General features: G+C 41.0%; 1 protein-coding gene across 1 annotated transcript; it reads left to right on the top strand.

The window, feature by feature from the left end:
- The first annotated feature begins 43,335 nt into the window (after positions 1–43,335).
- On the top strand, positions 43,336–118,400 carry SLC7A10 (solute carrier family 7 member 10). The gene is given in 12 exon segments (XM_030581938.1): positions 43,336–43,780; positions 43,783–43,962; positions 96,040–96,244; positions 103,468–103,619; positions 104,805–104,930; positions 106,370–106,523; positions 108,653–108,776; positions 108,872–108,975; positions 110,128–110,224; positions 115,134–115,283; positions 115,727–115,904; positions 117,540–118,400. Coding segments are annotated over 12 exon segments (1,647 nt in total). The 5' UTR covers positions 43,336–43,731; the 3' UTR covers positions 117,668–118,400.
- The last annotated feature ends 13,426 nt before the right edge of the window (positions 118,401–131,826 follow it).

Raw genomic sequence — 131,826 nt, 5'->3', positions numbered from 1 at the left:
GACTACAGTGGAAAACTAAGAGATGAGACAAAAGGAAGATGAATGTGTTCTGAAACAGAATAACAAACAGAACTGTTGGACTTATTGACTATTCTGTTAGGTTCTACAGAGGCTATTTCTCTCATATCCCGGCTCCTCATCTCACACTCAAACACATGCAGTATGAGCACATATAAACCTGCACTGTGAGGACAGGAATCAACAGTGGAAACCGAGGCCAAGCTCATCCCCACATGATATATTTTCTTAATCCAGTAAGGATTTAAAGATCTCTGTCACAGCAAAAAAATAAATTTTTTCCAACAGAAATAATTAATTTTTAATTTATGTATGTTTTAAATAACTGGATTTTAATCTGAATAAGCTCAATTGTTTAGTTTTTAAAACTTAGCACTAGAGGCTGAAAAAAGAAGAAGAAAGAGAGCTACTAGAGGAGGGTGGAAAAGAGGGAAGGTACAGATCAGGTAACTAGAGGCTGAAGCCAAGCTTTTTTTTAAAAAAATTGCAAGAAAGAAAAAAATTCCTCTTCTTTCTCTTAGTTTGTTAAAGCATTCTTACATCTAAAAGTCTTTTTTCCCCAGCTCGTGACACTTATACTCACATCTATCTATTCTAAAATAATTAAGAAACATAATTTTACTGTAATTATTTGTTATACATGAAGACTAATGCATTGTGTATATGAGCTGGGAATACTAAGTGTAAAAAAAGCCAGGTTTCAGCTCCTCTTCAAATTGATGGAAAGATTATTCAAAATGTCACTGTCCCTAAATTTGCATTAAGGTACTGGATTTGATCTGTGAACTCAGTCTCATCTACATATAGGCAATGTAGAGGCAAGTATATGTTTTGGGATGGGACCAGAGGTGAAAGTAAGCCAGCACGGAATGGTTAGAGTGACCAGACAGCAAGTGTGAACAATCGAGACGGGAGTGGAAGGTAATAGCCTTCTATATAAGAAAAAGCCTCAAATATCGGAACTGTCCTTATAAAATCAGCAAAGAATCCTGTGGCACCTTATAGACTAACAGACGTTTTGGAGCATGAGCTTTCGTGGGTGAATACCCACTTCCTCAGATGCATGTAATGGAAATATCCAGGGGCAGGTATATATATGTGTGCTAGCAAGCAAGCTAGAGATAACGAGGTCAGTTCAATCAGGGAGGATGAGGCCCTGTTCTAGCAGTTGAGGTGTGAAAACCAAGAGAGGAGAAACTGGTTCTGTAATTGGCTTTGATTTGTATTCTTTTTGAATAAGGCTGTTTATTCAATATTCTTTTAAGCAATTGACCCTGTATTCGTCATCTTAATACAGAGAGACCATTTGTATTTTTTCTTTCTTTTTTTATATAAAGCTTTCTTTTAAGACCTGTTGGAGTTTTTCTTTACTTCAGGGAAATTGAGTCTGTACTCACCAGGGAATTGGTGGGAGGAAGAAATCAGGGGAGATCTGTGTGTGTTGAAGTGGCTAGCCTGATTTTGCATTCCCTCTGGGTGAAGAGGAAAGTACTTTTTGTTCCAGGACTGGGAACAGAGAGGGGGAGTCACTCTGTTTGGATTCACAGAGCTTGTGTCTGTGTATCTCTCCAGGAGCACCTGGAGGGGGGAAGGGAAAAAGGATTATTTCCCTTTGTTGTGAGACTCAAGGGATTTGGGTCTTGGGGTCCCCAGGGAAGGTTTTTCAGGGGGACCAGAGTGCCCCAAAACACTTTAATTTTTTGGGTGGTGGCAGCAAGTACCAGGTCCAAGCTGGTAGCTAAGCTTGGAGGTTTTCATGCTAACCCCCATATTTTGGACGCTAAGGTCCAGATCTGGGACTAAGGTTATGACATCAGGACATCTGGTCATCCTAGGTACAGTACAGCGTACTGCTAAGAGCTGGTACACAGCTGACCGTACCAGCAGGGCTGCTGCTAAGGAGGGCCAAAGGGGGCAGCTTCCCTGGGGCCCAGCAATTTAAAAGGGCCCGGGGCTCCTGGCAGTGGCTGAAGTCCCTGGCCCTTTAAATCACCACCAGAGCCCCAGGGCTCCCGGCCGCTGCTGCCCCCATGGGGCTCTGGTGATGACTTAAAGGGCCCAAGCCTCCTGGCTGCCAGTACCACAGTCCTGGCCCTTTAAATCACTGCCAGAGCCCTGGTGTAGCACTGGCAGTGGTGGCTGGGAGCCCCAGGCCCTTTAAATCGCTGCCGGGCAATGCTGAAGGGCTGGTTGGGGGAGTCTGGCCCCAGTTCTGCCCCTTCCGCCCAAGGGCTGGGTTGAGCCGCCCTCCCCCCCACGCACACATACCTTGCTCAGGACCCCAGCTGCCCTGTGTACCAGTAAGTCCCTTAAGTTACTTTCATCCCCTGGGTGGGACGGTTGTATGTTTCCTAGAATATTACTAATTACAAAGAAAAGTCAAATTTCTACAGACCTTTGTATACAAAATCCCCCTTGAGCCAGCTGACACTATGAAACTCACAGTGTTTAAACTCAGTTGCTTAACACAGTTTGGACCTGCCTATATGGAGGGAATTAAACCATGATGTAACCAGAATAAAAATGTGATTATCCATACACAGACAAGATCAATCAGTGGTTCCCCACGCATGATAACTAATAGTGCTTAAAGAAGGGAATTGCAATGTGTAAAAAGTGCAGGATTGAGTCCTTAGTAGAATTCATACATTTCTATTGTAATTTATTTATGTTGAACGTGCCCATTTTTGACTGGGGAGATGCCTTAGTAAGTAGAATAATGCATCTCTAATTTTCATATTGTACTAATGAGTGAAACTGCCTCACAGTCACTCAGGCATTGGACTAAGGACCATATTTCAAAGTATGCAAAGGTATTGGAATCCATGTTGACTTCCCTTTTCCACTGAGTAACTTTCATTTTGAATGTCACTGTCTGAATTGATGCATCTCTCACATACAGTACACAAGCAATAGAAGGTTTGATTTGTTGTTTTAAAGAAGAATCTCTTTGGGACTGGATATCAGCAATTCAATATGGTTTATGGACTTTTAAAAGCCGGTAATTTGAATGGTTCAAAAAAGAGACCAAACGTATATCTCAGAACAGACATGATAACAGTTCAAAATGTCCAAAAAGTAGAATAAAAATTAACAGGACATTAGACTGTTAGATTTGGGAGTAAATGTACAAGTGTTGGTTTTCACTGTGTTTTTAAAAGGCTACTATATTTTGGGAAATGTTAAAGAATTAGAGGAGCATCGAATCTGAATTGATAAAAGTGCCTGTCATAACTCAGGTACCTCCCCTAAATGCTTTATGAATAAACATTAAGGCATTTATAATAACCCTGGCTTCGTTCAGCTCATATGCTTAAAAATGAATCATTATTATCTACACTGAACACAACATAGGTGCAACATTTGATTCAGATTCCTGTATATTCCTCTCTGCACCCTAGAGAACAAACAGACCTAAAATAGCTGGTAGGCTTTAAAAGCAACTATACCAAATACACTACTGATGTGGAACACCCACGGAATGCCCAGACTAGAGTCCATAATCTCAACATTATGTATTTATCATTTGGTTATAGAGACATTCCATATATAGATAAAGGTGATAGCTGAAATAATGTTGCATTTTACATGACATGTACTGTATACTGATATATTGCAATAGCATTTCTAGAAGAACTTCTTGCTTCATATTTACCAGTCTTCTTCCTCAGGAAAACTGTCTTTCACATGACCTCCCAGTTCCTAATTTAGCAATAAACCTTCCTCCTTTTTTAATCTAGCACCAGTTTTCCTGTTTAAAATGTTTTGCAATTTTGTCCAGTCTCCACACAGGGATACTGTTGAAAATGAATAGCTGAAAGTATATTATGCTACTATAGAAAACCGAAGTGAGAAGGATAAGATACCTTTCTCTAAAGATGAGAAAGAATACTTGCTTGCTGTCTGAGCTTGTAACACATGAACAACTGTATGACAGAGATAATCCTGCATAATAAGCAGACACATTTTATTAGAGTCATGCTTTTATAATCTTTGAGTTCTCAAAGAGTCTCTAATTTTAGGTTTTATTCACTTCCTTCTAAAAACTGACAAAATAACTTCAATTTCTGTGCACTGATGCCGCTAAAAGAAAAGAATAGAACAGTCTTCTTAATCACCCACATTAACATCGCAGGAAACATTAACTTTCAAGCTCCCTTCTGTAAACAGAAAATCTTCCTTTTCACTTCATTTAGACAATCTGAGTTTCTCTGACAAATGCAGCTCAGTGAAATCAAAGACTATAGGGTGTTTTCTTTATGCAGAACAGTTTTCAAAACTGAAGGGAATGGACATGAAATAGGTGAAGAGTTATAGAGGAGTGGCTCTCAACCTTTCCAGACTACTGTACCCCTTTCAGGAGTCCGATTTGTCTTGCGTACCCCACGTTTCACTTACTTACAAAATCAACCATAAAATACAAAAGTATCACAGCACATTGTTACTGAAAAAATGCTTACTTTCTTGTTCTTACCATGTTATTATAAAATAAATAAATTGGAATATAAATATTGTACTTACATTTCAGTGTATAGTATTCAGAGCAGTATAAACAAGTCACTGTCTGTATGAAATTTTAGTTTGTACTGACTTCACTGGTGCTTTTTATGCATCCTGCTATAAAACTAGGCAAATGTCTAGATGAGTTGATGTACTCAGTGGAAGACCTTTGTGTACCCTCAGGGATATGCGTATCCCTGGTTGAGAACTACTGTTACAGACTTGCTGCTTCACCCCATAGAATTGCTTTCAATATAGCTATTCACCTTTGAAGTAATGGCATGACATTTCACCCTTTCAATCAAGTGACATGAGGGAAGCATGGCCTTGTGTTTAAGACACAGAACTGAGAGTCAGAATACTTTGGTTGTATTCCTGGCTCTCATGTTGATGTCCTGTAAAAAATGGTTCAAACTTTTGACCGGTGTGACATGGGCCTCCATTTTCAAGTGTTTGCTAGTTTTGAGTATCCAGTTTGAGACACCTAGTTTCTGATTTTCAGAGGCACTAAGCACCAACAGCTGCCATCAACTCCAACTGGAGTTGTGGGTGTCCAACACTTATGAAAATCAGATCTAGGTATCTAAAGCTGGGCACCCAGACTTGGTGGATACTTCTGGAAACATAGGCCTCAATCTCTGTGATTCAGTTGTTCCACCTGTAACTCAGGGGTAAAAGCTGTTACATAGCTCATAGGGCTGTTGTGGGGCCTAATTCGTTTCAAATTATTTAATTATTTAATATTGTATTGTGGTAGCAGCTATAGCCAGTACATCCTTTGGCCAGCGCCACTTCCAGCAGCTCTCATTGGCCCAGAGCAGCAATCCGCGGCCAGTGGGAGCCTCAATCGGCCGGACCTGCGGACGGGGCAGGTAAACACATCGGCCCAGCCTGCCAGGGCCTTTCCCTACAGAAGCAGTGACACCTGTTTGAGAAACCCTGGTGTAAACAGAAGTAGGCACAGCCTCTGCAGGAAAATGCTTAAAACTTAAGAAAATCCTTGGACAAATTGTTCTATTAAAAAGCAAACCATTTTATCAAATCAAATTTGTCAAAGGCTTCAGACAGTAACCTTGTGGACTCTAGTTATGAAAGGATACAATAGCCCAGACGTAGGGATATTTATTTTAATGGGTATTAATGTATTTACTACAAACATACTAAACATTAATGGAGCTTATTGTATTCTGCAGAACACACAGTAAAGAAGTGTCTATTTTTTCTTTCACTCTTCCTTTACCTAGTGTTCTAACTTTTTTGCACAGCTGAACATCCATACCTGATCTGCAAGTGATTATACCACGGAACATTGTCTATTGTGTATTATATCCATAACAGTTTTTCTTTTTGCTGGAGCATAATGGAACAATTCTATCGTTATTTCTTACTTGTATAGATTCCAGATTCCTACCTGTTTCAACAAGGTACTCAAGTACATTCATAACTTTGAACTCTAAGTAGTCCCTTTGATTTCAAATTTACCTAAGTGCTTATGTACATCGCTGAATCGGGGCCAAAGTGCTGCAGTTCCATTTGGCATCGTACAAAAGACAAGCTCTGTCGTCAAGCAACAAGTCTCTGTCTCCGCAACACTTTCAATCTAAATGTGTGAATGGGTACAATACAGTCTAATCCCGTACAGAAGAAATATAGCATGACATATTTCATGGAATAGTTGGACCTTAGGATTTTTCTGAAGGAAAAGAAGGAGGATGGAAGTCAAACATTAATAAGGAAGTTGTTCCAAGCTTAAGGGCAGGGTCGGCTCCAGGCACCAGCAAAGGAAGCAGGTGCCTGGGGCAGCCAATAGAAAGGGGCAGCAGTCCATCCGTTGTTGGGGTGGCATGTCCAGGTCTGCGGCAGCAATTCAGCAGCGGGTCCTTTGACGGCACTTCGGTGGCAGCTCAATCACTCCTCTTCTGTCTTCAGTGGCACTTCGGCGGTGGGCCCTTCATTCAGGTTTTTTCTTTTTTTTTTCTTCGTTGCTTGGGGCGGCAAAAAAGCTGCTGGAGCTGGCCCTTCTTAGGAGGGCAGTGTGAAAAAAGGTATAAATTGGGCATGGGCAAAAGAGACAAAGGGAGCAGCCAGGAGAAAAGCTTGGATGGAGGACAAGGACCATGAGGGTATGTAGGAGAAGATGAGGGTAAAGATATAGGCAGCAGCACACTCAAAGAGTGCTTTGGAAGTGAAGAACCTCACAGTCCACTGCTTGGACACTTGCACTGTAGCACTTTGGCTATTATTATATCTTTGAAAAAAATCCAGTGAATATGCGGAAGACTCTTTTTTTGGCAATAAATGTAGTATGCCTCATTTATAGGACTACACTGCCACCCATACAGTTATCCACTGTTTATTTTGAAGATTATAGCATATACAGAAAATTTTTTTAACTTTGCCTGTAAACACATATCAACAAGTTTTACGGCATAACTGCTTATCGTGATCAGTGAAATTGTTAATACTGCATCACCAAAACCCGCTCTGTTGTTTGTACAGGCCCTAGCACAATGGGGTCCTGGTCCGTGACTACAGCTCTTAGGCATTATGGCCATATTAATAAATAATATAACAAGGTCAGGAAGCATTAGCTGTCCACCAAGCATTAACTTTCCAACCAGTTTATAGCTTTCAAATGACTGCAGGCTCTTTGGCTGATAGACTTTTGCCCACAATCACCCAAACCAGGTAGACCTTTCTTTTGAACACTCCAAGTTATTTCGCCCTTCCTATTAATTTCTCAGTTCTGCCTTTCATGCAATCTCACCAGTCTCCTCTCCATTTCCCTCAATTTTACTAACCACTTTATTTTACCTGATGGTGAAAATTGCTCTGTCTTGCAACTCCCAAAAGATTTTGTGCTTTCAAGAGAAGTCAGCCCCAGAAGCATGACTTGATTACACAAGTCTTTTTAGACCTAATTCTGCACTTGCATCCTTGCAAACTTTTCCAACACCTATAGGGCTAGAGGAGTATAGGAAGTAAGTCATATGCAGTGGTTGCCAATAACATGCATCTGACGAAGTGGGTATTCACCCACGAAAGCTCATGCTCCAATACGTCTGTTAGTCTATAAGGTGCCACAGGACTCTTTGCTGCTATTTCAATATTTAGATCCCAATCTGCCCATGGGAGTTTGACTGCATGATCTGGGCCTTAATGCGCCTTCAGTAATTTGCCAGAAATACCTAATCTCTAAAGCAAGACTAGTGTCCAGGTCTTGTTCCCAAAAACGCTACTGTGTGCAGCTGAGCCAAGATACCTCACTAAGTAGAATATCTAGGGGGAATGGATCCCTTGACTGAGATTCTGACTTCCTGAAGCATGCCTCCAATCCAATTCAGTTCTGCTGTGTTTATACCAGGAGAGCCACAGGTAGGATTTTAGCATAAGAGAATTCAAGAACATCCAAGGAGAGCACAATCACAATTCTACCATGCATATGTTTAAAAGAACCACAGTTACTTTCATTATCCCAGCAAGTGAAAGAAAATGGAGTTTGCATGTTTTGTAAGTGCATCTATCCAAGATTTAAGTAACCTTTTCGCTTCTGTCTACACAGTCACTCTTGCAAGGAGCGGGCAAGCAGCAATGACACAACTGAGCACAAACCAGGGGAGTGCACTGTTTTACAACAGGATGCTATAGACAGTCTTAAAAATGGAAAAGCTAACAAAAAGAGGATGTATAAGGGTATGTGTAATTTTACCTTCATAATTATCCTACTATTTAAAATTAATGAATAATTACTACAGCCACCTTGCTATCACACAGCATACACCTATTCACACATAGCTCACGCTGAAACCAAAGAATGCTATTTGGGGCCTGATTCTGCAAGTGCTTACTACCAAGGCTAGTGCTTCATCCCTCTAACTTTCCATGGCAGTAAGCACTATGTTTGCACGACCAGGCTCTTAATCAGCATTTTTTGCTCTTCAAGCAATTTCAAGTTAATCATTGTCTAAAGTTAAAAGAAATTCAAAATACTTTTAGCCAAATCAAATTCTAAAATCCCAGACAATTATTGTTCTTTAATGGAATGTTTCTGAGCATTTAAAACCGTTTTATACACACAATATTCCATCTGAAGTGTTGCTGTCATGCAAAAAGGAATCATTCCCTATTATCAATAGGTGTGGTCCACAAGGGGCGAGATAGCCCAAACATTAAAATAGTGAATTCAAACAAACATGATGAGTTTAAAATCTTTAGAACATTTTACAGTATGAACAACTTTGAAATACTTTTGAGCATAGGTTGTGAAACTCCGCAGTGTTACATTTCTTCAGAAATCCTCAGGTCACGGCAGCACTAAAGGTGCAAAAATAACTTTCCTATAAGCTTTTATCTGCTTATGTGAGGCAACTGGAGGTACATCTACACTACAGGATTATTCCGATTTTACATAAACCGGTTTTATAAAACAGATTGTATAAAGTCGAGTGCATGCGGCCACACTAAGCACATTAATTCGGCGGTGTGCGTCCATGGTCCGAGGCTAGCGTCGATTTCCAGAGCGTTGCACTGTGGGTAGCTATTCCGTAGCTATCCCATAGTTCCCGCAGTCTCCCCTGCCCCTTAGAATTCTGGGTGAAGAGCCCAGTGGCTGATGGGGCAAAAATCATTGTCGCGAGTGGTTCTGGGTAAATGTTGTCAGTCATTCCTTCCTCCAGGAAAGCAACGGCATACAATCATTTCGCGCCCTTTTTCCCTGGATTGCCCTGGCAGACGCCATAGCACGGCAACCATGGAGCCCGTTCAGCTTTTTTTTTTACAGTCACCGTATGTGTACTGGATGCCGCGGACAGAGGCGATACTCCAGCGCTACATAGCAGCATTCATTTGCTTTTACATGATAGCAGAGATGGTTACCAGTCATTCTGTACCATCTGCTGCCAGTGTAATTTGGCAATGAGATGACGGTTATCTGTCCTTCTGTGCTGTTTGCTGCTATCATGGGTGCCCCTGGCTGAGATCCGCCGTGGGCGCAAAAGCAAAACTGGAAATGACTCCCCGAGTCAATCCCTCCTTTATGGTTTCTAAAAATAGAGTCAGTCCTGCCTAGAATATGGGGCAAATGTACTAGAGAAGCAGTGTATCAGAGAGTACAGCTGCTCTGTCAGATCCCGCAGAAATGATGAGCTACATGCCATTCACGGGGGGTGCCCCTGCAACAACCCCACCCATTGCTTCCCTTCTCCCCCAACCTTCCTGGGCTACCGTGGCAGTGTCCCCCCCATTTGTGTCATGAAGTAATAAAGAATGCAGGAATAAGAAACACTGAGTTTTTAGTGACATAAAATGAGGGGGAGGCAGCCTCCCGGTGCCATGATAGTCCAGGCAGGACATTAAGCAGTGTGGGGGAGAGGAGCCCAGCATCCCACTGCTATGATAGTCCAGGCAGTACAGAATCTTTTCTTTTCACATGAAAGGGAGGGGGCTGATTGAAGCTCAGCCCCCAGTTGCTATGATGAAGACGTTCTGAGCTTCTACTGGGAATGACCGGGAGTCATTCCTATTTTCACCCAGGCGCCCCCAGCCAGCCTCACCTGAAGCCAGCCAGGAGCACTCATGGGTTGATAAGAAGGACGGTTACCAGTCCTACTGCACCGTCTGCCACCGGGGAGGGGAGAGGAGCGGACACTTCTCTTCACTGCTGCAGCATCGCGTCTACCAGCAGCATTCAGTAGACATAGGGTGACATTGAAAGAAGTCAAGAAATGATTTCTTTCCCTTTTCTTTCATGTGGGGGGGGGAGTAAATTGATGAGCTATTCCCTGAACCACGCTGGACAATGTGTTTGAACCTACAGGCACTGGGAGCTCAGCCAAGAATGCAAATACTTTTCAGAGACTGCTGGGGACTGTGGGATAGCTGGAGTCCTCAGTAACCCCTCCCTCCCTCCATGAGCGTCCCTTTGAGTCTCTGGCTTCCCATTACACTTGTCACGCAGCACTGTGTAGCCTGTAGATTTTTTTTTTCAAATGCTTTGGCATTTCGTCTTCTGTAACGGAGCTTTGATAGAACAGATTTGTCTCCCCATACAGCAATCAGATTCAGTATCTCCTGTACGGTCCATGCTGGAGCTCTTTTTGGATTTGGGACTGCATGGCCACCCGTGCTGATCAGAGCTCCACGCTGGGCAAACAGGAAATGAAAATCAAAATTTCGCGGGGCTTTTCCTGTGTACCTGGACACTGCATCCGAGCTGAGATTGCTGTCCAGAGCGGTCACAGTGGTGCACTGTGGGATACCGCCCGGAGGCCAATACCATCGATTTGCGGCCACACTAACCCTAATCCGATATGGCAATACCAATTTTAGTGCTACTCCTCTAGTCGGGGAGGAGTACAGAAACCAATTTAAAGAGCCCTTTATATCGATATAAAGGGCCTCGTAGTGTGGACGGGTACAGCGTTAAATCGGTTTAACACTGCTAAAATCGGTTTAAACGCGTAGTGTAGACCAGGCCTGGGTGTATATAAAAGACAGGCTTTCCCACTACCGTGTGCTAATGTACACTTGCCAAATGATGTCATGTTGACAGAGGTAAACAAGTGGAAATTACTTTTTAAAACACATTTGCAGAATTATGGTCTAAACCAGAACGGGTCAAATTACAGGTCTGAGACAGGAAGTTTGAAGGAAAAAAATTAACATATTGGGCCCAATTCTACATACCTTCTATGCCCAAATATCCCAGGGAAGTCAATGAGCAAAGAATATTGGAATGGGCCCTGTTTTCTGAGGTAGGATTTTTTTTTGTTGGTTTGTTTTAAAGAATCCTTTAACAAGACCTAGAAAGATTGAGCAATTGAACTCACAGGGCCAGACTGTGACCCCCCCTCTGCCCTGAGGCAACCCCCGCACGGCAGCTCCCCCCAGTCCAGGGAGCCGTGTGGCAGCTCCCCGCCCCAGCTCACCACTGCTCTGCCTCCTCCCCAAGCACGCCATCACCGCTCCACTTCTCCCGCCTCCCAGGCTTGTGGCACCAATCAGCTGTTTGGTGTCGCAAGGCTGGGAGGGAGAGAAGCAGAGCGGGGTGGCGTGCTCAGGGGAGAAGGTGGAGCAGAGGCGAGCTGGGGCAGGGAGTTTCCCTGCATGCTGCCCCCCCTCACTTGCTACAGGTGGCCCTCCACACACCCTTCTGCCCCAGCTCCCTCTGCCTAAATGCCGACTACCACCAGGGTGACCGAAGATCTGGCTGCCGCGGTAGGACCTGAAATGCCACCCCCCAAATGCTAGCGCCCTAGGCAACCACCTAGATCGCCTAATGGGTTGCACCAGCCCTGGTTCTTATACAGCCCATCATCCTAGTAACAGAGTTCCTGGTAAAACTCCCATCAGTGCAGTATCAAGTCCTTTTTATATTTATCATATCATTAATGAACTGCTCAGCTAGAGAAACTTTAAAAATAAAAGCTTCTTTGCCATGTTGAACTGAGCAAACTAATGTGCAGGGGAGAAGAGAGGCACCATCATGGAGACCCCATTCTAAAACTGTCTCCACTGGGACGCCAAAGACTGAGGCATTATCATACAGACTCCACCACCTAGCAGAGGATCTCTGGATATCCCACAGTAAATATACAACAAATTGCCATGAGCCAGCTAAATAGGTTTGCAAGTAGCAAATCCACGCTGAGCAATCTCACTTTGTGGCAGTGCATGATGCAGAACTCCCAAGCAGTCAATGAATACTATGAAACTCCACTGTTACTGTTTAGCAGAACAGAGTAATACTTTTTGGAATACAACATCATATAAGCCATTAATGAATGCAAAGGAGGAACTGAGGTTCCTTTGAAATGCCAAACATGAAATTCTCTCTAAAAAGGGGCCCCATCATTTACCCAAAGAATTTAGTACTGTACAAGAGTGTTCGCCGTTCATACTGCAAACACTGGAAAAGTATAAGGCCATTACATTTCTATCTGCCATTCAATTTGCAGTCTCCTCCTAGCAATGCTCAGCAATAGTTTTCCTAGTTCCCAAGGCAGGTTGGACTACTGCTTCCTCTAGGCCTGCAGACAGGCACCAGGCCCCGATTGGAGCCTACTGCACAGGAAGGCTTTTCTCTACTGGGGAAAGGGGAGCATTTCCCCCAGTCACTGCTGCTGCCACCACCCGTTTCAAAGGGGAGGAAGAAAAGAAAGGCAGCCAGGGCTCCCCTTCTTTTGGCCACTTCCAGTGTTATCAGTCTGTCCAGGGGAAGGTGCTTCTGCTCCACAGGAAAGGGGTGGGGAAGGGACTCCAAGACTCACCCTTCCTCCTGTCCCCCTCCCACTTTTGTGCAGACACAGCAACAGCCAGGGAAAGGGAATGTGGGATGGAGTAGGAAAGAGAAAAGAGAAGGTGAGTGCAAAGAGGAGATCATAATGCAAGTAGGGTGCGGAATGAATGAGGAGAGTTAGTCAACAGAGAGGGAGGAAAGAAAGACAAGGTGGATTGGAGGAGGGAGGGACTAGAGTAAGAGGGGAAAGGAATAGGAGAAAAGAGTCTGTGCTCATTCACCTTAAACTTGAGCTCTGGTTCTCAGAAAAAATAAGAGGATAAGCATTTCGGAATTTTTCATGTTAAATGGAACCAACTCTCATTATTCTTGCACCTTCCTTGTAATTGTGAAGAGTAGGGTAAATGCAAATGCCACTCTTTTTAATTTTAGTTTTCTGAAACCATATAAAAATGAAGCAAAATTTGGATTTGGACTATTACCCTGTTGAAACAAAGCTCATAACACCCTCCGAGACAGCCATAAAACCACTGCTGCATATCAAAACAATGAGAAGACAGCACAGTGCGCGTTAATGTGGCAGCTTTATTGTGCATTACGCCTCTCAGCTATTTTTATAGATTTAAAGAAACAGAAATTCCTACTTGTTCTACCTCCACAAGTAATTCACTCACCCAGAGCATGCAAAATGTTACCAGCTGGGTGCTCAGGATCAAGACTAAGTACCTGCAAAACCAAGAACCATGGGCAGCCACACTGTGGGAAATAATGATTCAAAGTTCCCTTCAAAATATGCTTCTTTTCAGAAATGCAGAAGCAGACAAACCACAGAAACAAAGAGCATAAGAGCCTCTCTCAAGCTTGCAGGCAGCAACTTGGGCTTAATATCACATCTCAGTACAATAATACTTTATTCCCAGGAAGGTCGAAGTGAGAATAATGGGCTACTAAAAGTTATCCATTTCTTTCAGTTCTTCACAGTTAGTTAAGTGTACCTGCAACTAAATAACTTTGTGCTGGTACATTGCAAATCCATTGTTCAAGAACCTTCAGAACATATGCTAAATATGGAGGAGTGGGAACCTTTTTAAAGTTTTGTAACATGTACAGGCATGTTTTTCCTCCCACCTCCTCCCCATCTTCACCTACCACTCACTGCTTTTCATTTCCATGGGAATTCTGTGGGCATTAGGCTTGGAAGGTAGTGTGCATTCCAGGAAATAGTGAGTAAAATGCCTGCAGGAACTGCACAGCTGGTCTCAGAGGTATCCACCATTGCATATATTGTTTTTCAGAAAAGTCATGATTTTCCATTCATTTGCTCCACATGGGGCTATCCTGTTGATCTATTGTATCTTTCAAGAGCCAGCTTTTTTGGTCTGTTGGTCTTTTCATTACACTGACAGGAGCTCCTATTTATTTCCTAGCAGTGATGCAGAAAATGGATGATGATTTAATGACTCTACAGGTAAAAATCATTTAAAAATATGAGCCATCCTCAGAGATCAAATGGACTAGCCATATTTTTGAGCCTATATGCTTCATTGAACAGAGAATAATACATGTCATACAGGACATTCCATAAACTATAAGAATGCAATTTAAATGATTTGTGAAGGAATAGGCAGGGAACATTTAGCCTATTTCTGATGCAGAAGAATTATTGAACACATGCTGCAGAAACTGATACAGGTATCTCTTTCTTATCAAAAGGATTTATGGTAAAAAAGATGATGTTTCTGGAGGTTGACAGTGGCCTAAAATGGAGCCTGTCATCTCTAGGTCACCACTTCAAATCTATCCCAGGTTCCTAATGACTGGAAGTCACTATCAAAATGTTTACGGATGGCGTAAGCAAAATGAATGTGGTGGTTGCAGAGTTCTAGAAGGAGGTCCTTGTCACAAACATAGTTAGAATTGGCACCTTTACTTGCAGTTTCAGCAGGGAGACCAAGGACTGGCATGGAACGGAGACTGTGATCCCCACACCCTCAAAGTCCTCTCTCCTTCCTCGTTTGACTCTCCCCGTGGGCCTCTCAAGTCACCTGCCGCACTCTCTACCATAACTATCTCCCCTAGGGGCAAAAAAGAGAGAGAAAGAGGACAAAGCAATACCACCCTGAGGTGCAGTTCCCACCCACTCTTCCACCCTCAATCCATAGACGCTGTCACTCACTCACACCAATCTCTCTTTTGGTCTCTCCAGCACCAGAACCTGTAAAGGAGAGGCCGCTAGAGCCCTCCCTTGCTCCTTTGGCCCACCAAAGTACCGAGGTGAGACCGCACCAGCCTCTCCCTTCTTATTGCTGCACTGCCACACACCCCTCTAGCTTCAGGACCATGAAATGGGAGTCCCAAAGAAGAGAGCACCCTACTATTCCCCTACAAGAGAGCTTGTTTCGCCTGGCCTATGCTAGAAGCAGAGGCATCCTCCCCTTATTAACACCTCCCCACCTCGTGCTTGGGACAGTGGCTCTGCTACCCCAAGTGGCTAATGCTGTATCCTCTCTCTGTTTTGAACTGTCTCTCTGTTGCTGCCAGCAGTACATACTACTAGCGTGTCTGCTGGACCAGTTGTGGGACTCATCTCTCCTCCTCCTCCTGGGATACATCCAACTGAAAGATATAGCTGCCCACCTCCCACCCCGCTGCCACAACCAGCACCAGGAGGAGAATCACCTTCCCAGCTGCACATGCCACAGCCCCCTGTGCACACTCCAGCTTTGCCCACTAGTTCTCCACTTGTCTTCCACTTGGCAGTCTAATATCTGGATTACTTGCAGTCACCAGTCCTATATGGTTGCAGGCAGAGCTGCAGCCCGTGTGGCTGCTGCTGACCCACTTGACCCAGCTGCTCCCATTTCTCTCTCACTCGCAGTCACTACTGGAGCTCCCTTTGGCTGTTCAGCACCCTCCACTAGTTCTACCCTGGGGGCATTCTAAACCCCCCTGCCATGCTCAACTCCAGCCACCCCCACTCTAGCAGCCTCCTCTTTTCCACTCACCAGACCATTCCACCACAGCTGCATCCCCTGTTCAGGGTCCCCCAAAACCACCAGACACTCCGGGGCTCCAACTGTGCCCTCCTGTTCCAAACCACAGTGTGACCCCAAAAGCAGCAAGCCACTCCATCCTCCTCCTCCAATTCTCTTGGACTTCCTCCAGCCCCAGTTCTCACTGGATTTTCTCAGCTCTCTATGGGAAGCACCTGGGCCATGCCAACGCACAGCCCTTAGCTGAAGAGCAGGAGGTGCAACCAAAACAGCACAGGCAGCCAAGTACAGACTCCTCTGCCATCAACTTCCTCTCAGCTGAGGCTGTAGGGCTAGAGATCAGGTGACAGCCTGATGAGCACTGGTCCTTATAAAGGCCAGCACGAGTTCAGTGTGAGCTGGACAGAGAGAGTAGATCTGAGTCCAGGGTCTGAAACAAACTCTGCTATGGCATCAGTCCTTCCTTGGTGGTGAGCTGGCCAACAAATTTACACCTCCAGTTGAGGTTCGTGGTGTATGGTGGAACAGCATGGTGAAGTTTGCACAGCTGCTAGCTTGTTCAGTAGATAAGTTCAGGCACTGGAGCTGCCTTTTCACTTTTCACAAGCACTTTAAAGAAAAAAGGGCATTTATCAAACATGAACCTACATGTAAAACCTTTACTTCACGGACTCCCAGTGAAAAACAATGTTCCTCCACACTGTTAGCTGATTACAGATTATTTTGTCATCCTGACCTATAGGCAAATTCATCCTTTAGAGTGATCTGTGTCTTTAAAAACTAAGCTCTTGTTTTCCACCTCTCTCTCATTTTCACACACTTTTTACTTCTAACATAGACTCATAGTTTAAGGCTAGAAGGGCCATCCTGATCATGTAGTCTGACCTCTTGCACACTGCAGGCCACAGATCCTCACCCACCCACTCCTTAATAGACCCCCAACCTCTGGCTGAGTTATTGAAGTCCTCAAAAGCATAGTTTAAAGATTTCAAGTTACAGAGAATCCACCATTTACACCAGTTTAAACTTGCAAGTGACTCCCCAGCTGCAGAGGAAGGCAAAAAAACCCCAGGGTCTGACCCCAAATATGGCAATCAGTTAGACCCTGAGCATGTAGGCAAGACCCATCAGCCAGACACCTGGGAAAGAAATCTCTGTAGTAACTCAGAGTTATATGATTATTCTTCCTTGAGAGGAAGTATGTATATGGAAGATATACAGTATGAACATTATTTACAAGTTTGTATAAAGAAAGCTCTCTGGTGTTATCTCACTCCTGGATTACTGGAGAGGAAGGATTTCCCAGTGGTTAGGGCAGTATCTTAGGACACTGGTTCAATTCCCTACTCTGCCAAGCTTCCTATATGAACTTGGAGAGCTGCTTAGCCTCTCTGGCCCAGGACCTCAGGTATTCATACTTTTGAGGATCTGTGCCTCAGTTCCCCATCGGTAAAATGGGGATAATGATACTGCCCTATCTCACAGGGCTGTTGCAAGGACAAGTACATTAAAGAGTGTGATGCACTCTGGCACTACATTAATCAGAGCGATATAAGTTCCATAGACAGTGCTGTCTAGCCTCCATGAAGATGTGTAAAGTGAGCTAACTGGGGAAGATTCCTTTCACTTTACATAAAGGTGTTTGGGACAAAACAAAACAAAATTTTTTTTTAAATTAACGAACAAGTGCTGATGACTTGGTCCGCAAGCTGTAATAAATCAAGTCTTTAAGAACTCTCCTAATAAAATACCATATCCATATAATTGAGTTTTATTATATCCCACAGTTTCATTTCAAAGTGACTCAGGGTGTGGATTCAAAAGTCTGAGTCATAAGAATAATGAGTATTTTACAGTAAATAAGTTTGAGTCATTGGAATGGGCCAGATCCTAACATCTTTTCTCAGATTTTACTAACCCCTTAATCAAGCAATACTGCAATTGATATCAATGAAAATTTTGTCCAAGGAAAGGCAAATCAGAAAGTGAGTAAGGACTTCAGGATTTGGTCCAATGGCAAGGAATAGGCAATGCACATTTATATGTAGAAGGAAACAAAGTATTGTAACTACAGGGAAGCTGGAGAGAAATGCTTACTACTTAGTAGCTGTAAGCAGCCACAATAAATATTTCTCAGCCCACAGAGTGGGGTTTGGGTGCTAGGAGGCTGGATTTCCTGAAAAGGATAGGCTGAGATTGGTTCATGTATCAAAAGGCCCTATCAGCAACGAGTGACAGAATCTAAATGGGACAGGCAGGCATTAAAGGTAGATTCAGCAGTGTCAAAGATACTTATCCAGCATGCAACGGTTTGATTCTGTTTGGCTAGCACACTTTTTTAAATCCCTCTTTCCCTGTGCACACACACACCCAGTTGTTCTACTGAGAGAGTACCCAATTTTTAACTCCATTATCTTTTCTATCTTTCCAGTTCAGACTCCTCCATCAACATATAGGTTAGAGGAGCAGATGCTGTCTGTAAATCAGTGGAGTCATTCTGATTCTCCCCGGAAAGTGAGGCCCATAGCAGTGGCCAAACTAAACAGGTTCTTTGATTAGCCTTGCAGATTTACTTTGCGTCTGGTTTGAATGGTCCACAACTCAGGTAGAAAAAATAAGTTTGTCTGAGCTGCCAACACTTTGCTATTCCTGGTACAAGACAGGATCTTATTCGGTACCTAGATACTTTTCAACATGAAAACGTTCTTACAAGAAAACAGATTGACTGTGGCCTCAAGCCAGCAAAGCACTAAAGAACATGCTTAACTTAAGGCACATGAGTAGCGAGGATAAGGCTGCTCCAGAGTATGGAGATGATGCAAGCCCTAAGTTGTCACTATGTTCGACTCAGCATACACACTGTGCTGGCCTGCCTTGCTCCAGAGCTGTTACTGCTACTAGAGTTGGTGTCCTGGCTCATTTTGTTCTTCTCTTTTGCACTCCGAGTCCAAGACGAAACTCTTTCGGAGTGCAGGACAGGAGAGGAGGAAGTACTACATAGCCTGAGGCACTTGCTTTGTTTAGGAAAACACCCTTTCCAATCATCTGTATTTGCATAGGGTTAAACAAAACTGCAATTCTTACCATGAGCTTGTTTCCCCAACATGTATTCTTCCTTGTCAAATATTGCATTAGTTCTGACATTTATGGGCAGTTTATCTCTTAGAACATTGTGCAACTGGCTGTATAACACTGGCAGGTCTGACAGACCTACTGTCTGGCAGGTATGCAACACGGGGGCGCTTTAACCCAGGGTAAGGAAGGATTTCCGGCAGTTGGGGCAAAATGACAGGCTGAGGCTCTTGTCTGGAGTGAAAGCCAGTCTGCTCCTCTTCCAGCCACTCTCATGCCCTGCTGGAAATGCACCCTGATCCCCTAAATACGAGTTTCTTTCCTCAATGATCCACCTTCCAACTTGAGTGTCAGATCAGGAGCTGGCAAACACAAGTTGGGTTGGGTTTAAGCATATGTACAAAGACAGTCAAGGAAGACGATTCATCTACGGTGGAGTGGCAGCAGACACTGCTCACATCAGAGGCAGAAATCAGAAACAAGCACTAGGGAAAGGGTATCCAGGGAGAGGCCTTTTCAGGGATATGTAGGAGGCTAAAACATCTTGAAGCAGGATGTGTCTTGTGTGGAGACTTGGGGTATATCTACATGGTAATTAAAAAACCGCAACTGGCCTGTGCCTATTGGTTCGGGCTCAGGGGGCTTAGGCTTAGAGGCTGGTTTAACTGTAATGGAGATGTTCAGGCTTGTGCTGGAGCCCAGGCACTAGAACCCTGCAAGATGGGAGGATCCCAGAGAACTACAGGAAGGCCAGTGAGATAAAGAGAAAGAAGAGGCTGAGGATGTCAGTGAAGTTTATTGAGGGTTAGCTCTAAAAAATAGTCCTTGTGTCACAGTTATAGCAGTGGAGATTCATTTAGCTTACAAATTCTCTTTGCATTTCCTTAATCATGAAGCACAGGTAGCAAACGAATGCTAGTACCGGCTTCCAACTGCATCTTTTTGAGACGCTGTGAGTGATGCTTCCAAACAGATGAAGAAGATTAGCCCAAATGGAGGGGAGTCCATTCACCTTGCTCTGTTTATACTTTCCAACACATTCACATTGTATATTTGAAGGTTGTTCCAAAAACTCCACAGGAGTCAAGCTGGTTTACAGCATCTCCTCCTTGCACTCGTATTTGTGTAAGTTGCTCTCTTGCTACATTTGGGCCTTCTAAGCTCTTGCACTCTTGTTAACCTCACAGATAGACGCACCCAGAAAACCTAACCATGCCCACCTACATCCTGAATTTAGTCAGCAAACACCTCAAGAACCCAACCCTTTCTACCAAAAAGGCAATATGCAAGTAGAAGCTTGGGATGATGTGGCAAACAACTAACTCCCTGCCAAGTTGTTTGTTGTCTGTAAGTAGGTGACCACGTATGATACAAATAGGCAGATAGAGATTTTCACCCACAGATCTCAAGGCACTTTACAGAGGAAAGCAAGTATCATTATCTTGAGGCACAAAGAGGTAATGTGACTTGCCTGAGATCACAAAGGTCAAAGGGTGAGCATCTGCCACTGAGTCCCAGGCCAGTGCACTATCCACTGGACCACGTTGCCCTTCTATAGTGACCCTGTTCCGGTGTAACTTTTTCCTAAAAAAAATTGGATTGTTAAAGGATCAGTCAAGGTTAGCACGTTTTAAATGTCCATCTGATTCTGAAAGAAAACTAGCAGCTCTATAAAGGGGCTTCAAGACTTTTAAAATTCCAGGTGACCAGGTCCTTAGCCAGCTGAGGACGAGGAAGTGTTCTGTGAAGCTGGGCGGATACACACGTGTCTGACTGTGCACGTATCACTATACTCCATCTCTCTCTGTCTTGTGAGCAGGCTGAGTACTGAAAGTAACAAAACGCTGCTGAGTGTTCCAGGGATCAGGACTCCTGTACCCTGGAGCAGTGAGAGAGAGGAAGTGGAGGAATGATCTGAGGTGCTTGCAGGAGCTTGCAATTCCAACAAACTCTGTGCCCTGGAATTGTCATTGATGGGATGCCACACCAGAATTTTAGTCATGTTTCAGCCCTCACTGTAGAAGTCTGAGAGTTTTCCTGTTTATCGGGAGTATGTTGTTTACAAAAAACATTTTAATGAGCTTTTCAGTTTAGTTTTTGTCAAATTTGATAGGATTCTTTTAATAGGCATACACCATAAAGAGCTGTACGTGAAATCTGTGAATGATCTACAAAAGAAGATCATGTTTATTTATTTAGAAAATTATGTTTGGGGCTATCACCTTGGCATCTGTACATCTCACACACAGATATGATACCAGGCTGGGAGTCAGGTGATCTAAGTTTTATTTCTGACTCGGCCACTGAAACTCTGCAACACGTATGACTAGTCATTTAACCACGGCATGCCTCAGTTTGCCCACCTGAAATGTGGGAATAATAGTGTATATGACACCTTTTTAATGCACTTTAAAAAGCGACAAAGGAGAAAGTTGATATAAGTGATGATTAATTACAGATCCAAAATATAACAGAAACCCTGACTTATTCATAGATTCATAGACTCTAGGACTGGAAGGGACCTCGAGAGGTCATCGAATCCAGTCCCCTGCCCTCATGGCAGGACCAAATACTGTCTAGACCATCCCTGATAGACATTTATCTAACTTACTCTTAAATATCTCCAGAGATGGAGATTCCACAACCTCCCTAGGCAATTTATTCCAGTGTTTAACTACCCTGACAGTTAGGAACTTTTTCCTAATGTCCAACCTAAATCTCCCTTGCTGCAGTTTAAGCCCATTGCTTCTTGTTCTATCATTGGAGGCTAAGGTGAACAAGTTTTCTCCCTCCTCCTGATGACACCCTTTTAGATACCTGAAAACTGCTATCATGTCCCCTCTCAGTCTTCTCTTTTCCAAACTAAATAAACCCAATTCTTTCAGCCTTCCTTCATAGGTCATGTTCTCAAGACCTTTAATCATTCTTGTTGCTCTTTTCTGGACCCTCTCCAATTTCTCCACATCTTTCTTGAAATGCGGTTAGTAAGGAAAAAAAAGTCTTTTGTATTGCAAAGGTTATTCAAGAAGCTGGCCACAAAAATTTGTTTCATTATGCCCTAATGTTTGAACCCAGTGCAGGCGGTAATGGACAAATCAGTTTCCAGAGAGGTGAGCCTCCTACCACCTGTTGCTGAGGTGTATCCCTCGGAGCGGTCATTGAGAGCACTGCCATCAGCTTAAGTGCAGCTATGATCCAAAAGATTTTGCACCATCAAAATGAAATCATATGTACTTAGTACCATCAGCAGCCTAACCACAAATGGAAACAGTGCAGAAAACAGCATTCCACAGCTAATATAATTAGCTAGATTAATAAATGAGAATGCTTTGTAAACAACCTAAAGAATTTTTACACATGAACCTGATACTGTGACACAAGATCTGAGAACAATCTATGCATAAAATATATTTCAACCAATATTTGCATTGTTAAAACACAGAAGAGGATCTCCCCAAATAGTGACAGTGTCATCCTGCTTATTCGCAACTTGTTTCTTCAAGTATTGTAAAGCAGAGATATAGCATAACTGACATTATGTAGCCATATCTGTAGCACTGATTCCAGTCACTATCACAAAATAAGATCCTCTTTCCCATCACATAGTACATGTATACAGCCTTCACAGAAATACATAGAAGGATTTTTAGATTTTTTTAAATCCATAAGAATATAAGCCCTGCAATTCAATTTTCTTTCCCTAAACGTTGCATTGAATTCAACAAGCCTCCACTGTCTTCACAATGAAAACGTTTACTGCTATAATAATTTTTTTTTCCATCTAAGACGCTGAACTCCAAGAAAATTATTATTTAAAATGATCGGAGTACAACTGTGACAATTTCAACTCAAAAATGCAGCTCAGTTATAGAATGAGAGTGCCATCTACTGGTGTTCCCAAAGAATGATAAGTGTACCTATAGAGATGGTGCTTTGGTTGAAATTGATTTGGTTTTCACATTTTTTTATTTTTAAACAGAGCTAGACCATCTATACATATATATAGATATAGGTTTCAATGGCCAACATTTGTTTGGAATCTGATAAACAAATAAATCATATTTATTTTATGATCTAGAGTGAGCACCTAATTTGAAAAAAATCTTTTGATGTTATTCTAATTAAAAATGCAAATTTTAGTTAAATGTATCTAGGGTGCAGGGACAGGGAAATGCTGGAGAGAGTATAATGAAATGGATGGATGTCTTCACATAAGCCAGACTCATCCAAAAACAAAGACATTTTGGAAAGATATTGGGGATACTATTAAGGAGATGGCGGGTTGCCAGTTGTCAGATAAACTAGTGTTCCTGGGTTAGTGTTTCTGTTGAATTTTACCCAAAAATCTATGCTATAGAAGGGTTAAAAAGAATGGATTATCCAGTTGTTAACTGCAGTAAGAATCACAATCACAAGTTGTTGGAAGTGATGTAACTCCCCTAAATCAATTGACTGAGCCCCCAAACTTTTGGAAATGCTAGAATTAGAAAAGCTGACCCATCGAGTCAGAATTCTGAAGGGAATAGGGAGGGGGGGAAAGCTGATGGAACTTCCTGGAATTAACTGGGACAGAAAACCTGAGAAATGGAGGACTTTTTTTTTTTAAACCAAGGAAGGGAGAAGTTGTTCAACGGCTACCTTCCTAGTCAGGCACCACCATAGTTTTGCAGATTCTGGAAGACCAGCCTTCATATCAAAACTTGCACATACATCAAACCTATTCATTGTAGAATTGTAAAGTTAGCACTGCAAAAATATTTCCGTAACAATTTATTAGCGCTGTTAATAATTTTAAAAATGTAAATTGAACATTTTAAAATTCACATTGTTCACTAATTGTTCTGGAATAAAGTGACTTATTCCAAATAGAGTCCACACGAATAGCTACAGGGAACTATTATAGAATATCTACTGCAGAACAGCTCATTCAGTAATGTTCGTTCTAGTCAATTTCCTGCTGCATACAAGCCTTCTTTACATGCAGTCAAACAATGGTTAACATGGGTTTATCCCTCATTTGTGCCCACCCAGTTCTGGGCTTCTGATGGCTCTAAAAACTAGCACTGATTCATCTAGGCAGCCCTGGGGATCCATAATTATGATTGCTCAAGATGAGCTGTCTCTGTGGGCACCAGTGCCACCCAGAATTGCCATTCACTATAGCCCTGTCCTCTCCTTGCCCTAGCATATATCCTTGGATGGAGTCGAGGATGGGAGTAATAGAAATGGGATGAAATTTAATAGTACAAAGCATAGAGTCATGCACATAGAGACTAATAATAAGAATTTCTGCTATAATATAGAAATTGAACAGTTGGCTATGACAGAGGAAGAGAAAGCCCTTGGTGTATTAGTTGAGCATAGGATGTCTGAGCCACCATTGTGAAGTTGTTGTGAAAAAGGTAAATGTGGTCGTAGCATGTATCAGGCGAGGTATTTCCAGTAGAGGTAGGGAAGTATTAATGCCATTGTACAAGGCACTGGTAAGACCTAATCTGGAATATTGTGTATAATTCTGGTCACCCATGCTCAAGAAAAATGATCTCCTACTGGTACAGAGAGGGCAACTTGGATGATTATGGGAAAGGAGGGCCTGTCTGACTAAAGAAAAACTAAAGGAGCTTTGCTTATTTAGCCTAGCAAAAGAAAGGCTGAGAGGAAATATGGTTGCTCCCTATAAAAACTTGGTTGGGTGGGGGAGAGGGGTAAACACCAGAAAAGGAAAAGAGCTATTTAAGATAAAGGACAACATTGGCACAAGCACAAATGTGTATAAAGTGGTAACAGATGCATTTGGGCTAGAAATTAGAAAGTTTCTAACTATCAGAGGAGCGAGGTTCTGGAACAACCTATCAGTAGGAGTAGTGGGGGCCAATAACCTACCTAGTTTTAAACGAGAGCTTGAATAATGTATGAATGGGATTATATGACAGGACTCCCTGTGACAGCTGAGGAGTGAGCTCAGTGAGCCAGAAGGTCCCTTCCAGCACGCATGCCCTGCACTGGGGTGTTAGAGGGGGCCTCACATGATATCCTGTGGCTGTATTACTCAGTTCTTGTACAAAGGAAATTCTCCCCCACTGGATTTGGGACCTTTCTAGCCCCTTTACTCTGCCACAGCAGCATACAGGGACAGTAGCGAGAGGAAAAGTTCCTCCCAAGGTTCCTTAGCTAGGTCACAGGTGTTACGCCAGTGGTGGTTAGCAAATAGATTCAGTCACATTCCCTTCTCTTCTAACAGTGAAAACAGAATTTGATTTTCCTTACTACTAGAGGGTTGCTTCTGTAGGCTAAACTCATTGAACACACCGGTGGCTCCTTGCATGCCTCCATTCCCTTTACTGCCTGTTAGCCATCCTCCCCAGCCAGCTCTATTTCAAGAACTCCCTGCAGCCCCCGACCTCCTCCATGTCAGAAGCACAGTGCATCCCCCTCACCCCATTCAAGTGGCTCTATATATCCCTCTGTTTCCCCGTTTTCCCCATGACAGGGTCTTTGTGTGGCTCCCATTCCCCCCTTCACTATAACCATGTCCCCCTCCCCAGTATTGTTGTCCCTCATTCTCCCACCTCAGTGCCAGGGGATCTGTGTGGTCCCCCATTGCCACCACGACAGAAGCACTTTATGGCCCCCGTTCCCTCAAGCCACACTCTTCCCACTACCTCCACCAGGGCTTCACTGTGCACACACACACACACACACACTATTCCCTGCCATCCCCGCTCTCCCCCTATGTTTGGGGCTTTGAGTGCCCCTCATTCCACCTTCCTTCCATACTAGGACCCCCCCAGGCTGCTATATAGCCAAAGCCTCTGTGTGCACGCATCCCCATTCCCCCCACCATTCTGATTTCTCTTTGTTTTGTCTGGGAGATAAGTCAGTCAGGGTGTCACAATTTTAAACTGCAGTGGGAGGATAGGCTGAGATGGGGGTGTTTATGCTGGAAGGTGTGAATGGCTGCCATCAACTGGTTCTTTGACCTATAGACCATGGCAAAGGTGGTTGAAGTGGATGGCTCTGCTAAGCAGATGCAAGGGGCTATGTGTGTCCCTCATTTGCCACATCTAATCTTCTATTTTTCATGAAAATTAGTAGGATTCTGCCCCTTGACTCCTACAACAGTCCCTGAAATTTTGGAATTGATCAGATGTGGTGGTCAAATGTTATTGCATTACAAACAGAGGAATTCTGTCAGATGGAGTGTAGGGCCTCACGGCACCAAGTCACTTATTATAACTCATGAGCATCTTGGGATCTATACTTCTTACTGATATTTGGTGACACTCTCTCACATTTATATGCTTATTTCACACTATCTCCGTAATGAAAATAGTCAGGCCCAAGAGGAGATCAAGAAGGATGAATAGTAGAAAATGAAAGTTAGAATGAGAAGAGAACAAATGAGTGATTTCCCCTTCGATATCATCTGAAAATTTTGCCACCTCACTGTTTACCCCTTTTTCCAGATCATTTATGAATATGTTGAATAGGACTGTCCCAGTACAGATCCTTGGGGGACACCACTATTTACCTCTCCCCATTCTGAAAACTGGACATTTATTCCTACCTTTTGTTTCCTATCTTTTAGCCAGTTACCAATCCATAAGAAGACATTCCCTCTTATCCCATGACAGCTTACTTTACTTAAGAGCCTTTGGTGAGGGACCTTGTCAAAGGCTTTCTGAAAATCTAAGTACAGTATATCCACTGGATCCCCCTTGTCCACATGCATATTGATCTGCTCAAAGAGTCCTAGTAGATCAGTGAGACATGGTTTCCCTTTACAAAAACCATGTTGACTTTTCCCCAAGAAATTATGTTCATCTATGTATTTGACAATTTTGTTCTTTACTATAGTTTCAACCAGTTTGCCTGGTACTGAAGTTAGGCTTACCGGCCTGTAATTGTTGGGCTCACCTTTGGAGCCCTTTTTAAAAATTGGCACCACATTAGCTATCCTCTAGTCATTTGGTACAGCAGCTGATTTAAATAATAGGTTACAAACTACAGACTTATTACTGTTTAATTTATAAATTTGTTCCATAACCTCCTCTTCTAATGACACATCAATCTCAGACAGTTCCTCAGATTTGACACCTAAAAAGAATGGCTCAGGTTTGGGAATCTCTCTCACATCCTCAGCTGTGAAGACTTATGCAAAGAATTATGGTAATTTAGTTTCTCCACAATGGCCTTATCATCTTTGAGTATTCCTTTAGCATTTCTATCGTCCAGTGACACCATTGGTTGATTAGCAGACTTCCTGCTTCTGATGTACTTTTAAAAATTGCTATTACTTTTTGAGATTTTGGCTAGGTGTTAATCAAATTCTTTTTTGGTCTTCCTAATTATATTTTTACACTTCATTTGCTAGAGTTTATGTTCCTTTGTATTTTCCTCACTAGGATTTAATTTCCACTTTTTAAAGGATGCTTTTTTGTCTCTCACTGCTTCTTTGACTTTGCTGTTTAGCCACGGGGCACGTTTTTTGTTCTCTTACTATGTTTTTTAATTTGGGGTATACATTTAAGTTGAGCCTCTATTGTGATGTCTTTAAAAAGTTTCTATTCCATTCAGGGATTCCATTTTACCTTTTAATTGCCACTTTGGCACTTTACCTTTTAATTTCTGTGTCACTAACTTCTTCATTTTACGTAGTGTTGGACTGCTGTGGTGTTTTCCCCACCACAGGAATGTTAAATTTAATTACATTGTGGTCACCATCACCAAGTGGTCCAGCTATATTCACCTCTTAGACCAGATCCTGTGCTCCTCTTAGGACTAAACCAGGAATTGCCTCTCCTTTTGTGGGTTCCAGACTAGCTGCTCCAAGAAACAGTCATTTAAGGTCTCAAGAAACTTTATCTCTGCATCCCGTCCTGAGCTGACACATATCCAGAGTTTTCATCTCCTCTTTCTTCAGAGATTGAGGTTTAAATTTGGTCCCAAAGATTATATTTAATGAAATTAAAATGTCTATATCTGTATCATTGGCCCAAATCAACTCAGGTAAAACTCTCCCTTGAGCCAATGGGAATCATACTTGATTAGGAGGGCAGGATTATGCCCCATTAAATTTAGACTGCAGTCTAGTACTAGTTTTATTTATGGTTACAAAGCCCATTGCTAGCCTGGATTATGGGAGGGAAAAATTGTATGATGCTGTTTAAACTGCAAATATCCTATGTTAAGATAAGACTTGACATGCAACATTTTTGCCTTGATTTAAAAAAAAAACTAGATATTTCACACACAATTGATCACCTTTCTTAAATGTTTATATTCTTGGAAGAAAAAACAAAGAACCATTACAATTACAGTGAAATGAGAACACAAAATACAGTGTCAGTGCCAATAAGGCTTCTACAAATCACAGTCCTTGTGAAGCATTAAGGCTTGCCATTTACCTAACTGCACTTTAACACAGATTAATATGAAAGTTATTCAGTTTCACATTATCTATATGAAGCCCAAAAAATATGAGATTTCTTTAGTATACTAAGATCACATTAATGATAAATAACAGTAAGTTATGCTACTGTGGAGAACTTTAAAATGAAAAGTCAAAAAACATTAGTTTGTCAACTTTAATATTCACATAAATCACAGCTTTTTTCCATCTCTGTTTCCTATTGGGTCATCTAGCCCAACTCCACGCTAATGGGAGATTGTTCCTGACAACTTATTTAGAGCCTGTAGAAACATTTTACCTGTCTTTTTTGTATATTTGTGTTACTATAGTCACTGTGATCCATAGGCATAGTACTAGGCACTCCACAAACACAGAACAAAAGGATGGACAGAGGGGGGAGCATAGGAAACAAAAAGACACTATTGCTCAGCATGGCAGGCTGTGGTCTCAGCACATCTGAGGCCTACCCATTATCAAGTTTTTTTAAGCATTGTGGCAAAATAAAGTTTTAAGGAGGAATTTGAAGGAGGATAATGAGGTAGCTTGGCAGATATTTACTGGAAACTCCTCCCAAGCATGAGGGATAGTATGGGAGAAAATATGAAGGTGCCTTGTTTGAAAATTTAACAATTTTCAAATGGAGGCAGGAATCAGCATCATGAAGAGCCTTGAAAATGGAAATAAGTAGCTTATATTTGACACGATAAAGGAGGAGCCAGTGGAGGGATGTAAAGAGAGGTGTGACATGGTCAAAGCAACAAGCCAGGAAAATGATCTTTCCAACGGCATTCTGAATGGATATGAGTGAGGCAAGATTAGATTTGTCAAGGCTGGAGAAAAGGATGTTGCAGTAATTGAGATGGGAGATTATACAAGCCTGTATGAGAATTTTAGCTGTGTGGATGGATAGGAGACAATCTGCAAAATTTACACATAGCCTGGATGTGAAGACCAAAAAGGGTCCAAGTTGAAGATGATGCCCAGGTGACATGTGTGAATGACAGGCAAGATTATGATGTTGTCCACAATGATAAAAAAGGAAGGTAAGGGGAGGGCTTGGAAAGTTGGAGGAGGGATACATTTTTATTTTTTTAATCACAATAAAGATATAGAACAAAGCAGAAGATGGTATAGAGTAAATCTCACAGAACCTTCTCAATTAGAAGAAAAGGACTTGGGTGTGGTAAACAGAGAGAAGATTCTTGATTCAGGCTGCTAGATACACACACAAACTCCCTAGCTCCCTGAGTCTGTAGTTTGCAGACCGAGGTACCAAGCTGGTGCTACAGTGTTACCAAACAGGTTTTGCCTAAATTCTGGTCCACATTATGCAGTCATAGAATTGCAACAACACCCCATGCAATTCCAGTCACAGAATGCAAAAGATATCGGTTATAAGTGGCCTATAATAAAACACTCATTACAATTAAAGCAAGGGCTACTCGGTGTTATGCAGAAAAACAAACAGGGCAGTTTAACTGCTGTATTTTTAAATAGCACATTTTTTAAAAGGGAGCCAGATACCAGAACAGGTCTCTGTGATTCAAATTAGTCAGTTTTTACATAACAAAAGTATCCGACACTTTGCCAAACCAGTTACTCAAATGATGGGTAGTGAAGTTCCACCACTGGTCTCTGATAAGGAGTCTGACAGCCATCACTAAGGGGGCCTGGGTCTGAACTTGCAAAGGCTGGCGGCTCCTGCAATACTCTGAGAAACCACAAATCCTACAGCAACTTGTAGGATCAGGCCTAAAATGTACCAAAGAGAGTTTATTTTGCTATCTAGCACAATGAAAGCAACAGATGTCAATATTTTCATTAATGACCTGGATGACAGAGCACAGAGTATGTTTATAAAACTTGCAGATGGCATCACTCACTTAGGGGATTACAGCGGATCACAAATTGAATGAGTCAACAATTTGATGCAGTTGCAAAAGAGGCTAATATAATTCTGGGTGTATTGGACAGAATCCACAGGACAGCAATAAAAACAAAGGAAAAAACATAATTTATGAGGAAAGATTAAAAAACCTGGGCACGTTTAGCCCTGAAAGGAGAAGAAGAAAAGAAGAAGAAGAAGAAGAAGAAGAAGGACCTGACGACAATTTTCAAATATGTTAAGGGTTGTTATAAAGAGGACAGTGATCAATTTTTTTCCATGTCCACTGAAGACAGGGCAAGAAGTAATGGGCTTAATCTGCTGCAAGGGAGACTTAGGTTAGATATTAGGAAAACTTTCTAATGTTAAGGATAGTTAAATACTGGAATAGGTTACCGAGGGAGGTTATGGAATCACTGAAGGTTTTTAACAACAGGTTGGACAAATACTTGTCAGGGATGGTCTCAGCTTACTTGGTCCTGCCTCAGCATAGGGAGCTGTACTTCATGACTTCCCAAAGTCCCTTCAAGCCCTACATTTTGATGATACTATGGTTCTATGAATTCATACAGGGATACCCAAACTCAGCTTAGTTAGTTTCATTAACAGCTCCCAAGACAGTTCCACTCAACATTTTTTAAAACGCCAGCTATAGAGCTCCTCTTCCTCCAGCATTCATTAGTTTTAATATTTCCCATTTTATGTAGTTTTTTGAAGTATTAATTAAGAGCTATGAAGTGTTTGACATTTGAGTATAAGATTAGTACTAGGAGATATCTTAGAGGTTCATTTCCAGCCTCTATTCCAAAACAGCTTTCAGCTGCATTCAGTTCTAAAATCAGCTTTCTGGGTACCAAAATCTATTTTAATATGTGGATCTAGCCCTTTGAGTCATCTGGTATGTGTTTCAGAGCTACCAATTTTTTAAATCCAAAATTCAAATTTCCTTAGCTGTCTCTAAACTTGCATATACAAATAACATATCCACATGTGCATTAGTGTAAGTTGTTTGCAAGAGGATTCACACAAGTAGGTATTTGCATGTGCATATAATTGCAGTGCCTAGAAAATATAAATGTAGGCACATTAGGAATACAAAAGGAGAGTGAGAAGAGGGGCAGACAGGTGAGAATCATACATGAAATTATATGTGCAAACCTCAGTTTGCATACGTGTATTCAGCTATTTGCATATTTAAGCAGGACATATGTACATGTTCATATGTGCTTTAATGATAGTTGATGGCCTGTATTTGCATTAGTACAGGCTTTTGCATTCACTTCTGTTAACAATTTAAGATCTTAAATTGTAAATGTTACATTTCCTCTTTCAGAGCTATTGTTTAGAAATGTTGCCCACTATCTTTAATGTGTTTCCTGAGGTTAATGATGCCCCTGAGCTGGTCCTGAACTGGATCTTTGTATATTTGATGCTGTCTCTGTTGGTTGCTGCCACCAGGAAGGGAAAATAAACTTTATCCTATAACTGCATTTTGCCTCCAACCCAAACTGACCTGAGATGGAGCAGGGACCCTGCCAGACCAAGAAAAATCCACTACAGAAGGCCAGCACAGTGCCTAAAATGAAGGGCTTTTGTGGCTTGGATGGTATTTAATGCCCCATGGTTAGTGCTCAGGATTGTTTTTATAATCTCAAGTTTAGTTCCTCAGTTATCAAATACTTGCTGTAAACATCCTATTTTTATCAAAATGTGCAAGGGAGTTTCAAATTACTAAACCATCTTTTCCCTCTGTCTTTAACCCTTTCTTTAAATGATTGAAATATTTCCTGGGTTTCAACAAAATACTTCCCTACAAAACTGATAGTCTAGTCACTTTCCCCACCAAACACAGACAAAGCTCCCTGAAAAAGGAAAAATAATTGTTGCTTCTATATTTCAGTCAAGGTTTGGTAAGTGCCAGTTGTTTTCAGCTTTCGGCTGAAACTATAGCTGCTTTGAATTTAACCCCATGTGACCCAGGGCAAGCCATTTAACTGTAAATTGTGTGTAACCAGCACACTGCAGTGGCCCGCAATAAGCAGTGAAGATCTTTAAGGGGACATACCAACTTTTCAGACAATTTCACTACGCTGACTGGCCAGTGGTGGAGCAGGATTTTACCCCATACGGGGGGTGAGTGTTAATTATGAACATCAGCATCTGAGCATTTGCCAGCAGACACCACACAATTATTTCCTAAACACAGAGGAAAGCTAGAGTGTGCTCCGATACCATGTGTGATAACTGTTGGCAAATGCTGACATTTTAGTGGCATCGCTGCGTGGTCTAAGTGTAAATATGTTGTTTTTCCAAACATTAAAAGATATTCGTCTACTCTAGGGAAGCTGTGGTTGCAAATCAATTTTTTTTCAATCTACTTTTACTCAGTATTATCAACATCAAGCATTCAAAAATGAGTTTGGCTTAAAAATCATGATTTTAAAATAAAATTGTGAGTCCTTTTTATTTGCTTTCTGCTATTTTGAGCCATTGGGTTCATGTGTTCAATTTTTCTCCGCCACCACAAAGGCTAATTTTTTTTAAATGATTGCTGAGATTCTCATGTAAAAACGTGACTCCAGGAGCTGAGGATGGACAGAAAAAACCAAAAGTGTTGTGATACTTATAAGTATATTGTGAAAGTTGGCAATGCTATTTACTCTAAGTCTACCTGAATTTTATTTTAAGGGAAAAGGCTTCATATTGTCCCTCTCCTGGATGCTGAAATTCACCTCTCAATCTAAGAGCTTTAGACAAGCTTTCTCAGCCATAGCTGCTTGTACTATGCACCGATTACACAAAATAAGGCCATTGGGATTTGTACAGTCATGGAATCCCACAGTCCCTCTTGTGGCTCACCTCCAAACATCCTCTATCTGTTGGCCTCTCTGGGTATGCTTATACTGCAGTTAGACCCCTGTGACTGAGCTGACTCAGGCATGCAGGCTCAGGCTATGGGCTGTTTAATTGTGGTGTATACATTCAGGCTTGCACTGGAGCATGGACTCTAGGACCCTGCGAGATGGGAGGGTCCCAGAGCTTGGGCTTCAGCCAGAGCCCAACCAAGCAATTAAACAGCCCCTTAGCCAAAGCCCCAGCCTGCTGGCACAGGCCAGACGAGGGTGTCTAAATGCAACATAGACATGCGCTCTGGTGCCAGCCAATCCAACGTACATGTTGTGCAGGGTTGGCAGAGGGCATGCCTGCACAGCTAATTCTAGCCATGCCCGTCCAAGTGGCTTAACTGTTGGACAATCCTTACACACATCCTCCTCACCATGGTAAATTTCACTCTCAACAATTATTCAAGATAAAACATTATCAGTTAAGAATGACTTCATGGACATGAATCACATGGGCTCTCAACATGCCTGCTTGTTTTGCTTAAAAGTATACTGCTAGGATATTTTTCATCATTCCAAAACAATTATTTCCTCACTTTTGTATACAATGTCCCTTGAAGTTTGAAACTGAATTATGTTTCCTTATCAAATATTTTTCCTCCATCAGGCATATTCTAATCTGTTTTTGTAGGATTGCTCATGGATACTGGTATCAAAACAAAATATTAAGAAAACAGCAGTGAAGCATTTGTTTTGAGAGGAAAAAAGAGAGAGAAAGAACTATAGGGAGTTTGGAAATAAATGTTACATTTGGGGCCTACTGACCTTGACAAATATCCCTCTATATATCTTAACTCTGCCCTTGCAGACATCTCAAACGTATTTTTTACATTTTGTGTTCATATCTAAGTTCAAACTTTATGGCACAATTCCATCACTTGTGACAAGTTTAATTCAATCTAAATATTCTTCTTAAAGTACAATAATTAAACTGATTTGTTTGCTTTTAATATCAGAAGTACCAATGAATGAAAGAATGAAATAACTGTTAACAACATCTTTAATATTTTCTGTACATATCAAAGCATTGATAAAATCAGGACAAAAATAGCAAGAAAAGAGAACACATGCAAGCTTGATTGCATCCTCTCTGTGCAGTTGCTATGCAGCAATTGCCTTCCTACAAAGAACTTTGGCTTTTTTGCTTACTAACGTTTCATCATTCAAGTAGATACAGTATGTTCAGAACCAAGGCAGTCTAAAAGAAGTCTTTACTCCTGAGAATTGTCTTAGACAACTATGAATTAGAAATATACATGCCTTTGAATTACACATTTTTCATAGTTATGTTAACCACTAGATAAGATTCAACCTAAATAAAAAAGCAACCAAAAACCACTTCAACCTAATGCTGAAAACGCAGTGAAACAGACAGGCTCTCAGCCTAAAAAAAAAGAACATTTTTTTGGCAGTTAGCGTGGGTAATCCTTTGTCACTGCTGCCTTTTACAACAGGTTTTCTGGCTCACTACTGTTTCAACTCTTATGTTTCACTATGGATCTGTACATATCAAAAGCTCGTGTCATGATCTGCCACCTGCCTGCTCCTTCAGAGCTGATGAAAATGTTCCTAAAATTTAAAAAGGGAAATTACTGTTTATGAACACACAGGCAAAAGACACAATGAATGAATGTTCTAAAACAGATTTAGACGAAAAACATGATTGTTTCCTATTGTAGTTGGCAGAATAAAATAGGTTCAAAATACAAGTTTAAGTTCTAAAACTAGCCTTTCATAGAGTAATAGTAACTCTTAGCTCAGCCTTCTAAAACAAGCGTGTGATACTCCACTTTAGCTCTGATAGAATTGCCTGCCCTATTATAATACTGACACTACTTAGTAATTAAGCCAAACTTAGAAGTTTATTGCCTACAATCATGGACTAAGTTCTGTCCTGTACTGCACATAAATACCCACCAGAAAGCTTTGTGCCCAGCAGCAGGAGAGCAGAATATCCCTATTGTGATTCCCCAAAGCAGGGTGCCAGCTTCGCTCAAAGGAGCAGTCGTTGGACCCTTCCTCAAAAACCTCTCTCTCAGAGCTGCCAGTCTTCACAATTACTGTCCCATATCTAGCTTTCTCTTTTAGGGAAAAGGGATTGAGATGGTCTGAGCAAAACAGGTCCATCTGGGATCTCTGATCCTTGTCTGTCTGGTTTTCAGATAGGGTATGATATGGAAACTCTGCAGGTGTCATTGGAATGAGATCTTCTCATGGTGATGGTGAGAGACCAGGTGTCCATGCTGATTCTTTTAGATTTTAGCAGCCTTTAATACCACTGATTATCAGGCTTTGTTGATATATCTGGTGTATAAACCATGTATTTATAACTTTGTGCTTAGTGGAGAAGTGGTGTTACCACCCAAGGAAGGCAAAGTACTCTGATGGGCCAATCTGCATTCCACTCGGGCCACACAGCCCACCAGGGATATGAGTTGGTGGTACTTTCATGGAGTTGTGAGCACAGGCATGCACGTTATGTGGTCCATAAACTCCCCTGACTCCTGTCCTTTCTGCAGCAAGACGGAGACAATGGCACATATTCTGGATATGCCTCCTCCTGAGGTTCTGGCTCTACATTTCCCCACACCTCCTGATCTATACACATCCTCTGTGGCTCCGCAAAGTTGTGAAACCTCCTCATAAACCTCCTCCAAAGTGGGAATTCACATACCCGGAGGAGGAAACTGGATGGGGTGCAGGGAGAACTCTGACTATGGGGCCTACTTCTGGTCCCTCTTGAAATCACATCTCTGGGCAGGGTTCCTTTGGGCTGTGACAACTGCCTCCCTGGATGCCTTTGAGGTGCAGTGGGAGCTGTCCGGGGTTCTTTGCTCAGTGTCCCCCTGTGGATCCTTGATTCTATCCATCTGACCTTCACTCCCATCCCTGATTTTTCATTTGTTGTTCCCTCAAATTAGTTAATGCCCAGGTCTGGTGGCTCCTCCCCTTAAACCGAGGGAGGGTGTCATGGGGTTCACTCACTGATAGGGTGCCTCCGCCTGGTGGCTTTGGAGATTAGCTTCCTCCAGGTGTTGCAGCCTCCTCTGGTGGTCTCTCCGTTCATCATCTTCTCTCATTCTGTGGCCCCTCTTGCTCGAGGAGCTGCATCTTTCTGTTCATGGCTTAGTCCTCCAGCCAGGTCACTATGGTCTTCCCCTTTCAGGATATCAAAGTCTTCCAAGGCCAACTGTCCCAGGCAGTCTGCTTTCTGCTGTGTGATCTGCACCACTTCCCCAGTAGCTAGTAGGGGAACCCAAGCTCACCCTCTACTCCACTTCCAGTTCCGGGGTCCTCTCATCAGCAGGTCTGTCCTACCCCATCCCTTGCTACCTTTCTCCTGAGCCTTTCCTACCTTTCTAGCTCTCCTCCTTCTCTGGGTTTGCCAGCCCTCCTTCCAGGGAGTAACTGTAGGCCCAAACACACCTTCCTTCACCCTGGGAGTGACAGCAGACTACTTCCCTGCAGCCGTCAGATGCTCTCAGCTCCTGGGCTTTACATAGGCCTCTCCTGTTCCTGTCCCGCTGAGTCTCATTTAATCAATCCCTGCTCCCTGGCTCCTCCCCCAGGTGTAGGATAGGGAGTTAGTTGGCCCACCTGGCCACCTTAACCCCTTCAAGTCTTGTGAGCGGTGGACATTCCACCAGAGTGGCAGCCTTTAGTAATGCGCAGGCCCATTCCAGGGCTTCAATAGATAGTGTGACCTAAGGGCTCTCTCGTGCAGGGTTCCATCTGTCGTCCTTCTGGTTTCACTTATGGTACATACAGAACTGCTAGGGGAGCTAGTAAAGAAGTTTAGACTGCTGTTGGGGTCCTCCTCCTGTTGCTTATTGATCATCTAACAAGTCCTCCTCGGGCAGTGCTTTTTTTTTCTTTTTCTTTACTTTGGTTTCTTATTACTAATAAAATACCTGAGCACAAAAAAAAATCCATACAGTGTGATGAAAACCATCAAGAGGGATTCTGGGGCAGGACCTATAAATCAGAGAGTGAGGTTCACACACTTCTCAATATAAATCTGGTAAAGACCAGCCTGAACTGGCCAGAATACAGAACACACATTCGTGCTGCTTTCGCTAACCAACTCTGGAGAAGCTTAGCTGATTCCATGGAGTTTAAAATATTCAGTTTTTAACATGGCAGTGCACTGTGTTCCACAGCAATCAGCCCAAGTGTGCTGAACAAGATTTTTATCCACTACACAAAACCACAAAGAACATTATAAATATGTCTCAAACCCAAAATTCTACTGCAGCAAAAGCAGAAACTCAATGTAATGTATTTTTCTTTTTTTGTTGTTTTGTTATTTATTTATTTGTGTGTGTGCCTGTGCTTCTTTGTTTCTTTAGGAAGTTTGAACAGGTTTACAAATACGGACCATGTAAATATGAGAAACAAAACAATAATCATTACAACAATGAAATTTTATGTAAGAAAACATTATACAATAAAATACTCGTTAGATCTCTCCATTTAACAAGGTGTTATCATATTACAAAGTAAGCATCATTACAACATCCCGTGACACGTCATTTCTATTGATTTTACCAAATTGAGTGAAATCTCTGATTACGCATATTTAACAGACCAATTATGTCTATCAAATGTTAATATTTAAAAAACAGACCGTTGTGCTGGTTTGGGTTTTGGTGGGGGGGGTTTGGCCTGTTTGTTTGTTGGTTTGCAGGTGAATGCTCTTTGTCTGAGTAATGAATAAAATACTGAACCACACATCCAAGTATCTATTTGTCCTCCTCTTTTGCTGGCTACATAACAGGTGTGTTAAATTTTTCCATAATAACACCCTCCCATAGTTGGACTATTTTTGCTTTTCCAGTGACAGGCTATTAGTAGCCTAGCAGCTACTAGCAGATGATAGATTAATTCTTAATTTCCTTTTGTGTGGCCAAAAGGAAAGCCCCAGAAGGATTACCAAAGGATAATCTGATAATAAACACCCAACAATTTATTATATTTGGGTACAAATTGCATCTCAATATTCTGTCATGACTGGACATGTCCACCACATATATATAAAATCTCCTCTTTCAGCACAATTTCTCCAATATATATCCCCAAGCAACCTATCTATCAAGCTGACTGATGTGAGGTACCATTAAAACAGTATCTTAAAGAAATTTTCTTTTATCGTGCTATAGGCTGAGCAACATATCTTTCTAAACAATTATGCATTTAATGAACTTTTTGGTTGTTCTTCAAAGTTAATTGATCTTACATTTCAATAGGTTCTTGGAATACCTTAACTCCATGAAAAATGGTTTATTAGAGAGAGCTATTAGTCAGATGAGCGGACCCACTGAACACAAAAAGAATTATGGGCAAAATTTCAAAAAGTCTTTTAGAAACTTTTGAAACTATCACCCTACATTATTTTTATTCTTTGCTGGCAATATATCCAATTACTCAAAATTAGTTTTATAATTAGCAAACTGTCATGTCTATCAATTCCCATGGTGCCAGGACAGCTTCATTTATTTCAGTCAAAATACAGATGGCACAAAATCATGTAAATGCCTTATGGCTTTGTGTGATGTGAAGTAACATGAACTATTCCAAATACCCTGGAAATGTTAAGGTAAAGAGTAAATTTTTCAAAAGAGCCTAAGGATATGTCGACACTGCAGAAAAAGACCCATGGCAGAGAGTCTCAGAGCCCTGGTCAATTGACGTGGGCTTGTGGGGCTCATGCTAAAGGGCTGAAAATAGCAGTGTAGAGATTTGGGCTTGGGCTCCAGCCTCTGAACGCCAGTGAGACAGATAGGTCTCAGAGTCCAGGCTATATCCAAACCCAAATGTCTACACTACTAAATTTAGCCCCATAGCATGAGCCCAGTCTGTTGACCCAGGCTCTGAGCCTTGCTCCCAGGGGTCTCTTTTTTTTTTTTGGGGGGGGGGGGGGCAATGCACACATACACAAAGTGAGTTAGGAGCCCAAATCCCTTTGAAAGTTATTTAACAGTGGTCTATTTAACAATCAATATTGGTCTAATGTGACTGACTTGAAATAGGCACTGAAATATGTTTTAAAATACAATTATACTGAAAATATTTTTAAAAGCAAGAAGGTTCAGTAATTTACTAGCCTTAAATTTGTTTTTTATTCCCTTCAAACAGTGAGTGTGCCTTGACTTCAGAGGACGGTATGTCCTTGCTGTTCTGTGAAATATCTTCCATAACTCAGTGCCATCCCTTAACCTCCTCCCCCAGTTTGTTTTACATTACACCTCTACCCCGATATAACGCTTTTCTCAGGAGCCAAAAAATCTTACCGCGTTATAGGTGAAACCATGTTATATCAAACTTGCTTTGATCTGCCAGAGTGCACATCCCCGCCCCCTTCCCCAGGAGCACTGCTTTACTGTGTTATATCTGAATTCGTGTTATATTGGGTCACGTTATACGGGCTAGAGGTGTACTTTGTTCAACTTGGTTCCAGTGAGTTTAGACATTTTTTTTCCCTTCTTAGCTCTATGATTCTCAGTCTTTTTTAAACACTCTCCTCACTTTGGAAGGGATAGACTGTGGTGGAGAAGACGATAAATTTATCACTTAGGGCCTTGAGCAAGTCACTTAAGCCAAAATATTCAAAAAGTGCCCTCTAATGTTGGGCCCAACTGTAGATACTTAAGCCCTGATATTCAGAGTGCTGAGCACTCACCTCTTCAACTGCAATCAATGGGAGGTGCAGGTAGTCAGCACCTCTGAATACCATAACGTAGGTTAGGCAACCAAAATAAGAGGCTACTTTTGAATATTTCAGAGCTTCATCGCTATTTTTCAGTTCTCCCATCTGTAAAGTAAGGATAGTACTGCTTACCTACATACTTCACTGGGAAATTGTGTTTGTAAAAATCTTGGTTATTATAATATACCTTAATAATTCAGTAAACAGAGATACTCAAGGTACATTTTAACAGTCTTTACTGTAGCAATTCATTCAGAAACAGCTCTACAGAGTGATAGATCAATTTGAGAATAAAACATGACCTTTCAAAACCAATACGATGTCTTCCATGTATGATAGCAGCAGAATAAAACTGCTTTAAAAAGTAAAATAATTTACAATTACTCTATTGCCTTCAGTGGGAATAGTCCACTGACTGCCTGAAGTGATTTCTCATTTGTCAGATCAACCTTACAGTGCAAATTTCAAGAAAAATTAGATTGAGTTGAACACAAAAAGTTCCCATCACACTCCACAGCTGTTACAGTCTGAGATCTTTGTTTCTTCTGCCACTGATGCCCACCTGGAATTTTTGGACTATGCCATTTCTTCTTTCATACATAAATCTAAGATGCCAGCATGGTTTATTGTAAAGAACTGTCCACCTACTTCACAGAGTAGATCACTCATATCACTCATCTCAAGCCAACAGCATCGATTCACCAAGCTCAGGACGGTTAATATAATGGCCACCATCTTGGCCAGAAACCTAGGACTGAATTAGGGACCCTCAGAACTAAAAACAGCTTGAGCTAAAGAGCTAAGATTCCATAGCTTGGCTGTTACAGACTTATATCCTCTGTGGATCAGGCACAGAGGGACAGCTGTAATACACACTCACCAGTGAGTCCACTAATGCTCAGCAAATTCAGTCCATTCACACAGCAAGAGATACTTGAAGTATTACAGGAAATTTAAGTCACCATATCTGTCTGGGTAGCACCAGACCCCAATACCAGGCATTAATGTATGTATCATCCTTTGGGAGGTCAGAAAATACTATGTCCACCATTTTACAGTTGGGAAATTGGGGCAAAGAGAACTAAGTAACTTGACCAAGGTCACATAGGAAGTCTGTGGCAGAAGTAAAAATTGAATCCAGGCCTCCTGTGTCAAAGCCATCTTTCTTCATCGGCCAATCTTTCTGGTTAGTGAAAGATGCTCAGTATTAATTTGGGCTCTTATTCCCTGAGATTGTCAATGCCACATTTGAGGAAGGATACCTACTAATCACTTTAAAGGACACAATAGTCCAACCAGTACTAAAGAAGCAATCTCTGGGCCTGTTGGGTAGGAAAGGTTCAATTTATTAAGTGTACATAGTCACCATTTTAGATTGGTAAAAGGACAACCTCTCCTCCATCTTGGCACCCCTTCTCCTTAAGCTTTTTGGTGATTTTTTCAAGTCTGGAGCCAAAGCAAGGAAAAGGCAGGAAAGATGGTGTCTTGTGGCAGTAGAATCTGCCTAGCAAAAGAGAATGCATATAAGGGAGTGTTTACCCTCCGAGGGGTGCTCTTTGTCTCTGGATGCTGTGAAAGCAGATCATCCCCGTGAGGCATAGAAGTCCTCCCACAGAGTACCAGCCTTGCTATTAGCTAGAGCCCTGAGGGACTAGGACTTGAGGTGAACCAGCAACACGTACCAAGGTTCCCTTGTCTTACCTCCACTCACCTGTTCCATCATCATGTGAGATAGTGTCTGCATTCAGCACGCAGAACAACGAGATCAAGACTAGAAGACAGAAGGCACCATACTGAAGATCTACTTATCTGGCACCAAAGATCCTGAGGTCCAATTCCTGTTGTGTTCCCATTCCAGACACCTGTCCCTGAAGTCCTGGTTCCTGTCTGTGTTCCTGTTCTTCCGTCCAGTGTCTGCAAGACATGGTATATTCCTTCTCTGTTATTTCTGTAAAACCCCACTGTATAAGGGTTTGGGCTCTGGGGTTCATGCTCATTTCCAGCATCTGTGTTTACAACCGAACAGTTATTCTTTGTGTTATCTTAGTTGCAGAGAGTCCTAGTTTGTTGTTGTGTATCTCAATAAACACCATTTTGTTTGCAACCTGTGATGCAGTAGGGAGCGGGGTGAGTTGACCTGGGAATGTCATTTACTTTTACGAGGATGAGAGAGCAGGGGATGACTTTAGGTGAGGGACAGTACCTGAGCCTGTACCCTGAGCCAGGAAGGTGGGTGGGGCGAGTCGACATCTTTTCCCAGGAAACTGGACAAAGGGAGAGGGGGAGAGAATTAGGGGGAGAGAGCCTGCTGGAGGGTTTTTTTGTTTCAGTTTTGGGCGGACTGGGAAGAGGCAGGGAACTCCAAGTCTGGGGTCTAAGATCCTTGTCCCCCAAAGGGACCTGGCTGAGGGGTCCTGGTTGTACCTACAAGTCCTACTTGGGACCGTGTTTCTGTCACCAAATAAACCTTCTGTTTTACTAACTGGCTGAGAGTCTCGGTGAATCGCAGGAAGTGGGTGGTACAGGACCCTGACTCCCCCACACTCTGTGACACAACCTTAACCTGCCTGTGTCTTAACTACACTAAAACACCATTGACAGATGCAGAGGGCAGGTAGGATACTGCACATAGCCTATCTTCTGTGAAGCAAAACCTAATCTTAACAGTCACAGGCTACCAAGACCTAGGAACCTTACCAACTAACTCAGTGTATTATAATAGCTAAGATTTTTACAAAACACAATTTCTTAAACAAGATAATGTAAAAACAAAGAAAGCAGCATTTTGAACTATACTCTGCTAACGTACCAGACCCCCTCCCAATCAGGCTTCATGTCAGGACATGGCATCGCTCCCAGTGATGGATAACCTCCTCCTGGCCATGGATGGGAGAGGACGGTCACCCATCATCATATTACTAGACCTCTTCTGGGACTTAACATCATCTGCCATAGTTTACTAATCTCCTGCATCAAACAAGTAGCTGAAGTTAACAGAAAAGCACCGACTTCTCCAATCCTCCCTTTCAAGCCAGCCTCAGAGAATGTTGATGGAAAATTATTCCATCACCAGACTACTCATTTATACTCACAACATTTATTAAGATAAGATTGTGGCTAAAGACAATTATTCAGAAATAAACCTAAAATCATGTTGTTATATTGCACATTAGAAGAATAAACTATGTTTATTGTTTTTTGCAACAGCTTTGAATGAACTGGCAAAGCATTTCTATAGCTATTAACATTAATAAGAAAATTGTTGACATTAGTAAGTTCTGTTGGAGAAAAAAATAAGCCTAAAACAACCAGCCAACAAACAAAAATGGTTTAAAGAAAAATTTGAATCAAAATCTGATTTGAAAGACACTCAGAAGTGAGAGATTTATTACATGTCTCGGGCAATTTGTTGATCCAAGAAAAAGGCCCTGCGCTATGAAACCTTCCTGGGAACATACCAGGGTACCACCAGCATCAGGAACATGACAAATCCCAACGGGAGGAGGTTCCTTGCAGATCCAGCACCCCCCAGCTTGTCCAGCTACATAACAATTAATCACAGTCCTGGGGCGGGGAAGCTGCCGGCGCACACAGACAGTCGGGGGTGGTTTTGACAACCTGGGTGTTTTCTGTTCCACTAGTTTAAATCCAAGATCCGAATTTTAAAGCCATTCCGTAATTTTTACAGCCCTGCCATTGGCTGTCGCACACCCTGCACCCCTGCTCGGCTTCTCAAGCTCCCCCACTCCCGTCTTGGGGCGGCTCCCCGAGCACTCCCAGGCAGAACTAGGCTGAAGCTCCGAGCAAAGGGCGGGTAGGGGCATGTGCGCACCCGTCCCGCCGGGGCAGCCCCCGGAGGGGGTTGCGGTTCGCAGCATGGGCAGAAGCGAAAGGGGCAGATTCTCTCCCGGGAGGCTCCGCAGCCCCCCAATGGCCCCGCTAGCCAGAGCAGCGCACCCTGCAGCCGCGGCCCAGGTCCTCATTAGTGCCGCGCGGGCAGCAGCGCATGCGCCTGCCATTGGGGCGCTCTCCAGCGGCTCTGCGGCTGAGCGGGGCAGAGGGAAGGGAGTCCCCGGGGGAGAGATGGCTGGGGAGAATCCGCACCCGACTGCCAGGAAGAGCATCGCAGCCCCGCCGCCCGCAGCGCCGCCCCGGCCGCTCAGCAGCAGCAGCAGCTCCGAGCGAGTGACTCTGAAGAAGGAGATCGGGCTCCTCAGCGCCTGTGCCATCATTATAGGTAAGAGATCTCCGCCCCGGCCGGGCACCGAGCGAGAAACTTTTCTGCGAAAGCGAAAAGTAGCAGCATCAGCTGGCGCGGCCCCGGCTGTGACCCCAGGTTAGTGTGCGCGCGTTGGGAGAAGGGTTTATCATTAAGCCGGGGCGCTCTCCGTTACTCCTGAAAGCATTATTCTGCGGGGCGGTAAATGGTAACACGCAGGCTGGTGGTGAGCAGAGATCAGGGCTGTGAGTGCCTCTGATAAGCTCCCTGCAGAGTGCATGCAGCAGCAACAACAACAACGAAGGGGTTGTATTTCATTTCTTCATCATTGTACCCTGGAGAGGCAGATAAATATTAGAGCTAAATTCATTAATCGAGCACTATTGTATATAGATAGAAGAGAGAATAATAAGTAAAATGCATTTCATGGACACTCATTTGTTAATATGAAACACTTGTCCTTCCCCTGCAATGAAAATTCCTAGGTACAATAACTTTATGATGTGCTGCCTGTATTTCAAAGCAATAGATACAACCCCTAGAATTATGTCATTTCATTTACAAAGGTGTTCTTGTGGGTGGTGCAATAAGCTATAGCACTGATTAATATGGCAGAGCATAGATTGATGCCAAAGTCTACAATTCCTGACAATTCTGATTGAAAAACCAATATACAGAGAGTGTCACCCTAATCAAGGGGGGCTTCAGATATAAGTTGCTGAACTACAGGTGATTCAGAACCTTCCACACTGCATTTTACAGTATGTACCAAACCCAAGTTCTCTGCTATCTTAAAGAAAGGCACCAGTAGAAGTCCACATAAAGACCTAAAAGTGTCAGCCAAAGCATCCAGCATTGTAACCCAAAATAGATTTTAACCACTTTTGATTTAAAGCCTATTACAGATCATTGTCTAAATCCGAAATGCCAAAATATAATTGGTTTACAAATAAAACTCCATTCACAAGACTCAAGTCAATAGATAAGAACCCCAACATAGTGACCGTCATCTATTGTATTACAGTTGTCTTCCATCTACTAATATAACTATATTAAGTGACGAGATGAAATCAGATTTTTCCAATGCCAGTAAACTGTCCACAAAGAAATAACATTGTTTCATTACAGAGATGATTTCTTACAATGTATTTATGAAAAGTGATAACTGGTACCTATTTCCAGAGCTCTGGCATCTTACACTTTACAATTAGGAGATTAAAAATATGCACAAATGTACAGGATAGTGAGTCTGCTCCAAATGTCGAAAGTCTACAATCCATTCCGGTCATCTTTCTTGATGATTAACACTATGCTTGAAAAGGAATCCGTTCATTTTATTTCTACAGGCAAAACCAACTATTAGAATTAACAACAACATAGCTAAAAGTTAAATAAGTACTGTATTAACATTTCCTTTTGAATTATAAACTGTCAAAACCAATCTGGTCTGAACCTGAACTATTTGCATTGCCTTTCATATCTTAGTGATCTCATCTTGCTGAACACAATGAGTATTGTAGTTGTACTAAGATTAAGAATATATCATCTGCAACTTTTCCAGTTGCTCATTATCATTATATGGATTTTGTGTTCTTTTGATTACACATTTTAGAAATTTGAGCTGACTATATTGATTTCTTGAGTATCTGTACAACACTCAATCATCCCTTTTTACACCTCTCTATGTGTGTGTAATCCCAATTGATATTGCGTGCTCGTATCAATGCAAAATTCCATAGAATCCTAGCACCTGGTCCTGAGACATTTACTTACATCAGTAAGTCACTGAGACTGCTTATGTTATGGCTTTAAGATTTGGCCCTTTCTGAACATAATAGTTTTTCTGAACATAATCTGTGCAGTGTTACATTAAACTAACCATCCTGACTCAGGAGTGACTTAAGGAACACACCAAGACCTGTTATTTTACCTGTTTTAACTATAGTGCCCAAAGTATCCCAAACTTTTAACAATCCGATTTAAAGTCTCTTCAGATGCAGCATCAAAGTACCAATGCCAACAAATGGAAATGAATTTATAACAAATGTTACATTGTAACATGTAAAATTGTAAAATTTATGTACTAACCATCTATAGTCATTAAAGGCCTTGTGGCAAAATCTCAAAGGGTGTTAGAGATCTTTTTGCAGGAGCTGGGACATTTAACCTGGTGTGCTGGCCATATGCGGTTTGGGTAATTATAATCTTCTGAGTTAAATTCTTGATTCATTTTCATTTGGATATGCTATTCTTATTCACTTAATGCCTTAAACTGTTATGTAGTGTTTCTGTGCAGTGTTAAACCACTGCTACGTTCACCTCATAGGTGGTTGTATGTCAGCGGTGAGTGACATGATCACTATGGGCCATACTCAACAAGGAGTCTCATTAAGGGCTGTAACTATCTAGTCTAATTACCCACATGGACATAAGCTCCACCCTCAACCTTGATCCCTTGTTTGGCCTTGCTCAGATTTTGTCTTGGCCATGTGAGAGGTGGGGGCATTTGGCCATGCACAGACTACTTACCCAATATTTTTCACTAGGAGCAAATGGATGGGAGGAGGCTGGAGAGGCAAGTGAGAAGAGCCCTGGATCCATCCCCAATTTGTCAAAGAATGTAGACATCCAGGTGCACAGACTCACACACATGCCTCCCAGAACCCAGGTGAAGTATGGAAGGAATTGTGACAGAGTCACAGCTCATTCTCCAATCTGCTTCTGGGGTGATGCAGCTACACACCATCAGGGCAGATTGTAAGGTTACAATCTGGTCCTTTTGTACATCCCTTGTTAACCTTGGTAAAGTGTTTGGGGCCCCTTTCAGGTGAAAGGTGATATATACATGCAAGTTATTATTGGGGCAGCTGTACTCAGCTGTATGGGGAATGTAGCTCCCTGAAAACTACATGAATTTCTTGCTGACCAGCTCAAACTGTGCTGGGAACAATTAGTCTGGTGTGTAAGTGGGGAGCAGATAAACTAGGCCACAAGTGTGAGCTGTGGAGCTGCACAGACAGAGAACCATGAGGGCTAGAAACGTTCCTTTTATAACTGAAAGCTGGGATTCTCAAATAGTCACATGGATCTGGCAGTTGTGGCTTTAAAAAAACTACCAAATACTGGAAAACTCACACTCAGACTGAGCAATTCTGTAACTGGGTGTGTTGGCTCCTGCCCTTCATGTCCTCTCCCCAATTAATTACCTTAGGGGTGTGGTGATTCTAATAGGTTCCCAATCCCTTCCTGTCACCTTCTCTGACTTGTGTTTCGGAGCTGTCAGAGATGTATTTGGGCTGTGTCACCCCATCTACAGCAGGGGAGGAATCTGCCCCGTGCTAAGAGGCCATGGAGGTGCTATACATACTCAGTACCTTCCTCGACCTCATCCACAAGCACCCAACTGTCAGACTGGCAATTGAACTCAGTAGAGTCTAGCACAGCCTCTGGGAGGGGAAGGTGTCCCCCTATGAGGACACAAAGTAGGCACTATGACTGCACAACCTGGGTGGGTCACAGAGCGCCGACAGGTTCTGCTCTTTGGCAAGACAGGGCCTATAATTTATTTAATTCACTTGAGATAATAACTGCTATATAACTGATTGATGGAACTGCTACAATATAATTAAGAAAATTGTTTAAAAGACAGAGGGGAGTTGTCATGTTGCAAAGAGTTCTGCTTGCAATGGCATAATTACTGGGGAGAGTATGGGCTTTTCTACATTAAAAAAATGACACTAATATAACTACATATGTGTAATTACACCAGTGCAACTCCTAATGCTGACGTACTGCATTGGTGCAGAGTAGGAATAACACTGATGTAACTTAATTCAGTAATGAGCAGGGGAAATGAACAGCTCCCAACACCCACAGATCCCCTGAAATCTTCCCTGGATTTCAAGAGATTTGCTAGAGTCTCTGTGGTCTCTCCTGATCCCCTGTGCCCTGCCTCTCCACTATCCCTAACCCCCACCCTCCTTAAAGAGGTTTCCACTGCATTGGGCAGCTCCACAGCCTAACGCTTTCCTGATTTTTACAGTGGAATTCCTACTGATTGCTATGGCATGGTAAGATGGTCTTAGTCCACCAGTCTCCTTCCGCTTCCTGTCTCCCTCTGGATATCTCAAGGAGATCTCAGGATTATGGGATGGTTGTAGGATGATGGTGGGAGAGACAGAGCCAGGAAGATGACACCCCTACTTCCACATGGGGAAAAAAAAGGGACATCTTCACACAAATCTTGGCAGGTAACCATCCAGCATTACATTAACTGAAATGAAGAAAATATTATCTCTGCACCTGCAGAATAGGCTACTGCTGTCACAAACAGGTTTAAGCACTTTAACAAACTCTGGTTCCAGGTGCTTAGCCAGTGACTTTCACCAGTTCAGTGGTCTGACTTTCTTTAAAACTTGGCAGTAAACATGTACTGCTTAATACTGTCTTTTGTTTTATTTTAAATTATTTGAATTGACTATAATAACTTTAGGCCTTAACGTAGGTTATCAATTTCAAATTTAATTTTAAATAAGTTTTAATTTAAAAAAACTGTATTCAAATAAAAATACGATTTTTTTAAATCAATTTTTTAATCCATCCTGGGTTAGATGGCCTTTACTACCAGAAAGATCCTGAGAATTCTGCTGAATTTTATTCCATGCTTTGGTAAAAACACCAGAAAATCCTAGAATCCCATGTGCTAGACTTGATTTGAATATCATACATATGGGTAGCATTGCCACATATCTTGAAATCTCTACTAATGCACAGCTATGAGTAATAACAGTAGTGGCTTTCTACATGGGATGTGCCAGTGCATGCCTGTGCATATAACATTTCAATCAGTCCTTTACATTCCACAGTCTGTTGGCACTTGAAATCATAAAACTTTCCAAAGTCATCTCCAAAGGTATTATTAAGTGACTTAAGCATCTCAATAGAATATCTATTTTAAGACTCTTAACAGAGCAACCAATTTGTCCATAGCCCTGAAGTGGCATTATCAACCTCTCCTGCACATTTGCTGTGAAACAGAATTAGTGAATGCTGGGAACAAATAACTGCAACCATAGCCAAACTTTTGAAGTGATGGCAAACCCCACTCTGCCCATTATCTTGGATTTGCACCATCTGAAAAAGTGAGTCTCTGTAACATTTTTCAAGTGTTTAAATGTCAGCGGTGAAATCCCACCCCCTTTGAAGTCAAAATCTTACTGATTTCAATAGGGCAAGATTTCACAGCAGGAACATATCTCCACTCATTTGCATCTGAGTCAAGGGGTAAGCAAGTATATTCCTTATTTTGCATACAACATACTTGGTTATTGCCTCTGTGTCATATTATAGTAAATATACAATATTTAACTAATAAAAGTACATTTTAGACTCAGAAAATGCATAGAAAATAATTTTGCCCTAAATTTATTAAGTAATTTACTATATACGGTTAACTTGTACACATTACACCAAAACGTAAGCCAATAAAATTTAAAACTGATAAATTAGAAGTCCTAGTAAAGTCGGGCTTTCAGTGGGAAATCTTACAAGCACCTAATTATGGATCACTACCCTAAAAGATCATGTCTTTCCAATAATTCAAACCGAAAATTTACAATATGGGGTGAAGATGAATGGGTGTTATTTGAAAAATAACATGACCAAGACAATATACATATGTGATGAACAATTCTGCGATTGCTACTTCTATTTGTTTCAAATAAAGCATGACTACTATATTTGTAATTGAAAATAAAAATAGTTTCTTAGTTTTTCTTTTGCTTTCCAAGTGTTCCTTAGCACAGTGAATTGATGGTAGAGTGCCAATTTGGTGACAGTACTTTGTCCTGTTGGATGATCTTTCTTTCATGTCTGTAAGTGTCATTATCTGGTGTACTGGAGGATACTGTAGTAAATCCATGGCCTCTCAAGATTTTGCATTTGTCATTATGTAACACAGCATGGCCACTTGAAACTTCACAGCTGCAGCTGAGGGAGAACTCATTTCCTCCTGCTCCAAAAGTACAGCCTTCTGCCACTTGAGCTAAAGGAAAACCTCTATTTGCTATTATTAATAGGTGGTCTATGCCCTAGAGTTGATCAATTCCAGTTCCATCCCATAGAAGGCAGTGATATATATATATATATATATATATATATATATATACTCTACTCAGAAGTTTTTGCCTCTTCACAGGGCCCACTCTAGCTATAGGCAAACTTGGCAGCTTCCTAGGGCAACATATTCTGCCTAGGGCAGCAGGACCAAACCTGTGTTGCACTGCAATCTGGTGTGGCAGGTCACACTACCACTCATTCAAATTTGGCATAGCCAGCAGAGGGACAGCTAGGCCAAACCTGATTGAGTGGCGATGTAACCTGTCGTTTGCCCCACATACATTTCTACCACAACCACAGAGCCATCAGAGGGCTCAGTGAATCCCCCTCGAAAGTCCAGTGCCAACCCAAGGGCGCCCGCCCCCCAGTTGAGAAGCTGTGTTCTAAGGAGTAGGATGGGGTGAGAGGCGAGAAATGCTATTTCAGTGTAGCATAAATAAATATGAAGAAACCCCAACAAATAGTTGCTTATATGAATAATAATATACAATGTTCAGGCAAGAATATAAAGGCCTACACCCCCACTGCTCCATCCCAGTGGACAGTCTTCTGTCTTCCCTCATCGGCATAACTTTCTGATGTGAAGCAGGAACAGTCTTTGTAACATTTGTAACTTGTTAAAAGTATTTGCATTCAGACAAACTAATACTTGAAGAATACAGCCCAAAAGGTTGAGGTAAAGAATTATGGGATACCCTGTTGTAAATACAAAACTAAATACAAAAACCTTCTGTTCCAATTCAAAAAGAGACCATTTCTTAATGTCTACAGAGCTGGATGCTGTGTTTGGTAGTGGTAACAAACCTCTCTGACAATTCATCTCTACTGCAGAGTTTTGTAATGTGCCTGAGAGCTTCTGTAGGAGACGCTACCTGGTCTCTCCGTTTTAAACACAGCCACATACAAGAAAAGAAGACCTATTCTGGGTTTCAGCTATTAATTGCCTGTGAATAGATTCAGCAATACTGTAAATGAAGGTTCACCAGTACTCACCTAGATTAAATTAATGCAGTTTTAAAAGTAATTACTCATGTGCTTCTATCATTTATTAAATAATTTTTTTAACTATTGCATAATTGTTCAAACACCAAGTTTGCAAACAGACATCTAAATCCAAAAGTGTTAATTCATTGATATTTTATGCATGCTTTACGTAGAATCATAGAAATATAAGGCTTGAAAGGACCTCAAGAAGTCATCCCTCCATGTATACCTAGACCATCCCTAACAGGTGTTTATCTAACCTAGTCTTAAAAACTTCCAATGATGGGAATTCCACAGCCTCCCTCAGTAACCTATTCCAGTATTTAACTATCCTTTTAATTAGAAAGTTTTTCCTAATATCTAACCTAAATATCCCTTTCTGCAGATTAAGTCCATTACTTCTTGTCCAAATTTCAGTGGACATGCAGAGCAATTGATCCACCATCCTCTTTATATGTAACAGCCCAAATATTTGAAAAATGTTATCAGGTCTCCCTTTGTCTTCTCTTCTGAAGCCTAAACATGCCTAGCTTTTTAATCTTTCCTCACAGTTTTTCTAAACATTGTATCTTTTTTCTTTTCTTTTTTTGCGTCTCATCTGGACACGCTCATCTCCACGTCTTTCTTAAAGTGTGGTGACCAAAACTGGACACAGTACTCCAGTGCCAAGTAGAGTGAAACAATTACCTCCTGTGACTTACCTCTCATGTCCCCAAACTCCTGTTAACGCACTCCAGCATATGTGCCTTTTTCATAACACATTGTTTCCTTACATTTAATCTGTGATCTGGTATAACCTCCCATATCCTTTTCTGTAGTTCAACTCTCTAGCCAGTTATTTCCCATTTTGTAATTGTGTGTTTGATTTTCCCTAAGTGTCATACTTTGCACTTGTCTTTATTAAATTTCATCTTGTTGATTTCAGACCAGTTCTCCAATTTATCAAGGTCTTTTTGAATTCTAATCCTGTCCTCCAAAGTACTTGCAACCCCTCCCAGCTCAGTGTCAGCTGCAAATTTGATAAGTGTATTCTCCACTTCATCATCCAGGTCATCAATAAAAATTCTAAACAGTACCAGATCCGGAACAGAGCCCTGTGGGACCTCACTACATATATCCTCCAAGTTTGATAGCAAACCACTGGTAACTACTCTGAGCATGTTTTTTCAACCAGTTGTGCTCCCACCTTATAGTAATTTCATCTAGACCATGTTTACCCATATTTGACTGTAATGGGACTTTTGCCTGAGCACAGATTGAGTAAAAGCAAACAAAGTAAGGAACTTCAGGACTTGACCTTATGTAATTTTGACCATATGCCATTGTTAGAAAAAAACAGAAACTGAGAACAATTAAAAACTACAACATAATTAATGTGACACAGGATATGTCTACAGAGGAATCTCAGTGTGTGATTCCACTTGCATAGACATTCCTGACCTAGTTTAATCTAGTTAGCTCAGGTAAGGAAGCAGTCACACCACAGCAGCATGGGCTGTACAAGCATGCCAGGAATCCTGGATAACTCCTTGGGTGATTAGCTTATGCTGAAGCCCAGACTGTTGTGGTTCTGTTACCTGAGCTAGCTAGATGAAAGTTAAAATGATTATGTCTACACAAATTGTAATTACATCTCGTGATTGCAGCATAAACACAACCTTTCAGACTAAAATTCACCATTATCCGTTATATTTTCAAAACATACCTGCAAATGTACGTGTCCTTTGCAATGTAAATTGGCTAATTGTGTACAAAAGGTAGCAAGCATCTAATGTGCCATGCTCTCATGTAGTTAACCTAATTGTGTTACTTGCACAAACAAATTTGGTACAGAGCTGCATGCACATTTTTACACTGTCAGTTGCATGTAGCTAATTTTGTAAATCAGTCTCTTTATATTACACTCTTTAGAAAAACAAGAAATAGGACCATGAAGTCAGATCTAGCTAAAACTCAACATATTTCCTATTTTACTGATGATCGCGGTTTATCAATGTACCTGGTTCAAGAGACATTGGGTACCTCCAGATATGTTCAGAAGAACCTATTAATCTACAGGTACATTCATCTAAGACAATTTTTTTAAATAAAATATTTTGTTTACCTGACTTTGCCCTCCCAAATGGCAACCCACTGTCTGAATGCTGTGACTTCACTCCCAGAAGTATCACTTTTAAGGGTGCAGTGAGATTTTTGATTCATGATACTTCTTTCTTGCTAGCAAATGGCCATAGACTGCTACTGATTTATCAGGTTTTTGCAAAAAAAAAATTTCAGTGAAATCCTGAGTCCTAGCCCAGACTCAGAGTCATAATTACTTACCCTAATTATCCAGACTTACTAAAAGAATAGCTGGGAAGCAGCCATGATTTGGAATTATATAATATACAGCATGATGAGTTTCTGTCTTAAAATCAGTGGGGAAAATTGGAGGTTACTCTGAGGGAGAAAAGGAAACCTAGAGGAGCCCACCCAAAGTTTGGAGTGATTCTGAGTGATTTGTATTTTTGTACCACCACTCTGCTGAATAAACTGTGGTGGTGAAATCTTGCCATAGAGATATTTACGGCCATACTAGCATGTAGTTATCTATTAGGATCATTGAAGGCAGATATCTGGGAGTGGAAAATATGTTTCAACTCCAGCAGCAAGTTAAAACATAGCACGATTCAACTTAAGCGTGATAATGTGCCAAGGAAATCCTGCAAGTTCTGAGCTTAAAGCTCACCTCTGCAATCTAAAGTGGGTTACATGGAGAGAGAAGATGAAAAAAAAGTTCTAATTAGAGATTCCTGGCAGCAAGAAGAGAAAAAACAAAACAATTTAACATTCAATTTTCCTAACTGAGTCTAGCTGTACACAGAAACAATTTTGTTTGTCTTTCCTTCTCCCTTCCTGCCACAGTTGATTTCCATCCAGAAGAATGCGACATGCAGAGTGACCCCTGTACTGTACAAAGAGCAAGAACCAAAAACAATAAAAAAAAATAATAATGTTACATGAGCAGATCATTTTCATATGCTTCTGTGGGAGAGGAACAGGATACAATGGAAATCAGTCTTGTGATCTTAATTATGAACTTTTTAGAGATTCAAAAAGTTGTTTGTACTATTCTTGATGCTTAAGGGAAAGCCTTCAGCATTTCTACTACAACTCTGTTTCCAGTTTATTAGTTGGCAGAGGTTATGTACAGAATGACTTTTTGTCTATCCTTCCCTACAAGTGACAACTTCTTGCTGTGCAGAATGCAACCACTAGGATGAGAGAGCTAAAATGTTGGGTTTTCTATTATGGATGTCCCAAAATCTACTGGAAATCTCCATACTTAAGGTGTCTTGCATGGATTATCAGAAATTTGAATACTTTAGAACAGTGGCTTTCACCACTTCTTAGATAGACAAGAAAACAAAGGTAGCATCCTTCGGTAATGTGTTACTTCTCGTCTGGCAGTACAGTGCCAGCTTTCAGCAATTCCATAAATCTCCTTTTCCTGTGCCTTTTGATTCATTTCCTTCTAATACAATGTAGCCTTTTCTGTTTGGCAGCCTCACAACCTGCAGAGCTGGTTTGGTAGAGGCAGCCTTTTATTTTAATTTCCCTCCCCAAACTTTTCATTTGAAGCCTCCATTGTTTTTGTTTTGTTTTGCTTTTTTCTCCTAGCTGCTGTGCTCTCTTTCCTACCCTGGTGGCAGGCATCATAAAATTACAGAGTATTTGTCAAAGCTGAAATGCCCAAAATGTAATCTATCCTAACAATATTATTTTTTCTGTCTGTTCCCAAAACAATTCCATCAGTCCTCCAAAGAAAGAGTTGCAGCTTTTCTACTGCATTCCCCACCACCAAGAAAACAGAGTCAAGTACACATCTCAACATCCCTCTTCCATGCCTGCCTGCTGCTTCCATTATTGTATGTGGCAGAATATTGAAAATATACAAATCTTGCTCTCCTGCAAATCTGAAGGAAACTAGTAAATGTGTTTTTTAGCTTACCAGCCTCTCTCTTTATTCATTATTGACTCAGTCCACAGGTGCCCCAGGCATTGACCTCCATTGGAGTTTTGCCTGAAAGTATTACAGGACTGAACCTTGTACTGAAATTAGGCAAGTGGTTATCTACAACATTGTTCCCAGTGCAATTTGTTAATCTGGCTAGGAGGAAATTTATAGAGAGAGTGAGCACCCTCTCTTCCTTCCATCAAAGGCCAAACACATCAGCATGATAATTCACTCAGCATCCACCAGACTAAAAGTCAAAATGCCTCCAGTTTCACCCAGACACAGATTTCCTGCATGGTTTGACATATTATTCAGTATTAATGCTGTATACATAAAAATAGTCAGCAATATCACTGCATAAAGTTGTGTTCCAGTTTAGGTTCTCCAAAACCAAAGGAGTGATCTTTGGTGGGGCACAGGGCATGGCTATCCCATTTTATTGCATGTGGTCACTGACTTGGTCATTTCACATCTTCCATTGATTATTTCTGCACAAGGAAATAATAATTTGCATGGTGGCTTTCCAGTGAGGCTGCACTTAGGTCAGAATTTGGGACCAAATTAACTCTACTTAGAATTAATAGGTCTATGCCTCAGTGAATGGGACCTGAATTTGGCTCACACTTTTGAAAAATCTATAGGTCACAAAGTTCCACTTTAGGGCTAGTATCCAATGTTCTGATTCCTAGATTCAGTCATTTAAAAAAATTCCACCAGTAAGAAATTCTCATGTTTCAAAGATCAGAGCAAAACATTTTTGGGAGATTGTCAAAGACATAAAAAGAAGTAAAGCCCCCTATTCCCATTGACTTTCAATAGCAACTAGGTACCTTACTGCCCTTTCTAGCTTTGAAAATTTCCCCTTTATTATTGTTGTTGAACATCAAAAGCAAGTTATTCAAGATTACTACAGATATGTGATGGTGAACAAGGTTGAAAATAAAGTACAAGAGCAGAAAAGATAAATGGGGTGGAGAGTTCTATATTTAGATGAATATAGAAATTCATGGAGTCTCATCACTGCTCTATAGGTCATTGATCAGGAGTACTTCGTAAAGTTTCCAATGAGTACCTTGGAAAGTTTCATTTTTGAGCATTGAGAGAGGATATGGACTAATCAACCAGATGACAAAACACCTCAACTATTTAAACCACTGTGAAAATAAAGAAAGTAGAATTATTTGCAGTGGCAAAGAAAGGTGAGATTGTAGTGACCAGACTGAATCTTTTACAGTTCTAAAAAATCAGCGATCAGATGAATTTGTGCAAGGGCAAAATTCTGTTTTCGTTTTGAGGTGGCTTTATTCATTTTTAAAACTAATTTAGTGTTTTAAAGGTCTAGGAGACTCAGGCCTTTGGCCACTCACAGAAAGATACTGTAAAGACAAAAAAAAAACAAAAAACTTTCCAACCCTGACCGGTCCCATATACTTCACCTCTAAACTGAAGAAGATAATTCTAGGGGTAAGAAGCTCCTACTCATTCAGTTCTTGCTCCCACTCTGCTGAGATTTCCACTTAATACCAACTGTGGTAACTATTATGTGATTGGACACCTGTCCAGTACGGCTGTGATTCAGGAAAGCATTTCCCTTCAAGACAGCATGTAAACACACAGTTATCTGTAAGCACATACTTAAGTGCTGTCCTGAATAGGCATAGATTTAAGCATGTGATTAAGGGCCTAGACAATGTGCAGACACAAAAATAACCATCAGATGGCACAACCCTTTATTCCCTATTATTCTGGATTGGTTTTAGGCTAGCAGGTAGTGGTTAAAGTCATGCAATGGCAACGTTGATGAAAACATTAACAATAGGAGGATACAATCAAAACAGTTGCTAAATTGAGACCCAAAACCAAAAATTTAGTTGAAATTAATTTGGACATATGATAATAAAGCAGTAGACTCAGTTGATGAAATCATCATCATGGCAGGAGTTAAAGAAAGAGATGAATAAGTTCCTAAATAAAATAAATATTGAGATTCACAATATGAAGGAAATAGGAAAATGAAAAGAAGAAAATCAAATATACTCCAAAGTTATATAAACAACACTGATTTGACCATGTAGTTCATTAGAATATCAGTGCAAAGTTAGGGAGGGCAAAGTCCTGCTAATAAGGGACAGGAGCCAAACAAATCTAGACTATCAAAGTATATCAGCTCTCTTTCGTATTCTAAGAAGATCTGGAAACTTACATTTACTATGGAACTTTTCTGTCACTAGAGGTCATTCACCATTATTGAATCCACATGCTAATCACTCAATTTAATAAACAAATCTATTTGTCTTTCATATCTATTTTGTGTAACATCGGCTGCTGAAGATGGGTATTTCACTGTGTTGTGGTTACAGGGAAAGATTCACCTTAGACCCCTTTTTGCTCATCTCAGGTGCACCTCTCAGATGACATTCCTGGCTTCCTCCATCTCTCTCTCAAAGGTGGACCCATTTTATTCAACCACTCTGGAAATGGATCTCTGGGTGGTAGCCCTCATTTCCCAGCTGTAAATATGACAGGTCCAACTGTGTTTGGCACCTGTAAGCCCTTTCCTCCAGGAGCTGTGGCTGACTGTGGCTGCTTAAAGGGACTTTAAAAAACAGCTTCTTCAAAACAAAGCTTTATTAATTCACCCAAAGATACATAGCATGTAGAGCAAAGGGTAAAAACCATAATACTTTGCCTTTCATTGCAATCTTTGGTAAATTCCATTCAGCCCAGTTACCTCAATCTTGGGCTGAAAGATGCAGATTGCCCTGCTGCAGCATTCACTCTGTGGGTCTCTTTATCAGAGGTTGCCCCAGGGCAGCTGCTGACGATCCACGCAACCCCCTTGTCTTCCCTGTGTCAGCATCTTTAAGGTTTTGGCATCCTCTTAGTATCACAGCCCTGGGAAGAGAAACCTTGCCAGCCTGGCTGGAGTCAGGCAGGGACATTCTCCCATAATTCCCCAATTAATAGCTCCCTTCATTGTTCCCTTATGTGTGTTATTGTGATGTTCTGCTCAGGACATTCAGAGCCGTTAGTCATTGTTTTACCTCACTGCCTCAGCTAGAGTGAGCTTTGCTGGCAATTAGATTGTGTGTCAGCTCCACCAACAAACTCCTCAAGACTCTCCAGGCTAAACCTTGCCTTGCAGGTAGCATACACCCAATTCCCAAGTTCCCCCAGAGACATCTCTCTACAGTGTCCAGTGCCTGTCACTGTGACACAGAAATTATTAAGTTCACTGCCTCAAAAGAGACAGCATACACACCAGCCTAAGTTAGCAGAAAACTCACACTTCACTTTAATACACAGCACTAAGTTGGTTTTATAATAAAACAAGAGTAAGTTTATTATTAAAGAACAGAAATATAAGTGATATTAAATAAGATAAAAAGAGACAGATATGGGTACAAACAAAATAAAACACACTTTCTAGTGATTAAAGTTTAATTTTAGCAAGCTACAAGCTTTGCCTAAGCAGTTTTCTTATTTACATCAAGTTACCAGCATTTCTAACCCTTTAAGGCAAGAGATCCAACTTTCACAGGGGAAGGGGTGGAATGAACCTTCTTCCATCAGCACAGACAACTTGGTCCTCACAGGTTGGCTGAAGAGCCAGTAGAAAGGGGTTTCTCCCGTACTTCCATGAGGTACACCGAATATCATATAAACCATGACTCAATGCAATAGGGAAGGGTGTATCTCGACATTCCTCCAGTAAATGCTTCTTCAGAGTCCCACGCAGACTCCCCACTATCCCATTTCCTTAGAGATGGTACACTGCAGATTTATAATGTATTATACCAGTACTTGTCAGAAAGCGTTCAAACTCTCTTGATACAAAAGGTGTCCCATCATCTGAATCAAGGCTATCTGGTAGGCCCCAAACATTGCAAATAAAGTGTTTAGGCAAGTGTTTGAGGTGCCTTGTGAAATTATGAATGCAAATGGGTAACGTCAATAATCATCTACAACAGTCAAAAACCAGTGTGTAGCCATCATGAAATGCAGTTGAGGGGCCAGTAATAGCCACTGCAATTCTCTGCTATGGTCTGTCTATGACTACCAATTTCAAAGGGGCCAGAGGAGCAGCAATTCTATACATTGTGCAGATTGAGCCTGCTTCATACACTGCTCAATGTCTGAGTACAGCCCCGGCCAGCAAGCATAACTATGCAGAAGTTCCTTCATCTTCTTAACACCCAAATGTCCTTCATGAGACACATCCAGGACTGTTGCAACACTGCTGGGATGACCACTTGGGCTCCAATGCATCAGAAATGTCACGTAGCACATGGATTCACCATAAGCTTGGCGTGGATTTTGTAGAATGTAGACAAAGTACTCTGCCATTTCTGCATACAGGGGTACCAACACAGCAGAATTTCTCAAAAGAGCACTGGCAAGTAAATTACATCTTCCTTTGAGATGTACCAAATTTAAGTTATACTGCTGTAACTGAACAACCCACTGCTACAGCCTCACACTCACAGAGGCCCAGAAATAGGCAAACGATTAGTTTATAATGTAAAATGTCTTCCCACTAAATAGACTTTGAAGTGTACAATAGCAAAAATTCTAGCTCAGTCTGGGAATACTTACCTTCGTTGGGGTGAGAGTATGGGATGCAAATATTACTAGCCCATCCCTCCTGGAGCAGAACTGCACCTACACCCCAATTGCATGCATCAGCCTAAATCACTACTGGGTTGCTTGGATCAAGATAAGCATGGGCAGGGATCCGACAGAGGCTTGACAAAACCCTGCTTTAGTCCAAACCAACTGCCTCTGGCCCTGGGTTAAATCCCACAGTGCTTTGACAAGAGTACTAAAATGGGGCAGAGCACGGCCAAGGAATGAACTAAAATGGGGCAGAGGTTGGCCAAGGAATGAACATAAACTGCTACCATCAGTGGGTAACAGTAGCAAAGGAACAGCATGTAGCCATTCAGGTGTCAGTTTCACACCATTGACCAACAAAGAATGCTCTAGAAACTCTACAGCATCTTTTGCAAAACTGTACTTTTTGCCAGCTTGTTAGTCAGATTAGCACCTGCTCCAGAATAGCATTGTGCTCAGGAAGGTCTCAGCAAAGATGATAATGTCATCCAGATGGTAAGAGGCACCCTGGATATTGTCAAGGAGCTGAGAGACCACTCTCTGAAATCCCTCAGGAGCAGAAACTAAACAAAATGGGAGTCACTGATAGCACTCCCTCCCAAATCGCGTGCTGAAAGTCAATAAGAACTGCAATTTTTTAGCCACAGGTATTTTCTAATAACCATATTGGTAAGTCAACAAAGAGAAAATCCAGGATCCACCTCCCCAGCATGTCACCTCTTTGAAGGTCGGGAATTGAAACTGCTCATGTTTCACATATTCATTAAGTGCCCTAAAATCTGTGTACAGTTGAATGCCACCATTCTTCTTGTTTACAGTCATCCTGGGTGAGCTCCAATCCATAGATCCTTCCATCTCCCAAACGATACCATTATCTTTCATGTGATACAGTTCTAAATGGATGTTGTCCACAAGAGGTACACAGCATGCAGTGATGCAAAGGCTTGATGTCTGAATCCAACTGCAGAGAGTAAACATATCCTGTGGACAGAACACCATCGCCGTTAAATAAATCAGTTTCACTAAACAACATGTTGGGTATCCCCTTCTATTGTAGCCAGTATAACTACACCGGAGGAGTACTGTGTGAGTTCTCTTGTAGCCAGCATGACTATATCTGAGGAGTATTGTGCGCGTTCGTGTATGCACAGCTCGTAGGACAATAATGGAACTGCATTTGCAGCAGTGCCTGCCCTTAATGTAAAACTTTGCAGTCAAGGCTATGCCTTTGTAGAGCAGAGCGTACAGCTCCACCCACTGTCTGCAAAGCAAACAAATCCCAGGCTTTTATAACCGCTATAGTTGGGCAAATGTCCAGATTATGAACTAACCCAGAGGGGAGACGGTTAACTTCAGCACCCATATCCACCATGCATTTCAGTGGTGTACCATTAATTTCTGTGATATGGGATACCTGTGCCTTGCCACATGCCTACTAAAGGAAACATCAGCATCCCTGGTAAAGGTGGACTCATGCAGCTTCACATTTACAGTGTGCACTTCAAGCCTCCCATCACTGTGAACCAGTGGCATGCTGACTTAAAGTGTCCTTCCTTCCAGCAAGCCCAGCGTGTAGCAGTTCTAGCCAGCCAGGCAGGGAAATCGGCCAAGTGACCTGTACACCACAGCAGAAACAGTGAAGAGCTGGCAACTTTTGCTGCCGAGGCTGTGGAGTGGGAGTCAGTAGCATCATAAAACTCTGGGCAATGGAAGCAGGAGGAGCAGCTGACAGTTTAAATGTAGACGCAAGAGGAGCAGCAGTCCAAGACATAGAACTCCTTCCAGCCTGAGCCCTCTCAAATGCCTCACTCTTACCAACCATGGCATCAAAAGTTAGAGTTCTAGCATCTTCATCCAGTAACTGTTCGCCCAGGTGGTCACAATAATATCGCTGAGCATGATCACCATAACATTCCCAAATTCACAGTCCTGGCCTTGCAAATGACATGCACATTCACATATGGTTTCACTGGGCTGCTGATGACCTTCAAAAATGTTTTCCTCTTTAGCAGAATAGAATCTCCAAAATATCCATTGAGATGCTACACATATTCTATGATTCTATGATAAAGGAGCCCCATGAGTCCATCATAGATATCAGTGCCATCACAGCCTAGGCAGTTCTGCAGCAAGTATAACCTAGCAGCACTGAGAGTTGCAGGATCTACACATAGCCCCAAAAATCTCCTCTTTTCCAAACTGAACATACCCAGTTCCTTCAGCCTTTGCTTATATGGCTGATCATTTTTGTCATAGATTCATAGATTCTAGGGTCAGAAGGGACCAATGTGATCATCTAGTCCGACCCCCTGCACAAAGCAGGCCACAGAACCCTACCCATCCACTTCTATAACAAACCCCTAACCTATGCCTGAGTTATTGAAGTCTTCAAATTGTGGTTTGAAGACCTCAAGCTGCAGAGAATCCACCAGCAAGTGACCCATGCCCCACGCTGCAGGGGAAGGCGAAAAGCCTCCAGGGCCTTTGCCAATCTGCCCCCGAGGAAAATTCCTTCCCGACCCCAAATATGGCGATCAGCTAAACCCTGAGCATGTGGGCAAGACTCACCAGCCAGCACTCAGAAAAGAATTCTCTGCAGTAACTCAGATCCCATCCCATCCAACATCCCATCACCAACCACTGGGCATACTCATCTGGCAATAATCAAAGATCAGTTGCCAAAATTAGGCTCTCCTGTCATACCATCCCTTCCATAAATTTATCAAGCTTAATCTTAAAGCCAGATATGTCTTTTGCCCCCACTACTCCCCTTGGAAGGCTGTTCCAGAACTTCACTCCTCTAATGGTTAGAAACCTTCGTCTAATTTCAAGTCTAAAGTTCCTAGTGTCCAGTTTATACCCATTCGTTCTTGTATCTACATTGGTACTAAGCTTAAATAATTCCTCTCCCTCTCTAATATTAATCCCTCTGATATATTTATAAAGAGCAAGCATATCCCCCCTCAGCCTTCTTTTGGATAGGCTAAACAAGCCAAGGTCTCTGAGTCTCCTTTCATAAGGCAGGTTTTTCATTCCTCGGATCATCCTAGCAGCCCGTCTCTGAACCTGTTCCAGTTTGAATTCATCCTTCTTAAACATGGGAGACCAGAACTGCACACAGTATTCCAGGTGGGGTCTCACCAGCGCCTTATATAAAGGTACTAACACCTCCTTATCTTTGCTGATGCATTCTAAAACCGCATTAGCTTTTTTAACGGCTATATCACATTGGCGGCTCATAGTCATCCTGTGATCTACCAATACCCCAAGGTCCTTCTCCTCCTCTGTTGCTTCCAACTGATGTGTCCCCAATCTATATCTAAAGTTCTTATTATTAATCCCTAAGTGCATGACCTTGCACTTTTCACTATTAAATTTCATCCTATTACTATTACTCCAGTTTACAAGGTCATCCAGATCTTCCTGTATGATATTCCAGTCCCTCTCCATGTTAGCAATACCCCCCAGCTTCGTGTCATCCGGGAACTTTATTAGCACATTCCCGCTTTTTGTGCCAAGGTCAGTAATAAAAAGGTTAAATAAGATTGGTCCCAGAACTGATCCTTGAGGAACTCCATTAGTAACCTCCTTCCAGCCTGACAGTTCACCCTTCAGTACGACCCGTTGTAGTCTCCCCTTTAACCAGTTCCTTATCCACCTTTCAATTTTCATATTGATCCCCATCTTTTCCAATTTGACTAATAATTCTGCATATGGAACTATGTCAAATGCCTTACTGAAATCGAGGTAAATATTACAGATGTCAAACTAACAGGCCTATAGTTACTTGGATCACTCTTTCTCCCTTTCTTAAAGATAGGAACTACGTTAGCAATTCTCCAGTCGTACGGTACAACCCCTGAGTTTACTGATTCATTAAAAATTTTTGCTAACAGGCTTGCAATTTCATGCGCCAGTTCCTTTAATATTCTCAGATGAAGATTGTCCAGGCCCTCCGATTTTGTCCCATTAAGCTGTTCAAGTATGGCTTCTACCTCAGATGTGGTAATATCCACCTCCATATCCTCATTCCCGTTTGTCATTCTTCCATTACCCCTAAGCTCCCCATTAGCCTTATTAAAGACTGAGGCAAAGTACTTATTTAGATATTGGGCCATTCCTAGGTTATCCTTAACCTCTTTTCCATCCTCAGTGTGTAGCGGTCCCACTTCTTCTTTCTTTGTTTTCTTCTTACTTATATGGCTATAGAACCTTTTACTATTGGTTTTAATTCCCTTTGCAAGGTTCAACTCTACTTGGCTTTTAGCCTTTCTCACTTTATCCCTACATGTTCTGACCTCACTAAGATAGCTTTCCTTGCTAATCCCACCCTTCTTCCATTCCTTGTAGGCTTTCTGCTTTTTCTTAATCACCTCCCTGATATGCTTGCTCAGCTTGGTCTACGACTCCTGCCTATGGTTTTTTTCCCCTTTCTTGGGATGCAGGCTTCTGATAGTTTCTGCAGCTGCGACTTAAAGTAATTCCAGGCCTCTTCCGCATTTAGATCCACAAGTTCTTCAGTCCAATCCACTTCCCTAACTAATTTCCTTAATTCTTTAAAGTTAGCCCTTTTGAAATCAAAAACCCTAGTCCCAGATTATTTTTGTTTATCCTTCCATCTAGTTTGAACTGAATTAGCTCATGATCACTCGAACCAAGGCTGTCCCCTTTTTTTATTTTTTTAAAAGCATACAGCCAGTTCCCAAACACTGTTGTCACTCACCTCTGGATCCTTTCCAGTTTTTCTACATCCTTTCTATACAGCAGTGACCAAAATTGGACACAGTACTCCAGCTGAGGCCAGAGTAGAGTGGTACTATCATCTCCCACGACTTGCATGCTATACCTCTGTTAATGGAACCCAAAATTGCATTTGTTGCTGCTGGTTTTTTTTGTTTTTTTTTTTGGCAACAGAATTGCATTGTTGACTCATGTTGAGGTTGCAATCCACCACAACTCCCAGATCCTTCTCAGCAGTGCTGCTGCCAACCCAGTTATCCCCTATTCTGAATTTGTGCATTTGGTTTTTCTTTCCTAAGTGCAGCACCTTATGTTTGCCTTTGTTGAATTTCATTTTGTCATCTGTAGCCCAGTTCTCCAGTTTATCAAGTTCTCTTTGAATTTTAGCTCCATCCTCCAAAGTGCTGGCAATCCCCTCCTAGTTTTGTGTCAGAATGGAGTTACACTAGGGCTGAATTAGTCCTTATTAATTTAAGCTTGTGTACAATCCTAAATAAAGTATTACTGAAAAAGAAGCCCTTAGGCATCTGAAAACTGAGTTCACAGTCACTTTTTAAAAAACTTTCACATATTTTTCAATCGCTCCTTATAATCTTTTAAAAATTACATGTCAAACAAAGCTGTTTCAAAATAGTGGTGTACAACACAGCATTGTAAAGCATTACTGAAGGCAACAGAACTTCAGAAAGTGTACTTATGATTCAAAGAAATAGGTCAATGATCTGGACGAGTAACAATCATTCTGCTGCAAAGTACAATGGCTCTTTCATCACTTATGTGAAGTAACATAATCTAGATCAGCCCAAACATCTTAAAATAATAAACTACAAAAAACTATGTTTAAATAACGTAAGGATCTTATTGAAACGCACGAATTTCAGGAAACTGAGTTAAGGCTGGAACTCCCTCTTTAATGCACCACATTGGTTCATGGTGTTGAAATACAAAATATCATGAAAACAGTAATAATGCACATTAAATGAGACCACTAATTGCTCTGGGTTATTGAAAAAGTTAAGTCTAGCAAAGATATGTTAATAATGCCACATTTTCTCTGGGCCCAGTACCACTCATCCTTGTGTGAGCAAGACAAGAAAGAGTTTGCTCTCTTTTCTAGACATCTTCAATCGATATTTAGACATACTGACCTGTGTTTGTAGGTTAGGAATTTTTGTAAATGTACTTTTCTCCTTTGGATATATTGGCAGAACTTTTGTTGTCTCAATTGTTTTACAAAGGGCAATTTGTTTTACACTGGGCTGAAGGGCCTTTTTCTGCTCCTAAAATGACTTACCTCTTTTTGCTGTTATTTTATCCAACAATTTTGAGAAAAACAGTTATTTTATTTCTAACAATTTGTAATCTGCCGTGTGCAGCGGGTTCTGAAAACTGTGATATATTATCAAGTTCCATATTGGCCTGTTTGTCCTAAGGTTATGTAATTTGTTCCTCTGTGAGACCCAAAAAGGAATTGTTCCTTTATCTGTGTGATTCAGTTCCTCTGATCTATGTAACAATCCTTTTTCTTTTAATCCAAAATCTTACATGTATCCCATCTTTCTACTGTAAGCATTTAACAGCTGTCTAGTTGGTGCTTCTCTGCAGTGGCTCCGTGGGCATCCTGTGTTCCACAGCCATTGAGCTTGTGTGCCCCAAAAGATCATGAGTGAAATCTTGGCCCTGTTGAAATCAATGAGATTTTTACCATTGACTTAAATGGAACCAGGATTTCAACCAACGTATCTTTTGTCTGGATAAGTCCTGCAGATTTTGCAAAGAGTGAACAAAGACTTTACTGCTTTTAATTATATACATTTATACAGTGAAAATTCTTCCCTTTCCACACAAAGCCCAAATAATCAGGTTTTGTTAGGGATAAGCAAGGAATGGAACAGGAAGAATGAAATTGGGGGAGTGGAACTCCCTCTCTGAATATGACCCTAAAATTCCTATATAGCTCTCTTGAGAGCTTGGTTGGAAAACTTTTCAGTATAGGCCATCTTGGACTAGTTTTTCCTCCCAATTCAGCTGTTCTTCCTCTCAAGTTGTTTTGTTTTTACAGCCCATATTGTTTGTTTTGACCGAGTGGCTTATTTCCTGGGCATCTGGGGCCCAGTCTTGTTTTACTGCTGTTTTTAAATTGTAAAAATGAAATCAAACACATTTCAGCATTTGTGCTCTGAAAGTACATATAAAATAACACAAAGAATGTCTACTTCTTAACTGCTGCCTTGACTTGATATGAACTTTGAGAGAGACGTGACAATGCATGTTTATTAAATGCCATAAATACCTATTAGATATAAACAGTAAACAGCAAAATGGAAGAATGAAAATAAAAAATACTATCACCACCAATAATGGATCCACAATATTGAGTATAGTAAGATCCTTTAGAACATAGTTGCTGAACCTGAACTCTAGTAAGTATTTTTAAACTCTAGTAAAGTGACACCTTAATATTTCTTTTGAAAATTAAAAATCAATTAGCTCATAAAGAAAACTAATTATTTACCCCCCACAATCTTTCTAAAACAGAAGTTATCCTCTACAAAAGAGCAGAAAGCAGTCAAATTTGATTAATTTATAAATATTTTGTTGGGATTAAAGTAAATTAAAATAACCAGACTGATTTTTTTAAAATAGATTAAAGAAATATCTGGTTCTGAGCTGTCCTCAAATGCCAAGATTTCAGCTTGGAATGAATTTTTTATTTTGATATAATTAAAATAGTGGAGAAAAAGCTGACCAATCTCTTATTACAAAAGTGCTGGCAACTGCTGTTATAATAAAACAATTTGTTACTGATAGGTACAGCTCTGCCAAAGACCAGGAGGACAAAATGTCTAGATGTTTTTTCATTGTGGACATGGCTAGTTACCTAGCAACACATTAAGATTTAAACTGAATAATTCAAAGGTATCAAAATCCTGTACATACTGTAAGAACATACAGATGGAATGTCTCCTGCTATAGTTCTTACGTTCCCAACAAAAGATTAGGGGCTCAGTCTTAAAAGGTGCTGAGCTCTCAAATCCCATTGAAGTCAATGAAAATTGAGGTTGTCAGCACTTCACAGGATCAGGCCCTAAATTAAATTAAAACAACTGCGTATGAAGAGAGTTAATCCTTTATTACCCACATAACTGAAATCAGTTTAGCTGTCACATTTCACTGAAGTTGCTTGTGACTAGGCTGTACTGTATTTAGATTGCACAGTATAGCTGAGAACTGGAGGGACAAATACAATCTGTTCTAGTTATTTACAGTTACAGAGGTCCAGTCTCCTCTTGTCACATGTGGACATTTAAACAAACATAATAATACTTAGCTTTGATCTAGCACTTCCATTTTCAGGGTATTTTGCAAACATTAACTATTTAATCTGCATAGCTTTTTTTTTTAAGGTCCATAAAGATAATTCTCTCTATTTTATAGGTGAGGAAATTGAAGTACAAGGGCAAAATCAAGCATTTCCAAAAACAGTCACCAACTTAAGTACCCACCTTCAGAGATCTAGGTCTCTGCAAAGACATGCTATACTAGTATGTGTAAATTTCTCTTCATGGGGCAGTGTACTTGTAACAAGTTTTCACTTAAAAAAAGAGGACTTCACTGTTAAAAGATTTCACTGCTCAAAAGCATCTAAGGAAAATAACCCCGGAATCAAATTGCAAAAGTTCCTTAAAGAATCATCTGAAGAATCATTTTCAAGTGACAGTTTTATTGTAGCAGAGGACTAGTAGAGAGTAAAATAAATACAATCAAGCATTGCCAGTTTGTGGCAAAAAGTGACTTAAGAAAAGCTGAACTGGGAAACTGCAAACTTGCTGTGCAAGTGGACCTCAGTGAGCAGTATGTACTGTGCTAAGTTTGCAAACACTGATTTTAACAGAATGGTTGAAAATACAGAACTGAGCAGGTATAATGAAAAATTACATAGTGTATTTACATTTAGTAGTTGGCCAGAGAAAGCCAACTCATGATTTTATAGCGAGTCTTACAATATTTGAAATTTTTTGCAAAGCCCCAACTCCTTGAGTCATGTGATTTTACATAAAAATCTCAGCTTTTTAAAAAAAATTCTAGTCCTCATACTTTTGGAGAAAAGCTTACAAATATGAACCCTAATGTCTCAAAAACAAAAAGGCAAATTAACCCCCTATTTATTTACTGTTAATGTCTTGCATTTTTTAAGTCAATCTCATGAGTTTTGGAAGCCTGATTCAATTTTTGAACCTTTAGGGGTAGCAATACCGCAGTTCTAATAAGGCATTTAGAGGGTTGATCCTGTGAAGTAATGAGCACTCGCAAATCCCATTTAAAGTCCAATTCAGCAAGTTACTAAAACACACGCTTAAAGTCAGGCATATGCTTAAGTAACTTGCTGAATCAGACACAAAGTTAGGATCAAGACCCTAATTCCTGAGAGCATATTTCATTTACAAAAGCACTTAAGCACATAGTTTACTTTAAGAATCAGATTAAGGCTCCTTTAAGACAATGGAATTTAAGCATATTTAAATTAAATATTTAAATTCTTTGTTGAATCAGGGCCAGTGCCCTTAAAGATATAGTGGCACACATGCTGGTACAGCACTGGAGCACTGTTTGTTAATAGAAATTTACACTTAGCCACTAAAGCAGGATGAAATTGTAAACATGAGGGTCTTAATAGTTTCATATCAAGAAGTGGTGGATCTTGAAAGTGCAGCAACTCACTTAGCTCTGAAATTACAATCCCTTTGTAGCTCCACACAGCCACTGATGGGGACACAGCAGCAAAATGAGGGCAGACACATGGATGGATTTTAAAGAGCAGGCTGCAACTTTTGTTAAATTTGAATACAAAGGAGGAGCACTACTCCCATCACCCACTCCACTCTTCCAGGCATTTAACTGGTTCCAATGTGGGGGTTACAAGACCCCTACCATATAACCCCTAAGTCAGGAGAGGCTTCAGAAGGCTGGTGACCTCAGCCACAAGGTCTGGCCTTGGCCCACGAAGGCCACATGGTCTCAACCTATTTCAAGAGCCCAAGGCTCCTCAGCAAAATCCCAGGTCTTTTACCTCTGGGAACCATTCATTTCATCCTTTTAACCTCACTGGAAACTGGCCACAAATTGCAACAGATTAATAATTCAACCAAGTACCTTGTTTAGTTACTAATAGCATTTCTTGAAGGTACTTGCCGCAAGCAAGGCAAAAAATTCCCTGGTCTTCTGCCTGTTGGCCCACAGGAGACAAAACTCCTTCCTGATCCCCAAATGGGTGATCAGCTAGACTCGCAGCATCTGTCAGGCCGGATTCCTTTTACTAGTTCAGGTGGGTAGGGTGGGGCAGGTGGAACAGAGCTGAAAGAGACTGCAAATGGCCCTTGCTCTGGTTAAAGCCTGGGAGCTAGGTAATTCTAGCCAATCCACACTCCTCTCCTTCAGCTGGCCAATGGGTGCCAGAGATTCCCAGGGAGTGGACCTATCTGATGTCCCTCAGTCAATGTCTCCTTCCCTCCCTGCTCGGGCTGTCCCCGTTTCACTGCTGGCCCAATCAAGTTCTCCCACCTATTGAGGCAGGTGCATAGCATGTAGCTACAGAGCGAGATGTTCATAATATCCACAGGCACGTAGAGCTTGTAAAATGCACAACCCAAGTAAGCCTCCATTAAGGAATATGCAATCTCTGCAGAGCCAGTAAAATGTGCAAGCCAAATAGTTTCAGATTTTTCCTTTATTTTTCCTTTTAAAATAACTTAGAGATATTGAATGGAATAAAACTAGTTTGTTCACAGTGTTAAAAATGTGAAATCAAGTACTCAAAATGTAAGATTATTATTACTATTTTTACTGCACCCAAAAGTATGCTAGGAGCTTTACAGAATAATAAGCAGAGATAAGATTCCTGCCCCAAAATCCCTGACAGTCTAATTTCAGACCTGTTGCAATAATTCCCTACTCACATACAGCAACAAAATCGGTTTAAGTGTCTTTGTTGTTGTTCTTTTTTAGATTGCTGTCTTAAATATTTATTGTTCAGAACCCTGATTCAAGAGAGCTCTTAAGCACCTGCTTAAATCCATCGCTATTCTGGACAGCACTCAAACCCATGCTTATGCTTAAGATCCACTGATTTCAGTGGGACTTTAAACACATGTTTATGTGTTTTCCTGAATAGGACCCAGGTTAGTATGTCATACCATAGTTTTCAGTGTTATAGCAAGTGAACCAAATTTCAGAATTCACTTACTGACTCCCAGATCTGGAATGCGCTATATCCATTAGCAGGAAAAATCTGTGGGTAGCCAGGGTGGAGAATGTACATACTGATATTTCTGAGAAAATGAAATCAGAGTAAATAAATTCAAATTCTATATGCCTTCAACAGCTGTTCATTCAATGGAATGGCTCTTCCGGATTAATCATTCTTATAGGTACAGCTGTTGTGGGGCCTGCTGTTCATAGTACACTATGGCACCAATAATTTTTCTTTTTGGAAAGATGGGGGCATGAACAAGGACTAGGAGGCTTCCTTTGATGGATCATGGATTCACATGGATGCCTATGAACAGTTCATTCAATGTATCCTTCTCAGTGTATGGCTTTTTAACTCATGAAGCTATATAATATCATTTCATTGACTGTATTTTTTAACTGGGACAAATCATGGTACCTCCATGGAGGATGAGCACATAAACAATGTGCAGGATCAGGCTTTCATACAGAACAATCAGTCATTACTAATATTCAGTCTGTTTAACATGCTAATTTTCATCGAGTGACAGAAGACTATGGATACAAAATCAGTATTTTACATGGCAAGACATAAAATGATATGTCAGTAATGGTGCAGTAGGCCCTACTAATTGGGTTTGTAGGACTGAAACATGGAGGCACACAATTTGCCTATGGTGTTGTCTTTGTTTTGTCCATAGTACTCCCCATTGCCACTAACGTACTTACTTACTACATTAAAAACTCTAATGTAGTGCATTTTAGAGCAGCATTTTATTATTTTTTTTCTTTTCTACAAATATTGAAAATCCTGTAGCTCAACAAGTTAAAAGCAGGTGCAGCAGGTTCTGCTATTGCCATTCCTGGAGGGCAAGCTATCACTGTTAAGTGTTATCTCAGCTAAGGGGGCAGACCACATCTACTCTATGGGTAGGCTTCTGCCCCCTCCTGAGGGGATACATCTCTGCTTTTTGTTTGCTTTTCTTAGACGTGTTTCCTAATCAGTAGTGAAGCAATGTTCTATACAAGACACCAAACAACTGCAGCATCTCTGCCACTGACAGCTTTTGGCATTCTAAACTTTTATCTCTCACTGATTTTAAACAATGTGATTATGTTATTCACAGGGTTCAAATTGGGGTACTGAGGTACAGAGTGATTTAGAAAGCTGATGCAGGACAGAGAGCTGGGGTTAATAGAGGATTAAGTTCATTTTACTGTAGTACCTCACAAAGCAGCACACAGGCACAGTCATGCGTTCCTCCTAGACTTCTCAGGTTCTGCCAGCCTAGCTGTCCTATATAAAGAGAATTTCCAAATCTCTTCTATATACAGGAGAAGAGGGCACATGAAATTTCCACTCTGAGATTGGCTTGCATGGAGGAGCTCAAATAAAAGATATATGTTCTCAATATAATTAAAATATTGGATAAACACAAGAGGGAACTTCTTGTTCCCCATCCAAAGCCTGATAGGCTTGACATTCATCTTCTCCATGGAGATTGGGGAGAGAGAAGGAATCCTTCCTTTCACCCACAGAGCTACTGTGGTAGCTACCCTGGCTTCAGTATTGCAGTATCCCCTCTGTGTGCGATACTTCCAAAGTACATGAGGGAACAGTCAGAGAAGTCAAAGAGACCCTGATCCACCCAGTGAGCCCCCTAAACCTCCATCTGTGGCAGTGCAGGAGATGATACCACAGAGCACAGCTCTATATTATCCATGAGTTGTGAGCCTTTCGAACAGGCTCTCACAAGTCTACTCTTCGCTATGCAGCATTATCCTATCAGGATTCCTACCTCCAAATCCTACTCCTCCCTGAACAACCCAGAGTATGGGGAAGAGAAGGTGGCAGGATTTCCCCCCAGTAAAGAAGGATGCAGAGGGCATCACATGGGTACACAGCTTTAGCACTGTACATACAACTCTCAGTTTAATGGCATGCTGTAAATATAGGGTTATTTAACTATAGTCCTTTGGAAAAATATAAAGGAAAGCATATTATGAAACATAACAAAAAGATCATCCCAATATGTCTATCTTAGGTATTCATATGGCACCACTCAATACAATGTCCATAAACTTGTTCTTTTTGATAATGAAATGCAACCCACATAACCAAAATTGGCAAGAGGAGGGGAAGATGAAGTCCGAAGTACAGGAAACAGAGAAGTCAGACCAAGTACGTGAGTCAGAACACAGGAGCAGGAAATACAGCAGTGGACTGTAAAACTGTGACAGGAGCAGATTGTGAGTGTAGCTGACAAAGGGATTTGCTAAATAAAAGGAGCTCTGAATTTAAAACAAAACATAAAGCCTTAAACTGCTTCTTTAACAAACACTTTGTAGTGCCATCAACTCAGTAAAACTGAACTGAATAGAACTATGCCCTAGCAATGTGCTCTTCTCCCTTACTATGGCACAGAATCATAGAAGGTAGGACTTCGTGGGTCATCCAAGCCATTCATCTCACTAGTGCAGGACTGTCCTGTACAGTAGTCATCTAAATGTTTGATATCCTGTGCAGTAAGTGTACAAGGGTCCTAATGTGCACCAATTCATTAAGGACAAATTCTTGAAAGTGCCTGACTGCAGATTCTAGAATTGTGTCTGCAGTGTTGAACATGCACATTTTTGTACATTCATTTTTCACATCTATGTTTTGCCCACCCAGATATTCAGATGGGTGCATCCTGAAATGACACTTGCAGATGCAAAGCAGGTAGTTAGAAACAATTTTAAATTATGTTTTTCAAAAACAGGGCTGTCATGGTATAAACCCCCAGTCTGAACCTTAGCGTCCAAAAGGTGGGGTACCAGCATGAATTCCTCTAAGCTCAATTACCAGCTTAGTACTTGTAGCACTGCCACCAACCAGGAATTCCAGTGCCTGGTACACTCTGGTTCCCCCAAAACCTTGCCCGGGGACCCCCAAGACCCAGACCCTCTGGATCTTAACACAAGGAAAGTAAACCCTTTCCCTCACCATTGCCTCTCCCAGGCTTCCCCTCCCTGGGTTACCCTGGAAGATCACTGTGATTCAAACTCCTTGAATCTTAAAACAGAGAGGAAAATTCACCTTTCCCCCTCCTTCTCTCTCCCAGACTCTCCCTGAGAGAGAAAGTAATCGTAACACAGAGAGAGAAAATTAACCTCTCTCTCCCCCTTCCCTCCTTTCTCCCCACCAATTCCCCCGGTTGATCCAGCCCCAGCCCCCTGAGGTCTCACCAGAATAAAAAAACAATCAGGTTCTTAAACAAAAAAAGCTTTTAATTAAAGAAAGAAAAAACAGTAAAAATTATCTTTGTAAATTTAAGATGGAATATGTTACAGGGTCCTTCAGCTGTAGATACTGGGAATACCCTCCCAGCCTAAGTATACAAGTACAAATTAAAATCCTTTTATCAAAATACAAATTTGAACTCCTTCCAGCCAAATACACATTTGAACTCCTCCCAGCCAAATACACATTTGCAAATAAAGAAAACAAACATAAGCCTAACTCGCTTTATCTACCTAGTACTCACTATTCTGGACATATAAGAGACTGTATCAGAGAGATTGGAGAGAAACCTGGTTGCACGTCTGGTCCCTCTGAGCCCCCAGAGTGAACAACAACCAAAAACTAACAGCACACACAAAAACTTCCCTCCCTCAAGATTTGAAAGTATCCTGTCCCCTGATTGGTCCTCTGGTCAGGTGACAGCCAGGCTCACTGAACTTGTTAATCCTTTACAGGCAAAAGAGACATGAAGTACTCCTGTTCTATTAACCCTTAACTATCTGTTTATGACAAGGGCCTTTAGCATTTGGCTCCAAATACTATATTGATTACACTCAAAGGTCCCAGCTTTGCAGGTGCAGTTGTTACAGTGTTGATGCTAGACTTCTGTGCTTCTTTAACACATTCAGTTTCATTCTACATGTATCCTCCTCCCTTCTATAATTATACAAACTGATCCATGGAAGCATGATCCACATGAAATAAATCTGCAAGTAACAACATAAGACAGACTTCACCAGGAAAGTTTAAATCTAGCCTCCTTCTGTAAAAGAAAAGTTATCAGCAATTATCACTAATTACTTAGTCAAAGGAAAGGCAATAGGACAACTACTTTCAGAGGACCAGACAGTTTAACCAATCATATTATTTCTTGTTATTAAATTACCAAGCATTTTATTTTAGCAGGGGAAGGAGCATTTGGGGGCAGACTGCATCTGGCCATGAGTAGCCCTCAATCTTTGCAGATGCCATACTTCTTTAAGAAGTGTTTTTCCACTGTTAGTAGAAAAGAATTCCAAACTACTACCCTGTATTCGATAAACAGGAACCACATAGTATGTGAAAACACACCTACCAAAACACAACTTTAGCCAGGAAATTGTGTCTAAAGATACATTTGTCCATTTCTGAACTCAAATTTAAACAAGCAGAATTATCCAAATGGCCCCAGTCATCTTAAACAGCAATATAGAGCCAGATTTTCAAAAGAGCTCGGAGTCGAATACTCAAGTGCTCAGCAACCACATTTGGGGTCAAATTTAGGCAAAGAGCTCAGCTCCCATTTAGGCACCTAAATTAAGAACCAGATTTTCAGACATGCTCAGCCCACAGCAGTTTAATTGTAACACTTTAGGGCCACATTTTCAAAGGAGCTCAAGACCCAATGTGCTGAATTCTTTTGCAGTTGGCCTCTCTGTTGCTTGAATAGGCACCATGCTGTTCCAGAAATTCTGGACATTAATTTTCACAAATTTCAATTGGTCACCATTGTGTGGTTTTAATCAACTGACAATTATCTGAGACACACCAATACCAAAACTGCCGTAAATAAGGGTCTTCGCATGTGAGAAGTATTAGTTTGTTATTATTTCTATCAAATTGTTGCCTCACAGCTAATCTGTTTTCTGCATTTTGTTGTATGCATTAAAATAAAGATAAAGAGGAAACAGAAAGCTTTCTAGTGTCTCAGGGAATGGATACATAAAAGTAACCTTTTATGGAAGATTCCTTTAACTCATTTAAGAATATTAGAAACAAAAATTTGACAACAGACACCAACCAAATAAGACCCATAAAAATACAAAGTTAAGGCTGACCTGCTCACACTTCTGTGACCCCTCAAGGTAGGCTGTTGCCTTAACTTCTAATGCCTCAACTTCTGTCTATTGGTGTCATAATTAACATTATTTTAATGTCATTTCCATAGATTTGTAAAAAAGTGAAAATGTTATTAGTTTATAGTTTCTTATATTTGATGCCAAGTAACTAACTTAATAGAATGAAGAAAAGACGACATGTGCTGAGTGACGGAAGATTGTTAGTCTTCTCATTTAACTTCAGTAGAGGTGGTGGTGGTGGGACATTTAGCAAGAAGAGGATTTCAGAAGACTTGAAGGGTCTTCAAAAAGTTTTCAATCCAACGTCTGATTTTGTATCAGCTTTGTAGACAATTATTTGCAGGAGCAAAGAAAAAAAAAAAGCAGTCTCAAGTATGCCTGATACTTACAAACCTGCAGTGGGGATGGTGCAGAACTGGATAATCTCTCTCAGTGTTCCAAGGTGCACAGAGGGTGTTTCAGAACATTCCCTTTTCTCTGTGCCCAACCAGGTCTGCCCCACCTCCTCCCTGCCCGCTTTGGGGGGCAGGCACCTCTGAAGGGTGTTAGGGGAGAGTAGTCCCCCTTTACACTCTGTAATTATTAGCCAGGTCACCAAACCAGTCAACATTTCAGAATGAAAATGAGAGTGGTAGTTCACTTCAGGTCTGAATGGTCAAATCCTTCTAGTGCATAACCCAAAGTTACATTTCAACAAGGGTCGTTCTTTGTGTTATCCCTTTTGACTCAAGTTACTAGATAAAAATGTGGGGTATTGTGGGTTGTTCCACTTAGGAGGAGAAATTGATGAGAGTCATGTATTTAGACTCAAATTAGTGTAAATGGCAGATTCTTTGTAATCTGAAGTCTTTAAATAATGATTTGAGGACTTCAGTAACTCAGCTAGAGATTAGGGGTCTTCTACAGGAGTGGGTGGGTGAGGTTCTGTGGCCTGCAATGTGTAGTACGTCAGACTAGATGATCATGATGGTTCCTTCTGATGTTAGAGTCTATGAGTCTATTTCTTTTATGCAGTCTTGTTTCTTTAACAAAGATAAGTGATGTCCTGTTTCCTGAACACAATAGGAATCAAACAGCAGAAGACAATTTCTTTGCTCACTGTTCCCAGCTGCCTTTCCAGCCAACACTCTGTGCCCAAAAAGCTCTCAGCTTTTTTTCAGGGCCACTTTACCATCATTTTTGTTACTGTCTGCTTGGCTTTCTGGCTGCTTCTGTCTCTCTCTCTCCTTGTGCTGCGTTCCTTAAAACAGTTCCATCAATCCAAACTGAAGGAAATACAGCTCCCTTCTATTTGAAAGCCCTTAGGTCACATGGTTCATCTTCTACTCAAAGATTTATATGATCTGAAGAGAAATCCAAGATTTTTCACACCTGTGTTTTGGGTACTACTACTATTTCAGCCACTTATTTCAATGGCTTCTTTATATTTATCCTGAATGTAAGTAGTTACGCTTGACCAGTAACAATAAGGTTTACCCAGCCCATAACAGTTTTACTGTAAACAGTGTAAGACATTAAATCCTAGAGAATGAAGCAGACTTTATAGAAAGTAAACAATATTTTACCAACTCTCCATGCTGTTTTCTTCCCTCTTCCCCATTCCTCTTCCTATTCTCCATTTTCCCCCCAAGGTTTGCTATGTCTGTTCTTCAGCCTTTTTATTGTCCATGTTTTCCCTCACATTAAATTCTCTATAAATTTCAAATTAGTTGCAAATTTTTCCATTAATTTTCCCTCTAAAAACTCTCTCTCTCTACATTTTTTCGTAACTCACACTGACTGGTTCCACCACTTTACTCGTTCCCTTGCTCCCTGTCTCACACTCATTGGCTATTAGATGTAAAAGTAATATTGCAATAGTGCCAGCCACCATGCAAACACATAATAGAGAGACAATACCTGTCCCAGAGTTTACAATCTAAGTTATTTAGATCAATCCCCAGCCCCAACTTCCCTCACACTCCCAGTATTTTCATGGTCCCACCTTCCTTCACACTAAATAAGCCGCATTTCCCCAGACACACTTTCCCTCAGTCACTGTTTTCCCTACCCTCACCCCCACCCCCAAGCCCTGTCTTCCTTCACACTTGTGTTTTCCCCCTTTCCACTCACTGGCCTTCACCTTCACTCAATAACTCTGCCCCTCATTCCCCTTTTCACTCACACTCTCTTTCTCCTGCTCCCAGTGTGGCTGCAGTGTGGTGGGGATGAGGGGACCCTGCTGACAGCAAGACCTTTGGCCCATCTTCATAGCTCCCCCTGCAGATGAGAGCTTCTTCCTCCCCTATCACCTGTGCTGGCAGCAGTATGCTTCATGACTGGCCCATAGCTAGACAGGACAGAGAATAGGAGAGGTGGAGGCACTGGGGCAGGGCAAAGAAGCTAGGAAGAGGAATGTAATTTTTGCAGATTCATCCAGGTTAGAGTAGGAAGGAGACAGCACAGAGGGATGGGAAGTGGTGGGTGAGGAGGTTATAGGTGTGGGGAGAAGAGAGCGGCAGTATCTGGTGTTAGTTTTTAGGACTGAAGTGAAGATAGACATAATTTGGCCATACACAAGGTTTGTATTAAATTGTTTTATATTTAACACCCACCAATCTTATTTTGTCACTTTTCTATACCACCTTCCCAAATGTTAAGATACTTTCAAAAGGAAAGGATGTGGGCCTGGATGGCATTTTCCTGTTTCTGAAATTTATTATTTTCTAAATTAACATGTACATGTTTCATAGGAAACAGTCTTCAGGCATGACCTACCAGTATGTTAGAAAGAATAATCGACATTGTTGAAGGAAATAGGCATCGTCTTGTATCCTCCCCACTGAGTCAATGGGAATTTTGTCATTAATTTCAATGAGAGCAGCATTGTGCCAGCTATTTTACATTCGTGTAACTTTGAACCTAAGCATCTCTCCTTGCTGAAAAACTCTCAAACAGGATTTGTCTTTAACTTTAATCACTTTAACTTTATGCTATTAGTTATTTTGACATTTCCAAAAGGTTCTTTTTATTAAGCAAAACGATTTAGCTGGAAAACTGAGGTTTAATTTATATTCTTTTAAAAATAATCTGTTTGTTGCATTGACAAAGGGATGGTGTGATAAATACCTTACTATAAATCATGAGCTTCTGCAAATGTCCACAATTATGAAAGATTTCTAAAAACTAAAATACAATACTTGGCATAAACAAGGTAATAATCTGATTAAAATATCTAAACAAGTAATTTTAAATTGTCTTGTATTGCTGCATCGTGCAATATTATTATAGGTATGCCTGAATTTGTTATCTGCTTTTCCAAACTTTTGATTTAATTTGTTTTGATCACCATCCACCATTAGCAAAAAAACAGGATTCTGAAATCCTCAACTGATTTTTATATTTGTACTCAAAACCAAATATCTTCTTCATAAACCTGTAAAGCATTAAAGAATGAACAGGTCAGTATTTCAAGTAGCCTAATTTTAAAAATCTTTAAAGTTGGGCATAGTCTAATCAGATTATAAATGCTTAACCTAGTAAAATCCAGTTGGAATGCTGGAATTACAGTTCATAATGACTGGTCATGTTGTTACTTGCTAAGTTTAACATAAATATTTGAACTGAAGTCAGATTCTAAGATAATTTCATTCTTTAAATGCCAATCTCCAATGGACATTAAAATATCATTCTATTACTTTTAAATCATTTTGTATCATAATTTTTTTATAATCTCATTAATAGGAGAGCCATACTTCATTTTCCACCCATGCAATACTTGTAGTTTTGAGTCATATGAAAATAATTTTTTTCCTACCTTTATTTTGTATAGATTTATTTCTGTCAGTCAATTCTTCATGCTGTATTTTAGGTACCCTATTTGAAGGCAAAGGAACTTAAATTTGAAGTATCAGGGGGTAGCCGTGTTAGTCTGTAGCCACAAAAACAACAAGGCGTCCAGTGGAACCTTAAAGACTAACAGATTTATTTGGGCATAAGTTTTCGTGGGTAAAAAGCCCAGTTCTTCAGATGCATGGAGTGAAAATTACAGATGCAGGCATTATATACTGACACAAGAAGAGAAGAGAGTTACCTCACAAGTGGAGAACCAGTGTTGACAGGGTCAATTCGGTCCACCCTGATCGAACTGGTTCTCCACTTGTTTTAATACCATATGCTGCAAAGAGCAGCAGAAGACACATTAAAGAGCCACTTGTGGCTCACGAGTCTCGGTCTGAATATCTCTGTTCTAAACTATTACATGAGATATCTAGGATTGTTCAATGAGGCCTGCACTCAACAGAGCACTCAAGCTCATCCTTATCTTTAAAAGTTTGCTAAGGCCATCCCTATTGAGCGAGGAACTTAAGTCCTCTAATTAAGTTTTTTGCTAAATCATGGCCCTTTAGCTTTGCTGTTCATAGTTAAAGAAGAGACCAGTCAGTCTATGTTATAGCTTCTTGAAGTACTGAGTCCAGGACATGGCCCATACATGAACCGGCCAAAAAGTAAAGCCCCTCACCTGCAAGTGTTCATGGTTCTGAGCACCCTCAATTCCCAGCGAACTCTGTTAGAACTGAGTACAGGATCAGCTCTTAAATGAACACAGCTCAGCACTCACTCTGAGTCAAGTGCACATATATTTGGAAATATACATTCTGATGCTGCATCTGTGTGTTCTCTTAAAAAAGAAGACATGGAGACTATCTTAGTACATTTGAAACTTGGCACCAATTAAATCACATAAAAGTTTAAATAAGACAACAGGTTTTGGTGCTGCCAACATATTCAACTATCCTATCCTCTGATGAAACTGTGAATAGAACCAACATTATAAGCTATGCTTAGTTGCTACTTGGCTGGTTTCGTGGGTGCATCATGTCTTGGATTCACTAATAGATGATGGCAGTTTGGTCACAGATTTTCCCACTTATGAGCTCTTGGCTCCCAAAGACCAAGAAGCAACTGACATAATTAACCAAACGGGGAGATGCTGAGCATAGCAGATCTTTTCTTTTATACATCTGTGCTGAGTTGTGTCAATACTGCCACTGACCCAGTTTATTTCATCTTAGGCATTTTTTATTTTATTTTTACAGAAATCCAAACAACATGTCTGTAAACAGTTTAATTGGGCTGAAACTTCTCAGCTTGGCAACTGACTTAAAATAAAACGTATTTTACATAATTTGAAATATAAAGTAGACAGCAGATGGCAAAATGGTTTAGATCAGCTGCTTGAGGTTATTCCCTATTTTGTTCGGTAGTAACAGAACTCCAGTTAAAGAAGAGACTTTTCCTTCTACTAATGAAATCTAAGATCATACTAGAGAAGCAGGGTAGTCCAATGGATTGGGCACTTCACTGGGATTCACGAGATCTGCATTCTATTTCTGGCTCTGCCACCAACTTGCTGTGTGCTTTAGGCAAGTCAGTCCACCTCTCTTTTCATGTTTCTCCTTCCACGTTAAATTCTCAATAGAAAAGGTAGGCAAACTCTTCCGGGGAAGACCTAGGTGTATGCTAGGGCTAGTGCTACAGCTTCAGGTGTGCGCCCAGCATGTTGGGGCCCCGATCTTGGTTGGGGTCTCTATATGCTACTGTAATACAAATAAATAATAATAAAAATAAGGTTTCACAGTCCACAAATGAACTAGTCAGTAACAAATGTGTTAATTAACAAATACCATCTATTTAAACAGATCCTGCATAACTTAAAGTAGAACATTCAAAATGTGAACACACCAATTTATCCTTAGTTTTGGGGCATTTCCTATTTGGTCCATTACTGATATCCATCAAGCAAGACTATATTTGATCTTTTATAAGGAACAGGTCATTATCCCTTCTCAATTAGTCCCTTGACCACTGAACAATGAAACACATAGCTCACTGGCTGTTGCAAGGCAGATCTGCAGTTTATGTAATAGTTGCTTTGTTTTCATCAGCCCTCTCAGAGTTCTGTGTCATCAGCAAATTTAATTGGTTTACAGTTGGTCTGACCATTTAAAGTTATTTATATGGTTTACTAATGACACAGGTCTGAACTCAGATCTCTGTAGAAAATTCTCTGACCATTGATTACAGCTCCTCTTACCAGTACTGTCCATTTTCTATCATGGAACCTATTCTTAGTCCAGCTCTATGTCTTGCTACATATCTGTGTGTATACTTTGCAGTTTAAGGGGAAATCAGTCATAGAATGTTTCTTTAAGAGTTTCTTTCTTGGCCTCCAGGAAAAACAGCAGACAAAAAGCAAACTTACTTTTGTCCTATATACTGTACCAGCAGATTTCATTTTGTGTTCTCTTTGCGGCAGGACCAGTGCTGATCCCAATCCTAGAGGCTTCTGCAACATAAATAATAGCATGCATGCTGTCCTCCTGTGTTTTCCTTCTAGAACACTTCTGTAGATCCTCCCTATTCTGAGCAACGGGTTCCTAAAATGGTTTTCTTAATGTATTTGGAGTGTCTATATTCATAACAGAGGTATTCCAAAGTACTAACCCGTTCCTACAGTGTTGTGTTCCTCTCAATACTTCCTGTCCATTCTCTTTCTCTCTACTTTCATAATGACTATTGTAAATAATAATAGCCCTAGTGTCATCTCACTTATGCTCCACCATTTACTCCAGGTCTGTATTTGGCTCTGTAAAGGTGCTGGCCGGGGCTCGACCCTCTCTGGGGCGGAGGGGAGCCACACCGGCTTACTGCACACTGCTGAGGTTGAGGTTTGGGGAATTAGTCTGGCCGCGGGAGTCTTTCCTGGCGGCCCTTGCAGTAACTGGAATAAACACCGTAAGGCCAGACTCTGGGTCAGGGCGGGGCAACAATGAGTCCGGTGCTCAGGCAGTGTCTGGGCCATAGCAGTACAACAGAAATAGACCCAGGCGCTGGGTCAGGGCATGGCAACAATGAGTCCGGTGTTCAGGCAGGGTCTAGGCCATAGCAGTACAACAGAAATAGGCCCAGCCCCTGGGTCAGGGTGGGGCAACAGCGAGACAGGAGCCCAGGCCCTCAGGCAGGGCTGAGCAACAACAGTAGGCCCAAGCCTCCAAGGCCTGGGTCAGGGGGAGTCTGCCACCCACGAGTTGGGTGGCAGGGGGGACGCAGGCCCTCTCACCCCACTGCATCCCAGCCCGGGGACCTCGCAGCAGCAGAAGACCCGCTGCATAGTCAGTGGGGATCCTGGCCGCAACACACTGACGTCGGCTCTGGCAGTGCTGGTTACTTCCAGACTCCCCGTCAGGTAGTACCTGGATCAGGGTGATGTCCTCTGGGGGGTCCAGCACCATGGGTTCCTCGGGGAATTGAACAAGTGGCAGTCCCGGCAACTCCTCTGGGTAGCGGGCGCAGGGCAGGTCCGGCAAATCCTTCGGGTAGCGAGCGCAGGGCAAGTCAGGCCAGCCCTAGCATGTACCTTGGGCCATAGGGGTTTCCCCGTCGTGGGCTAGGCGGGAGACGTCTGGCCTGCCTGGAGATTCGCTCCCTAGTGAGCTCTGAGGGCGAACCTTTATACTTCTGGGTTGCCACCTGACCCTCTGAGGGGCGGGCTCTGAGTTTCCTAGCTCTGCCCACTCTGGTCTCTGGATGGGCTCATCCCGCTCCGGGGCAGAGGGAAGCCACACCATCTCACTACAGGCTCATAAAGCATTTTGTTAAAAAACAAGAATAAAATCTGACGATCTCCTGCATTATGGGCTATTTTCTCTCTCTCATCATTTGATGCACATCTCAGTCAATCACTGGCAACAGTAGCAATGCTGCCAACTCTCACAATCTTATCTTGAGTCTTGCAATATGATATTTTTCTTAAAGTCTCTGTGCCTGGAGTCAATATTATAGATAAGAATCTCAGCTTTATTTAAAAAAAGAAAAGTATGTTTCATGGTTTTAGAGAAAATCTTGAAAATATGAACCCTAAAGACTCAAAAACCAAAAGGCAAGTAAAAAGAACCTGAAATGTATTATTTTAAAAATCTCATGGCGGGGGGAAGGGCTGACTCATGATTTCTGAGTGATTGAAGTTAGCGGTAATGAATATGAAAGGGTGTGGTTCCCATATCCAAGAACAGTGAAAAAGGAAGGAAATAGCTAAAAAAAAAAGTGACATGTTTTCTCCTCTCCAGTACAGTTACACATCTTGGAATCATTGTGGGCAGGAGCTAGAAGACACCAGAGGTTGAATGAATTTGGGTGACTAGAAATTCTGAGTAGATCACCCAAGGGCTCACTGACTTTGGTATTGCTACAGGGGTCATATTTTCGCATGACTGAACTGCTCTTGAACAATTTATGGGTCAATTTCTCTAAGTTAGAACAAGCCTTTTCATTAACATCAAGCATGTATGGCTACTAGGTTTTTTTTTAATCCGACCCCCTTTCAAAGAATATAGTTATTGTGGATAAGACAAGAAAAATGAAAGTATAGATATTGGTGAATCCATGTTGACTGTTCCTGATCACTTTCCTCTCCTCCAAGTGCTTCAAAATGGATTCCTTGAGGACTTGCTCCATGATTTTTCCAGGGACTGAGGTGAGGCTAACCGGTCTGTAGTTCTCCGGATTCTCCTTCTTCCCTTTTTTAAAGATGGGCACTTGTGAGGTAAGGAAGTGCTGTTATTCCCATCTTGCACGTTAGGGCCTTGTCTTCACTACAAAAAAATGTACTCGAGTTACCTAATTTGAGTTAAGGACATACCTTTTTTGTAGTGATGACTGACTTGCACAAAGTCACACATGATGTCTGTGATGGAAGATGGAATTGAACCCAAGTCTCCTGACCAACCTGATTGCCTGCTATGATGAGATTACTGGCTCTGTCAATATGGGGAAAGCAGTGGACATGATATACCTTGACTTTAGCAAAGCTTCTGATACCGTCTCCCACGGTATTCTTGCCAGCAAGTTAAAAAAGTATGGATTGGATGAATGGACTATGGGGTGGATAAAAACCTGGCTAGATTGTCGGGCTAAATGGTGGTGGCAGATGACAGAACAAAAAGCAATGGGTCTTAAGTTGCAGTGGGGGAGATCTAGGTTGGATATTAGGAAAAACTATTTCACAAGGAGGGTGATGAAGCACTGGAATGGGTTACTTAGGGAGGTGGTGGAATCTCCATCCTTAGAGGTTTTTAAGGCCCAGCTTGACATAGGCCTGGCTGGGATGATTTAGTTGGGGTTAGTCCTGCTTTGAGCAGGGGGTTGGACTAGATGACTTCCTGAGGTCTCCAACCCTAATCTTCTATGATTCTAGATAAGACAAAGCCCCAAATATCAGGATTTTCCCTATAAAATCGGGGCGTCTGGTCACCCTAGGTTGACCGGTCAACTCATGACTTTGAGATTCTTCTGTACTAAATCTGCACTGTTGGATTACACTCTTGTGCCAGTAGGTGGAGACTAAATCTAATTTATTTGACTGGTTCACACTCTTCTCTTGACACCCTTCACCTGCCTAGTTTTTTCCATTGCTGCTACTGGAACAATTTAGATTGGCCTTTATCTGTCCTCTGCTCTTTGCAGATGGATGATTGTGTTCACTGAGTATCTGAAATCACAACTTTGTGTAGAATATACATTATCACAGTGAAAATGTGTAACACCAATCCTGTCCAAATATACATCTTGTGGAAATACGTCACTATCTACTGGGCTCCATCCATGGTAATTTGGCTGCATAGGAAGTGTAAGATTGGATCCTTTTACTTCAGGTCTGGTTTTCTGTGGCCACCAATCACTGATTTGTTGGAACTGATCATACAGCCTCCTTCATTAGCCTACTCAAAAAACATTCTCGCCATCTTTCTTAGTAAATTGAGCCTGGATAGTCATGAAAAGGTTTTCAAGCAAATGTGTATGTACCACACATCATTCTGCATCCTCGCTTCTGTGGTTTCTTTACAAACTGTGATCAATGCCTCAACACACTTCAGAGTCAAGTGATGTCTTCTGCCAGGATCAGAGTGACAGCTCCTTAGAACAGAACTCCAGCCATGGCAATGAAAGAACAGAAAGCTCTCTCAGCAGGCCTCTGATCAGCAGCAAGACATTGCAAGAAGAAAGATGGAACTCATATGTTCACAGGAGAGAATACAGTACAGAAAATGAAAGCAAAAAGTGAATAGAACTGAAGCAAATTATCCATAATATAGGTACATTAATGAGAATGGCAATACAGACCTCCCCATACTGCCTGCCAATGTACCTCTTGCTATGTGGAAGAGCCACATCTGTAGAGGAGTTCACAAAACAGGCAGATTTTAAGCAAGATGGCTGCCATTAGCCTAGCTGAATGTGCAAGTGAGGCTGCCCTTAATAAAATCAGCTTCTGTCTCCCACTGTTTTCAATTAGATTGAAGCCAAGCCCCAGACAAATGGCTGCTGTCCTATGGTTCAGTGGGGTAGACCGGACACAGGGACTGTGCAGAGACACTGTGAACGGTGAATGGAAAGAGTGAGGGGGAGCAGGCACTGGGGGGAGCAGGAGGCAGATTTAGGGGCTGCAGGGAATGTCAGGGCAGGAAGGAGGCTGAGGGGGGTGCAGAGGTTAGTGATGAGATGGGAGATGGAGGAGATGGCAGCACCCTAGTATTTGCCTCCAAGCAACTTAGGGAGGACAGTTTTGCCAAACTCACACAAGTTAATTGCAAGTCATGTGATTTTGGTGCCAGCAGGAGCTGTCATGAGGAGAGCAGCGCTGCCGATCCCGCAGTTTTCATGGCTGAGTATGTGAGTGAAGCTCTATGGAAGAGCCCTGGGGCTAAGAACACAGACCTGCCCTGCTTTCATGTATTGCCCTGTGTCAGGGAGACAGTTCTGTGGCAGCAGGAAGTAGGAAAGGGGGAACTCAGAGACATGGTGCTGCTGGGACCCAGTCAGAGGAGAAGCATCAGGGCTGTGAGAGGTAGAGAAGTCTTGCTGCTGAGTCAGTAGAGTAATAGGAAATGAAGGCAGTTCTCCTATCTAGGGATGAGGAGAGGGTAAAGTGACATCTTCATCTTCATCTATGCAGCCAGGGAGAGGAGAGCATTTTTGTTGACTTTTCAAAGTTATCTTTTCGGGTCTTCATGACAGATTTCTACAGTATGCACTGAACTCATATTGGAGCCTCACACGTAGCAAGAGCAGAACATAGAGAGATCTACCATGAGACTTCAAGGAGGATTTTGCCTCAAGACATTTCCATACATGAAGGACACCAAGGATTCTAATAGATGTAAATCTGATAATTTAACTGATAAAAGTTTACAAATTACAGTATTTAAAAAACCTGCAAAACACCGCCCATTCATTCACTTGTCCTGCTTTCTCGGTTCTTTAGACCCAGAGAGCATTACCTTTTTCATAAAGACATGAAAACTATACTATTTCCATGGAAATGGATAAAACACAATTCACTGACTTGGTCCACAGTATCTCTGATTAATACAACAGCAGCCTGATTGTGAAAGAAAGCTTTTTTGGCAATCAGGACACTACTAGGTAAAAAGAGGGACTCATGAGTAATGAAGGATTTTTAATGTATAGAAAGGATCAGGCAAATGCTAGTATACACTACTCTTGCCCACCATCTTTCAAATTTGGAAGGTGAATAATAATAATAATAATACTGATGCTTTGTACTTATTTAACGCCCTTTACCAGATGACCTCAAGCACTTTGGAAAGGTTAGTATAGTCCTTGTTTTAGAGATGGAAAACTGAGGTACATAGAGGTTCAGTATCTTGTCCAAGGTCAGATGGCAGAGTCTAGAATAGAAACCAGGTCTTCTGACTAGCTGGGTTTCAGGCATTTATACTGTGCTCATTGCTATAGTACCAAGGGGCCAGCTCCTTGGCCCTACCCATACACCACATTGCCATCTGTCTCTCTTTCCTTTTCCTCAGTGTGCTATGTCATAGTTTGACCATGCTGTTTCCCAACTGTTGATGGACATGCTAACCTCTTCTTTATCTCCCACTTCGTCCAGTCGCACAGCCAGGCTGCCTGTTATGCTGGATTAGCAAGTAAGGAAAGCTGGGTGGTAAATTAACTGTCACTTAATTTCCCCTAGTCAACATGAAAGCCACAGTGATAAAGCGAACTCAAGCCTTTCATCGGAAGGATTTGAATTCAGTACAAACACAATGAATTAATTCACAATTCCAAAAAAAAGTGTCCCTAACTTTTCACACCTTCCTTTGCATAGAATCTTTAAGATTTTACGATTTCTCTCCTCTCATTTTTCTCTCTTTAATTTTGTGGCACTAGACAGGGTTTGCATTTTAGCATCTCCAAGTTAACTAGTGCAATAAAAAGATGACAATTAGCTGGGGACTGGAAGCTCATATAATCAGTTTGCTGAGTAGCATGAGTATAAGTGCAAGTCAGCTGATGGATGTTAGCCCATCCCTTCTGCTTCTGAAAATAGCAGCAACCTTGAGCTTTGAGAGTGCTGAGCAGAGAGGAGAGGTTACTGATGGAGTCAGGGGACCCATTTACATATTATTTAGTATTTGGATGATTCATACAGTTTTGAACACAAGGGCCTCAAACAAGAATATCATCCTAATCTGAATAGGCAAATTAAACCAAAACACACCTTAACATTTGAGCAAAAGATGTTATAAACTAGAATCAAAATGATCCTAGAAAGAAAGAAAGAAAGAAACTAAATGTTGATGTGTAGGTACAAAGTATAACAAGATCTTTATACATCTTTTATACAGATTTTTCTCCCTGTTCCAACTGTGTAGCTTCACAGTAAGGGAGACCCAGAACAAATCCATTAACGCTATAAATGTTTTGTATGACTCACTTACATCAAGACCTATTAATCTGGTACAAATTGTAGCCAATTAATTCTGAATCAAAGATTAAAATATCCTGTGCTATTTCAACTAAAGAAGGGCTATATATAATATTTAATTTTGCCATTATTCTGAAGTTGCTCTTAAAATAAAGTTATAGTCTGAAAAAGGACTAAAAATCACAGTTATTCAACAAATCTGCTCCTTGTGTGACTTTCAGCCACATATACTAATTTTATTGACAAAAATAAGTGGTTTATCCTGTTAGCCATGCAGAGACAATGCATCTCTATGAGAGTAAGCTGGATTCTAATCAGTCTCATGAATCAGCAACATTGTCAACAGAGATTTAATGATAGCATCGTTATTACTAGTGGTGATGCAAAAGCCAGAAGAAACAGATTGATTTTCAGATCTCAGGTGAAATTTGCAGAGTTGTCAATTAGAAAAAACAACAACTTTGATTTGAGACATAGCCTCTAGTTTTTAAGTGGAAACTTCCAACCAATGCAAAGGTAATGAGAAACACATCAGTTCTAATGCTGCACTTGCAGTATAATGCGCATCTATATTTGGGCTGTTAATAACATAGGGGGAAAAAAGCCCAGCACCTTCGCTCTTTTGCAGACTCTTCCTTCTAGAATTACATTGTGCAGCTGGCTGCAGAAAGGGGTTCTGACTACATTTGAAGCCCTGATTCTGCAGTCAGCCCATCCAAATAAAGAATAGCACTTAAGCATAAGCTTAAATGCTTTCATGAATTGGTTCTCATTATATCCCACAGCTATCTGTCCAAGAAATCATCATGTTCCCCACTGATTCAGTTTTTCTTATGCCTCTGCAAATACTGGAGGATCATGTGTCTTGTGTATGCAACGCTTATGGCGATACAGCAGAGCTGTGCAGGCTATATGCTTCTGTCAGAAATGGCAGACAGCAAGGAGAGTCACCTAGGTTCATGGGATTTTGAAAAAAATCTACAAATATTATGGGATATAGATTACATTATGGAATGGAGAGAGTTGCACACTTGGAAGTTGACCCCTTGCTCACAGTCACCCCTGCACAACACATTTCTGCCCAATGATACATTGCCAAGACTTCCCAAAAGACAGTGCACTGAACAGTGACAAGTTGTACATGGGGATACCTACCCATTGTGCACCACACCGTGCACTGACACAAGCACTCCCAGTAAGTACATACAGTGCTGATGCAAGGAGCCAAATATGCCGTGCACAAGCAATACACTAACTGTGACGGCTTTATGCCAACATAACTTGTGTCGACCAAAGTTTGTAGTGCAGATGTGGCCTCAGTCACCTACCTCTGTGTCAGTGAAGCTTCCCCTCCTTTGGGTGTCTGTTATACTCTCAGGTGACTTTGATAGATAGGTGTGAATAGCCTGCCTTGCCATACCAGCCACACAACCCTTTTTTTTTCTGTCAAAACAAGGGATAATGGAGTTTACTCAAGTTCTGCACCTGGTCATACACTTCTCTCTAGCACAATACTCGCTGTATTTTTTGCATTTTCCTGAAATTACTCATTTCTATGCATTCAGTCTTATTGTACCAATTTTTTCTTATGTAATCTGCAGCACTCAAAAGGAATGCATTGGACCTGTCAGCACATCACTTGTTTGAATAGCTGTTCTTGTTCCAGTTTGACTCATCAGGTTCCCTCAGACTAGTTTAGCATTCCACCCAGGGTGACTGTCTTCCCTTGAGAAGGTTATTTTGAATGTTAATTAGATTTTCACTGTCCTGATCTCAAGTGTCAGCCAGAAGGCTGCTCTGCCACAAACATAATATTAACCAGATTTCTACCATATTTTTCAATCATTCTGGTCTATGTCCAATAGGAATTCCTTTTGTGTGAGATTCTGTCCAGCACTTAGTCATTTCAAAACGGTGATGAAAATTCTATTTTGCATATTTCTATATTCTTGTGTGATAAATATTTGTTTAACCCTATAAACAGTTTAAACTAATCATTTTGAGATACAGCAGCACTTTGTTTGCTTTTTTGGATGGGGGGAGATCATTTGATTTTAAAAGATGTAATTCAGTTTTATAATCCATTGAAATTTGTACTAGGCTGCAAATCCAAACGGAAATCTTAAACAGCACTCTGCAATCAATCTTTAATCTGTTTCTTTGCACACATGCATACGCACATGCACACACAGTTCCTTCCTGAATACAAATAGAATCAATTTCTGAGTCTGCTCCTGTTTGGACTTCGCCAGTTTTTAATGCGATACCATGAGATTACCTCATCCTGATATTGTAGCACTCTAATGCAGCCTCAGAGGATAGTGCCACTTATATGCAGGTGCAATTAATCACCAATGGAAAGCATCCTAGTAGTTTTTAATACAAAAAATGGTGTCATCCGGGGGAAATATTTATGAAGAGATTCAGTGTTGTTACAAGATAGAAGACCGCCAACTGCAGAAGTTATTCACTGAGTTCCTATACCAACACACTAGCAAAATCTGCTTTTTTATTTGAGATTCTGGTTCCACAGCAGATTTAATAACCCTACTTTAACAGGGTTGCCGACTCTCATGATTTTATCAAAAATCTCATAATATTAAGTGTTTTTCTAAAAGCCACAGTTCTTGGAGACAAATTTATTACTCAGGAATCTCAGATTTCTTTTAAAGAAAAAAGTAAGTTTCTGCCTGTTGTTGTGGAAAGTTGTTTGAAAATGTAACCAAGTGTATACTAATTGCTCAAACACCAGAAAGCAAATCAGAAGAACTCAAACTGATTTTATGTTCTTTTTTAAAATCCCATGATATTTAAACCAGTCTCATGATTTCGAGGGCCTGGCTCATGATTTTTCAACATTTGGTGTTGGCAGCAGTACTATTTTAAGCTGCTGCACCTTTTCACCCTCATGCACTGTTTCCCTGAACTGCCCTTTTTCGGCCTATTTTATTTGTGTGTGGGTGTGAGAGAAAGAGAGACCCGTCACCATCCAGTACCACACAGCTAATAATAAAGTCCATATCACATCAACCCACATTTTACACACCAGTGTGAATTGCAGGCATATATAAAATGCCATGTCAGCTGAACCATGTGACACCAAAGTGAAGGTTTTGAGGCCTAGTGTTTTGACTTGGTTGAGCTGCAGGCTTGGAAATGCTCTACTTCTTTAAACACAAAGTAGCAATACAGCAGCTCTGTCCTGCATGAGTGAACACCTTAGCAGGGCTGGTGTAAATTCATTTCTAAATTCATTGTTATGATGCCCAAGCCACCCAGCTCCAAACAGTTATAAAAACCACCTTCATTCTATTGCCCTTATGTAAAGTATGTTGTTCTGAGGATGCATCTTGATAAGTTGTCTGTTATGTTGATGTGGAATTTTTTTTGTTTTGTTTCATGGATTTATCATGACAACGCACTACAGCAACTCTGTGTGCTAGCAGATCTATCTGTGGCCTGACATCTGGGGGAGATTAGGCTGTTTGATGTGTGAGGAGCTAGGAACCTTCTAGACTCTGCAGCCGGAAAGTCCTGCTTCAGCACATCTGTTATAGTCCACAACTGTGAGACACCCCTCCAGCAACAAATACCAGCAGAGATGACTTGTACGTGCTGATGAAGGTGGGCAGAGTGAGGGCAGCAGCTTCAGCAGATGTTACTGAGCATGCTCAATACAAGCCAAGCAGCACCTCTGGAGGGGACATGTAACCCCGAGTGCTGCCCCCACACATCGCCTCTGAACACCAGGGCCATCCACTGGAGAAATAGTGACTCTTTGTCTTGGGAAATATCAAGCTAGTCATCAGTCCCATCCCCCTCAAGTGGATCATTCTGTACCTTGCAGCCTTCTCATACCTCCTATTAGAGAGCTGCTTACTTCCACGCATAAGAACATAAGAACTGCTGTACTGGGTGAGACCAGTATCCTGTTTCTAACAGTTGCCAGTATCAGAGCTTCAGAACAGGGCAGTTGGAGTGATCTACCCATGGCTTCTGGCAGTCAGAGGTCTAGGGTCACCCTTAGCATGGGGTTGTATCCCTGACCGTGTTGGCTAATAGCCATTGATGGACCTATCTTCCATGAACTTATACAGTTTTTTCTTTAATCCAGTTATACTTTTGGTTATCACAACATCCCATGGCAATGAGTTCCACAGGTTAATTGTGCCTTGTATGAAAAAGTATTTCCTCTTGTTTATCTTAAACCTGATGTCTATTAATTTCATTGGGTGGCCCCTGGTTTTTATATTGTGGGAAAGGGTAAAACACTTTTCTCTTCACTTTTTCCTTGCCATTTATGATTTTGTAGGCCTCTATTATATCCCTGCTTAGTCTTTTCTTTTCTAAGGTGAACAGTTTTGTAGTCTTTCTTCATGTGGACATCTTTCCATACACTTAATCTTCTTTGTTGCCCTTCTCTGAACTGTGTCCAATTCCACTGTATCCTCTTGGAAATGGGGTGCTGAGAACTAGACACAGTATTCAAGGCATGGGCACACCATGGATTCATATAGCAGTGTTATGATATTTTCTCTTTTACTTTGTATCCCATTCCTAATAGTTCCTAACATTCTTTTAGCCTTTTTGACTGCTGATGCGCATTGACCTGAAGTTTTCAGAGAACTATCCACAGCGACACACTCAAAGATTTCTATAAATTGGTAAGGCATGACTTCCCTTTACAAAAGTCATGTTGACTCTTAACGAGGCAGAGCATATGTATCTGTGTGTCTGATCATTCTGTTCCTTACGACAGTTTCTACCAATTTGCCCAGTACTGAAGTTCGGCTCACTGTCCTGTAATTACTAGTATCACCTCTGGAACCATTTTTAAAAATCAGCATCACATTAGCTACTTTCCAGTCATCTGATTCAGAGGCTTGTTTCAGCGATAGGTTACATACTACAGTTAGCAGTGCTGTAATTTCAGGTGTGAGTTCCTTCAGAACTCTTGGCTGAATGCCCTCTGGTCCTCGTGACTTATTCCTGTTTAATGTAAGCAATTTGTTCTAAAACCTCTTCTATTGACACATCAGTGTGGGATAATACTTCAAATTTGTCACCCAAAAAGAATAGCTCTGACATGGATATCTCCCCCACGTCCTCTGCACTGAAGACCGATGCAGAGAAAGTCTGTGTTAATTCTATCTAAAGAAAATTGAGATAAGAGTTAAGGCTGTGCATGCTAGCATGATTTGAAGAATGGGAGGTGTGCATTGGATGTGGTTATATGTTAGAAGTGAAAGGATGTTTGTTGTGCCGAAAGTGAGAAAGAGGGAATCTGGTGCGATGACATGTGGGTGGACAGGCATATGAAGTGTGTTGGTCCAGATGTCAATGTTGATTAACTGGTGCTATCCAGGATTTTTAGTGATTGCATTGATAGGAAATGCACTTCAATAACTGTAGCTCAAAGTTCGCCAACTTTGTGTGTGTATGCGCGCACACAGTGGAGAAAGGTCTCTTTATAGAATATTATTGCAGGAGTTTCCCTATTCTCTTCATAGAAGTTTTGATGTTGGAAAAAAATGTCTACTTGAGCCTGCCAGGATAAGGATATTGCACTGAAAACCCCAAATCTAACAGGGATGTCTCTCCTGTTAGGGCTAACCCCCGAGACTGATCGCTGTGGGCAAGGGCGGCTCCAGGCACCAGCGCAACAAGCGCGTGCCTGGGGCGGCAAGCCGCCTGTCGGTCACTGTGAGAGTGGCAGTCAGGCCGCCTTCTGCGGGCGATCTGCCGGTCCCGAAGGCACGGGACCAGCAGATGACCCGCAGAGACGACGCCAAATCCGCGTGACCAGTGGACCACCCACAGACAGGCCGCCGAAGGCCGCCTGACTGCCGTGCTTGGGACGGCAAAAAACATAGAAGTCTAGCTGTCTGTCTGTGGGCTTGCTCCTGCACCCGAGGAAGACAATGGCAGAATTTCCATTGAGTTCAGTGAGAGTAGACAGGTTCCACATGAAAGAAAAATGCTGCAACAATCGAGTGTTCACTTTGTAATGGTAGCGTTACTTCAGCTCATGTATCAATCATTAGTACTACAAAGTTCACGTTGTCCTATATATTGTTCACACAATATTATTTATGCCTTAAAAATCCATGGACACTGAGCTTGTGTTAGAAATATCAAGATTTTAATGGACTTCAAGGAGTTCAGCCTTTTAAAGGATTTTGTTCAAGTTCAAGCTATAACATGGGTTTAAATTCATTTGTTCCTTTGGCCGGAGCCCCAGATGACAGCCTCTGATTGGTCACCACATTGTAGCTACACCATGTGTCACTTAGATCACGGGTGCGCAAACTTTTTGGTCCGAGGGCCAAATTGGGAAATAGAAATTGTATGGTGGGCATGAATGCTCACAAAATTGGGGTTTGGGTGTGGGAGGGGGTGATGGCTCCGGTTGGATGTGCGGGCTCTGGGGTGGGGCTGGGGATGAGGAGTTTTGGGTGAAGGAGGGTGCTTTGGGCTGGGACCGAGGGGTTCGGAAGGCGGGAGGGATATCAGGGCTGGGGGAAGGGTGTGGGAAGGGGTGCAGGTTCCGGCCTGGGGTGCGGGCTCTGGAGTGGGGCTGGGAATGAGAGGTTTGGGATGCAGGATAGTGCTCCTGGCTGGGATCAAGGGGTTTGGAGAGTGGGAGGGGGATCAGGGCTGGGGCAGGGGGTTGGAGCATGGGGAGAGGCTTAGGGGTGCAGGCTCTGAGCAGCGCTTATGGAAGCAATGGCATAACCCTTCTTTGACTCCTACACAGAGGTGTGGCCAGGCGGCTCTGAACACTGCCCCATCCGCAGGCACCACCCTTGCAGCTCCCATTGGAGCTCAGGAGGGGGCCATTGGAGTACTTTGGAGCCAAAGCGAAGCCATGCCCGGCTTCTGGAAGCAGTGTGGTGCAGCCCTTTACCCAGGGCCCCAGCTGGAGTGCTGCAGCAGGTCTGAGCTGCATCGGGCCCCCAACCCAGCGCCCTGGCCAGAGTGCCGGAGCAGAGCCAAGCCGCGTGGTCTGACCCCCAACCAAGCATCCAGGCCAGAGTTGGGCCGAACCACATGGTGTGGCTCCTGACCCCGCTCCCTGGGGGAGCTCGCAGGCCGACTTAAAACAGCTCGTAGGCAGGATCTGGCCCACAGGCCGTAGTTTGCCCAGCCCAATTTAAACTCTGATCCATATTGTAAATGGACTTTATATTACTTAGACTCCTCTTAGAAGGAGATGAAATACTTTTCTTTGTGAATAAATTCCTGAACCCTTTAATAGCTGGGGACAGTGCAGGTGAGAGGGAACACTTTTACAAACTGTTTAAATGTGTATAATTGCGGTGCTTTACTAAAAACATGTTCACCAGCTTCCCATAAACTGCTTCAGCAGACCTAATGCACTCCATTTTACTTGATTTTTGCTAAGTTGCAACATTTTATTTAAGGTTTACGCAAACATAAATGCGATCAAACCTTAGAAGAGCAATGAGAGAACTTACGTCTATCTTCTTCCTCTAACACTCCACCAATCTTTTGTTTATTCCAGGTAACATTATTGGTTCTGGAATCTTTATTTCACCAAAAGGAGTTCTGGAACACGCTGGGTCAGTGGGACTAGCTCTTGTTGTTTGGGTGCTTGGAGGAGGGATTGCTGTCCTTGGATCTTTATGTTATGCTGAGCTAGGAGTTGCTATCCCGAAATCAGGAGGGGATTATTCCTATGTCACTGAGATTTTTGGTGGGTTAGCTGGGTAAGTATTGCATCCTTCATCTTTTATGATATTTATGAGGTGCTTTGAAAACATTTTATATTAAATATTTAGTGTAAAAAGTCAATTTTCCCATGTGCTAAAGTTGCAATTAAAGTGTCTATTTGTCTATAAGAAACTTTTATTAAGTGATTCTGACCGTTTTCAAAGAATACTATCCTGTACCTATGTCTGCTTTTTGATTATTTTAGTTCAACTTTGTGAAAGAAACTCTCTGGCTAACCTCAGCCAACTGAATAAAACTGATGATGTGAAAGTACAGTGTTGCAAACTATACCATCTGGTATTTACTTACTCTCTCTCTCATAGATATACATATAGATATAACCACTGAAGATAAGTCTGAATCAATACCCTGAATCTGAGCACCCTCGGACACAGGGAAATTTGAACTGGAGCTAGATTTCATAGTCCAAGCCCATCCCTAATTATCAGAGTAAGAGACAACATACTCCTATTTCTGTGATGTGATTTCCCGGTGATTTCACCTTCCCACAATAGGATATGGTAAATCACTTACAGGCCAAATTTAAAATTTTCTAGAGAAGCACTTCAGGATTTAACTGTGGTTCATATCTTGGAAGTGTACCGATCACTTCACCATGATATTCTGAAAAATTTGTAGAAGGGAAGATACGCCATTTCACACCACATGTCCCTGAACAACTGCGAGTGGAATAAAGTGATAAAGGGAGTGAGGAGGAGTAAGAAACTATACGTTTATATTGCCTATAAACTATAAGTTTATACTGCATATTAAACGTAAGTTTAAAAAAAGCTCTTTCTTGGCCTCTGTTCACATCTCTATTTTAGATGCTTCTACACCTTCTGGATTCCTTGGCGATTTTATAATCAAAATAGGTGTTTTATGTTTTATATATGAAGAGCAAACACACTCTGTGTAAACTTAAATGACAAAATGAATGGGGGTTGGTATTGGCTTTTTTTAGTATTAAACAAAAATATTCTCTCATCTTAGCTAACTGTTGTGCTCAGGACAGCGAGTCCCAGGCCTGTAATACAAGCAGGCACTCTGAAACATTCCCTGTGGACTATAGCTTTGCTCATGCTTGTCAGATTACAGTCCTGTTTTCCCACACATCCACTAGTTTGTTTCTGTGTACAGACAGCTACTGCAAATGTAAAAAATTACAAGGTAACTTTCAGATACTGACCACAGGATTCAGGCCACTAAACAAATTTCTTTGAGAACCTAGGTTCCTGAGATGAACTATCACTTTATTAAAATCCCTCAAACACCTATTAGCCACTTATGTGACACACTTTGAATATAGCACCAAAGAATTCAGGACTGAAGACGTTAAAACAGCCAGGCTACCTATTCTCTTAAGAACTAAGTGGCTCATTATGCCCTTGTGGGAATAATTCAAGATAAGGAATGGAGAACGTAAATTTTAACCAGCAGAGTTTACTTTGAATTCTTCCATTGGAGAATAGAAAGTTAGATGGCTCCATGTATGCGGCATTGTTTTCCCCTGGGGGGTGGACAGTATTCTTCACTCGAATTAGCTAACTCATGGCAAAATCCTAGTGAAGACAAAGCAGTTTGTAGTTTTCACATGAAATACTAGGTCTAGCAATTTAAAGACTATGGTTTACTTTCAAGAAAACTACAAACTGTTTTGTCTTCAACTAAAATTTTACCTGGAGGTAGCCAACTCAAGTTACTATCATATTTTTTTTCTAGTGAACACACAGCCAGCCCGGCTGAGCTCAGGGATTTTGTTACAGGAACACAATGTCCACACAAGGGCCACTTTCTTCCACATTGCCACCTGCTTCCCATGGTTAGCAATGTTGCTTCCATGGACATGTTGCCAGCAGTTTTTGTAATCATGGCTGCTCCTTGAAATGAGGGGAAAAGCATAAGACACTACAGACAATGCCACTTGCTATGCTATGAATGTTTCATTTAAGGGAACCCAGAAAGTCGGTATTCACCCCCACAATTTCACAATATCAATTAATTTTAGTAAGAGAAAAAAAAAGAGAGTAAGAGAAAAACCCTAATCAAAAACTGGAGAATAAAATCTGATTTAGTTCCTAATCAAAGTGGGAGCAGCTTTCTTCTTTAGGTCTACACTAGCCAGGCAATATCAAGAGAAGTATAATCTTATCTCCTGATGAAAAACAATGCTCCAATTTTCTATCTCCAGAATGACTTCATTTGTGCTCCTGAGAGAACCAAAGGCTGTCAGAGGAGTATGACACAGGGTTGTTTTAGCTGAGGAGTCTTCAGGCACCTTTTCTGGCTAAGTGACAGTTGGGGAAGTGGGGAAGGAAAAGAACACACGAGGGGAGTAACTAAATCTCACACCCCAGATGGTATTTGGGATTTAGCAGAAGCCAGTGGAGGTGATTATGTCATTTGGGTCCTTTTCTTTGGCCAAGTCTAGTCAGGACATCTCTCAGGATCAGGCCCAGTAGTGTCACTGTGGATTCCAGGAGATGTCAGGGTGGCAGCCATAATGGTGAAGCCCTTTGTAGTCTCCCATCTTTCAGGCAGCCAGCATTGTGGTTGCTAATTTCCCCCAAAGTCTCTTTTTGAGGACCCAGAAGTGAGTGGTGTGTGAAATAGTCCATCCCCTGATTATTTTGTCCACCAACTGGGCCTAATTTCCAACACACTGATTTTAGTCCATTGATTTCTAGTCCCACTCTTCTTTCTTTTACTAGGCATGATTGTAACAATCATTGAGTTATTTCAGTAGGCCTTTTTGTTCAGACTAATTTGGTCTTTGTCTCCCTTTTACACCTTTCCCATCAACATTCATTGTGATAAGTTATTTAACACTTTATAAACTTGTATCCACTTTCCTACTGTTAGGCTCACCAGGCCTCAGTTATCACTACAGAAGTCTGCTCACTGGGATAGTGGTTAATCTGAGAGGGAAACCTGGTCAGTAGAAAAGTGGGGTGCCAACAGGGAATCCTAGTCAGGCGTGTGGTGAAGGGCCGTGGGAACTACTTAAAAGCCAGGGAGGAAAAGATAAGCAGAAGGTAGCTGGTATGGGAAGGGCCATATAGGAGTAAGAGCATTGTAGGTGGATAGGGATGGAGAAACAGTGGTAGGATGGTGCTGGGAATATGGTGCGTGATATTGGGGGGGGGGGCAGAGAGGTAGAGAGATTGGCTTTGTGAAGGGACTGAGCATCTGCATGAGATGAGGGAAGAAGCAGCTGCAGGAAAGGGTATAGACAAGAAAATGGTAGCAGCCTCCTATGTGTTACTCTTTATGGCAGGAATGACCCTGTGCCTGCATGTCCCAGGAGTACAGTAGGAAGATGAGAAAGGAGTGCAGGACCGTGCGCCTAGGGTGTAATTCTTTGCTGCAGCAAACATCAAGGACAAAATAACCAAAATGTTGAATTTCTAAGGCCAAGCTGATTGAGATCCAGCACTTCGAGGAACTTTACAAATATGTTTATGAGACTTATGTCCTACGGGAGTGGGGCACTCAATTTCCATTAATTCTAATGAGAACTGGGCTTCCCCTTAGGCATTTTTAAAATCATGCCTGTAACTCTGCTGTCCTTTTCCTTAGTAATCACACAAAACCCACAGTGTAGCAGTGTCCCTTTGCACGAGAGCAAGGCCTTGGGGGAAGGGGTGAGTTGCAGGGGAAGTCTTGGGGTGGAGCACCCACTGGGAAAAACAAAAGTCAGCGTCTATGGACCCTAGTTTTTATTTTAAACTGTCTAAACCTCTTTTTCTGAAATGTCTGACTCCTTCTCAGCTTTGGTAAGGTGAGAATGATTTTAACATCTCAGATTCCACCATAGTGAATTACAGAGCAATCCCAAAAGTTTATCAGATAATGCTTCAGCTTCTGCTTTCCTGACATTCTCAGACACACAAATCAAGTCTCAGGAAAATGACTTTCCATTCAAATGCCTGGGGCACTTAACTGAGTACATGGTGTAACTGCCCTTTCTTTTTTCAAAACTGAACTTTTTGTATTATCAACTTGGGTTAAAATCCCCTGGCATGCTTTCTTCATGACTGGAACTGTTAATAAGATAAAACACTGCAGCTTTAACCACTTGCTTTGCTGTTTAGTTTGGCAGTTATGTATTCCACTGCCAATACAGACATTTAAAGACAGTTGTGTCCAAAAAAGTCCTGTCTCATTTCATCCCAAGTTAACCTTAGGCCATGTCTCCACTATGGGTGCTACAGTGGCACAGCTACAACACTGCAACTATACCATTGTAGTGCCATCGTGCAGATGCTTCCTACAGCGGCTGAAGGGGTTTTTTCATTGCTGTAGCTGATCCACCTCCTCAAGCGGTGGTAGCTAAATCCACAGAAGAATTTTTCCATCAATCTAGCCATGTCTATAGTGAGGGGGTTAGGTCGGCTTAATAAAGACATTCAAGGAGGGTGAGGTTTCACGCCCCTGAGCACGGTAGCTATGTAGACCTAATTTTTAAATATAGGCCAGGCCTTAGTTTACTCAAAACAGTTCTTTTTCTGTTCTGCAAATCATATTCTCCCACCTGTGTTGTAGTTTAGAGCTAAACATTACCGTGGCAACTCATCATGTTGCATAACCATCTGTGCATTAGTTCCCCCAAACTTAATAGGAACAAATTGAATTTCTTTTAACAAATACCAGTTTGGGCTGAAGTGTTAATAGCTTTTACTCAAGACCAGGATTTAATTAAAACACCTGAGACTAATAGCAAAATTAAGATTAAAATATGCCTAATGTTAATTGTATCATCCTTTCATCATTATTTGAGCTCTGTTTTGAGCTCCCTGTTTGACAGTTCAGCTTCATAATCCTCTGGCAAGAATCTGCATTTAACTTAATTGGTTTTATCAAACCTGCATGTATTTCATTCCATGTGAAACAAATTGAATATCAGATCTCTCTACTGAATTATTCACATTCCCAGTAAATTTCATAGTACCAAACACCAATTTTAATGTGTTTAGTATTGCAATGTACACGTGACTGCCGATGTTGACTGAGATATTGCTTTTAAGATCTGATTTTCAAATTCTTGCTTCCAATAGGCATATGTATTTTCACCTGTATACACCACTATGTGGACTTAGCTGCATTCACCACTGTACATGAAGATATTAGAATATTCATGGGAAAAACTCATGAGTTTTCCCCACAAACACTCCAGTCCTTGCACACACAGGTGTCAGGACTACAGCACACTCACACCAGTCCACACCCATCAAAATTCCATACACACAGGCAGAGGCTGGTTTGAGGGGAAAGGGGCACTTTCATTTGACCAGAAAAGCAATCAAGTGAGTCAGCATTGTCAACAACTGATTATTTCAATCTTTAAGTCTTATTAATCTTTGATTATTTAACCCTCAAGCTCTAACATTATAATCCAAATAAATTCTTTTTGAGAGAATCCAAAAGAACTTCTACTTTAAAATGTGTTATAACTAAGTAAAATTCACATCCCAAAGATAGCTACCAACAGCACAGATAAACCCCCAGTGTTATGCTTTTTCACACTGCCACAGGATAGCAATTATTATGTAAAATTCAGTGTCTGTACAGTGCCTAGCACAATGATATCCTGGTCCATGACTGGCGCTTCTAGGTGCTTGGTTAATACAAATAATAATAAACAGTGTGAAAGAACTTGGCTGAGCTGCTTCGTTAAAGAAATGAAAACTGTAGCAAATGGAGGGAAAGAGCCACTCAAAAAAAGTAAAGAGAGAGAGAAATGTAGTTGGGTTTTTAAAGTACATTTTGTCATTTGGAAATGTAACCAATTATTTCCACGTGCCAGCTGATTTACAAAGTTAATGATACAACAGTTTATAAGAAAAAGGAAGTTCGAGAACTTGCCATGCTCCACTGGAACAAAAAAGGGGGAAACTAACATAACAGGAATGATGAGCACTTAACTAGCTACAAGAAAGAAGGGTGCAGCAAGGGACAGTGAGTTGCAAAATGACTCCTTTAGGGCTAGAGCTGCTTTGCTCTGCCAGATTTAAAGGGCCAGCTACAGAAAGGCATGCTGGGAAAGAAGAGCTTATAAGAGAACAGCCCTGGACTAGGCAGCCTTAGTATGAACTAGAAAGTAGCCAAGAAAAGGTGCCTGGGAAACAATTGCATCTGTGTTGTGCATTCCACTACTATATATCTATAAAAAAGAAACAGTAGCATCTAGTTTTGTATTGATTATATCTTACCACATAGTTCCCATCCAATTGATAAGAAAAAAAATGTATTTTAAGTTAAGATAATTGCTTCCCTCTTAAAGTAAAAACCACTGAACATGTGGAAAGTTTGTGGGGCTAAGTCTGACCAAAGGGATGCCTCTAAAGTGTTCAGAAGTGAGGTCTGAAGGTTCTGTTGCTGCAAGAAGGAAGCCCAGTGGACATCAAAATATCTTCGTCAGAGACAAGCAACCCAAATAACCCAAAATAATACATTTTCTTTATATACCCCTTTCAGCCAGCAATCTCATTTTATAAACATCAACTAGGCCTTCCTACATCTTTCTGAGGCAGGTATTTTTATCCCCTTCCACAGAGTAAGCAACTGAGGGATGTAAAGGCCTACATTTTCAAAAGTATTCACTCCTTTTGGGCAAAGCGTTTCAGCTACCATTGAAGTCAGTAGAAGTTGCGGGTGCTCAGTTGCTCTTATTCAGGTCCTATGTGTCTCAGGTTGGGCTAACAAAAACAGAAGCACCTATAAGTAAAGGGCAGGCAGAAACTTGACACAAGTCACAGCGTCCATGGCCCAGCCAGGAACATAGCTCAGAACTTCTGTTCTAGCCATTAGACAATGATCAAGACAACTTTAAGATTAAAGAACAAAGAGCGTGGTGTGGTAACACATAATGTTAGAACCATCTTTTTCCTTTCCAGGGGCACCATTTAATCCATTGGTGATACTCCCATTGTGACATGCAAAGCTAACTCAATATGCTGACAGAATGTCTCTACTCCTTGTTGTGTGCATGTTTAAACTGTGTGCTACATCACATCAAATTTATGTGAAAAAACAGATTGATCTGGGAAAATAAGAATAAAGAAAGGTTGTGGGGGAGAAGTGATTATTTTGGTGGAGTTTAGAAAAATAGCTACCTAATTCTGAGGCTCCTATAGTCATCAGATTATGAAACTGTTGTACAGTCAAATGATTCTTATTGGTGTAACAGCAGCACCAATTGTTTTTCTTGTGAATACAGTTTTTTGCTGCTATGGAGTGCAGTGCTTATCATGTACCCTACCAGCCTGGCTGTTATCGCATTGACATTTTCAAACTATGTTCTACAACCCGTGTTCCCTAATTGCATCCCACCTTATAATGCCTCCAGGGTCCTCTCCATGGTGTGTTTATGTGAGTATTGCCTAATGTTCTTTATGCTCCTATGAAGTTTATGTCAAAGAGATTTCATATTCTCTTAGGGGCAAATCTATCCCCCACCCCACCCCAATGGTCAACTGAAGTCCCCTTTGCAGCAACCAAGGCAGTTCCACTATGGTGGTCGGAGGCTGAATGTAGGGAGTGGAGGTGCTATATATCATGCTGGCTCAGCTAAGTCTTATTTTCAGTTTCATTGTGTACTATATTCCACAAAGAAATGGACCAAAGAGGAGGTGTGCACAGCTGGATTAGATATAAACTGAGGTCTGAGGTTCAGGTTGAAAGGTGAATAAGGGGTGGGGCTCAGTATGAGTAACTAAGACCCTTTTACTGCATTTAAGCCACTGTTGCTAACTCAACAAATGGGTTAGCAATTCATAAGTCCTTTATATGTGTGTGTAAAAAACCAAATGCCACCATTGCTTAATTAATTACTAAGGTCCCAGAGGGGAGAAAATCAGAATGAAAGGAGATGGAGAGAATCACCACTTCCCCTCAGGCCTGGTCTGCATTACAGCATTAGGTCAATGCAAGTCAGCTTATGTCAACCTAACTATGTAAGTGTCTACACAAAAATTTCGCTCCTGCTGTCATAACTTGCCCACTACACTGTTTTAATAACTCCACCATCACAAGAAGCATAGAGTCAATGTCAATGCAGTTATGTCAACGCAGCGTCAGTATAGATACCATATTGCTAACATTGATGTTGCTGGCTTTCAGAAGCCATCCCACAGTGCCCCACACTGACAGTTCAATTGGTGCTCCTGCTGAGGATGCACACTGCTAACACAAGGAGCAAAGTGTAGACACACACAAGTAATTTAATTACTGCGGCAGCTGTACGCCAACGTAAATTAGGTTGACTTAATTTTGTAGTGTAGACATGCCCTCAGTTCACATAAGTCCCTCCCCACAATTAGGACTTCCTAAGTATTGATGGGGCATCCGAGATAGAGCTCTGGCAAACTTCCTTCTGAAACAGGCAGTTTTCTAGGGTGGAGTTAATCCTGCTCGTCAGACCCATCCAAACCCAAGCTAAATTTCTATCTGGTCTGCTGATAGGAAACTAGGAGTCTATGTTTCTCTGCATTTGTTAATGAATATTCTGAAATATACAAAATTTTGTTTCACTGAATTCAGTTTTCTGCTCTCTAGTACTCCTGACTTGGGTGAACAGCTCCAGCGTTCGATGGGCAACTCGCATCCAGGATATATTTACAGCAGGAAAACTGTTAGCCTTGGCCCTTATCATTACTATGGGCTTCATACAGATCTTTAAAGGTACTCACTGGGAGAGCCAAAACATTGATACTGTACTATTGGTGAAATTAAATTATCTTGGGAAAGCCTATTGCACCCATCCCATTGTTTTCTAGTTCTTAGCAGGCCAGAGAAGAGTTCTGAGGGCTTATTTCATTTTCCCCTGCTGACAGAGTTCTCCGCTGATTAGCAAGCATTTGGATTTGAAAGAAACTGGACAAGGAGGTAGCTGTTACTTGATCTGTGGGAGGGCAAGTTTCAAGCAGACCCTAGCAAAGACACCACTGTGTAAGCTGAACAGAAATATGTGACAAAACTGAAAATAATTAATGTTAATTGCTGTTAATTGAAGCTACAAGATTTCTTCCAAGTATGGATGCAGTCACAAAGGAAGTATTCTTCAGAACATAGAGTGATAAGTAATTATCAAACAGACAACATAGTACAAAAATAATTGTGTAGCATCCTTACACAAGTTTCTCTCTCAGAGAAAACTGTTGTTTTCAATAAAGTAAAGCTCTGAACTGAAATACTGAGAAATATCTCACTGGGTAGATTTATAGTGTAATTTTATCAGTGACCTGTTCTTCAAATGTTAAATTGCTTTTGATGAACTCCGTATACAAGGCCCCAAATCAACAAGCAACGTAAGCAGTAGTTCCAGTTCCCCTGGAAGCAGTGGGACTCCTCACATACTTAAAATTAGACAAGTACTTGGGTATCTTACTGATTCAGCCCCATCATGGAAAGCACAGGACCCAAGGGAGGATGATGTTTTCAGCATGTGTGAAATGGGTCATGTAGAGAGGACAGAAATACGGTATTTACAACTAACCAGGAAGAGAGGTTAACAAATTGGGCATAATTAGGCAAGAGCACCACTTTCCAGGTTAAAAATAAAAAAGCCCTACAGCCTGAAAAATTCCACCTGCCCTACACGGTTTTTTTCTGAGTAGAGTGAATGTTATTGAAGAACCCTGGGTTGCTGTAGAGGAGACATTCACTCCATTCAGAAGAGATGAGAGCTTACGACATCAGATACCAATGCTGAGCTAATATAAATTGTCATAGTTCCATTGAAGTCAATGGGATCACAGGTTTTGTGGCAGCTCTGTCAATATAGCTAGTACTTTACTATTGATTAAATTAAATTCTCGTTGGAAAGCCTATTGCACCCACCCCATTATCAATACAGCTATGACAATTTATACCATCAAGGCTGTGCCCCAGGACAGTTTTGTATGAGAATCTAAAGGAAGCACTGGTAGTTTGATGTTAATGTTTCTCAGTTCTCAGGGTGCAAACCAGTGAAGCACAGTCTAAGATTAGTAAACATAATATAAAATGGAATGGGCACAATTCTAGGAAGTTTACAACTTTCACCAATCAGCACTTCCACCAATCAGCATCAAAATATTTTACACTTCTGACTTAACTTCTTGCTTTTGTTCTGTCAATAGGAAACTATGAAGAACTGACACCAAGCAATGCATTCAATTTTTGGATGTCTCCATCTGTGGGACAGTTAGCATTAGCTTTTCTTCAAGGGTCATTTGCATTCAGTGGGTGGAACTTCTTGAATTATGTAACAGAAGAATTAGTTGATCCCCGCAGGCAAGTATTTATTTCCATATGACCCAGATACTTTTGAGTTAAAGACAGTGGGGTCAGTCTGTTGGTACCATGCATAGAGTGTTCTGCAGCAGGACTGACATCACTAACTATCTATACATACCTAAAGTAAAGGTTATTAAGGTTATCACCTCCCTTTTTAGATCCCATATGGGGCAAGTTAAATGAAGGTGCTGAAATTAACAATGTCTTTGGCTCATCAAGTTAGACATAGCTCTCATCGAACGAAGATATCATATAGGTGTAATACTGATATCATGGCACTATTGAACTGTCTATTGCTTACATATTAATCTATATTAATGGGACTAGACATAAATATCGCTACCTATTGCTTATATGTTAATGGCACTAAACATAACTAGCTATTGTTTATATATTAATCTATACCATTGATGGGATGCCTCACAAAATTACATTATATTTTATATGTGTGTGTATTTTATATCTATATAATACGAAAACATATTGTCTATGGTCTTGGTTCTTCAGACAACATTTCCCCCAAAGGGAACACATAAAGAAGAGATTAAAATGTCTTTTTACAGAAGAGGCAGAATTTTCCCTTCCCCCGCCCCTCACCCCACTCCATTTATGAAACACTTCTGAACCTGCCTTCTTCTGTGGTATGTGCAGTGTGGATACTGGCTGCTGGCTGTAGAAATAAAGTTCTCTAAGGGTGATTGGCATCAGGTTTGGTGCTGATAGTCCAGGCTTTGAAATGAGTTATCCCGCATCATGGTTGAAAAGCCAGGGGGAGAGTGATTTCCACCCATAAGCAGCAAAAGCACAAAGGTTTCAGAATTTCTGAGATGAAAAAATGGAATGATGAATTCACATGACACTTCTTGGGTCTTCAATTGGTTCTGGATGTTCAGCACACATACCTCACCCCAATTAAGCAAGGTATACTTTCAGGTATTACACATTCTGGATGGAAACAAATTACAGCCTCAGTCCTTCAAAAACTTATCTGCATACTTTGACTTAACCTATGTAAGTAGTGAGATGTTCATGTACATAAAGTTATGCATATTTATAAATCTTTAAAGAATTGCAGGGGGAAAGGAGGCAGGTATGGTGCTCTCTCAAGCAACTGTAAACATTTTCACAAACATCCAGAATTTTCTGAGCAAAAAAGAAACAGGGGAAAGAGTTAATGTAGTGATTGCCAGCAGAAATAGGATACTGCTATCAAATGCACGAGTTTAAGAAGAAAAATAATTCAGTTTGTGTTTTGTAACATCTTTAGCTACAGAAAAAAAAAAGTTTGGCACATAGTTTAACCTGATGGGTTATCAATAGAGTGTTAGAGATGCCAATTCCAACTCACTGAAAGTTTTGCAACAGAATTTTATCAATTCTACAGTTTTTGAGGGAGAAATATACAATAAAGCTATTTTCATTAGGGAAAAGAAATAAAACCCAACCTTATGTCTATACCGAAACCTTGCAAAACTACACTCATGAAAACTATTTATTAATCTTTTTTGCTAATCTGACAAAGCCAAAAATCTGAGTGGCGCGTACACACTAAACAGCTCTCAGGGTCTATAGCATGCTTCTGTCACTTGGCAAAGTTTCTCAGTGAATAAATGAGAGAAAAAGGCAAGTCCATTACTTTCCATGGCATCATTTTTATCAAAGAGAGCCTCGTGTTAACTAAATTAAACTTACAGGAACATTATTAGTCTTGTTAGTTACCACAGTAATAGGTTAAACAGCATAGAAAACTTACATGAATTCTTTATGAAGAAGCAGCTTTCTGGTATCTCCATCACAGCCATGTTGTAAATTCTGTTTGATGGTCTTCAGCTGTATGGTGATATCCTGTGTTATATGGATTTATAACGTACACATACCTGTAATGGTTTTAGTATTCTCAGAAATGCAATATGTCAAGCTACTGAGAGAAGTACAGATATGGGATGGGGAAAGGAAGGAGGGGAATTTCTCTTGTTTTGTTCTATGTAGCAATAGGGCAGTAAAGCACAAAACTGGATATAAACTTCCTCAAAGTTGCCATGAGGGGGTGGGACAAGGGGTGGGGTGGTATGGTCCAGTTATATGCGAATGTAATTTCTTATCAAACCTCCTAATTCTTCAATTAGGAACCTACCTCGTGCCATATTCATATCCATCCCATTGGTGACGTTTGTGTATACATTCACCAATATTGCATATTTCACTGCCATGTCACCTCAAGAGCTCTTGTCCTCCAATGCTGTGGCAGTAGTAAGTAAACCATTCCATGGATGTCTAAAATATACTTTAATTTCAGTTCTGTGCTATGCAGTGTATTTCAGTTTCTCTGCCTTCTGTTGCTTTAGACATTTGGTGAAAAGTTACTGGGCTATTTTTCCTGGGTTATGCCAGTCTCAGTGGCCTTATCTACATTTGGAGGAATAAATGGATACCTTTTTACCTCATCAAGGTTAGCTGGAGTACAATTTTATGAACATTGTCTAATTTGGGGAGGGGATGTTTTAATGTAATTTGCTGCAACAATGCTAGCTAAACATTTTATGTGTTATAGAATGATCTCAGTGTTGGGCACATTAGATGCATTAAATTATGAATTGTTCCATTTCAGTCAGCAGATATCATACTGAATAGCAGGATCTCCTGCAAAAGAGCCCTTATGATCTACTGGAAATGTCTGAAGGTGTGATGGAATGGTTTTGGTTACATTTGGTTACATATTTAGACAATGTAATTTTACAATAAAGTTTCAGTAGCTACAAGCTAAATTATGCTTAGTTCAAAAAGTAGATTGAAGAAATGAGGGTTATAGGACCAAATTCCATTCTCAGTGACATGGACATAAATCCAAAGTAAACCCATTCATTTGAAGGGAAGTTTACACTGGCATAATTGGAACTAGAATCTTGCCTATAGTCTATTACATTTTTTAATTTAATAGAAATATGAGTTCTGTAAAGAAAATAAAATACAAACATCTGTCAGGAAAGAGATAACAATACAGCTCGTCAGTGCCTTAGCCAAGTCATGTACCTTCGTGCTCTCAAAATGTGCTGAGACCTGACAAACCAGAGGACATTTAAAAACATACAACAATTCATAACAATTTATTTAAAAAAATAAAACCTTGAGAGATACTGGGCCTGATCCAAAGCCCATTAGTCATTGGAAAGACTGTTGATTTAGGCTCTATCGCAGATATTTATATGGCTCCCATCCCCAGAGACTCTGAGAGCCCACAATTTTTAATGTATTTATCCTCAAAACATCCCTTTGAGGTAGGGCAGTTCTATTAGGCCTTTATTTAATGAGCCAGATTGAGACTAAGGCCCAGATCCTCCTCAAAGGTACATGGGCTCCTAATGTCCAAATACCTTTGAGGATCTGAGCCTAAGTGACTTGCCCAAGGCACACAGGAAGCGTGTGGTAAAACAGGAAATTGAACCCCCGTCTCCAAAGTATCAGGCTAGCACCCTAACGACTAGAAAATCCTTCCACTCAGGGACTCCCACAGGCTTTGAATTAAGCCAATTAAGGCTGATGAAACAATACAGCTAAGTGTTGGAATAACTTGTATACTGAATGTTCCTATTCTGCTTCCCAGGTTATGTTTTTCTGGAGCTCGTGAAGGTCACTTGCCCAGCTTGCTTGCTATGATTCACGTTAAACACTGCACCCCAATCCCTGCCCTTCTAGTGTGTGTAAGTTTTACTTTTTCTGTCACATTTCATCTGCTTAAACAGGAGTGCAATTTAGAAAAATCTTTGTTTGCAAACTGAAATGCTTAATTTAAGAAATTGTGAGCCCTTTTACTGATTCTGTTAGTTCAGTGCAAATGTTTAATGTGGAGAAAATCTCCCTGTAGTCAATGCTAATTCCACTCCACAGGGTTAGTTTAGAGCTTGCTGCCAAGCTAATAGCCATAGTGGGCTCCAGGTACAGGGCTAAATGCTACTCGTTCAGTAAAATGATATGCTTTGTGCAGTGTTACACTGATGCTCTGCAGTGATAACTTGAGCTTCTGGAGAATAAGGTTGTCTCCCCTTTACATTGGCCCTGTAAAGAAAGTGAGTAGAGAAGATCAACATAACAGATCCAAAAGAAGCATATACCAGCTGAACACATTGAGTAAAACAAGGGGGACACCCAATTACATTAAAAAGCTACTTTAAAAGGTAGAAAGGAAGGATTTAGATTTGTTTCTTGGTTTGGTTTTTTACACAATGTAAACTTATCTTATAGCAGTGAGTTCCACAAGTTGTTACTCAGATTGAGTTGTTACCAAGGTGGTGGGGTTGAGCCCAGCTTTTGGTCTTAAAACTGTGCATAGTCATCTTGTAAGAAAAAGAGGGAGAATTATTACACACCCCCAACTCTCTCTTACTCCACGACACATCAAGAGGATCAAGGCCACTTCCTTCCAGAGTTTAGTAGGAGTGTAAAAGGTTGTAGTAAGACTAAAATGTGCAGTTATATTTTATTTTACATTCCTCATGCTTCAATAACTGCTAGCATGAAAATTCCCTCACAGGCACATTGGCTGAAATCTTGGCCCCACTGCAGTTAGTAAGAGGCTTTTGCATTGCAGTGGTAGTCAACTGACTTCAGTGCAGCCAGGATTTACACCCATAGATGATGTTATTCTCCCAGTGTGTGGCTAGCTATAGCTGTAGCGCTATCACAGCCCAGCATTATATTTTTCTCAGTAACCGTTCTGCATAGTTTATGTTTATATAAAATCATGATCTGGCCGAAAGGTGGCAGTGCCCTGGCATCTTCCCTGTCCATACAAACCCACATAACTCAATGTCTGGAATCTTTTCTGGTTGAGCTGCACTACACAATCTGTGCGGTGTGTAAAACCAGCAAGATTCAGCTCCAGTATGGACTCACATTGGGCAGCCGAGCTGTGGTGATGCAGATGAAGCAAAGTCCCTTTGTCCATAAAATATATCAGCTCAAATAATGTGCTGAGTGTCAGTGACTATCACTTTGTGCTAGCTAGAGCATAAGCAAACTCCCTGTGCAGAGCAAAACTGGCAAATCAAACAAGTGCCAGCTACTCAGTTTGTAGAGAACATTCCCTTTAAATTACTGTGCAAATTACAGAACCAACACTGCATATGACTGAATCATTCAGCGGCAGGGGTTTATTTTACATTTCAGGATGTACTAATGTTGCTCTGAAATATTCATTTCTATATAAATAGTAATATAAAAGTAATATACTGTACACAGTTACAACAGCAAATTATGTCAGACTTTAGGCAAATCTAATTAATGCATCAGGACTTTTTTAACAAATCATAGCCTGTGCATTAAGGCAGACCTAGTTAAGGTCTCAGAAGATTATCATGTTTTTGCTGTTCCTTTCCAAAATTGGGTGTTTAAACAATGTGGCCATTAATTTAAAGTGAATGGGGTTCAAATCATTTAAAAGTCTATTTATTGGGGTGCACAGCTCAGTAGATTCAGATCGTGGAAGCTCCTTCACACCTGAGGTTTTCAAAAGGAGGCTGGATAGCCATCTGTCTTGGATGGTTTAGACACAGCAAATCCTGCACCTTGACAGAGGATTGGACTAGATGACCTTTGCGGTCACTTCTATGATTCAGTGATTCTGGATGCTATCACATTAGGGTGACCATATTTCCCAAAGGCTGGGGCTGGCGTTGCTGCTCGCTCAAGCCCTGCCCGCCCCACACTAGAGCCCTGCCTCCCCCGCTGTGTGGAGCTAGCATTGCTGCTCACCACCACCACCCGCACATGTTCCTTTGTGCCCCACTTTCTTGACTAAAGTGGGAATTTGTCCTGTTTGCTCTTGCCAGCTGATCAAGTTAGCAAAAGCAAATGGGACAAAATGCCCACTTTTACCAAAAAAGTCGGGACGGCTGGGACAGGGCTTTAAAAAGGGACTTTCCCGGCCAAAACAGGATGTACAGTCACCCTATGTCACACGTTTTGAAACTTTTCCCAAGCATTATGCATGGCACTGTTGTCCACCAGGTTAATCATCAGAGGAAACAGTATGGCACACAAGCAACACTCTCCACTCTAAAAACTCAAGAAAGTATTTGAAGGGGAAATGGGGGCCAACCAATTTGGCAACAGGGTCATTTGATCAGGATTATGCTGGAGACAAATCCCTATATAGTGAACACAAGATCTGATTGCCTTAGTGTCATCTACACCTGAGATCCCATCAGCCTAAGGGGCTTTGCCACAAACCAGCTAATCAAAGAGAGTACCTACAGCAAATCAGATGGAGGTATTACATGACATTGATACAAAATATTATGCTCTTCTATTTTAAACCTTTTCAAGTCATCAGCTTCAGGATGAAAGTCCACAAGGTCTCGAGATCCCCTTAGCATTATTTGCTGGTGTCAGTGGCACATGAGAGCCACCCACCTTCAGGGGTATTACCACAAACCAGCTAGTCATGAGAATCAGGAATCTGAGCAGGGAGAAGGCTCACAATAATGGGGAGCAAAATCACGAGAAGTTCTAGGATCCCACGTTGGGATCTGCAGGTGCTCAGATTCTGGAATTTAGTGGATGATACTTTATAGTTTTGGGTCATTTGTATGACAGTAACACTGCATATGGATGAATGATTATTATAGTTTTCGAACACAGCACTGTTACAGAATACATATGAGTTTTGATAAATACAGGTAAAAATGTGATCAAAAGATGTTTGAAAAACCTAAGGTTAGTGAGGAATAATTACCTAAATTGGGTCCCATTCTGCAATCTTCTGAGCATCCTTAACTCCTGGCTAATGTCAGTGGAAAGTGAGGCACGCAAGACCTCTCAGGATCAGGCCCATAAACAGTACGCCAGCTCTATTAGCATTAATAATGTTATTCACAAACAAAGCAAGTACAAATAAGCAAGCTGATACATGGAAATTTCCACCTGCCAGTTTCTAAGCAGTAGTAATGCAAAAAAGATTAATGATCTAGGTCATTTTCAGTGTGTCCCACTGGCTGGGAAAACAGAAAAGAAAAGCTAAAGCTTTTATTCTTTATACTATATACGGGTCACCTAGAAAAAAGAAATGTACTAACCACAGAATGTTTGTCTACAAGAAATCCATCCTTTCCCATAACAGGCAACTTTAATTTTGCCAGAAGTCCTGTCATAGAGTTTAGCAGCTTTTAAAAACACACAACAGAAATTGGTGGAATGAAGCCATTAAAAGCATGTACAATAAGTGCTCTGTTCTCCAGTGCAGTTACACCTGCAGCACTTAGGATCAATCCTGTGCCCTCTGACGTCCACGATTAAAAACTCCATTGATTTCATTAGGAAGCAAGGACAAACTTCAATTCAAGGGGGAAGTTTTGGTGATTAAAGTTAGTGAGTTACAGAAAGCTTCTGCCTGGGAATAAAGCTTACACCAGTTTAGATCCTATAGCATTCTCCAGTTAAAAATCAGTCAGCTTCATTGGTCTTACTGTTCATTAGCACCCTCTTCCCATTGTGAGCAACCTGATCGTATACATTATGAAGTGCAAACACTGGAAATATGCTGCCTGCAGGGCAGGAGGCATGTGATTAGACCTTTTCTCAAGAGTGTTCATTTTTAACATAGTACATAGTTAATATTGATGCTGTCTATTCTTCAGCTATGGTGCATTGCAGATGTTCTACTGCTTTCTGAACAGAGTATCACAAATTCTGCCTTAAGCCAAGGTTGTTGTAAAAAGCTTTAATATCTGGGTTGTGCTGAGAGTTCAGCCAACAGTGCTCAAGAGACGCAAAGGAATGGAAAACCCCTCAACCATATAGCTGCACCAGGGATGCTACAGGCCCCTTCATGGTTGATGAGCTACACTCCCTGTATCGCTATCCTGAAACTTCTTAAATGCTAGTCCGGAAGGCCCCGTGGATGAGGTTCACAGTGCACAGGTTGCAGACTCATCTTTCCGCATGTTCCCCAACCCCAATGCAACAGACCATCACTGAAGTTATTCAGAACCCACCATCTCGGTGGCTGTGCAGGGTGAAGCCCAGCATTTGGCCTTAAAAATGTGCACAGTCATTTTATAGGAAAAATGGGGAGAACTACACACACCCTGGCTATCTCTTACTCCACGCACATTACCTCTTTGGGTATCCAGGCCACTTCCTTCCACTTCTGGTGTGTCCTCTAGTCATTGTTTGATCTGGGTCATCAAATTTACCCAATGCCAATATCAACAGTAACATTTTCAAAGACAACCTCTTAATTGGCACTCGCAGTTCTGCACATGCAAAGGCTGGTTTGAGGCCCCTTTGAATATTGGGCTTCAAGTACTTGTCAAAGCCATTCATGTTATTAGTGAGGAGAGCTCTGCAAGTATGCACAGGGGTTATTGAATGACCACGACTAGCAGCATCATTTCAGGGAACATTCTCCATGCATTTTTATAAATAGATCTATAGGCACCATTCCATCCTGGGTTTTTGTGGCACCCTTTTTATGTAGTAAACAGACACATAGGAATCAGTAGCAACACGTAGCATGGGATGTAAATAAAAGGAACTTAATTGCTTGTTGTTGTTTTTAAGCAAGCTTTTCTGGTGATGACTCAAATAAGAATGTTCTTCTCTCTTGTTTAGTGTTTGACCACTATTATCATCATGCTTGTTGGAGACACGTACACATTAATTAATTACGTATCGTTTATTAACTACCTCTGCTATGGAGTGACGATCATAGGCCTGATTGTGTTGCGCTGGAAGAAACCCAAAATCTTCAGACCTATCAAGGTGAACATATTTAAGCTAAATTTCTTAGTCCTAGGGTCTTCCAATTAACAATCTAAAGAATATGTCAACCACAGCAAATCCCTCAAATCCCATATCAAACCTTGAAGTACTGTTTATTATTATTCCTGTTGTTTATTATGGCAGTGCCTAGAGGCCCTGTGGTGGGAGGTACTATACAAACACACAGCAAGAGACATGTCTCTGCCAAGTAGTAGTTATAGTCTAAAGAGACAAGGCAGACAAAGGATGGGAGAGGAAACAGAGACACAGCGAGGTGAAGCCTAAACTCACACAGCTGCGTTTTGCCGGAGATAGAAGTAGAAGCCAAGTTTTGTGACTCCCAATCCATTGCTCGATCCACTAGCCCTCACTGCCTCTCCCCTGTATACCTTGCAGAATGCTGTTACATTTTTGTACGTCTCTTCTCTTCCCTCCCCTCTTAGGTGAATCTCCTTGTTCCAGTCACTTACCTGCTATTTTGGGCATTTCTGCTGATCTTCAGTTTCTATTCTGAGCCAGTCGTCTGTGGAATTGGACTAATTATCATATTAACTGGAGTGCCCGTGTTTTTTCTCGGAGTGTACTGGAGAAATAAACCAAAGTGTGTAAATAGGCTAGCCGGTAAGAACACATTATAGTTCATTAATTCAGCCTCACTGTTCGTGAACATGTAGGAATTTGTTTCAACCTCTCAGGTCTACATTTCTACCAGTCCACAAAGGGTCCCAGTGACCGTGTGGCATTCACCAAAACTACCATTAAATTATGCAGCTCTGCGGAGCTCTTTGGACAAGATTTTGCTGATCAAAGTATTTAGATTTTATCCCAATTATTTACTTCTTGACCACATGAAAGAGAACTTAATGCCAATACACAATATAAAGCTAGAAGCAGGAAAACGTGATGCATATGGCACAAGAGATCATCAGATTTATAACTGAGCATAGGAAAACTGCCTATTGATAAAGAATCCCCTGCCAATTTTTAGACCTTAAACCTGTACACAGAAGAAACTAGGTTTCTCTCAAAGTACAAACATTTCAGTGCTTAATTTTTCAATTAGACATAAGGATGCTAAGGTCAGGCTGTGAAATGCAAATAGAGAAACAGATAAAAATCAACAGACTAGAGAGAGCAAAAAGAGAGAGAGAGAGAGAGAGAGAGAGAGAGTGTGGTGAAGAGGTATAGCTATCATGTGACTGTCAGGAAACTACAAAAGAGCACTACTAGCTTACCCGTTCTTCTCTGCAAAGAAGCTGACATCCCATGTGCAAAAGTTCTCTCATTAATACACCACATTCTAGAATTTAGGAAAGGTTTCAGTGGCTTGTACATTGGGGAAATATTCAAAAAGTAACCTTATTGAAATCATAATTTCATAATGGTATCCAGATAGGGATAGCCTGGGTTCAGTGCCAGGTCCCAGAGAAGTAAGCTGAGCCAGTCTGACATACTCCATTCAGCTGGACTATGAGCATTCAGCTGTGGGAAGAGGCAGGAGATGTCAAATTTTATTTTTATGATGCTGCAACTTGTTCATTTAGGGTACTGTAATTCTCCCTTTGCATATTTTCTGCCCCTCTTTCACATTGCACATTCCTCCATTCATCCAGCTTGCTTATTTGGCCTGTTCAGCAAAGCACTTATTCAGGAGTATACCTTTAAGCATGCGAGTAAGTCTCATTGAGCTCAAGTGCTAAATAAATAATAAACCAACACTTAAGTGCTTTGGCAAATCAGACATTAGCTCTATCCCACTCCCACCCTACTTTTGTGCCGCTTTTGAATGTGTTCATTCCCCCAGCACGTTACTGATATACATCCCAATGTACAGCCAGACTTCCCACATGCATAAGACAGGAAAGCCACTCCAGTGAAAATAAATCACACAACAGTCATACCTCTTAGCTAGAACGAGGTCTTTGAGGTTTAAAAGAAATTTTTTTGCTTTTAAGGCTAGGCAGTCCAAAGGAATCTAGAAAGGTTAGGAACCTTCCACCCTATGAAAGTCAGTGGGAATTGAGTGCCTAACTCCCTTAGGGTCCTTTGACTCTCAAGACTCAATGCTTTAGGAAAAAAATTAATTCATCATTTTAACTGGAAAAGAGCAATAATATGGTATGCTGGGGTAAGTCTCACCGTACTTGGACTTGCATAAACAGCAGAGCTTTGAATGTATATGTGCTCACATCAGAGATGAGTATCTGAGTCCTCTCAAACAATCACATTAACAAAGTGAGTTTGTGTTTTTCACAGAATCCATGACATACTGGGGACAGAAGTTGTGTTTCGTCGTCCACCCTCAGGAGGGAGCTCCAGAAGAGGATGATCTGCCTTTCACTCATTCTCAGCTACCAGGAAGTGAAAAGTCCTTGAAGAAATGAAGCAATCGATGAGACAGAAGTAGTTTTTTGTTTACATGTTGATTTTTGCAAAGAGTTTTTCTTGAAAACAAAAAATATGTTTTTAGAAATTGGATACAGAAGCCCATGAAATGAGCAACACCTTTACAACAGTATTTAGCTCTTAGCTTTTCCTAAAAAAATAAAATAAGGAGCTGGTTATTTATTTCTGACTGTATTTCAGTCAGCAAGGAAGTTTAGTGCAGGTACAGTAAGCTAAGTTCTTCATCACCAATTCCAGCAGCCTTAGGGTTGTACTGTAAAGCAGATTAATCTGGAAATTTCAAGATTGGGGCCTCTTCCAATAGTGAAAATAAAATGGGGAAAGTCAGTGGAATAGGGGAAGCCTATGGTCCTACTCATGCTCCCACTGGAGTCAGTGACAAAACTGTAATTGATTTCACTGGCACAGGGTCAGACCCTACATGACCCATGTAGTTTTCAAATTACAATCTAAAAAACTCTAATTATGCGAACACTTCTGCAATGAATAACTTTACCCCTGAGGGCAAAGTTACACCCAAGCCTATGTATTTGCAAGTTTGGGTATTAAAATTGTGACCATTGTTAGAACAAACAGTAAGAGTCTGTCTACACAGCAAAGAAAACCCACTGCTGCGGTTTGTGGGGCTCAGCTCGGGCTTGTGGGGCTGTTTCATTGCTGTGTAGTCTTCCAGGCTCAGGCTGGAGCCTGGACTCTGACACCGTACATGTGGGAAGGTCCCAGAGCTCAGGTTCCAGCCTGAGCCCAGAAGTCTACACAACAATAAAACAGCACCACAGCCTGAGCCCTGCGGGACTGAGTCAGCTGGAATGGGCCAGCCACAGGTTTTTCTTTGCTGTTTAGACATACCCTAAGAGCTTATCCAGGGTATTTACATAGAATACATTAGAGCTGAATGTATAACTTCTACACTGTATTTGATCATTTTTGTCATCATTCAATTATGTAAAGAAACCATGGAAATTGTGATATGATCTAAAGTAACTTCAGTGTTCAAGCAGTTTTGCAAACAAGGAGTTGGGGTTTGTATTATGAAATCTGAACAGCTGTTATTACAATAACCAGAAAAAAAGGCGGGTGAGGTCATATCTTTTATAATCTGACCAACTTCTTTTGGTGAAAGAGACAAGCTTTCAGATTTTAAAAAATGTATTTAAACAAATTTTAAACTTGGTTAGTCACTTCTTATAGCATATACTTTTTCTTCAAACAGGAATTGCAAGCAATATTTGTGTAAAACAAAAACACCAGCCTCAAGTACCACAATCTTTACGTCTGTACATTTGATGTGCTACTTTAACAAACAAATGCCAATAGAGCAAGTATTGGCTAATCATTGGTGCTTCTAGGACAGGCCATCTATCTAAGGCCTCCTCTACATGGGAAAGTTTCAGTATAACCTAAGGTGTGAATTTAAAAGTGACGGTTATACAAGAACCTCCTCCCCACCCTATGGACACTTATAGTTAGGGCCCTACCAAATTCGTGGTTCATTTTGGTCAATTTCACAGTTATATGATTTCAAAAATCATAAATTTCATGATTTCAGCTATTTAGATCTGAAATTTCATGGTGGTGTAATTGTAGGGATCCTGACCCAAAAAGGAGTTGTAGGGGTTCACAAGGTTATTGTGGGTGGGGGGGGTACTGCTACCCTTACTTCTGCATTGCTGCTGGTAGCATTGCTGCCTTCAGAGCTGGGCTCCTGGCCAGCAGACGCTGCTCTCCAGCTGCCCAGGTCTGAAGACAGAGCCGCAGCCAGCAGCAGCACGGAAGTAAGGATGATATGGCCACTCTTTCTTCTGCACTGCTGCCTCCAAAGCTGGGCCCTTGGTCAGCAGCCACCACTCTCTGGCCACCCAGCTCTGAAGGCAGCGGCACAGAAATGAGGGTGACACGGTATGGTATTGCTATGCTTACTTCTGTGCAGCTGCTGGCCAACAGCTGCTGGTCTGTGGCTGCCCAGCTGTTAAGGCAGCACAGAAGCAGGGGTGACCCCCCTAAAATAACCTTGCGACCCCCCCTGCAACTCCCTTTTGGATCAGAACCCCCAATCTGAGAAACGCTGGCCTTCCCCATGAAATCTATATAGTATAGGGTAAAAGTACACAAAAGACCAGATTTCACACTCCATTATGTGTTTTCATGGCCAGTGAAATTGGTAGGGCCCCACTTATAGTATTAAAAGCTGGGGGAAGAGAGGGTTGGGTTTAGCTTGTTTCTTGGAAAAGGATTTAAGCTAAACCAAAATCACTCATATAGTAGCCACATAGGGGAGTTCAGAGTGATATAACTGGTAAAACTCTCAGTCATAGGGCTCACCCCCACTCTGAACTTTAGGGTACAGATGTGGGGACCTGCATGAGAACCCCTAAGCTTAATTATCAGCTTAGATCTGGTTGCTGCCACCACCCAAATTGTTTAAAACAGCTGTTTAGGAGTCATTTGGGAAACTCTGTCTTCCCCCCCAAAATCTCTCCCTCCCAAGTACTGTAACCCTTCCCTGGGTAACCCTGAGAGACTTCTCCACCAATTTCCTGGTAAACACCGATCCAAACCCCTTGGATCTTAAAACAAGGAAAAAATTAATCAGGTTCTTAAAAAGAAGACTTTTAATTAAGGAAAAAGTGTAAAAGAAATACCTGAGAGATTAGCATACAAGCTACTGTCACAGACAACAGATTTAAAACACAGAGGATGTTTCCCTGGGCAGAACCTTAGTTACACAAAAGAAAACCCAATTTGATTATGCCTCTAATGCAAAAAGACAATGTCACAAAAGGAAATAAACATAAGCTAAGTTATTCCTTTTCTAATACTCAATACCCTGGGTGATTTCTTGATCTTTTTCACATTGGCACAGAACTTAATGAACTAACTGAACAAAAGACTCTTTCCTCTTTCCTGGGTGAAACATTTTGTCCCCCCATTGGTTCCTCTGGTCAGGTGTCAGCTAGGCTAAGTGAACTTCTTAACCCTTTACTGTCTGTCCATGACACTCTCATACAAGCAAGACCTTAGTATATGCATAGACAGCACAGAAAGGCATTGGAAAAGGTACTTGGACCTTACAATGATGCACATGTGCCATTGCAGCTGCACTGTTGTAAGATAAGCAATGGAGTGCCTCTTTGTCGCCAGGAGAGAGCTCTCCAGACAAAAAACTAAAACCACTCCCAACATGGGATGGTAGCTTCGTTGCCGGGAAAGCGTCTCCTGCCAACGAAGCCTTGTCCATGCTGGCGCTTTTTGTCATTACAACTTGTGTCGTTCTGGGGGATTTTTTTTCACACCCCGACCAAAAAAATTTGAACGACTTAAGTGCAGTGTAGACATAACCTGACTATCACAACTAAATACAAGGTGGAACAGAGTGTTTAGCATAAGTAGTTCACACATATTCTAAGAGACTATTCAAGGTGTTAAGAGTTCAGTGTAGTTCAAAAGCTTCTCTCTTTCACCAACAGAAGTTGGTCCAATAAAAGATATTACCTCACCCACCTTGTCTCTCTAATATCCTGGGACCAACACAGCAAACAACATTACAATAACCAGATATTTATGCTAAACTTAGTAAAGTTCTACTGTCAAAGGGGAAGAAAAAGAACTCTACTGTGTTTCTAGTATAATTGCAATAGGAAAAAAAGGAACAAATTCTGGTATATTTCTATTTTTTCTAATGTGCTCACACAAAAATTCACCTTGCCTTTGAAGACAAACTCCACATGTCACCCACGTTCAATGAAGAAACTGTCCTTAATTTTTTTACCACCAGATGCTGATAGAAGGTACCTTAGTAGGTTGGTAGCTGTAACAAATTGATATGTTTACAGTTCTAGTAGTGGCTTATTTGGTAAATTTATGGTGGTTGCAAATGTAAAAATGTAACCATTTTCATACCAAAGAATCTTTTGAAAAATGCAAAATCATAGAATAACTCTAAGCAATATTCCAATAGCTACTACTTTGTTGTAACTTTTAGAAATATAGATGATCATATTTACTACTTTTAAAATAGCCATATCAATTTTAATTTGCAAGTATCATGATTTACTGTATTTTAAAGGCCTTGGTACAACAACTAAGGATTTAATTGGTCTCTTAGTTTGTCAAGTACCATAGGACTACTCTCTACAAATACACAGAACCTGAGACTCAGACTATGAGGCAAGTTCAAGGAAAGCATCTTTCAACAGAATTTAGCATTTAGAATGTGTTTTTATTTTAAATATATACATCCAGATGGTATATATCCAGATCTTTCAGACAGTAGATATTTTAAAAGGAAGTACAATATACCCTCCTCTCTTTGTATGAAGCGGTTAATCAAGAGATTATTAAAATATATATGTAGTTAGAGAGAAAGTGTGTGTTATGTATATACATATATAAATGCTAGAGAGACTACATATTTAAATAATCTTATGAATATGTAGCTTTGCAAATGAAAGTTACACACATGAAGCCCCATTTTTGACAGAGGATGGACACCCATCACTGTGCTGAAGAAAAATCTATATTGGTTTACCATGATTTATCTTTATACATGATTTACCTTTGCCTTTCAAGGCTTTCATGACCAAGATTCTGATGTTCTTTAGATTAAAATTCATGCTCAGTGAGTTTCAGAAAAGATTCCTTCCCCTTCCAATATCACAAGATAGCAAATTATATAGAGTTTACCATCAATAGTTTATTTCCCCCAACAATGAAGATATGAAAGTTGGTTGGAGTTTAGGCTTTGCAGAACTCTTCAGCAACAAGCCTGTGCTGTTATGAGAAAGGCACAAATAATAATATACTGCAACTGCTGTCATGGTTTCACTTAGATTGTTTGTTTGTTTAAGGAAATGAAAATCAGAATTAAAGGACCAATTGCCTCACAGTTGTTTATTGTTTTTGGCTGAAATCTTTCCTGATTCCGCTACATTTTCATACTTTAAAAATAAGAACCCTCTGGGCTTAAAATCAGGAGGCTGAACTTAGAGATGTTTTGGATTCAGGGTTTTAGTTTTGGCCCATCTTTAATCCATAATCACTTCATTTGAAAGCTGTTTCAGCATGTTCTATTTAGTGATCACAAACAGCTTCATTTATAATCTCAACAAAATCATACTTAAAAATGTTTACATTAGTATCTAATTTATAAAATATTTGACTCAAAATCAACGTGCCCAGCCAGCAAGATAATTTCATGCTCCACCAAAGAAAAAGATCTAATGATTTAAGATGGACTTCATATCTTTTTAAATAAGTGTAGGAAAAGACATTAAAACTTCTATTACCCAGACTTCTGTCTTTCTTTCTGTCTTAGGTATTTTTAGAATGTTCATCATTGTCCTAGCATTCCTCAAGATGGTAAAAAATGGCTTAGTCCAAATTTAACGTTCTTGTTATCATTTTAAAGCAAACTATCAGCCTAGTCAGCCAGTTTTTACCACAATAGTATTTTAAATAAAAGGGGAAAGGTGGGGAAAATGGAGCCCATTTGACACAAAAAGTCATGTCAGGAATCTCTTGATATTTGATAGAACAGAGTGAATAGCGTTCAAAAGAGATTGAAATATGAAACCGGTGGTGTTCAGAACCACTGCAATCCCAAGATATTTGGTATCCTAATTGAAACATTGCTAGATTCCTCCTCCTCTATCATATTATTATTAATATTCTCTTTATTGACAATATGCTAATTTCCCCTTACTTGACATATAAATCCATATAAGCTGGATATTAATTTTTCACTTCTCAAAAAGAAATGCCATGACCACAGAGAGAATTATGTACCATTTATACCTCAATAGCAACATTTTTTTAGGGATGGATAAACTACCTCAAAGTTATAGGGTTGTTTAGAGCTGAGAAATAGACCCATTTCTATTTATTTAATAAAAAAAACCCAGGTGATATTACAGTCACTTGCACACAAAAACAAAACCCAGCTGCCTTAAACTCCAGTAAATACAACATTACTGGTAGAAAAAGTTGGGTCAAGAATTGGGCTTCAAATTAAGTTTTTAAATGGATTTACAGTCTCTTGTGCTTTAATACTGATAGTTATAGGGCCATGATGAGTGTTGAAAAATGCTCTGTCACTGTTCTTAGCACTTCCAACAATCCGGCATCCAGAAAATCCAACTGGAGGAGAAGGGAAATTAAGTAAAAAGTTTACAAGAGTATTTAAAGTTTTATAAACCAGAAGAGAAACCTTGAAGTTAGCTTTACAGCAGCTTGGAAGCCAGTGAAAAGATGGATGTGACAAAGGAATTTACTTTTTTGTTCTAATTAAAACACAAATTATGAGAGTTTGCACCCCCAATTACCTCAACAGAGTAAGGCGAAGAGTCATAGAAGGATACTATTTTCACCACTCTGAAAAAAGCATCAACAAGTTAATGCAAAGTTGCAATTACAAGTCCATTCACATTGGAGATATTTCAAGAATTTACAAAATACTTTAATCAAAGGAACATGAACAGCTCAGCAACAAAGCTAAATTGTACATGTAAATGCAAAACTCAACACAACTTTACACTATGGAGCTGCAGCTGAGGCCTCCATAATGACAACTGGGTTCTGGGACTTGGAAATTCTAGAGTACAAGGATTAGTCCTCACTCATTGCCATTTCCTTTGCTGTAAATGGATTTCATGGTATAAAAATTAATTTGACCTCCTGTCACAAGAAACTAAAGCTAAGCAAAACTGATGAGCTTTGGTGAATCAAAATCCTGCAGGTTTGTGAACTGCTGTCAATACACAGCAAAGAAGACATACCTCTAATTTGTTCTCTTGTATTGGGTTTAGGATCCATCTATAAAAATCTTTGAAGTTCTGTCTCTCAGTTGGTGGCCTGGCTCTAAGCAGACATTCTTCACTTCGTAGGTCCCTCATCTGGTGCATTGGGCTTGCCGTGTGCACATCCTGCATTTTACTAAAACTGAGACTCAAAGCAAGATCTTTGTGGTATCCAGACAGCAGTTTTACCTGGTAAACCCAGAAACAGCCTCCACTGAACCATACCGGGTTTCACCAGGTACTACTGTATCTATATACACATCTTTAAGCAATTATATAGTTTAAGTTACATTTATCCAGACTCTTCATTTTTAAACGTTTTATTTAATTTATTTATTTATTTTTGTGATTTGTGTCAAGCATTATTGGGATGGAAATTCCAATTCAATTAAAATACACAAAAACAGCATTTATTTTCATTAAATAAAACTACCTTAAAAGTGCTGAATGCATGAGAAAACACATGTATCAAAATATGTTTTAAATTTAAAACTGATTTATTAAACAAAGAAACTATCTGTAGTTAATGAAATTGATTGTTTCCAGTAGATCTGTCGTATTTGATCTTTATTATTCAGAGCCTGGAAGAAGAAAGCAAACTTTCCTGCTTTTTCTTGCTCCAAATTGGTTTCTAAAGTAATTAGATTACTAAACTGAAACAAAGAAAATATTTTATCAGTAGAGGCTACTGCCATCAAAAGCTGGTTTAGCACTTCAGCAAACTCTTGTTCAGATGTATAGCCAGTAACTTCCACCAGTGCAGTGGTTTGATTTTCTTTGAAATTTGGCAGCCAACATGTACTACTTACTACTATTTTTTGTATTTAGCATAAATAATTTTTGTACATTTTAATAAGTTTAGGTCTCAACATAATTATCAATTTCAAATTTAATTTTAAAGTAGATTTAAATAAAATAATCCAATTTACATATTGAAAAAAATATTTTTTAAAATCTATTTGTATCCACCCTGGCACCATCACAGTAGGTGTGATCCCAACTGGAGTATCCATCCCAGTACATATCCAGGCCTGGGCAGGATTGTGCTCTGCCGGTTAGCCCTGTGCCACTGCAGCAACACTGTTATTTTTTAATGAGCTAGTTCAAATAAAGTTAGTTTGGGTGTGCCTACACAAGCTGCAATCTCGCCTCCAGAATAGACATCGCAATGCAGAATTTGCAGGTGAAAATCAGCATTTGCCCCCATAAATCCAGGACAGATACATACATCCTAGCATTTTTGTTTGCAATGGATTGTGCCTGTGCCCTCATTTTGCTGTGACACTAAAAATCTGACAAAATTACATCCCCAGTTTAAAACACTTTGTAAACGTGGCTTTTATTTGTTTCCAATAGAAAGAAGGGTCCCAAAGGCTGGTGATATCACTAAACCATGCCTGTTACCCAGGGCCAGCTCCAGCTTTTTTGCCGCCCCAAGTGGCAAAGAGGGGAAAAAAAAAAGCCGGGATGGGCAGCACTTCGGCGGCTGCTCTACCACGCCGCTTCATTCTTTGGCGGCAATTCGGCAGCCAGTCCTTCCCTCCAAGAGGGACTGAGGGACCCGCCGCCGAATTGCCGCCGAAGACCCGGACATGCCGCCCCTTTCCCTTGGGCGCCCCAAGCACCTGCTTCCTTCGCTGGTGCCTGGAGCCAGCCCTGCTGTTACCTCAACTTCTGATCACAATCCTGAGAGTGACCAAACTTAACGTGCCCCACTTCATCTTCCACACAGAAGATTTGCCACATTTTACAATGCTAAGACTCAAGGTCAAACCCAGCCCTGTTGTGAGCATAGCTCTGTTGAAGGCAATGCAATTGTGCCCAGTGACTTTGGGGCTGCATTCGGCTCTGGGTGACCTTCTATTTCTCCAGCTCTTTAGTCTCGTTATCTAATCTCTTCTGGTAATACACGCAAACGTCATTCACTCTGCATGCTCAGCATTGCAAAGTGCTATTATCCATGTTAGGTTGCTAAGCATCACTTGGCAACGTGTGCCACATATGGCTATGCTTCTCCAGCATTTCTCCCCTGCGTTTTTCTTTCACACCTGATGTGCCAGTAAAAATTCTCATCTACACCAAGGACACATAGACATTTCAGCTGACAAATAGTTTAGGGATAGATTCAGGGCTACGCAGCTTAAAGGGCAATGAGACTCCTTCTCACCCCCATGCAACTGCCCAGGCTAGGTGTACAGTGTTAGCGAGTGCTTTGTGCTTCTCCCCCCTCTACCAGGTTATGGGCAGGAAAGGGGTTGCAGGGGGGATAGACAATGAATAGACTGAGCCTTGCCTCCCTCCTCCCCCACCCAGGTATTGTGAGCAAGTATGGGTGGGGGTGTGAAGGGGCATTAAATAGAGGCCAGCAGAAGATTACTACTTCCCCGGAGTAGGGGAATGGGGGGGAAACAAGGGAGAGAATTGAGACTACCTGAGCCGCACAATTCATTCCCTGGGGTGCTCTGCCTCCCCTTTTTAAATGCTGTGTCCTTGGGACACAACTTACCCCCTAATGATCAACACTGGCCCATAGTACATTCTGTACAGAGGTTCTAACCAGAGAAAATTATTTAGCACAAACAATTCATACTCTATAACTTGCCATCCAGCTGCTCTCGAGAATACTTCTTGCTCTAAGATGCTACTAGCTTGCAGGAAAGGTGTCAGCTCTTAGACGTTGCTGAACACAGAAACTGGTATTTTCTTTATATTTACCACTCCGGCATTTCCAAAACATTCTATTTTAAAAAGGAAGCAGATTTTCCACTGCCCGCAGGATAATGTTGGGAGAGTTTGCCAGCTACACAGCACTACCATTAGCTCAAACCTTTTTGGATGGGATGGGAGGGAGCTTCTTTTGAGTCTGCCTTGAAACTCATAAAGCAGCATGATCCATAAATTATCCTCAGCAAAAACAAGAACTGCACTCAAATATTTTTTCAGAGAACAGCACTCAAGGTATTTTTCACATATTTTTTCGCTCAGTGTTGTTTATAACTCTTCGTGACCTTGAAAATGAAACATGTTTGCTTTCCAGCTCCTTTGTGCCATCTGCTAGCTACCCATACTTCTGTGTTATTGTAGGGCTATTTGTGACTCTTTTAAAAAAAAATAAAAAATGAAATATTGAAGTATTTAAGAGAAAAAACACAGTACTTAGGTTATCTTTTCTCAACAGATATACAAGAAACCAGCATGTCAAATTTTGGGCTTGCCAGTTTTGACTTTGTCCCTTTATAGAAATTTAGGGTTTTGACTGGTATGTTCAAAGATGTCCAACTACTGCTATATTAGAAATATACATTATACTGATCTGATGGACTCATAATTACCAGTGGCCTAATTAGGCCAAATTTGCCCTTATTTGTCTTCTCTCCCCATTCTTTAATAATCCCACATACCACCCTGTATTCCAGCTGCAGGAAAAATTCCTGATAGAAGTGTCTCCCTATAGTGTCACTTGCCATGACAATTATCAATATGTTGTGTACATAAGGCAGGACAAACCTCCAAACACTTTGTAGCTACTGCAGTAGATGTGAGTATTTCACTGTGCATGCATAGCTCCCATTAAAGTCGGAGGCTCGAACCAGCGGTGGCTCCAGACACCAGTGCTCCAAGGGCGTGCCTGGGGCAGCAAGCCACAGGGGGCGCCCTGCCGATCTCCGTGAGGGCGGCAGTCAGGCAGCCTTCGGCAGCTTGCCTGCAGGTGGTCTGCTGGTCCCATGGATTTGGCGGTAATTTGGTGGCGGGTATGCTGAAGTCACAGGACCAGCGGACCTCCCGCAGGCGCGCTGCCGAATCCGCAGGACCAGGGACCTCCCGCAGGCATGCTGCAGAATCCACAGGACCGGGGACCTCCCACAGGCGCTTCACCGAAGGCAGCCTGCCTGCCATGCTTGGGGCAGCAAAAAAGCTAGAGCCGCCCCTAGCTGGAACACATGCATCAGTGACCCAAGGAGGCAGAGATAGAGCAGAGGAAAGGGCAGGCCTATCAGTCCTCCAACTCCATGCTCCCAGTACACGCACGGGCACCAAGATACAGCAGTGGAGCAGCAATGAACCACCAGCTCTGGCTGACTCCTCACTAGCAACAGAGTGAGCAGCTCCCACCAGACTCTTCAGAATGGTTTATAAAAGGCCAACGCTCACCAGAAGGGAACAACTACAGCAGTGTGACCAATCTCACAGCTCCACCAGCTCCTGGTGCGAACAGAGCAAATCTTCATGGATTATTCCTTCTGCACTTTGGCCATTGACATGGACAAAGGTGAAGGTGTCTCCTTTCAAGGGCCAATGGAAGGAACAGGGAATAAAGGCTAAATTACCACAGTTCTATTTATTCTAATCTTCTAAGAAAGGAAACGGCTCTAATAGGAAAGGAAACTTAGGAGAAAAGCTAATAAGGTATGAAAGGCATAACAATACATAGCGGTTAAAAATAAGCCTGTCCCACTCACTCCTGTCATCCTGCAAATTTCTTTGTGGCCATTTAAACCTTGCAGCCAAGAACACCAAAGCCAGGACTGGGAGAGGGAGAAGGACAGTTTAAGAAAATTTGGTAGGTTAACAATAGACTAAGAAAACAAATACTATGATTACTTTTGCTACCTGCAGAACTGAGGTCATGAGGACAAAGTCAATATTCTTTTTCAGGCATCTATCCATTTCCACAGGTTAAAAATACCAATTGCTGCTTGGGAGATTAAAATCCTGTTTCACATGGAGACCAAATTCTTTGATCAGCAATAGTTCCTTAATTTGCCATTTTACTCATCTATTCTGCCGCAGAGGCTGTCAATGAGTTTTGCTATGAGCATGTGGTGTTTAGGGAGGTTTTAATTACTCCATTTCCATTGTATAGGCTATATTCAGTTCAGCCTCACATCAGTATTAGGGTTACAATGTCACTGCCTGTGCCACTATAGTTATAGCAGTGTAAGCACTTTATCGTAAACCATGTCATGTACTTTAACGATTTGTACAGTCATAAGATTTACTTGGGGACAAGTCATGCTCACAGCTCACCCCACTCTTTTTGACTGTAGAAAAGTCTTGATGACAACAGAATTCATCCAATTCCCCTCACAACAGTGACAGCATTTGAATCTGGGTAGTTGGTCCCTACCAGCATCAAGAATGGTTAAGAGTCCCATTGTTACCTACTGAAAATCAGGTAGGGAAGAGCCACAGACTCCACTATGAAAAACTGAACAAAGGCTGGAGAGAGGGAACTTTCACCAAAACAATTACGAGTATCCCCTGTAGCTGTGAAGAATGAAGAGGCTCGGAGACCCAGGAACCCAAAGCTGTTTTCAGATGGAACAAGACCTAGAACAAGTTATGTCAGAGTTAATGTTGGTTAATATTTGCCTTTTAAAACCATTTGTACACAGTACTACCGATGCATTTTCACCCAGTTGAAAGGAGTGACTGATACCACTGCTGTAAAGAATTAAGGACAAATTTTCAGACATGCCTCTAAAGAAGTGAACATAAAATTTTTTCAGGGCTTCTACATACATACACACATGCAAATGCATGTAGCACACAAAAACAAGCACATAGATGAGCAAAGAAGGTAACTGCAAATGTAAGAATATTTGATTTGCAAATGTTGGGTAGCACATGGAATTATGGGTGTGCATTTTTAAGTACCTTTGACAATTTGGCACTACATGTTCAAACTAAGGCATATGCATGATAAAGTATGGTAAAGTTTTAGAATGTTTCATGGAATAAATACAAACATAAGCAAAATGTTGCAGCAGGCTGAATGTCAACAAAAATCACCCAAGAAGGTAGTTACACAACAAAATTACACGTAGACGACTGTAGTACAAACTAACAGATGTCAGAAAGTTCAGACATTCTCTGATTCTCACTGTTTTAACAGAAACAAGAGAGACGAACAGCATTTGGAGTTCAGTCTTCTCTTTAATGCTTGCACCATTCTTGCTAAAGAACTGTGGTTAAAGAGAGTTAAATACATCAGACATGATTTTTTTAAAAATGTTAAAATATTTCCCCCTTTCATTCAAAAACGTCAAAGATCCCAAGAAGTGCACTATGAGATTAACATAAAAATAAGAATTTGAACAATTTTATTGGTTTAGTAACTTCAGCTTATGTAGTCATTGAAGCGAGATGATATTTTCCCTAATCTCAAAAGGAACAAAGAAAAGGTTATTATTCATTTTTCCTTTACATTTTTGTCTTAGTTACAGTTTTTCCAACTATTTTTTAAGCCTTTATGAACATGCAATTTATATTAAAACAAATAAAATAAAGGTTTTTTCATGGAAAATTAAATACAATTAAATAAATGTTTAAAAGCTGGGAAAATACTAGGTCTATAGTAAGGCAAACCTCATGTCTTCTGTCAAGTCCCTCCAGTCCATGATACTGTAACGCACAACTCGTTTGAACTTACAGAACACAACAGATTTCTCCTGCAAAATGTTTAACAAGAGTTAGGGATTCTTCACTTTAAGCAATATACTAGACAAAACAAAAATCACAGTTTATTGCAGATTACAAAAAAGTTATGTGCTTTTCAAAAAGCAACAGGGCTGTATATTTTAGTTACGCAGGGTTATATGTTTCCACAAAGAGGAAGCTGAACATTTCCTGGATGATGGCATTTGTAAACTTTATTACAGCTTCAATTCTTCAGTTTCGAGTTGTGATGCTTAAATATACAAGGAAGAAATAAAAACTGATTTGTTTAAATTACCATTTAGTTATTAAAATGCATTTTCAACAGTACACAAAGTATGTTTGAAAGCGATACTAAAATTATTTGAAGTTACATCTTTTTTAAGCTAAAGGATGGCGTTACTAGTTGTGCACTGCTGTACCAAAAGATCGTTATGTTCTGAAGTACATATTTCAACTTAAATTGTCAGAAGAACATTACAATAATGATAATATAATTTAAGGCTTAGTAGGATCAAAATGATTTTATTATAGAAAGAAATATGTTTCTGTAACAGAATTAAATATACATTTATTTATAAGGTTCTTTTTGTTTGTACAGTATTTACCCTGAAATGTAATCTTCCACCCAATTATAACTAAGTTTACTATTTTATAAATACAATTCTATGTACTTAAAATTACTTTTAGACAAAGAAAGACACTAAAAACTGTAGCCTTGGACACAAACATCCCTGGCAGGTTAATGACTACAGTACATGACCTTTTAAGGGTGGAATGTACCTAAAATGCTTACAAATGCTAGGAAAGTAAAATATTCTCAAAACTATTTCTTTGTTTGGCTAAATGGCCTCTGACCACAGAAATATGTGGAAGGAAATATCGGACCAATCAGTATTTTTATT

Source organism: Gopherus evgoodei, chromosome 12, assembly GCF_007399415.2.
Source record: "Gopherus evgoodei ecotype Sinaloan lineage chromosome 12, rGopEvg1_v1.p, whole genome shotgun sequence".
In the NCBI taxonomy this organism is placed as follows: domain Eukaryota; kingdom Metazoa; phylum Chordata; order Testudines; family Testudinidae; genus Gopherus; species Gopherus evgoodei.
The sequence above is the reverse complement of the archived record's forward strand: the minus strand, read 5'-3'. Positions and strand labels throughout refer to the sequence as shown.